This window comes from Cibotium barometz, chromosome 60 (genome assembly GCF_041138505.1).
Source record: "Cibotium barometz isolate CiBa-2024 chromosome 60, ASM4113850v1, whole genome shotgun sequence".
Classification (NCBI taxonomy): Eukaryota; Viridiplantae; Streptophyta; class Polypodiopsida; order Cyatheales; family Cibotiaceae; genus Cibotium; species Cibotium barometz.
The window spans coordinates 32280427-32424605 of NC_141105.1; the positions used below are offsets into that span (position 1 = coordinate 32280427).

The 144179-nt window shown below is 43.5% G+C and overlaps 3 protein-coding genes across 4 annotated transcripts; all 3 read left to right on the plus strand.

The window, feature by feature from the left end:
• The first annotated feature begins 21801 nt into the window (after positions 1-21801).
• On the plus strand, positions 21802-82265 carry LOC147605243 (uncharacterized). Of its 2 annotated transcripts, none has more exons than XM_086794058.1 (5): positions 21802-22273; positions 22674-22974; positions 23061-23219; positions 23534-23832; positions 81705-82265. In XM_086794058.1, exons 1-5 carry the CDS (start codon positions 22076-22078, stop codon positions 81906-81908), a joined length of 1161 nt encoding a protein of 386 aa, XP_086650184.1. In that variant the 5' UTR covers positions 21802-22075; the 3' UTR covers positions 81909-82265. The 2 variants fall into 2 exon arrangements, with proteins under 2 accessions (XP_086650184.1, XP_086650185.1); XM_086794059.1 differs by lacking the exon at positions 81705-82265 and adding an exon at positions 81316-81451 and having other exon boundaries at positions 21824-22273.
• LOC147605244 (uncharacterized) lies at positions 24829-26543 on the plus strand. Its single transcript, XM_086794066.1, has one exon. The coding sequence runs from the start codon at positions 25298-25300 to the stop codon at positions 26534-26536; it is 1239 nt and encodes a 412-aa protein (XP_086650192.1). The 5' UTR covers positions 24829-25297; the 3' UTR covers positions 26537-26543.
• LOC147605245 (uncharacterized) lies at positions 26676-27694 on the plus strand. The gene is made up of 3 exons (XM_086793901.1): positions 26676-26933; positions 27040-27201; positions 27332-27694. Exons 1-3 carry the CDS (start codon positions 26676-26678, stop codon positions 27692-27694), a joined length of 783 nt encoding a protein of 260 aa, XP_086650027.1.
• Positions 82266-144179: the final 61914 nt, after the last annotated feature.

Here is a 144179-nt window from a genome sequence, read left to right on the forward strand (position 1 = left end):
GCAAGTCCTACACTGATTTTGGAGCAAATTTGATGCATTTGAGTGATTGAAAATCACTGGTTTTGAAGCTCTCACAAAATAGAGAAAAAGAGGTCAATTTTTGATGAAATTAAACCAAGTTTTTGGCAAAAATCAATTCATTGATGGGTTGTGTACACTTACATTGGAGTGTTAGGAAACATTATACATCATCAATTAATACTTTAATTAGTCCAAAAGCCCTCAGGAGAGCAGGTGGCGCAGCATCTATAGAGAAACGGGGCAGTTTTTCACATATTTTGCTAAGTGGAGGCCAAATTCCACTTGTGTGCTTGATAAATTCCAAAATTGCCTTAGCAATTGGTTGATACATACATACACCTAAGAAGGAGGCTACATGATTTGTTGGAGCAATTATGATCTATGGAGCTGGAAATGAGCTGATTAAACAGGTTGTCTACTGTGTTCAGTGAAATAGAGTGTGATTAATCGACTAATTATTCTCTCATCTTAAACAATTGGTCTAATTCCTTTTACATGGAGTTAGTGGACATCATTTCTAAGCTAATGAATGCCTGGTCTCTCAATTTGGACAAGGATTGAAGAAATTAGAGCAATTTTACTACTAGTTTTTCTGGTTTTTCTCAAAACAGAGAAGGGGGTTTGACAAAATTGATATGTACACACCTTGGTTGGTGTTGATATTCAATATTGAGCTTGCTTGGGTGTCAATGCAAGTTATCCACACTTGATTGAACCACTACATTGCAATTTGGAGCCTTGGAAAGCGCATCAAAGCAGGGTATCTTGGACTGCATAAACCAGTTCATTTTGGATGCATACAGTTTGATTTTCTACATCAAAATTGAAGTTTGTTGACTACTTTGGAGTATCTCGAACACTCATTAGAGTGTGGTTGAGATGAGGAAGGCTCATTTACAGATTTGGACATGTGTGGAAGGTGTATTTGTATTGAGCAAATATGTCGGATAATCCAGTACAAATTGTGGGTGAAAAATTGGATAGGAAGAACTTCGAGGCATGGAAGTACAGGATCAAAAGTTTTCTGAAGGGAAAAGGTTTTTGGAATCTCATTACAGGTGCGGAGCCAGAGCCAGAACTACCCGGACAACCTACACAGCAACAACAGGTTATAGCTCATAAAGCAATGGTCAGAAAGAGCATACAAAGTTTTGCATTATCTGTCTATATGTATTTCGGATGCTATACTCATACATATACATGATGCTGAGAATCCCAAGGATGCATGGGATACATTGGTAAAGCTGTTTGATACAAACACTAGTGCTCGCAAGTCTCAGTTTTTGCGACAATAGATTCATAATGTGAAACGGAATAGAAGAAGCATTCATGATTATGTACAAGAGATAAAGAAGTATGCAAATGCATTGGCAACAATCAATGCCCCCATGCCTGATGATGATTTGGTAAAGTGCATGGTCTTGGCAAGGAGTCTAAATCTTTTGATACATCCATCTCGGTTTAGAGTACAGGTTTACCAGATTTTGATGAGTTGGTTTCACTCTTGCTTGTTGAGGAAATCAAACTCAGTGACTCCTTTCATGATGCATCTACTAGCCATGATGATAATGGCAGAAATCAGGCTTTCTATTCGTAGAGAGGTTTTAGAGGTAGTGGGAGATTTGCATCACGTGGCCGTGGTAATGGTCGTGGATGGCAGGACAGGTCACCACAATAGCATTTTCAGCCTACATATGATACTAGAGGTGGTCGTGGATATACACCTCAGAGAGGCAGAGGTAATCCTCGTGGTAGAGGATATTGGTAAGGCCAACAAACATCTATGCAAGATGTGGAATGCCATTACTGTGGGAAATTCGGTCATATGGCACGTGATTGTTTCCGCAAACAAAATGATTTGAGAGGGGGTAGAGCACAACATGGTGGACATTATGCACAACATGGTGGACATTATGCACAACATGGTGAAAATTATGCATCAAGCAGTAATGATGGTAGTGCAAATCACTTGTTTGCCCCATGAAACATGTTGTGGGATCTATGATGACAAATGCTGAAAATGATGACACACACTTGGTATATGGACTCTGGAGCATCAAACCATATGACTTGTCATGGTGAATGATTTGAGCATATGAAGCCTATGGATGTGAAAGGCTATGTGGAAACAGGAGATGATACCCAACATGCCATTACACATGTTGGAAGTGTACCATTGGTTATGCATAATGGTGAAACAAATTCTATGGCAGATGTCTTGTATGTGCCTTCTATCACAAAAAGTTTGGCCTCATGGTGAAACAGGGATTACAGGTTCATTTCAACGAGCATGGTTGCTTCGTTGAGGATTTCAAAAATGGATGTAGAGTCATTGCCAAAGGCAAGAAAGAAGGCAGGTTATTTAACTTGGACGCTAGGATTCCTGAGTTGAAATCAGCCATGTTCTCTAAAAGCCAAAATGTGGTACAGGACATTGACATGTGGCATAAGAGAGGATTGGACATGTGAATATACAAAGGTTAAAGAACATGCAGGCAAGAGGCATTGTTAGTGGGTTGCCTAGATTCAAGTATGATGGGAATATACATGTTTGTGAAGCCTGTCAGTTTGGAAAGCACGCGAGGTTGTGATTTCCTACAGAAGGCAACATGAGTAGCAAGCCACTTGAAATAGTTCATAACGATGTATGGGGTCCTGCACAAAACCCATCCATTAAAGGTAGTTTATATTATGTAACATTCATTGATGATAGCAGAATGACATGGATTTACTTTCTCAAAGAGAGAAAAGTGAAGTGTTGGGAAAGTTTATAGATTTCAAAGCTTTTGCAGAGAAGCAATATGGCTCTTGGATAAAGTGTTTGAGGACAGATGGAGGTGGTGAATACACCTCACATGCTTTTGAGCATTTCTTGAGAAAGCATGGCATAAGAAGGTAGTTAACTTGCAGGTATACACCTCAGCAAAATGGTGTCGCTGAGAGAAAGAATTGAGTCATATGTGAAGTGGCCAAGGCAATGCTCAATGAAAAGAGCATGCCAGACTATTATTGGGCAGAAGCATGTGCCACTGTAGTGTGTATATACTGAATAAGACACCCACAGCAGCCATACATGGAAGTACGCCAAAGATGCGGCTTACAGGTTTTAGGCCAGACATTGGACACCTCAAAGTGTTTGGTTGCATAGCTTATGTACATGTGCCTGACGATAGAAGGAGGAAGTTGGATCCTAAGGCAAAAAAGTGTGTGTTTGTTGGATATGCACAGGATCGTAAGGCATACAAATGTTACAATCCACAAACTAGGCAAGTGGTTATCTACGAGATGTGGTGTTTGATGAGCTTGCTAGTTTGGTACAAAGCAAAGGATATGGGTGTCATTGATTCTCTTGAAGCTGATGTGCATGTGAACTTACCACAAGCAAGTTCTAGTTCTATTTCTATGTCTGGGCCAGCAGAGTCAGAGAGTAGGACTGTACGTCCATGGTCAGGACGCTTGAGGCATGAGAGTGTGAGCACTGGGAGTAGTGTTGTGGATAAAGGAAAGAAGAAGGTTGAAGGAATTGGAATTACAGGCTATGAGTCATCAAGTTCAGAGAGTTTGGATGAGGAGCTTGGCATACCCATTTTACGCACACTTGTTGGTGCTAGGCAGGATAGATATGTGCCACCACATGCTAGAGTGACAGGTGTTCAAAGTGATCCGCATGCATTGCGGAGATCCCAAAGGGTCAAATATCCTGTTGTTTGACAGGTTGACATATCGTGATTTTGCTATGCATTATGCATATATGACCTCTTTGGTGAAGCATGTGGAACCTACATGCTATACAAAAGCTATTGGAAAGCATGTCTGGGAGAAAGCAATGGATGTTGAGATGGACGCATTAGTTCATAAAATGAAACATGGGATGTGGTTGCATTACCACATGACAAAAATGTTATTGGTTGTAAATGGGTTTACAAAGTGAAATGCAAGTCAGATGGTTCCATTGAACAACATAAAGCGAGATTGGTAGCTAAGGGTTATGCACAAACCCAAGGATTGGACTATGATGAAACATTTAGTCCAATGGCAAAGATGGGAACAGCAGTGAGAGCAGTCATTGCCATGGCTGCAGCAAATGGTTGGGAAATGCATCAAATGGATGTGAAAAATGCATTTCTAAATGGTGATCTACAAGAAGAAGTGTATATGGCACAGCCAGAAGGATATGTACACCCAAAGTATCCCACTCATGTATGCATATTGAAGAAGGCATTATATGGTTTGAAGCAAGCACCTCGTGCTTGGAGTGATAAGATGAGTAGATATCTTATCTCCCTTGGATTTTAGGTTTCTACAGTAGATTCTTCACTCTATGTGAAGAAAACAGATCATAGGATTGTCTTACTCGTCATCTATGTGGATGACTTGATTATCACAGGAGATCATGGTACATATGTGATGCATGTCAAGAAGGCTTTGAGTGGACAGTTTGACATGAAAGACTTGGGTGAATTGAGATACTTTCTTGGAATTGAAGTGATCAAAGGCCATGCAAGTACATGGTTAGTGCAATGCCAATATGCATTGGATATGTTGGCAAAATATGGCATGACAAGGTGTAAGCCAATGAGTACACCTTTGGAGCAAAATGTGAAGTTACGGGCTGATTTTGGTGAGGAGTTGGATGATCCATCTATGTACAGAAAGATGGTTGGTAGTCTCATTTACATGACTATCACATGCCCGGATTTGAGTTATGCTGTGGGGCTAGTAAGCCAATTTATGCAGAGCCCCAGAAAACCTCATTTGGATACAGTGAGATGCATTATGCGATATGTAAAGACCACTGCACATTATGGTCTTCTTTATAAGCATGGTAAAGGCTTGGATATACATGGCTACACAGACGCAGATTGGGCAGGTAGCTCATACGATAGGAGGTCTACTAGTGGTTATGCCTTTACACTTGGAAGTGCCGTGGTGAGTTGGAGTAGCAAGAAGCAACCTACAGTTGCTTTATCTAGTACAGAGGCTGAATAAGGGGTGCAACCATTGCTACTTGTGAAGGAGTATGGTTAAAGAATCTCTCGGTTGATTTGGGTGAGCCTATTAATGGCAAGGTTGTCATTCATTGACAACATGAGCAGTATACAGTTGGCCAAGAATCCAGTGTTTCATGCGCGGACCAAACACATAGAGGTCCATTATCACTTTGTCAGAGAGAAGGTGCTGGATGGTACAGTGGATCTACAGTATGTGAAGATTGAAGAGCAGGTGGCTGATATCTTTACAAAGCCACTTAGCAGGGAGAAGTTTGAGTACTTCCGTACTATGTTGGGAGTACGTGGGATGAGCTTGAGGGGGAGTGTTGAGAGCTTTGATAGCCCAAGCTCATCTACATCTTCATCTATGGCAGTATATCATGAGCTTGAGAGGGACTGTTGAGCTTGAGGGGGAGTGTTGAGAGCTTTGATAGCCCAAGCTCATCTACATCTTCATCTATGAGAGGGACTGTTGAGATTCAACCTCGATGTCAGTGTGTGACAGCTGTGCTATGTACTGGCATGTTAGGTAGCAGCATGTGAGACATAAATGACCGCGTACAGCAGCAGCTGGTCATAGTGTGTGGACATTAGCTAGGGTTAGATGTGTGTGGACACAACTCATAGTGTGACTTGCGTATTATGGATTATGGCTTTATGCATTGTGTGAGAAGGGTGATGGCTTCCCTCTATGGTTAGGGTTTGCAATATACATTAGGGTTTGCTCTTGTGTGTGTGTCTCCTCTCCCTCTACCTATTTTTCATCAATATAGCCGCATTGCCTTGGTAGTATCCTTGTGCTCATAGTAAGTCTTTTCAGACCCATTGCTTATGGAACCCTTGAGGTCTATTTTTCAGACCCATTGCTTATGGAACCCTTGAGGTCTATTGGGATGCTTGGAGTCTTGCCAATTTGTTTGTGTCAGCAAGGTCGGACATTTAATTTTTTTACAGATTCTTATTATGGTCCCCATATTATTCATGGTGTCCTTTTTGTGAGGTTGGTTTTTAAGTTGAATCTTGGGCACACACTTCTGTGTACCCTTAGATTTTGGGTATTGTTTGTGCGAGTTTCATGGGATTGATGCTTGTTCTATTTTATGAGGTGTTGCCACCATATTCGGTGTTATTTGTTCATCATTTATGATCTGTTTCCCTCTGTTTGTCAAGCCCCACATTAGGGGAATTTTGGACTCAACTTTAGGCCCTCTAAGAAATGCCAACTAAGCTTAGAGAGAGATAATCCAAAAAGCCTAAAAAATAATGTGAAATTGATTTTGGCATATTTTCTCTTGGCATTTTCTTGAGATATAGAAGATATATTTCTATTCTTAAATGTACATAAAAATGATATAATATTGCCATTTTCTTGAGATATAGAAGATATATTTCTATTCTTAAATATACATAAAAATGATATAATATTGCCATCAAGAGGATGGCAGAGGGATCAAGAGCAAGCAGGAATACAGAGAAAAGAGACATTTACAACCTGCACATCGAGCTTGAACATGAATATGAGCCTCTAAGTAAGAGAAATAAACCTAATACTTTGTGTAATGCTTCTAAAGAAATGTTGAGGATGCAAGGGAAGAAAAACATAGATTTATGGATTGATGGGAGGTTATATCCAAAAGACCCTTTTCGAAACTCCACCCCCCCATTTAGGAATACAAGATCTTTGCTTAACTTTGTTGGAGATGGCTATAATGGGCTCCTAGGATATACACATCAGTTGGAAGCAACAAGCAATGTTCTTAAATTAGAAAGAGATTTGTTTGAGAAGGAGAACATTCATTTGAAGAAAACCATGGAGCATTATGTGCAGAAGTTATTAAGCAATAAGGAAACCATTTCAGGGCTTCAAAAACAAATGTCTGAATTAAGACATAAGCAGACCTCATTAGGTCTCTGTAAACGACAAAAAAAACTAAGGGATATTGAGCAAATGAAGCTAGGAGGTGGTGGCATCAAGAAGAGAATACATGCAATCAAGTAAGCTCCTTTCTATTAGCTGGTTTATTGTTTCTATTATAATATTTTATGAATAGTACTCATTATTGCATATGTTCATGTATATCAATTTCTGCATTTCAATATGATATTAGATCATTATTGCACCCTGATAAAGAATCAACGACAGAACCTTCTGGCGCACATTTAAGTCTTCTTTTAGATCGCCACAGTATGCAAAAGCATTGATAAACGAGAAGAAATATACGAAGGTCTCAGAAAAGCAAATAGATGACTTTTTAAAAAATAATCAACTCAATCCACAGGACATCCATGCAATACTTGATGAGGCTGGTATATCACACAGAGGGTACTCAACCATTTATAGGACTTTGCAGGAAAAGATGAAGGATTCTAGTATGAAAGGATCATTATTGCCAAATCCTTCTTTGGTTTTTAAAAAAAAGCGTAAACAAGTAAACGAAGAGGTACTGCAATCACTAGGAACCCCATTTCATATTGAAGACACCTATGCTGCACCAACAGGAGATGTGGTCTACAATAGATACAATAATATTTTCTACAACTTGGAGGCCTTACAATCATATTGAAGACACCTATGCTGCACAAACAGGAGATGTGGTCTACAATAGATACAATAATCTTTTCTACGACTTGGAGGCCTTACAATCATATGCTGTTCAGTTGTTTGAAGTTACTCCTGAAGAATGTGATGGTGTCCTCAAATTTGTGCTAAAACTTGATGAGTGTCAAATTGTGAAGGAGAGAAAGTTAGAAAGGGTTACCATCACACTGATGAGAACATGGCACTTGATACATTTATTCTAAAAGATCAGCCTAGATGGTTTATTGTTCAATCTGAAAACAATATATTGTCATTGGGATCATTTGAGGTAAAATTTATTAGACTCGGATATGTTTTGTGAAAAAAGAATTACATATAAAAAACACTAATGGGTGTTGCATTCCTATGTTTCTTATGTATTGCAGCAGGTAGAATTAGAGAATTTTGATGTTCTGCATTGGGTCTTTCATAAGACATCGATACCCGAGATCATCAGCGAGCAGAGAAATGGTAAAATCTTGGATGTGAAAGGCATGGGACAATATAAGGTGGAGTGGCATATGGCGGGTGATCTTAAAACTCTGAAATGTATGCACAATGTGTCAAAGGGTGCCAATTCAAAAAGTCCATGCTTATATTACATGTGCAGTACAAAGGTGTTTGATAAGAGGTATTGGAAGAAGGCACTGGGCACTTGAAGAAAGACCCAAACTTCAAGCCAATTCTCGATATTCCATTGTCAAGTGTCCACATTTGTACAATGCATGCTCTTTGCAGAATCATTGAAAAACTCTTGTTTTTATACATATGTTTTGCATGGACTTTACAGCCCAATACATCAAAGGTTACATCCATCAAAGCACTAGAGAAAGTTCTATCAGACATTGGTTTGCATGGTGGACATGCAAAAATTGAACAAGATGAAAAAAGGTATAAGGATGGGAAGAATGTACCTAAGAAACCTTCCATTGGGGGTGTTAAAGTAAGAAGGTTTCTATTTGAACCAATACCAGAAGGTCGTAGAAGAAGACGATGTGCAGATCGTAAAATACAACAGATGGAAGTGCGTTCACAATGCAATAGTAGACCATGCAGACAATGGTCAAGCAAGAACAATGCAGTAGTAGACCATGCAGACAATGGTCAAGCAAGAACACGGAAAGCCAAGGTGTGGAAATCTCTAGACACTATGTTTAAGCTATGTGACAAGAAAGTGTGGACGAAGGAGAACCATGAGATATTTCAAACAGTGCTAGATGAGTTCAAGAGATCAATGATTGATGCATGGACGGATCAGCACATCACCCACTATATGGTATTAGATTGATTATGCATTGAACTAGTTTTTATACTGTATATTAAAAAAATACTAATTAATGTATTCTTTTATTCTCTTGAAGCATATTATATACCATCATACCCCTTGGTTTGCAAAGAAGTATGGTAGTTTATCAATACGGTCAACCCAGGGAATGGAGAAGACACATTATTAAGCACGCTCCGGGTATTTCAATCATACAAGACATGGTGGAGGAGCAGAAAAAGCTAACAGTTTAAAGGAATTACATCAGTGGACATATAGGAAGCTTGTACACAAAGCCAAAAAGAAGCAGCAGTTCAAAGCATCCCAAATTAATCAAGCAGTAAAACTTGTGAATAAAGAAAGAAAACAAGATATATGGAGGAGATCTAATGCAAGTATTAAGCATACAGAATGGCGAGTAACAAAACAAAGAAATGGGAAGATTTGGATACCCATAGATCCATGATTAACATTTCAAATTCAGAAATGATCATATGCAAACTGTCATGACATTACACAAGAGAGAATATTATTACAAGAGATAGGAATATACTACTACTCCTTAACCTGCTCACTAACATCCTCAGATGCATGAAGCCTTGCCCTTTTTGAAGATGGCTCTGCAACATCCTGTAACTAGCAAACTGGAGGAACCCTCGGTTTTGTGAATCTCAGAAGCTCCCTTTTGCCATAATCACTTAGCATATTGGGATCCTTAATCCCACACGCCAATCCATAAGCAGTATAGGCTAATTAATATTTATTCATTAGTGCATAGAGTCCAGGGCCCTGCCCAAAGATTCGCAATGCTAAAACTGCTTCTCCAAAAGCATGACTTTGTCTGAGGTATTTGGATAATGTCTTGATTACAAACAAAGGAAATTCTGCATTGTCTTTCGAGAATTTCTTGTGGAATATAATGAATTATGGAAACTTCAATCGGTTTATGTACTCTCCTAGTGCTGAGTCCATTCCGAGTCCTCCCATGCATTCGCCTGCTTCGCGACCGAGAAACTTATCCTCAAACACAACTAGCTGCAAAACAATATTATCGAGCCAACACAACAAATAGAATAAGTTACTCAGCACGATAAAAAGTAATTAACAAGTAAACACACCTTCTGATTTTTGTCATTTTAACAAGTAAATCATTTGTCCATATATTGATTGTTGAGTTAGTGTCTTGGACCATCGATGAGGATGCCCCTTCCCTTCCCATGTGTGAAATATGAAGTCTTTGCTGGATAGCCTAAAATTCCCCTTCAGTGGGAAGGTTGGATTCATAGCTTTTTGCATCCTTGTACATCATGGATAATGTGTCCCGGCAGTAGAATGGAACTCACTATCCTTAACATTTGAATCCAATAAGAGATACTTATCCAAATTTGGACCCCTAAAATCTTCATCTTGGACCGGCAGTAGAATGGAACTCACTATCCTTAACATTTGAATCCAATAAGAGATACTTATCCAAATTTGGACCCCTAAAATCTTCATCTTGGACCGGCAGTAGAATGGAACTCACTATCCTTAACATTTGAATCCAATAAGAGATACTTATCCAAATTTGGACCCCTAAAATCTTCATCTTTCTCAAAATTATGTGCAATGATGGCTAGACAGTAGTCTTCCCTAATGTCAAAGAGAGCTTGAATATCTATAATTAACAAATATTCTTTGTTACCAATAGGAAATGTGGGGAGTAGTGGGGTTGGAATTCGTGTTTCTTTGTGTGTGTCAAATGTTGTTGAGTAGGACCTGTTCCTGCTTTCTTCTGCCCATGTGCTTTTTATTTTTTATGTATATTTAAGTGCTCTTATGAAGCAGATTTACATGAAGTACAAGAATTGAGCCATATAGACTCTTATTGAACTGCTCTGTGTTGAATTAGCCACTTATTGGTGAGGATTGAAAGAATTACGTTGACTTGCAAGGCTAATATGGATATCTCCACCAAGGATTGAAGATTATTAATTTGTGAAGATGGTGGCATCGTTTGGAGAGGTTTGTAATTTGAAGAAAAATTTCGACCGATGGGTTGTACCATTGACGAGGCTTTCGCCCACCATGGCCCCCCCATCCAGAGATGTACTTGGAAGGTATTGATGGTGAGGCTTTCGTGCAAATGTTCTCCAATGCATGAATGAGTATGGATATGTACTCATGGAGCAGCTGCTGCTACATTAATTTAGCCAAAATAATAGTAAGCAATAAGCTTAACAAATATATAATGGCTATTGAAGATTGTTTGGAAAGTGTTAATGCGTGAGATGGCTTAATCCGTGATCTGGCTTAAATTGTGAAATTCCAGGTTTGTAAGCTATGAGTCTGTAATTCTTGAGAAACCTGAACTCATGAGATTGCAGGTTTTTTGGCTGTGAAGGATTATTCCGTGAGATGGCCTAATCCCGTGAGAGGTAATCCCGTGAAATGATATTTCCGTGAAAGTGTAGGCCGTGAACTGGAATTCCGTGAAGGTGTAGGCCGTGAATTGTAATTCCATGAGATGGAATTCCGTGAAGTGCAGGCCATGAACTGGAATTTCGTGAGATGTAGTTCCATTAGATGGAAGTGAGATGTAGTTCCATGAAATGTAGGTCCGTGAGATGTAGTTCCATGAAGTGTAGTTCCGTGAGATGGAGTTCCGTGAAGTGTAGTTCCATGAGATGGAGGTTTTTTGGCTATGAGTTGGAATTCCGTGAGTTGGAATTCCATGAGATGGAATTCCATGAGATGTAGTTTCGTGAGATGGAATTCTGTGGTGTAGTTCCGTGAGTTGGAATTCTGTGAGTTTTTTTTTTGGGCCGTGAATTTATCCCGTGAAATTGCCTAAACCCGAGAAAGTGCAGGTTGTTTTGACCCCGATGATTTTTTATTGAAATGATTCTATGGGTCAGCTAGAGCATGACATGCTCACAACAGGTTCTTGTGCACTTATGCTTCATATCTAGAGGGGTGAAAAGAACATTGTGAGTTTATCTTTGATGTGCTCATAAGTCTCCATTACAGACGTGGGTATCGATTCTTGAATTTATTACTAAAATGTTGTTGAGGTAGTAGGTAAGACTGCTGATTGTTTGCTTGAATATACAAGCTCTTGTATTGGTGCTGAATGCACGAGAGTGGTTGAGTGATTTGCTTGTTGGTGCTGATTGTTTGCTTGTTGTCGAGGCAGTAGGTAAGACTGCTGATTGTTTGCTTGAATATACAAGCTCTTGTGTTGGTGCTGAATGCACGAGAGTGGTTGAGTGATTTGCTTGGATCTCCATCCTTGTCAAACTTTAGGTGAAGCTATAGTCTCTTGTGGAGTGGATGTCGATGACAAGGCTTTCAAGCATGTGGTTGTCTCTTTTGGTGAGGTTTGTCGATGAAGATGCATAGGCTCCGGGATCTTCCCTTTGAGTTCCTTGTTAGAGATAGATGGTTGGGCTGTGGAAACTTCTTCAGGAATAGCAGTTGATTGCTAGGTTTTGGCATCAAACGTTGTAAGTACATCATGATGACTCTATCCCTAGCAAAGCATAGTGGTGCTTGGGCGTAGCAATAGTCCATTTATGCCGCAAGATCAAATCTACTTCCAACACATACTCAACCACAAAAAACTTGCAAGTAAGGGGGTTAGTTTCAATATACATTGTATGTTCAAAGTACCCCAAACATGGCATGTTCAAGTCTTGTATAAAGTTTATTCTTTCTGGATGGGTTGTGAGTGTTGGTTGACCTAACAAATCCCATAGCTCAAGGGTCATGAGATTGTGTTCTCGTATTGGATAAGGCTGTGCTTGAGCTATAGTGATTTTATGGGAAATTTCCAGTCCAACCAAAATCCTAGGGATCTTTTCAGTAAGATATGTTGGAAGTTCCAGCTCCTCCAAGGTCTCTTCCTCTCGTAATAGCAATTGTACATGCCTGGAGTGTTGAAGGTGACTGTTTGCATGGATTCATCTATTGAATACAACGATTCACCTATCCAAGTTCCATCAAGGACGACATCATACTCAAGGGAATCTAGGGTAACATGGAATGTAAATTCCATATCGCCAGAGTAGTGTAGTTAAAGTAACCTATAACTTCAATATTTTATCGCCACCGATTGTTTGAGTAGTGTAGTTAAAATAACCTAGAACTTCAATATTTTATCAATTGGCTCCTTTTGCAAGACTATTGTTTGTAGGGATGAGTTTAGGTTGTCCCAATGACACCCAAGTGTCTATTGTCATGATGTTATGAGACTAGCTCGAGGGCTAATCAATGCGCATTTGCGCTTAACATCATTGCCTGTAGGGAAATCCAACCATACCATGATAGAATCTTCCAAAGAAACCATGGATGTTTTAGTTTTTGTTTCAGTTTTTATTTCAGCTTCAAATCCTGTTTTTGTTTCATATTCCCATTCACTTTCATCCTCTGTTTGGCTCTCGGCTTTTTCAAGAGTACCTAATGTGTACACTGGCACACTTGGCCCTCTGACAATTCTTAATGAGGTTTGTTTGGAAACTTGTGAATCCTCATAGTCCCGTTCTATGGAGTTCTTTATGTCTTTGTATAACTTAGGTTGAGCCCTTAATGGTGCAAGTGCGGACGTTATGCTGGCTTGTGAATCCTCATAGTCCCGTTCTATGGAGTTCTTTATGTCTTTGTATAACTTAGGTTGAGCCCTTAATGGTGCAAGTGCGGACGTTATGCTGGCTTCATAGTCCCGTTCTATGGAGTTCTTTATATCTTTGTATAACTTAGGTTGAGCCCTTAATGGTGCAAGTGCGGACGTTGTGCTGGCTTCACCCCATAAGAGAAGAGCATTCCTCCAGATGAGGTTTTGAGAGACTGTTTTAATCTTGTAAGGAAATTATCGAATTCCTCACGTGCTTTCTCAAGCATATAGTTTGTACAATCTGTTTCAAATGACTCTTCTATAGAGAGTATGTCTTCCTCTTGAAAGGGGAAGCGATACTTCTCTGGGCTTTGTATTTTAGGTGCTATTTTTTTAAGATTGGAATTATGAGGCTCAATCACAACAGGTGATCCTGCAAAACATTCAACCAAGCTAAGCATGCTCTCTTGAGCTTGCTTTTTGCATTCCGTATATGTCATGTAATCATTATTATTTATTTGGGGTGGTTGGGTGGGTTCTAGTTTCTTGATTGGTCTATGTGGCGCATTGAGTGGTGGAGAGTCAGAACTTGTTTCATCCTCACTTAGTGACGTACTAGAACTTGTTTCATTGTCCGACTTTCTTTGGATTGTCAGTTCTTCATTATGTTTGCCCATGTGACAAGATTGAATTTTCTTTTGGGCTTTTGTATCAAGATAAAAGCCTAATACAAACTATGTGCAAGCCCTAAGAACATGAAAAACCACAAAAACAACAACAAAAACAACAAATTAAGCTAAAAATTAAGCAAAAAGCATTCTTTACAAAAACCAAAAAGAGAGTTATTCTACACCAAATCTCACACAAATTATCATCAAATCCACATCTTTTTCATAGGAAACCTTTAATTAAGATAATGGGTAATGTGTAGATTAGAGGAAAAACGATGGAAAAAGCCAAGGGATGGCTCCCCAGCAACGGCGCCAAAAATGTTATGGCTCACCCTAACCCTCCTTGAAACACATCCAAAAAGAGATTACCTGGTGAACCGCAACTGTCGTGAGGATATTTCCAATGGCCAAGCTTGTAACCCTTGAGGTATCCAAGCTCTACAACTCCTTGGGAAGCAATTCCACCGCGCATCCCACGAGCGTTGTCACACCGTCATGTTGCACTACGAGTACTCGTCCCTCCTCTCACCTCACTTCACTCACACACACTCACTAGCATGCATTAAGGAGAGATATTAGTAAGAGGATTAGCAAGAGTAAGACTCAATTGCAAAATGGGAGAGTATGTTGTATTATGAGAGAAATTCCCTTATATGCATGGCCCCATAAGTGTTCAAACTCACTTTTCTTTCATCTCTTTAATTCCGCGGGGACACATGACCGGCCGGAACCGCCGGGACCTTCAGTCCCAATCTATTTACTCAATTTCCCGGCTATTTACTCAATTTTTTTCAATTCAACTAAGTGCCTTGCGTTTCTACGCAACCTGATAGGCATCCTGTAACTCATAAAAGTTGGGTACAACATAATCTTTGCGCAAAGGCCATCCGATCCAGCTCTCAGGCATCAATATACGCTTAAGGTGTGGGTGACTGGGCACTTTAGGCTCATAAGAGGCCTAATGCTATTACAATTACTACTCTCATAATATATCCATGAAGTACATCACTTTTTAGGACTTCATCCTAACTTGCTACCACATGCTCTTGAAACGGGAATCGCCATAAATACTCTGTCACACCCGTCCAAGTTGTAGATTTGGACACTATTGCTTTATATCTTGAATGTATGACCCTTTGGTGTATCTATCGTGACTCCTTGATGTAAGATAATGGCGGTAGCTCTTGTTAACCCTATAATTGGGTTAACACACCTCGATCGTGCTTGTCTCACTGTGTATTTCAGCTTTCATTGTTGCTGAATTATAGCATGCATTTGATGTTACATACATGGGACTTTTGCATTATTATTTGGGTATCGAGTTTATTCAACAAGTTATCAAATGCCTTATCTATGCACTACCCATCTTGATATGGAATATGTAGTGTCACAGTTGGGCAGATTTATGCATTGCCTCGACACTCGGCATTGGCAAGCAGTGAAACGTGTCTTTCGTTACCCTTGGCACTCATGACTTTGCATTGTTTTATATCAATGCTTCTTCATTATGCTTGTCCACCCACACTAACAGTGACTGGGTAGGATGTTATAACATTAGTGTGTTAACCAATGGTAACTATTTTCTTCTTGGCAGTTCATGTATTTCATGGCATAGCAAGAAGCAACCAACAGTGGCCACTTCAAGTTGTGAAGCTAAGTACAGGGCAACATTCACAACTATTGTGGAGTGTGTATGGCTATCTATTGTGGAGTGTGTATGGCTATCTATTGGCAGATCTTAGTGTTAGACAACTATCTTCTACCACCATTTTCACTTATAGTTAGAGCACATTAGCAACCATACAGAATCTGATATTTCATGCGTGGACAAAGCACGTTGAGGTGCATTATCATTATGTCAGGGAAAGGTTCCATGTAGGAGAGATTGCCTTGACTTATATGCCTACATAGGCCAATGTGTAAATGGGTTTACCAAGTTCCTTTCTAGGGAAAAGTTTGAGGCTTTCTAAAAGGCTTTGAGCTTATTACCTCTACTAGGGTAGTCTGCTACACCCTGTATACGTTTACACCATCCACTTCAAGGGGTTTTGTTAGCCTTGGAAGTCTGGTGTGAACAACCCTAAGTGATTTTGATTATCAAATATCGAGTTTAACCTCTGTTTTCTCGAACGTATGTCGTAGATCTCTAGTAAGAACGACTACCTTGTTTGAAGTAATTAATTCTGAACTTCTTAAGTCTCAGGGTCTCGAGACGAAGTTAAATAAAAATTTAATGATGTATCGTTTTAGCAGAATCATGAGACGTGCGAATCATGGTAGATAGCCATATCCTCTCACGGATGAGGAAGAGCTTGACCCTGATGTTCGTAAAGCCCTTCACAGATCTCAACCACGTCCCTTCAAGGGTGAAGGGGAACACTTAGGCGAGGCTGTGGAAAAGTGGATCGAAGACATGGAAGAATACTTCGATGTCATTAGATATAATGAAAAAAGTAAGGTTGCTCTTGCCAAGCTAAAGATTGTAGAAACAGCTAGAGTAGCATGGAGAAATCACTATGAGACAAACCATCTAGATTCGGAACACCCAGACATGGAATGATCTCAAGACATACCTCAAGAAGAGATTCTGTGCTCTCGGCTTCTTGTTGGAAACCAAGATGAACGAATTCCTGGAGTTATCCTAGGGAAGCCGAACCACATAGGAACTTTTTACCATGTACTAGCATGGGTTTTTCCCCCGTGTGAACACACTCTAGTGTGTTAGCCATGTCAGCCCTAGGGCTAGGGCTACTAGTACTTTGTACTCCACACATTCATTATCAATATCATCAAGGTATCGCTTCTGGTCTCTCTCTTGCACTTTGTGCTTGATATGTGTGTGTCTATGTGTGTGTATGTGTGTGTGCAGAGCATCTACTCCCTCATCCAACACAATCCACAAGGGAAGAGTTTGTTTAACTCACCTCTTAGCCAAGCTCCACGATTTGCTTCCAATTTCCACTCCAGTGGTGCTTTACAACTTCAATGGTGACCACAACTTTAATCTCCAACCACTTTAAGTTTAGGCTTTTGACTCAATGTGAGAGCAACCTATGGTATGATACCATGTAAATAGAATGGGGACGTACAAATAACACTTGCATAAACCCTAACTATCTCTCACTCAACCATAGACAAGAATATGAGAATCCATTATTACATTTCATTCTCCTTTACACACTCTCCATCTTCCAAAATCCACACACACACACAATGATAAGTTCACACCATACTAATGTACACATAATGTCTATACACTTTGCCATTGGGCACAACCAATTATTGTCCACACACTCCTACTGCTGAAGGCACACCATACATGTGGTCACATTGACACTATTTGGATGAACTCGCTATCTCAACACTTCTAACCAATTAGGCATACAACATTTATTGCATCTTCTAGCTGATCAGAAGTTGGTGCATCAATTTCTCAAGCATTCCCCTTGTAATAAACGAGGATCAAGCAAAATTTGCTGAGTATCAATAGATGCTTGCACTGGCAACAAACCATCAAACATATCTAAGAAATTGGCATATGTATATTTGTTGACTTCCATCATAGGATAGGCAAAATCCTTAGCAAGGAGAGCATCCCTACTAATAATGATTTTCTTGGTAAGAGTATTATATAGATAATAGCCCTTAGTTTTTGAACTATAGGTAATAAAAATGCATTTCAATGCCTTATCAAGCTTAGTCTTGCTTTGTGGTGGCACATGGACATATGCCAAATAACCAAAAACACGCATGTGTTAAACCTTGGGTTTCTATTGAACCAAGCTGAACATAAGGAGTTATGGTTTTCAAAGCTTTAGTGTGTGCTTTAGTACATATGTAGCATAAAGAATTGTTTCCATCCAAAACTTATGTGGAATCTGCTAACCTTTAACCATACATTTAACCACCATCTCCATGAGACTCACGTTTCTTCTCTCAACAACACCTTTTTCATGTGTTGTATAAGGACTTGTGAATTGATGCTTAATGCCTTTTTGCCAAGAAGTTGAAAGCATTAGATAAATATTCCTCCTCTCTATATGTACAGAGGGATTAGAATTTTAAGTCAGTTTCATTCTCAACCAAAGCATTATAGTGTTGAAAATGAGAAAATACCTTCGATTTTTCTTTCATGGGGTAAGACCAGTCAAATTTGTTGTAATCATCATGAATGTCACAAAGTAAAGATTTCCTCCCAAAGATGGAGTCCACATTGGACCACACACATCACTGTGTATGAGCTGCAATTTGTGGTGGTTAGCTCTATTCATTGCATTCTTTGAGAAAGGTTGGCGGAAGAGTTTGCCAAGGATATATTCTTCACAAACATATCTGGGTAGGGGATTAAGTTGAGGCATGCATCCCATGTTTCTGTAAAAGAAATAATCCACCAATATGGCCAAACCTAGCATGCCACAACAATTGGGCATCTTTCATCGTATTTTGAAGTGTTTACTAGACAAGCATCATCATACTTGTCATAGATGTCCAATTTGTATAAACCATGGCTTAGAGTTTTAGTAAGCACAATTTGCCTATCCTGCTCTCTATCACAAACAATGCATTTGTCAGCTCTGCAAATTTAACATTAAGACCCTCCCCCCCTTGCTAAAGTGGACACAGAACGCATATTCTTCTTGATATTGATCGATCGGTTCTACTTCAACAATCGTCAGATCCAGGACTTCAATCATCCGATTCAACTACAAATTTGATTGATCGATTCTACTTCAACAATCATCTGATCTAGGACTTCAATTGTTCAATTCAATTGTAGATTTTTAGCAGATTGACACAAATCAGTTTGCTACATCCGGTGACTTCATTTCTCAAGCTATTTTTAGCATCTCTCTTTCTCAGATTCAACAGCACAATCAAGTATGATGGTTGAATTGTTGATCGGAAAAGTTGAATCGCTAATCGAAGAAGTGAAATCAGACGATTAAAGTTATGAATCGGATGATCTAAGAGGTTGGATAGCTTATTGAACTATTAATGATCGAATGGGACGATTGAAGAAGTTGGATCAATCACCAATCCTAAATCACATGATGCACTTGAATCGATTGATTATAAAAGTTGAATTGCTGATTGAACTGGTGAGGAATCGAATGATTATAAAAGTTAGATTGCTGATTGAACTGGTGCAGGAATCGAATGATTATAAAAGTTAGATTGCTGATTGAACTGGTGTAGGAATCGAATGATTGTAAACGTGGTTGGTGATTACAAAGGTTGGATTGCTGATCTAACTAGACCTGGTTAGCGATATAACTTGACCTCGTCGATCGTAAAAGTTGGGCCGTGCGATTGAATAGGACCTAGTCGATGATTGTAAAAGATATTTGCTACCTGTCATCCTCCACGTGTCATCTCGTGGAGAAGCAATGTCTTGATGGCAATTTGTAGAAAACGAGTTGTTGGAGAGAGCCGACTATGGAAGATGAGTCGCGTGTTGGAGCTAAAGTCGAGTCGTTAAAGTGGAGTCACTAGAAGTGGATGGAGCCAACTGTAGGAAGAGAAGCCGCCTATCACACCTTGCAAAGTCTGTAGAAGATGAGCTATCACACCTTGCAAAGTCTATAGAAGATGAGTCACTTGTTGGATGGAGCCAACTGTAGGAAGAGAAGCCGCCTATCACACCTTACAAAGTCTGTAGAAGATGAGTCACTTGTTGGAGCTAAAGTCAAGTCGTTAAAGTGGAATCACCAGAAGTGGATGGAGCCAACTGTAGGAAGAGAAGCCGCCTGTCACACCTTGCAAAGTCTGTAGAAGATGAGTCACCTATTGGAGGTAAAGTCAAGTCGTTAAAGTGGAATCACCAGAAGTGGATGAAGTCGAGAGTAGGATGAGAAGCCGTCTCTCACACCTGGCAAAATCTGTAAGAATTCACACCCTTCAAGCTTTGTTCGAAGCAAAACTAGAAGTTCACAATCCATTGTTAGAGGAGAAGCTCCAAAAAAACTTGATGCTTGCTAGAGAAGCTTCAATGGAAGATTTTGCAAAACACCAAAGCTCTAGCAAGAAGAAAACCCTATAGCCAAAATCAAAGCTCCTGCTCTGATACCACTGTAAGCTCACAATGGAGCTGAACTCACACACACACACACAATGCTCAATGACAAGAACACAAATGTATAGAGTGTGAGAGAGAATGGCTAGCGTAAAGGGGAGAGAGATGAAGCATTTGCAAGTACAAATAAGTAGCAATCCCTAAACAATGGATGAGGTTACTTATATACTAGCTAACCCTAAGGTGCCCGCTCACAATTGGATGGCCATGTGAAAAAACCAAGTGGGATAAAAGTGCCCATGGCATAAGTACATGGCCTCACTGTAGTACTATCGTGAATATCTAATAGATACCATCCACCCAACCTTCAACCAACAATCCACCAAGTGGGTGTTGGCTTGGGAACTTCCAAGTATAAGGTTCGAATCTTGGCCTGCATTATAATCACCCAAAAAAAGAAAAAAATAATTCACCAAGTGATCACCCTATACTACCATCCAACTCATTATCAATAGAATAAGATTTTAATTTAGTTGATAGTCAATAACAACCTATGTAGTGTATAGAGTGAGTAGGAACCTATTGGAGAGGGCACTTCTTTGGGTCTTGGACTCATTGGAGTGGAGACTTGCTTGAGGGGATGACTATCATCGTTCATTGTACAACGTAAGAAAGGTAACAAGGCAATTAATGTAGCTAGGTGATAGCTAGAGAGTTTGGCAGGGTTGATAGTCAGAGATTTGGAGGACTTGGAGGTTGGTAGAGCCAAGACACTTTGCTACTACATAATTGATGTTGAGGGTTGACGTTGTTTGTTAATGCCTTGTCGAAACTTCGCAATTAGATGAGATGATACAAATAACTTTCTTCTCTAGATTAGCGTATGACCTCATGGGCACGATCATGTTGTAGGCCTGTATTGGCTACCCATTTGAACCACTCACATCGTCTACTACTTGGAAAGAAAACATGTGCAAGGTAATACTTTTGATGAGGTACTATACATTAAGGTGTTATAAACTGGACTTAAAAACCAAAGCTTCATAATCAACAAATTTTAGGAGCTTTCCCTTGGGTTTAGAGAGTCTTTCGTGTGAATAGTGCTAGATCATTATACAATTTTGCTTTGTTTTCTAACACTTACAATACTAGCCTTTATGTTGCTAGACTTGTTGCACAAATAGATATCTTAGCTTGTAGTGCTGCGTATTGCCCTCCTCGCCTTCCATTGCAGCCCTCACCATCTTCTCCACCTCGCTTCGTCGCACAAGGCCATCTTCGGCTTGGAACCTGAGCCCCACCTTCCATTCCTCCACCACAAACTTGGCGTCGAGCCACTTGTCCGCAAGAGAGAGATTATTGGGGACGCAACAAGAGAGGAATTGATGTGGTTATGAGATGAGATGACGGTTATAAAAACCTTCATTAAATAAGGTCGAAGAAACCTAATAATACCTTACCACTTTTAAGGTTTTCCTATTACGCCTCTTACACAAATTAATGAAAAAACATTTCTCCCTCGTTATCCGCCCCTATTAGTGCTACATTGATATGCAAAGCTGTTTTGATCAATTTTAGAGAAGTAAGATTTTTTATAGCAATAACCTATGTGCTCTGATGTGATGAAAAAAGTATCAATGGACGCCGCGTAATTTTATTAAATATCTACGTGGCAGACGGTAGAGGCAGGCCTTGGAGCAAAAGCGTGGCGCTTGGAAGGCTCGTCTTCTCGCTCACTGTTTCTTTGAACATTCTAGGCTTCCGTCTCTGGCCTGAATTTCTTCAACGAGGGCCTGTGCGCTTTCTGCTAGGGTTCCTGTGTGGTTTTGTCCAAGGTTTCTGTGTTCCTTCATCTGTTGCCCGACCCGAGAGCTTCGCCGTGAGGGACACGGTCAATGCCTGCGTACTCGCAGTAGAGTGCTGTGTGTTTTCTTTCGTGTCGCACCATGGGAACCAGTCGTGCAGTGTCGATTGGGCAGGATTTGTTTCTTTACGCCGTGAGCGCCGCCCTGAGCTGTCTGGTCCTCTTCGTCGGTCTCCGGCATCTGGACCCCAACAGAGCCCACGAGAAGAAGGCAGCCGAGCGGAAGAAGGAGATCGCGAAGCGACTGGGCCGGCCCCTGGTGCAAACGAATGTATACGAGGTGAAGCCTCTTCTTCTTTTTTCACGTTTCTATAGAAGTAGTGGTAGCGTCGGTCTAAGTCTTTCACCCTCATAAGACTAACAGTTATCCTGCAGGACACTTGTCTCTTAACATTAGCCGTAATCTCAAGCATTACCCCTAGCATGGATTTTTTCGCACCCTAACCCTAACTCCAAGCCGTAACACTAGTTCTAGACTTAACTTTAGTCCTACCATGGAGTTTTTCTCCTGACCCTAGCATGGGCTCTAAACATTTTTCAGAATTAACCCTTGTAACAGGAAATGTAGCATGTGATATTTTTATACCATTACATCCTGTCTCTAGCTGCTTATCTAGCCCTAGCTTATGGGGCGAGCTTGATGTCAACAACAAGTTGATTGATAACATTGCATGTCACAGGATATGATTGCATGTGACGTCATCAACCCGGATGATATTGATGTCACTTTCGAAACAATTGGTGGATTGGAGGCCGTGAAACAGTCGCTGCACGAGTTGGTGATTCTTCCATTGCAGCGGCCAGATTTGTTTGCTCATGGAAAGCTGCTAGGTCCACAGAAAGGTGTTTTACTGTATGGCCCCCCTGGAACTGGTAAAACTTTATTAGCTAAGGCCATTGCCAAGGAGTCAGGTGCGGTTTTTATCAATGTCAAAATTGCAACGCTGATGAGCAAATGGTTTGGTGATGCACAGAAACTCGGTAAGAGTGCCATGGAAGGTTGATTTTTGTGATGTAGCATGTTGGTTTTGTTGATCGGAGGGGTAAAGACTTGAACTTCTGTGCAGTGACTGCTGTTTTTACATTGGCGTACAAGCTTCAACCGTCTATCATCTTTGTAGATGAAGTTGACAGTTTTTTGGGACAACGCAGAGCTTCGGAGCATGAAGCTGTTACAAATATGAAAACAGAATTCATGGCTTTATGGGATGGGTTTACGACTGATCGTAAGTAATCACAGCAATTTTCATGGTTTACACAGAGATTGCATTTCAAGTTTCCTAGTTATTGCTAGCCCTGCATGAAGGCATCAGCTATTGTGCTCAGTGAACCGAAACCAAGCATACCTTGGTCTTTTCAAAGTTTTGTTGTTATTTCTAGCCCTGGATGAAGGCATCACCTTTTGAAGCCAAGCATATCTTGGTTTTGTGTTTCAGTCAGCCCAAACATAGATAGCTCAGGCCTATCCAGCATTCACTGAAACAGAATGCACTGCATATTGTGGTAGCTCCCAAGTTGTCTTATGTGTGCTTGTCTGCAGAAAATGCCCGTGTCATGGTTTTGGCTGCAACCAACAGGCCCTGGGAACTGGATGAGGCGATTCTGCGCAGGCTTCCCCGTGCTTTTGAGGTCGGCATGCCTGACTCAAAGCAGAGAGCCAGCATCTTGCAAGTCATACTAAAGGATGAGAATGTTGAGCCTGGCCTTGATTTCGAACGTCTGGCAAGTTTATGTGAAGGCTACAGTGGATCTGATTTAACAGAACTTTGCAAACAGGCTGCATATTTTCCTATCAAGGACTTGTTGGAACAGGAGAAAAATGGGGAGCTTACGTGCCAGGTTAGATCTTTTTCAAGCTTGGTCTGGTTTTCTTTTTCTTCATAACAACTGTTTTCCAAGCAAGGGTTATGCTTATGTAGAATCATATTAGAGATTTGCAAGTTTTTACTAGCAGCTTCTATTGTGGCAGAGCTGCAACAAAGAAGCGGCCATACGCACTCATGCTCAGCACCTAGGCACTGCTTGAAATGTGGTGGCAGAGAATGAAAGTTTGTAGTGAAAGGCTAGATTATTGGAACTTCATTGGCATTGGTACGGAGGGGAACGTTGAGTGAAGCTTAGCCCTGATATCCAAGGTCTAAGGGGAGAGGTGGAGTGGATTGACCTGGAATGAGAGAGAAGAACATGCTATGCTGAAGCAGTAAAATCCAAAGAACTAAAAGAGCCTACTTAATGAAAATTAGAGAGACACAGAGAGAAAGAAAGAAAGTAAGTTATATTAACATCTAGAAAGGCCAAATTGACCCATGAGACCAAAAGATTACATCCATGGAATACATCATCATGGGTACTAAAAATAAAAGAAAGGAACAAGAGCTGAAATGCCAAAGTTGATCGAATCAAGGTAGGACCAATCCGTACCGTACATCTACACAGTACGGGGATCCGTACGTGGGGGGTTTTTTTTTTGGGGGTGGGGTTTTCGTTGTTCGCCTACGACAATCGTTTTTTTTTTGGGGGGTTTCGCATTCTTTTGGGTTTCGCCGATAGTGTTGGACTCCGTATTGCCGCCAGCGATAGCACCTGGACTCCGTACAGCCGCCAGTGCACACCTTCCGGTACAGTCTCTCTCTCTCTCTCTCTCTCTCTCTCCCTCTCTCTCCCCCCCTACTATTGCCACCGCCTTCCCTTTGCTAAACCGGTATAGTCTCTCTCTCTCTCTCTCTCTCTCTCCCCCCGCTACTGTTGCCACCGCCTTCCCGTGTTGTTGGGCTGTCGGCGCCCTTTACCCACCCACCCTTGCTCAGGCCCCCAAGGCAGCAACATAACTCTCTCTCTCTCTCTCTCTCTCACAGAGCCTTAGGCCACCATCTGTGGACCATGCACTTAGCTCTCAGCCCCTCTCTCTCTTCCTCTCCCTCTCCCTCTCCCTCTCACTCTCACTCTCACTCTCACTCTCACTCTCAGCTGAGCTGCCCACTAAATATTATGCATTGCATGATTACTGAATCCTGATTGAAATCGTATGGTATTGTGCATTGAATTTGTCAGAGCAATCATGCTGAAGCGAGAGAACCCATACTAGAAGGAGCACACAAACGTCATTCGCATTGTGACTACTCCAGGGCAGGCAGGTAGTGGCACTCGACAATGGCAATGCAAGTACTGCAATTTCACCCTCACGAGTACAATTACTCGTGTCATCAAGCACCTCACATGCATTGGCACCACCAACAATTGTGCAGGGTGCAAGAGAGTGCCAGAAGCATTGAGAGATCAGTTGATTGTTGAAAATTTCCCTGCAATGGGGGCAGCTGGAAGAGGAAGAGGCACACAAGAGACACAGGATGCGCTTCATGATGCTCTTCTTGGGGACTTGGCCGGTCCATCCACGCAGGTTGATGAATCTCAGCCTGCCTCTTCTGAGCAAGCATCGTCTGCCAGAAAGAGGCCTTCTGTCATGCAAGATGAGAATGAGGGTGATACACATACGGAAAGGCAAACCACCTTGCCTTGTCGTGTGCATGCACAGTCTTGGTTCAAAGAAAGGCAAAAGGTGGCTGAGATGGAGATTGCTCGCACTCTCATAGAGTGCAATATCTCCTTCAATGTTTTGAGGACTAACCAATGGAAGAGGATGGTCAGAGCTATAGCCCAGGTTGGACACACGGAGTCATGGTCAGGGCTTGAGTACAAAAAGATGCGCACCACGATGCTTGATGAGCAAAAGGCCTTGATAGACAAGGCTTTGGTGCCAGCGAAAGCAGGTTGGCAACAATTTGGTTGCACTATCATTTCGGATGGCTGGAGTGACACACGGCGACGACACATCATCAATATTCTTGTCTCTTCATGTCTTGGTACGTATTTCTTACGCGCTGTGGATGCTGGGAAGGCAGGCGAACGCATCACTGCTGAGAGTATCTACGAGCATATTCGCCAGGCAATTGTTGAGGTTGGTCCAGAGAATGTGGTGCAGGTTGTAATAGACAATGCTGCTAATTGCAAGGCAATGGGAGACATGGTGGAGGCGGAGTTTCCTCGCATTGTGTGGACTCCATGTGCAGCCCATTGCCTTGATTTGCTTATGGAGGACATAGGCAAGCTGAGTTGGGTGCAACCCACAGTTTCTGATGCCACGAAGATCACTACATTCTTCAGAAAGAAGCAGCAGGAATTGGCTATCTTTAGGAGCCACAGCAACCTAGATATGGTGCGGCCATCCAAGACAAGATTTGCCTATATGTATTTGGTGCTACATAGGCTTTTCAAATTGAGAGATCCACTATTACGGACAGTTGTGGATCCAAAGTGGAGAGATATGTATCATTCACAGATAGAGCCCACCAAATACATACAGAGACGGATACTGGATGAGACCCTCTGGACGGATGTGCAAACTCTCTTAGTGGCTTTGCAGCCAGTATTTGTACTTCTGCGAGTCACAGACATGGAGGGCTCCACTTTGGGCTTAGTGTACCACCTCTTCATGCAGATGAAGAGTCATATTGCAGCCTGTACGTCCCTCACACAGAATTGGTAAGTAAAATCTTGATTCTTGATGGCCGATTACAGAATCTTGATTCTTGAGTCTTGACTTACTAATTGCTCTACTTCTTTGTTTATTTTACTCTTGCAGCCGAGATGATATATTGGCTATTGTGGATTATCGATGGGGGTATATGAGTCGCCCCATTCATGGAATGGCTGCATTCCTCCATCCTTTCTACAAGACGCCACTTCTCTTTCATGATAGGGAGCTGCTCACCTTACCAGATAGGTACATTAATAGTATGTATGATGTGGAGCAGCAATTGGAGATTGATGCGAAGCTCTGCAGCTGGGTCAACAACTTGGGACCCTCATTTGCTAGAGTTGTTGCTCTTAGACCAGAGGCCACCAAGCTTCCTCTTACTTGGTGGCAAAGCTATGGATCTCAGGTATGTATATCATGTATGTACTATGCCATTTGAACTAGTCTTGTGAAGCTTGTTGGGAATTGCCGAGCTCACATGAATGAAGTACTTTTTTTGAATTGGAGTGCAGGATTGTTCAGCAGGTGCTTGTGAGCGCAACTGGAGCGCTTACTCGCTCATACATACAAAGATACGTAATCGTTTGAGCACCTCTCAACTAGAGAGACTGGTCTATTGTAGGGCCAACATGAAGCTCGTACGAGCTTATCATGCTTTGGGCACCCCAAAACAGGTGTGTTTATCCTATTCATTCTCTTACGGGGATTGGCCTCCCATTGACATAGCTTTTATACTAGTAACTATAGTATACAAAAAGTTGAGTCGTTGACACTCCGTGTTCTCTTTGGTTTTACGTTGAATAGGTGGATCCAACATGTGTCAAGCTGGTCCCAGATCCTACCACCATTGATGAGGCAGAGCAACGGTTGAGAGATGAGCAGGACGAGATTCTTTGCCTCCTGCATAGAGAGCTGGAGAGTGTAGACAGGCGGGTGACGAGATCGAGAGCGCGGGCTTATAAAATTCAGCTACATGAGGGACCTGCAGATGCAGAGAGTTCTGGCCGGAGAGGCTCCTGGAGAGAGAAGCTGCCTATTCAGACTCCTCGAGCACGTGCGAATGAGGCCGTTCGCCTCATTCACACTACCCAGCAGGATGATGCAGAGGCAAGGACAGGGACATCTGAGGCAGGACATCTGAGGCAGCCCACCCACCTGTGCCCATGATGACAGGGCTTGAGTATGATGACGAGGGCAATGTCATCACGGAGGGTTATATGCTTGATTATCGAGGGTCATCATCCTCATCGGATGATGAGTTTTGATTTGGATTACCTTAGTTTTGATTTGGTGTTGTATGGACATGGCACATTTTGTCATTATTCATAGACTCATTTTCAAATTTCATCATTTTTGATGTGAATTGCGAGTTGTCACGACTCACTTGTGACAATGTGACTTGTCTTAAGTAATAAGTATTAAGTATTAAGTACGATTAACTTAAGTATGATTGACGACTTTGTGATTCTAATTTCTCACTTTTGAATTAGTAGGTTTTTGACCTTGTTGTGTCTCTATTTCGAAAGTTTTATAAAATTATATGTCAATGTGGATATGGACTGAAATTTTATGTAGGTGGCTGAAATTTCTGAGATTTTATGTATTTTTATGTAATTTTTACCAATGGTACGTATTTTTACGTACCTTAAAATTTTTTTCATGTACCAAACAACGTACAGTACGTACGGATCCGTACAGTACATAACGTTTGGAACCACCTTGGATCGAATACAAAGAGTGTCAAGCTCTCACATCACCCTAAGATATCTCGCATAGGGTGTTGCATCATGGTACCCAATGTGGTTAAAGCTGAGCCGGCGGGAGAAACTCATGTGGTGGTGGGAAATGATGGCTCTGATCCATAGAAACATGGGACGGGGAACGGGGACGGGGACGGGGACGGGGAACGGGACGGGAACGGGGCAAAAGGCCGTCCCGGGGACGGTGGAAAAAACGGCAATCTGAAAACGATTGTTTTTTTGCAATTTTTTTTAACACACTTGATTTACACTTAGAAACCAAGACATTAAGCACAAAATTGCACCAAAAAGAGGAGAAAATTGAAATGCATAGTCGTATTAGCAAAAAACTATAATGGGGCGCCGATGGCGTGATAAACAAAAGTGAGTGTACAATGATCAATCTAAACAAAAATGCCAAATGGCATAATGAAAGGCCCAAGGAGGGTGTACACTCAAGGCAAAATGACTAAGTGCCAAGATACAAGACTCAAGAGTCAAGAGACTAGGCAAGAGGGTGAAAAGGGTGAAGATCAATCGTGACCTCCTCGGTGAAGTCCTCCATAGGCTGGTCCTCAAGTGGGAGGGGAGGGGGAGGTGGGGGGGACAATGCCTCGGGCACAACCTCAAGCTCCTCTAAAATCTCGGCCCTCTGCTGATCAGAGAGATGTGGGTCCTGCTGTGCCTTCTCCCATTCGGTGAAAGGATCTGCCTTCTTTGTCAAGCCCTTGCAAAGCATTCGCAAGTTGGCACTGACAAACACCAAATCATTTGCACGCTGTACACCAAGGCGGTTCCTCTTCTTAGAGGCAATGTGGCTATAAACTGACCAGAGTTGCTCTAGGCAACTGCTACTGCAAGCCTGTGAGAGTACGCGCACAGCAAATTCCTGCAACTTTGGAGTTTCCGCACCATAATCCTCCCACCAAAGTGCAGACCCTACCTTGAAGCGGTCCGCCTGTGCATCTGCCAAACCAAAAGCCCCCCGCTTCTCTCTATAAATCTGCAATTGGTCCTTGATTGTGCGGCGATCCTCCTCACTAGTGTAAAGGCGATCCAAGGTTTGTCGAAGGCCTTTGCTCACCTCTTTGTCCTTGTGTTGCCCTTTGCCTTGAAACTCAGGATCAACAATGTAGGCAGCAGCATGGAGGGGAGAGTGGTAGGCTTGCCACCTTTTCAAACATAGGGATTTGACCTGTTTATAGTGAGGCTTGACTTTGAACATTGCTTTTAGCTTCTCTGTCATGCGATCCATTGCCTCATACACTTTGCCAATGCATGGTTGAGTGGAATCCACCACCCTAAGGAGATCAATAATCGGTTGCACCATCTCCACAAGCGCCTTGGCCTCCTCCCACCATGCCGCATCATCCGCCCTTTCCCTGCAAAATTTGCCGACCGTCGTGGAAGCCTCTGAAGTGCGTGCAAACTCATCACTGAGGAAGAGTCCCCTCAATGCCCCGCTACATGTACACAAGCGGCCTAGCATGAGAAAGTTGAATGCAAACCTCGTCTCGGAATACTTAAGAAGAGAGAGGCTTGACTTCTTGGAAAACTCGTGCTGCACCCTGTGATGGTTGAGGACAAAGGTCACTATTTTGTTGGCACCCTCAATGACAGGTGCAACCCAATCCAAGGCCCCTATGTCTTTGATAAGGTTGTTGAGGCAATGGGCCATGCAAAAGCACACGGTGATGCGAGGATAGGTTGCTTGGAGAATTGTCCCCGCCGCCCTATTTGCCGGTTCTCCATCCGCACATATGGCAATGACATTCTCCGCCCCCACCGTCTCTAGTGTTGTTGCCCACTCCGCAGCAAGTATCTCGGCACTCTTCCCTGTCCCGGAAGCATCATGGGAGTCGACAAAGTATGTCTCCCCTCGTGAGTAGGCAACAACTCCATGGATGGAGCGCTTTCTAGTGTCACTCCACCCATCAACGACGAGGGTAACACCATTTTCAGCCCATTGCTCTTTCATGTGGTTGGCCGCCACCTCCACGCTTGCCTTCTCCTTGTCAAGGAGAGAGGTGCGGATGGTCTCCGAAGAGGGGGGAACATAAGAGGGTCCATACTCCGCTATCAATTTGCACATGGCCCGAAAGTATGGAGATCTATCCAAAACACCATATGCAAAACACAAACAAAATTCAGATTTTTACCATCATTTAGTCTTTTAAGTTTTAGTCTTTAAAGTTTAAAGTTTAGAGCATGATATTTGAATTTTGAATAGTACATGAGCATAGTGCCAAGGACTTACCGTGCCGCCCGAAATGCTATGTGGTCATGAAAGAAGAATCGTGCCACCGCCATGTCCACCTCCTCTTTCAATTGAGGGTTCCAATTCTCATCAAGCGTACTTTGGCGTCCCCGGGAAGCGGATGCCTCTCTTGATGAACGAGGTACATGCGGCGTTGATGTCCTCACAAAGGATGTGGGGTCGACGGCCACTTGAGGATTGCGTTTTGCCAACTCGGCCGCCTCATAAACCACAAGCTTTTCAAGGAGCTCCTTCTTCTTCTCGGCCGAAACCTCCTTGCAAAATTGCACTTCGTTGCCGGGCTCATGCAAGAAGTGAGCACGCACTTTGTGGGCACCGCCGGTTCGCTTGTAGCCGCAAAGCTTACATACCCATGGTCTTGAACCACCCCCTTGACCGTATTGTGAGCACTCTACCTCATCCCACCAACTCCATCGATGTACGGCGGGCCTCCTTCTTCGTGATGGAGCGGGTGTTGAAGTAGTGGAGGCGGCGGCGGACCCGGGTTGAGGAGAGGAAGGGGTTTGAGAAGAGGATGCCATAGTGATAGAGACTAGAGTAGAGCTTGAGATGGATGGTAGAGCTTGAGAAAGAGTCAAGATGGAGAATTGGGATGGAGATGTTGGAGAAGGAGAGCTTGGACAATGGAGAGGGTGAGCTTGGAGAGGGAGAGCTTGGATGTTGGAGAAGGAGAGCTTGAAGAGGGTGAGCTTGGAGAGAGAGAGCTTGGATGTTGGAGAAGGAGAGCTTGGAGAGGGAGAGCTTGAGCCTTGAGCCTTGGGTCTTGGAGAGGGAGAGCTTGGAGAGGAGATGGCTTGAGGAGAGCATGGAGGTCTCTTATATAGAAGAAGGGGAGCCATGTGGGAGAGCTTCAGCCATGCGCATCACCAAACGGCTAGGAGAGAGAGCCGTTGAAGCCCCGCCCAACGGTCAAAAACTGCGCAACGGCCAGTTTGACCGTTCCCGTACGGACAGGGAACGCCGTTCCCGGAACGTTCCCGGGACGCGTTCCCGGCGTCCCCGTTGCGCTTCCTGGCTGCCGTCCCCGTTCCTCTGTCCCGCGGGCGTCCCGCCCCCGTCCCAGGCGTTCCCCGTCCCTAGGGTCCGTCCCCCCCGTCCCATGTCACTATGCTCTGATCCCCTATGGTGATGCGAGCGTGGCACCGCCAGCCAGTTCCCTGCGCACCAGCTCCGCCAGCTGCCACCTACGCGCGCCTCCTCCCCCCCGGCTCTTGCCTCCGTTGGGCTGCCGCATGGGCCCTGTCCGCCCTGTCGCATGGTCTCTCAGACTCCCCTAGTTCGCTGCCCGCCCACAGCTCTGGCTCCAGCTCCAGATCTACTTGGGTCCCTTGTGTGTGAAAGAAAACGAGGGAATACACAAATCAGCTCACCAGCATCTTTTTCACAGAGGTACATGCAATTTTTTGGGGCTTTCTTTTTCATACATTTTTTTGTCAAATTCAAGGCATGTGTGTTGCATATTTGGGGATTCTTGTTCGTAAGGGGAGGTTTTCTAAGGTGGAAGCATCCATAAGCACTCTTGTTCTTGTGCACTACTCCCGGAGTCTTGTGTTAGCTCATTTAAGTATACACCCTGTTTTTTGTATATTTTAGTGATTGCACCTTCAATCTCGTCATATTGCGGTGCCTTGTGTGCACTCCTGTAACTCTCTTTTTTCTCGTATTATTCCAAGAGCTCATATCAAGGGGGAGCTTTCCTGTTTCTAGTTCTCTCTCCAACTTTGGGAAATCTCGTACTACTGTGAGGATGTCGCAAAGAGCTGCTTCCATTGAGCTTTCCGGATTTGGTGCATTCATGACAACTAAAGATCGGCTTGATGGTCCCAACTACTCATTATGGAGTTTCATGTTGAAGAATCTCTTAATTGCCAAGGGGCTATGGGATATTGACATGGGGCAAAAGCCTCATCCTGCTACACGAACTCCTGGCACCTCGACATCAAGGGAAACTTAGATTGTGGCACAAGTTGTGTCGGGCATTATAGCACCGTGGATCCACTGAAGACCAAAGACGGTGGGATGTCCGTGATACTCAAGCAATGGCCATGATTGCTTTTTCAGTTAAGCGCTCAATTGTACCTCACATTCGATCTTGCAGCTCTGCAAGGGTTACGTGGGTGGTTGTTGAGACCATGTTCCAGTCCCGTAATGAAGCACGAGTCATGTACGTGATGCGGGAGCTGTACTACTTGACCTTGAACGAAGGTGATTCCATTGCAGATCATCTTACCAAGGTAACAGACCTAAAAGAACAATTGCTGAATATAGATGATGATGTTGATAACAGAAAATTGGTCACCACCATTCTTAACTCCTTACCTGAGTCCTCTTAGAGTTTCCATACTTCTTTGAATCTCTCTATGAGAGGAGAAGGCAGTCCTATATCCTTCTAGGAGTTGGTTGGATTGCTTCTCCATGAGGAGCAGACAAGGAAGAACAGATCCAGGGTGTTAACACATTCATCCCCAGTTTCTACCCATTTCTGGTGTCCATTTGGTCCCCTTTTGTATGGCCCTTGCTTGTGGGCTGGCCACCCCTTTTTACTATTTTTTGGGGATTTTTCCCAACCATGCTGGCATTTTTCCAGTCGGCCATGTCCAACAGCTCCAGTCGGCTTGTTTATGAGCTCCTGTCGGCCAACACTCCCCCACTATAAATAGTGGGTACTGGCCTCTCATTTCTCATTTCAGTCTTGTACATATTTTGCTCCCTCACTTATGAGACTAACAGTGTCTCTTGCTTGGGACTGTTTTGGTTCAGTATATTCAGCATAGTTTGCTCCATATCTCTCTCTCTCTTGCACTCTCTGTTTAGCACATTCTAGTGCCACTCTGCTTCCGCTCTGTGCACTCTTTCATGGTATCATCGCTCCCGGTTTAGCAACCTTTCTGCTGCCCCAGATTCAGCCCTGTTTTCAGCACCTACTCCTTTGTGTTTTCTTGCAGATTCATAGCTTTTGCTGCTGCGTTTTCTGGACAGCACCCTGCTGGTCGCTTTTTCTTCAGATTGGCTTCACCAATTTTGCCATCTGGCTCTTGTTGATCAGTGTTTCATTGCCCACTGGGAGACTGGACTGTAGGTGGACTGCAGGTGGCCTGTTTTCTACAGGACAGCACCTTTTCTCTGCTGCGTTTTCCTCTCCAGTGGCCCTTTCCCTTTGTAGGGGGGGCTTGTGGTCTTGCAGGCTTTGGTGGCACTCTTGGTACCTGTGGAGGACACCTTTTCTTCAGAGATTGTGCGTTTTCTTGAGGAGAGCCCAAGCTACTGTCTTTGTTGTTGCCTTTCCCTCTTGCACCCTCTTACAGCATATTCCTTGGCCCTGTGTGGCTGCCTTTTCTCTCTATATCAAATCCACATTTTTTGCTTCCCTCTTCTGGTGACCTCAAGGTTGGAGGTACAGTCGACAGAAGCTTCTGCGTTTTTTGCTACAGGAGATTCTCGGGTGATGTCCAGCCTCTTAGGGATGCGTTTTGGTGGGAGGAAAGACCCTATATCAGTGTTTTCTGATTTGGACAGTTTTATCTTATGAGGGTTGGTTCTCTTGATTGGATCAATGATGACAACTTCAGATTTGGCTCTCGTACCACTCTCTTGTTATTTCCTTGATGAGGTAGACAAGTTGGATGGTGGTAACTTTCAGTCATGGAAGTTGCAGGTTACTTCTATTCTCAGGGAGTATGGTCTGATGGAGTTTCTCTCGTACAAGAATTGGTGCTTGCCGGACCTTGCCTCTGCGGAGAATGTGGTTGGTGGAGGAAGACTGACGGACAGATCTATGGCTTTCTTCTCCTAAATTGTCAGGATTCGGTTCTTCGACACTTCATCTATGCTCCTGATGATGCTTCTACCTTCTCTGTGTGGCAGTTGCTTTGTGACCTGTATGGTGATGCCAGTGATCGGCAGATGCTTTCTGCTTCTGGGTGTTGTGCAGCCAGTGATTTTGTGGATACTTCTTTTGGAGATGTTTCTGCAGCGAAGGATATTGGGCCAGTTTTGCTCATTGCAGTTTGTTTCTCCTGTTGCCCTGCCTTCAGTTTTTGTGCATACTTCTCCTTGCCAGGATGATATCTCTGGTAATGTTTTTGAGGAAGATAGTGGGCTATCTTTGCTCATAGCTTCGGAGGGGTATTTTTCTCCTATTGCTTCGTCTCCGATTCTTTCTTCGTCAACCAGTGATCAGGATGTGTTGCTGGTCCCTTTGCCTTCTATTGAGGAGCCTGCTTCTACGTTGTGTTATGCTATTGAGGAGGCTACTACTACTTCAGTTACCACTACAGTGAATGTTCCTACTTCCCTTACTCTGTGTGAGGATTTTGGATTGTGGTCAGGTGTGTTCGTGACCGTGCCTGGGGCACAGTGGTACTTCCAAGGATTGAAGGATTGGGATTTGGATTTGGTTGGGCCTGTGGAGTCCCGACATCAGTTTTCAGAGGGGGCAGTTGAGTTCTTACATCTGGCGATGCCGACCTTTGAGAAGGGTGCTATTATACAGCATTTGGCTACTCTTGGTACAGAGTTGGAGGAGATGGACTCTATTTCTTTTGAGGGTATTATCTTCTTGGAGCTACAGGCTTCTAGGGATTCTTGTGACACTGTGTTTATATTTGGGTTTGGCACCGATATTTGGAGCAGCACGATGCAACCTTCATGGTTGATTTCTTCTAGAAGAACAGTGTACGTGGCAGCTTGTTCTGTTACTTTTGTAGCTGAGTTGCTGTGGAGATTGCTTGTGGAGCTTTCCTGGTACGTGTTGTTGTTGCTTTCTTTTGTCTTTGACAGAGGACACCTTCTTCGGCTTCTTGGAGATATGTTCAGCATCTGGTGCTGAGAGGGGGTGTTAACACATTCATCCCCAGTTTCTGTGAAACCGGCCTCTGATAGAAAACCAGAGTGCGGTAAGAGCTAACACCCGTCCACTTGTAGTCTAGATGATAAACAAAACACAGATTGGGACTAGAGTGTCCAAATCTGAAAACACAACGACACCTGTTGGCCCCAAAGCTTGGCGCCCCTTGCGGTATTTCTTTATTCCCTTAAAATAATATGTATGGCTGAGTACAACACAAAAACCAGCCAAGAGTTTACACCTGTAGTCCAATCTGACTGCCCACAAATCCTTCTCAGCACAGAGGATCTATGCACACAGATCTGTGTCTTCAAGCAACACACTGTGCCTCCCTCTGATCAGCCAAGTTTACAAAGCAGGCCAGCCATGGGCATACATCTGGCATAACTCATAAGCATGATACATCTTCTCAGCTCAACATACATATGCTGTTCAATCCCTGTCTTAATCTCTTGTCAATCTGCCAAACTCCTCCTCTCACAAGGAGCCAGATAACACATACCTGTAGCAGACATCAAGCAATAGAAAGAGAGATAGATGAACAGAGTCAAGGCTTACCAAGTTCAGCTCGTGAAACAACTCTGGAGGAAGCAACAGCACTAATCTGTGCCTGCAGGCACTTGAATCCACAATCCTGCTTCACACATGTGCTTGCACTTGCCTGTATCCTCCTCTTGATGCTCACTCCTATGCTGTCCTTGAAAGTACAGATCTGAAAATCAGCACTGTACTTGATTGTACCGCCTCGGGATGCGTGCCAGGCGTTGTACTTGCATAAACAACCTGCTGTCCACTTCTGTACCTGCCTGAATCAGCCTGCACAGGTCTGTCCAGCACCAGTAAAGCGCCGTCTGCACCTGTACTTGCTGTACCTGACTGCCCGTACACTGTACGGCAGTCGTACAGTAGGGTTTGGGCTGGAAAACAGGCTGTACAGCCTGTACAGAGCTTCTGCGCAGAGTTTCCAGCAGCAGCTCTGTGCGCCGCCAGCAGCAGAGGAGAAAGAGAGAGAGAGAGAGAGAGTCCAGTACTGGCCGTACAGTGCTGTACGGCTGGTTCCTTCAGAAAAACAGCAGCAATCTGCAGCAAAAACAGCCGCCTGCTCTCTTCTCTTGCTTTTCCACGATTGAACCTCATGCGCATGAAAGGAGCTCCACTTTTGCTACACGACTCCCCAAAAAGGGAGGAGAGAGAGTGAAGAGAGAGAAAACTCCTTTCCAAGTTAATCCCTAGGGCCCCAACTTAATAAGTTCCTAGGGCCACTAAGGCCTAGGGGCAAAACTTCAATAAACATTAAAAGTTAATGTTTTAATGTTCCCCCTTCACACCTAGGGATGTCCACACATCTTAAACACTGTCCGGGCACCCCCCATGTGAATCATAAAATATTCTGACTCTGCAACCACCATGCCCACACTTGTCCTGCTCCATTTTCACAGGGCCATGACATACCCCCCTCTTGAAAGATGGCAAGCGTCCTCGATTGCATTCTGGTGATGCATCAAAATATCTAAAGTGAAATATACAATATGGCAAGATCAGCGTCCCAATCTCTCTGAGCCATATACATGTATCAACATTCACTGCAAACCAATGGCATAGTAATAGTCCAAGTTGTATACCACTGTGAACCATACATATCCACAAAAATCTCCATGTGACTAGTACACATATATCATAGAAGTCCCATAAACAGATGTACTGTCAGCCTCAGTACCTTCGGATGAGATAAAATCTGCACCAAGCGACCTCTAGATGTCATCTGAGCCTGTCTGTATCAAGGGAGTGGAGGTGCTACCCCCCTCGTGAGCATCAGGTAATGCTCCAGACCCATGCTCTGCTGAACCTGAATGAGCCACAATAAGAGTCGGCTCTAACTCAAAGGCATCGAGATAAAGCCGCAAAACCTGAGGTGAATCTGTTAAGTCACCTTCCTCCATCCACTTCGCATCCATCGGTGAATAGTTCTTGAACTTCACAAGATAGCGACGGGAAAGTTTACCTCGTACCTTCCTTTCTTTATGTGCCAGTATCTGCTCTGGAATCAGAACCTCATCAAGTTCCTCAACTTCCGGCTGAGCCTCATCTGATACATCCTCAGGCACATCCCCACGGAAAGGTCTAAGAAGACTCACGTGAAAAGCATTGTGAATCCTCCAGTGATCTGGTAACTTCAAACGATAGGTTACCTCACCAATCTTTTCCAAAATCTGAAAAGGCCCATAATATCGCATACTCAACTTAGGGAATAAGCGCTCTTTACCCTTCATCTTCTTGAGTCTAGCCTTTTCAAAACGCAAAAGAACCCAATCACCCAATGCAAACTGTAAATCACGTCTGTGACGGTCTGCGGCTTTCTTTTGCTTCTGCTGAGTTTTCTGGAGGGCCAACTTAACTCTCCGATAAGCTTCATCCAAGCTCTCCACATACTGATCAGCCTCAAAGATCTTATCCTTTGTATGCAAAATGGGTGGTACCTTCTTCCCTCCTTCTACAATCTCAAAAGGCGCCTTGCCTGTCGAGCTATGTACAGTGTTGTTATATGCAAACTCCACCAAAGGAAGATACTTTTCCCATTGTTGCTTGTGCTCTGACACATAACACTTGAGAAGATCCAACACTGTAGAGTTAGCCTCTTCTGACTGACCATCTGTCTGTGGATGAAATGACGATGAAAACTTGAGAGTTGTACCCATGTTGTCAAACAACCCTCTCCAAAACAAACTCGTCATCCGTGGATCACGGTCACTAATGATAGACGTAGGCAAGCCATGATACTTGAAGATGTTCGCCATGAACAACTTCACCATATGATCCACTTTAATTGTCTTCCTCACGGGAATGAAATGAGCCTGTTTACTGAACCTGCATATGATAGTCCAGATGCCATCATTTCCCGTTTGAGTCCGTGGAAGATCAAATATAAAATCCATGGCAATGCTCTCCCAAGGTCTATCCGGAATAGGTAAAGGCTATAATAACCCTGGTGTCTTCTGACGGTCAAACTTTACCTTCTGACATACGATGCATTGCCTCACAAAGGCATCAACATTTCTTCGCAAGGTTGGCCAATAAAAGAAAGTCTCCACTGCTTTGACCGTGGCGTCAATATCTCTATGACCTGCATACGGTGGAGCATGACTTTCAATCATAACCTTGAGTCGCAATGGCCTGGTAACACACAGTCTGCCATGCATCAATATAAACCCATCTCTGAGAGTGTAATGCTCATGCCGCTGACCCTCAGACATCTGATCATACAACTTTTCAAAATCCTCATCATGGGCATACTGCTCTTTCATTTCATCAAGCTCATGATGATAAGCAAGTGAAACTGCAGAGACCTGTGGCTTGCGTGACAAAGCATCTGCCACTACATTCTTTTTGCCTTCCACATGCACAATCTGGAAGTGAAACATTGACAAAAAGTTTGCCCAATGCATATGCTTCTCTGAAAGCTTAGTCTGCGTGAGGAAATATCGCAAAGTCTGATGATCTGTCTGCACAGTGAAATCAGCCCCAAGCAAGTAGTGTTTCCATGTAGAAAGAGCGTGAATTACAGCCAACATCTCTTTCTCATACACCTGCAAATGCTTCTCGGCATCTTGCAAAACTCTACTCTCATAGGCTATCACATGTCCCTCTTGCATGAGAACTGCACCAATGCTACTTCCACATGCATCACACTGGACAACAAAAGCCTTTCGAAGGTCCGGTAACACCAATACTGGGTCCGAAGTAAGCTTTTCTTTGAGCTTTTTGAATGCTGTAATTTCCCGATCAGCCCATCTAAACGGAGTTGCTTTCTTCGTCAAAGCATGAAGAGGCGAAGCAATTTCAGCAAAGTGCCGTATGTAACGCCTGTAATAGGAACACAATCCTAGAAAGCTGCGTACATCATGCACGGTCCTCAAAGCTGGCCAATTAAGTATTGCTTCTACCTTGGCTGGATCCATACGGACTCCATGACCAGACACAATATGCCCCAAGAAATGTATCTCCTGCAAGAAAAACTCACTCTTCTTGCCATTAACCACCAACCTATGGTTTCTGAGTTCTGCAAACACAATGGCCAAATGCCTTCTATGCTCTTCCTCAGTTTGTGAATGCACAATCATATCATCAAAGAACGTGCCCACAAACTCTCTATGAGGTCTGAAAATCCTGTCCATCATTCTGTTAAATGTGGCAGGCGCATTTGTCAAACCAAAGGGCATAACCAAGAACTCATACAACCCAAACGTGGTTCGGAATGCTGTCTTATGCACATCCTCGGGTCTAATGCGTATCTGATGATACCCGCTTTTCAAGTCAATACGACTAAAAACTGTGGAGCCCTGTAAGCGGTCCAAGATGTCATCGATCCTCGGTATGGGGAATCGATTCTTGATGGTATTCTTATTCAGCGCCCTGTAATCAATACACATGCGCCAAGAACCATCCTTCTTCTGCACTAAGAGCACAGGTGAGCAAAAGGGTGATGAGCTAGGCTGTATCAACCCCTTATTCAATAGCTCCTGCACCTGACTCATAATCTCGTCCTGTTGGGCTGCACTAACACGATACGGCGGTCTATTCGGTGGAGTACTACCAGGAATCAGATCTATAGCATGATCTTCTGGCCTCTCAGGAGGTAATTCTCCTGGCAATGACTCGGAAAAACAGTCTTGAAACCCACTTAAGAAATCAGCCCTGTCCTTATCTAACATCGACAAATTAGACTTAGACTCATCATCCTGTGCATCCTTTACATAAATCAAGTACGCGGAAAGATGCTTTTTCATTACTGATGAAATCGCCGAAGCGGATACAATAGGAACAGATTCCCCTTTGAGTTTTACATCCAATACATGCTCTTTCCCTCTATGAGTCAGAGTAATTTTTCTATTGAAAGTATCCACCACCGCATGTACCCTGTGGCACCATGGCATCCCCAACAAAACATCACAGCCATCCAAAGGCATGATGAAGAACTCCTCGCTGTCCACATAACCCTGCAAATGAAGCCGAAGCTTCCCAATGATAGGAGTAACGGGTTCTGCATACCCTGGACAAGCCATATTTGCCTCATGTAACGGCCCCATCTCCTCTGCGCGAATCCCCAATCGGCCAGCCAAATCTGGTGAAATGAAGTTGGCTCTAGCACCTGTGTCAAAGAAGATCAAAGCATTCTGATCTCTCACTTTGCCCCATGCCCTGCACAACTCTGTAGCTTCACCACCTAGCTGCTCACCCACAAGATCAGGAACTAAGCCTGCAGAAGGCTTTGGTTTCTTTGGCTTGGGCTCTCCTTTATTGTCAGGGTCCTTCTTGGACGTTCTCTTGGGACAATTGAATGACATATGCCCCTCTTCAGTACAGTAAAAACACTTTTGAGCATCTCTCAAAGCCTGTCTTTCCTCAGAAGTCCTCTTGGGCATTGGCAACTTCTTATACTTTGTCTCTGAAGACCCTTTAGTATCACGAGAAGCATGCCCAAATTTTTCAGCTTTCTTGCCCAATTTCTTACTGCCTTTAAATCCAGATGAACCACCTGTGAGTAACGCATTGGCTGTCATAGCATTTTCAATCATCTGTGACATGTTCGTTACTCTTGTCTTTATACAGTAATCGCGTACCTCCTTGGGCAGCCCACAACAATACTTCTCTACCTGCTCAGATAATGGCACGGCACGATAAGAAGTCACTGGGAGTAGAGCTTCCCAAAACTTCTTATTATAATCCTCCAAACTATCACACTTTGAAGCATCCAGCTTGTGCCATGCTGTCATAACATCCACCTCAAATGTCGATGTGAGCCAAACGGAAGAGAAAACCTGTTTGAATTGGACCCATGTGGTGGGTGCTATGCCCTGCAAAAGAAGAGTAGACCACCACTGCAAAGCATTGCCCTTGAGAAAAGTGGCAGCTTTCCTCACCTTCGAGGACTCTGTGTAATTCCCACCAGAAAAAGCAGCATCAAACTGCTGTAAAAAGGTAAGTGCTTTAAGTTTATCCTTGGCCCCACTGAATGTGTCAAACTTCACTGCAGCTCCCCCTTCCTTGTAATCCTTCGCCTTTCCCATAGGCGTTAGATTATCATATGGAAGTGGTTTCGTGAGATTGCTGCCCCCAACATTCATACCCATCATTGGGTCAACATTTCCCATTCCAACACCAGGCATACCATACATCCCAGCCATGTTTCCATACATTCCATGCTGCATACCTGGCTGCATGCCACCAAACATATTGCCTTGCATCCCAGGTTGCATGCTTCCAAACACATTTCCTTGCATACCGGACTGCATACCACCATACATATTCCCTTGCATGCCAGGCTGAAAATTGGCTCCAAAAGGCCCATACATACCCATGCCTCCCTGAGGATAACCCCCAGTCATGGATTGAAACACTGAGCCACCACCAAAGTACCCTGGATGCATGTTCTGCTGAGGAATAGGTGGCTGTCCATAAAAGGAACTCTGTGGGTTAGCACCAAAAGCATGCTGCATGTTCGGAAACTGTGCAGGAGATGGATCCTGTGGAGTGGTACCACTATGACCTTGAGAAAGATTCTTCGAACGAACCTTCTTCTTCTTTTTCTGGGGCTCTGTATGGGGCTCTGAGCGAGATCTCAAAAATTCAGCAAATCTCTCACTCTGTGTGAGCTGCATAAAAGTATCCATAACACTAGCCAAGCGATCTTTGAACCGAGCATCATCATCCTCTTTACCATGCACATCTTCTGGCTGTGTTACATCCTCATAAGGCTCAACATCTGCAGCCTGTTCTCCTGCAAAAATATCCTCAGATACATCTCTCTCAGGAGAAGTCTCTTGCTCTTCTTCTTCATGATAGAAGTACTCTTCTTCTGTATCAGACATGATTGCTGAATTTTCAGCGATGGCTTTCTCCAAAACAACCACGAGCTCACCCCCTTCAGAAAGTTGATGATTGGTCCCGGCGACGGAACCTTGAAACCGGCCTCTGATAGAAAACCAGAGTGCGGTAAGAGCTAACACCCGTCCACTTGTAGTCTAGATGATAAACAAAACACAGATTGGGACTAGAGTGTCCAAATCTGAAAACACAACGACACCTGTTGGCCCCAAAGCTTGGCGCCCCTTGCGGTATTTCTTTATTCCATTAAAATAATATGTATGGCTGAGTACAACACAAAAACCAGCCAAGAGTTTACACCTGTAGTCCAATCTGACTGCCCACAAATCCTTCTCAGCACAGAGGATCTATGCACACAGATCTGTGTCTTCAAGCAACACACTGTGCCTCCCTCTGATCAGCCAAGTTTACAAAGCAGGCCAGCCATGGGCATACATCTGGCATAACTCATAAGCATGATACATCTTCTCAGCTCAACATACATATGCTGTTCAATCCCTATCTTAATCTCTTGTCAATCTGCCAAACTCCTCCTCTCACAAGGAGCCAGATAACACATACCTGTAGCAGACATCAAGCAATAGAAAGAGAGATAGATGAACAGAGTCAAGGCTTACCAAGTTCAGCTCGTGAAACAACTCTGGAGGAAGCAACAGCACTAATCTGTGCCTGCAGGCACTTGAATCCACAATCCTGCTTCACACATGTGCTTGCACTTGCCTGTATCCTCCTCTTGATGCTCACTCCTATGCTGTCCTTGAAAGTACAGATCTGAAAATCAGCACTGTACTTGATTGTACCGCCTCGGGATGCGTGCCAGGCGTTGTACTTGCATAAACAACCTGCTGTCCACTTCTGTACCTGCCTGAATCAGCCTGCACAGGTCTGTCCAGCACCAGTAAAGCGCCGTCTGCACCTGTACTTGCTGTACCTGACTGCCCGTACACTGTACGGCAGTCGTACAGTAGGGTTTGGGCTGGAAAACAGGCTGTACAGCCTGTACAGAGCTTCTGCGCAGAGTTTCCAGCAGCAGCTCTGTGCGCCGCCAGCAGCAGAGGAGAAAGAGAGAGAGAGAGAGAGAGAGTCCAGTACTGGCCGTACAGTGCTGTACGGCTGGTTCCTTCAGAAAAACAGCAGCAATCTGCAGCAAAAACAGCCGCCTGCTCTCTTCTCTTGCTTTTCCACGATTGAACCTCATGCGCATGAAAGGAGCTCCACTTTTGCTACACGACTCCCCAAAAAGGGAGGAGAGAGAGTGAAGAGAGAGAAAACTCCTTTCCAAGTTAATCCCTAGGGCCCCAACTTAATAAGTTCCTAGGGCCACTAAGGCCTAGGGGCAAAACTTCAATAAACATTAAAAGTTAATGTTTTAATGTTCCCCCTTCACACCTAGGGATGTCCACACATCTTAAACACTGTCCGGGCACCCCCCATGTGAATCATAAAATATTCTGACCCTGCAACCACCATGCCCACACTTGTCCTGCTCCATTTTCACAGGGCCATGACATTCTGCCCATTTCTGGTGTCCATTTGGTCCCCCTTTTGTATGGCCCTTGCTTGTGGGCTAGCTACCCCTTTTTACTAATTTTCTGGGATTTTTCCCAGCCATTCTGGCATTTTTCTAGTCGGCCATGTCCAATAGCTCCAGTCGGCTTGTTTATGAGCTCCTGTCGGCCAGCACTCCCCCACTATAAATAGTGGGTGCTGGCCTCTCATTTCTCATTTCTCATTTCTCATTTCAGTCTTGTACATATTTTGCTCCCTCACTTATGAGACTAACAGTGTCTCTTGCTTGGGACTATTTTGGTTCAGTATATTCAGCATAGTTTGCTCCACGTTTCTTTCTCTCTTGCACTCTCTGTTCAACACATTCTAGTGCCACTCTGCTTCCGCTCTGTGCACTCTTTCACATGGGCGATGCGAGCAAAGAAGACCAAGCCTACTTCTCTAGGGACAAAGGCAAAGTGGACTCGTCACAAGGAGACACCAAGAAGAAGAAAGGAAAGTGTCCCTACTACCACAAGCCAGTGTACTACATCGAAGAGTATTGAAAGAGGCTTGCAAAGCTGAAAGCTGATGAAGACTTTGCAAATTCCGCTTCTGTCACGTGCATCCCGCACTTGGATGCCACGTAGACATTTCTGTACAGAAGGTGCAGGACCTGGGATGGTGAACTGGTCCCATGTGAGCCCAGTCCGGGATGAGTCAGCCAGGGATCCATCGCAGATGTCCGAGGTCAGGTGTGCATTGTCCTGCACAGGAGTCTAAGGTCAGGTGTGCAATGTCCTGCACATGAAACAGTGCCAGTCCGCGCTGTGAGTCTCCCTCTAGAATGATGTCAGTGGTTCTGTGTATCTGGTATGGTACCGGATGCCAGATCACTGAGTAGACTATGTTTAGGACAAGGGGCCAGCCCATAGGGCTACCCCGGAGCTTAGTATGGGCATGGGAATGGTGTGAAACCATCCCCATGTGGGCCAGGAAGGCCCAGGCTGAACCCACCAGCCATGGAGGGGCTGTAGGACAGCCCTAGGGCACAGATAAGGCAATCTCCAAGAGATTACAACCTTTATATGGTTGTAGGGCATGTATGGGGCAGCCCATACAGGCTGCCCAGCCTAGGGATTGTGGACAAAAGCGGTGTCCAGCCAATCAGAAGCAGGCGCATCACTTTCAGCCTGTTGGGAAAAAGAGGCAGTATTTTTTGAGATTTAATTCAGCATTTATTGCTGAATTTCCACCAGTCGTGGGACATAGCCTGATTTTCAGCTGGCCGACTGCTCCTGAGGAGGAGTATAAATAGTGGAGGCCATAATCCCATCATTCATCTCAGTTTTCACCAAGTGCTCAAGCCAATCAAGGGCCAGTCAAGCCAAGGAGATTGCCAAGCAAAGGGGTGGACTTCTGAAGGTCAAGGGCAGGATTTTCCAGCCAAGAAAAGGTCAAGTTTCTGTATTTGTTTTCAGATTTACATCATTCTAATAAAGCAAATACACCATCCGTGGTGGGGGCCCTACAGAGGGTAATTGGGACCCAATACTGTGTCCTCTCCATCTCCCCCTTCTCTCTCTATTTTCTGCACATCCCCTTTCAGTTTGTGCGTTAATTTCCGTTGCGAAAAGAGTGCTGATTTCTGAGTTTTGAAGTACCGATCCTTCTCCGAAGCTTCCGCATATTACAGCTTCTTCTACCTCCGATGACAAGAAGCAGCAGCTAGAAGATAAAGTAAACCTAGTCCATGATGACTGGGCTTTCTAGCCACATTATCACTATGGGGAGGAATGTTAAATATTAGTAGTGATTAATGTGGGAATAAACAAGTGCTAGGTGGTTGAGTAAACTAGCATTGAATGTAAGCCTTAAATAAAGCGGTTCCAATGTGTGAACAACCACTAGTATGTATAAGTCTCTTGTGTAGGAACAACGTCTTAAAAGGCATATGTGGTGGCATCATACTAAGCATATTTAGTGGAATCATATTTAGCACATGTGGTGGCATCACATCTAGCATATGCTTAGAATATGTAATGAGGTCTCTTCTAAAAAAAGGACCTACTTCTATAATGAATTGATGCTTTCCACTATATCTTGTACTTCCTCAATCCCTTTAATCTTGTGCTGATTATCTTGTTGATTATCATCTCTCTCTCTTCTCACCACTAGTACTCAGTCAATAGGAAAGGTCCGTGCTGTATGGAATGGGAATGGCATATAGGGATTAGGGAACGAGAACGGAAATGCAACATCAACACACACACGCATGTAGTATGTGTATATACATGTGTGTGTATATATATGTGTGTTTATATATGCGTGTGTTATGGCTGAGTTTGCCTTGCATCTCCGGAGGTTTGACAGAAACTCAGTACGAAGGGCTTTGTGTGAATATATGCTCGTGTGTGTGTGGAATGCGCGTGTGAGAGCATATCTTGATATAGACACCCACTATTGGGCATTGATGACGTTAGTGGGGATGTCACAGTATCTAGTCCATACTATGCATAATGGAGTTGATAGTTATATAGTCTTGTGGATTGACTACCATGAGTATATAACATGCATGTTCCTAAAAGGTGAATTTGGGCATGTTCTTGGATTCATATATATATATATATATATATATATATATATATATATGTATATGTATATGTATATGTATATGTATATGTATATGTACACACACACACACATATATATATACACACACAAAGCTATTGATCTTTAGCCACGATTCCATGGATGGTGCGAGAGCGAGTCACTCCAGCCATTAGTGATAAGAGACCATAGTCATAGGGGTCGACGGGCCGGGACGCGAAAACGCCATCCTGAGATGCGAATTCGATCTGAAACGGGTTGGGGATGGCGAGGACGTTCCAACGTTTTTCGTCATTAGGGGACGACAAAATGGAGGAGCCTGTCGGGGACGGGATGCCGCAACGAGTCCTTTTTTTAAATCTTTTCCTGTCGTTTTTTTTTTGTCGTTTACAGTTGTTTTTCGTTTTTTTCGTTTTTTTTTTGGCCGTTTTTTTAATTCCGTTTTTTTAAAAATCCGTTGCTTCTGCTCGTTGTTGGTTGTGCCCGTTGGCGTGGATTGTGGCTTGCCGCCTAGGCCATATATATCGTCGTGGCTTAAGCTCATTCTCTCTCTCTCTCTCTCTCTCTCTCTCTCTCTCTTCGCTCGTTTGTGTGCTCTCCTTCGCCTTCGCCTCCCTCCCGGCTGCCTCCCGCCTTCGCCTCCCTCCCGGCTGCCTCCCGCCTTCCCCTCCTTCACCGTCGCTTCTCTCTGTTCACTGTAGCTTTACACACTCTCTCTCTCTTCACCCGTTGCTTCTCTCTGTTCGCCTGTTTGTGTGCTCTCCTTCGCTTCGCCTCCTTCCCGGCTGCTTCCCGCATTCCCCTCCTTCACCGCCTCCCTCCTCGCTGACCCCTCCTTCGCTTCGCCTGACCCTTCCGCCTCCCGTGTAGCCGCCACTCCCTTCCTGCTCACTGCCCATCGTGCGACTGCTGCACGATTGCTCTGCGCCCCCCAGCTGGTCGACAACTCCCCCTCTCTCTTCGCTTCTCTTTGTTCGCCCGCTTCTCTCTGTTCGCTTCGCTTCTCTCACTCCGCCCCCACATGCTCTTCGCTCAGCTCGCCCCAAAAGGACTCGGCCATCTCTCTCTCTCTCCTCGTAGCCCCCTCCCCCCACTCTCTCTCTCTCTCTCTCTCTCCCCCCCCCACTTGCTTCCCTCTTCCGCCTGCTGCCTATCTTTCTCTCTTCGCAACAGCCCCCTCTGGCCTCTCTCTCTCTCGCTCTGTGGGAAGCGCTGCAGACACGCACAGAGCTCTTCCTATGGCCAAGGGTTAGTTAATTTTTAACCCGAAACCAGCCTTTTTCAGCCCAAGACAAGATGGAGAGGATCGACATTGAAGACCTGATCAAGGCAGCCATCCAACAACACAAGAAAGAGACGGACAATGCAATTAATATGGTCAACCGGAGCCTTCTGACAAAGTCAAGAAGCTTGAAGCGCGGATAGCAGCCCAAGATGCAGAGATCGCAAATCTCAAGAAGGAGATAGAAGAAGCACGTGCTCAACATAAGCTGGAGGAAGGTGAAATTCAGCCCGTCATGATGGAGGAGCTGAACACCATCAAGGCCCAAGTGAGAACACTTCAAGAGGGAGAAGAAAAGAAGGCCCGGGAGACCTCCTCGTGGGTGGAGGTGCTCACGAAGACGCAAAAGCAAGTAGATGAAACAGAGAAATGGATAGAAGTGGTCAAGAAAGGTAAGAACAAGGAGGCCGAAAGCACATCTACCTCGAAGATTATCAACCTAACCATTGAGGAGGAACAAAGAAGAAAGACAAGGGAACTTCATGTGCGGATCACGGGTCTTAAGGACGGTGACAATGTAGAGGAGGACGCCAAAGATTTATACACACACATGGGCATTTTGAGGCCTACACACACGGGGGCTTGGAGAGTGGGCAAGAAAGACAAGAATGGAGGAGAGAGCTCTCATTTTACGCTTTTCCACCTTGGAGGCCAAGAAGGATTTCTTGGCCAAGCGCTCCGCCCTTAAGAAAACGGGCATCTTTTTAGGAGATGACCTCACCTTCGCACAGCTAGCACATAAGAGGGAGTGCATGCCGGAGATTAGGGTAGCCAGAGAAAAAGGGAAGCTAGCATTTTACAGAGGAGGCAGAGTGGTGATACTAGAGAGACGCACCACCTGACGGTGCGAGACGTATGGGACCAGGCTGAGACTTGCAGTATGGAGCTGCAACGGAGCATTGAGATTGGATGTGGGGGCCTTTGAGGACAGCTTCAGAGATAGGGACATCATCTTCTACTCGGAGACACATCAGGCCCCAAACAGCACATTACCGAGAGTGGCGGGATATAGATGGGAGATGACTTGTAGACAGGAGGCCCGTTCGAAGCATGGTGGTCGCAGATTTGGAGGAGTTGCAGTTCTTTTTAGAGAGGAGCTTTAGCCACTCATCCATGTTATGCGCCGTGATGAGAGCGCGAGGTACATGTGGGTCAGAGTGAGGGCAGATGAGGGTAGACCTCTATACATTGCTATATGTTACTTTCCACTCAGCACATCTCATTATGCAGCGCCCAAGGGGCAATCTCCATATATGATTCTAGATGAGGACATATGGGAGTTCTCCAGGGAGGGAGATGTTATCATACTTGGGTACTTTAATGCTCGAACGGCTCAGTACCAGACCTCTTCTTTGACACTTCGGAGGAGATGTTGAGGGAGATAGATGTGAGGAGATGTGTTTGACCCGGAGATCACAAGATGAGGTGGAGTGTACTGAGTATGGCAGATACCTCTTGGAGATGGGGACTGCACATGGGCTGGCCGACATGGGGCCAGCATAGTGGATTATGTTTTAGCCTTGCCAACCTTCATCCCGAGTATCCAGGATTTTGCGATTGGCCCCAGGCCCATCGGAGTTACGGTGGATCCTGCACTTCTCTCCTTTACGGTGGATTTCCACTACAGTACTCGCTAGGTTGGGCCTATCACCCGAGATATACCTTCTGTAGAGAGACTGATGGAGTATACACTGCAGAGATCTACAGCTTGTTGAGTGCAGAGGATCCACAGAGGCCATTAGCAGAGCTCACACAGATCGTGACAGAGGCTTTACATACAGCTGCAGCGATAGCCTTCCCACACACGCAGCCCACAGTACGACCACGTCCTGGGAGCATGCCCCATAATAGTTGGTATGATGGATGACTGTAGGGAGCTTAGAGCCCGGCTACAGAGAGAGGTGGCCACAGGTGTTACTACATATAGACAGTCACGCATCATCTTCCGATCCCTCATTCGGCGGAAGAAGAGAGCATTCTTAGCTCGGTTGGAGAGAGACATCTATAAGTTGTTTTTGAGTCAGGATTCTGGGGAGGCTGGAGATTGCTTAGAGAGCACTCCCCGCCTCCGGCTATTACCTCTCCAGATACATGGGGCGAGTATGCAGCCTCTCTCTACATAGTACCAGAGCAGCCACCACTACCAAACCCTCCAGAGCCTTGTCCACCCACTTCTACCCACTTCACAGTAGAGATGGTGAGGAGGGCCATCAACAGATTGCATACAGGGAGGGCACAGGATCATGAGGGCATTGTAGCCGAGCATTTCATACATGCTAGAGATATGATTGCAGACTTGCTAGCTCTCATGTTTAATAGAGCCATGTGTGAGGGGTTTCTTGGGACTTGGAGTACTTCCACGATTGTGCCGATACTCAAGTCTGGAGATCCGAGCCTGTCGACTAACTACCGCACCATTATGATTGGTCACTCGTTGGCCAAGCTATATGCCTCTATTCTTGAGCAGGAGTTGAGCAGATGGGTAGAGAGACAAGGGGTCCGAGTGTCATGACCCTGTGAAAGTGGAACAGCACAAGTGTGGGCATGGTGGTTGGTGAGCAAAATTAATATTTAATGATTCACATTTGGGTTCCTTGACAAATAGAAATATGATGGACATCTTCAAGTGTGAAGGGGGACCAAGGACAATAATATTTTTAATGTTTTAACCTTGGGTGGCCCCTAGGCATAAGTGACCCTTAAGAAGTTGACAAACTTTAGAAAGGGGCACAAGGATATTTTTGGAGAAAGGGGCAACTCCACTTTGGGAGTTACACGCCTCTCTCATCTCTCTCTCTCTCTCTCTCTCTCTCTCTTGCTTTTGGGAAAGCGTGCATGAAACCGATCCCGTCAAGTGGGAAAGACTCAGTTGGACACCTACACGTTTAATAGCACAACTTTTAAAACCACAAATATGAAATGGACAACTTAAAACAACTTGAAATTTAAATGAACAGAAATGGAAAGATGGACACCAGCACTGGGGCCGGAACGGGCCGACCCCCCCCTCAATATATGATATATTTATTGGGAGTATTTAAAGAATACAATGCTCCATGGGTTCTGAGAACCAGATGATGTCCATGTACATATGAAAACAGTATTAAACAAATAACTCGAATTTCGATGTAGAAGCTCGAAGCAGATTGACCACTAGTGTGGTCCAATCGCTACGGTCCTGTGCTTTCACTGGACTCCGCGGAGAGCTCCACACTGGTGTTCCGAGACCACGCACAGACAGGCGCTCTCGTACTAACGCCTGGCTCTCCCGATCTCAGCACCTTTGGACTGAGGTTCGCCCATATAGCTTGGACAACCCGGCACCGAACGGGTGTAGGCCGAGCGGGACGACTCTTTTACCAGATTTAAACATTAAATGCTTTACTCAAATCTGAAAATCACTTACTTGTAGTTGGTTGATAAAAGACCAAAACTTGTGGTTTGCTGAGGATGAAACCACCCTTGAAGAAGAAGCAGTTGCCTCGTGGTGAACCACCAAGACAAATATCTCCGTAAAAGAAAACCACAGCCACCTTATAGAATGCACAGCCTGCAACAAGAAGGTACAGCCTGCAGTACGGAGGGTACAGAGACTGTTGTAGCCAATCGCTTGTGGAAAAACAAACGAAGGAGAGGTGTAGGGCAGCCACCAGGGAGTACAGTCGTAGCAGAGGGTACAGAAGGCACACAGCCTGCAGCAAGTAGGTACAGTTACTGTTGGAGTGGTTGCAGCCAGCCAGTGGGAGGAAGGGCACCTGGCTGCTGTTTACAGGCGCCTGGCTGCAGCCGTACAGTAGAGGATATGGCAGTCGCCTGGGGGAAACAGCCTGTAGGAGATGGCGTAGAGGAAACAGCGCAGCATAAGCAGTCCTCTGCAGTTTTCAACGCAGCCACCCACAGCAATGTTCAGTCGCCTGTAGAGGGGCAGCAGCCTGTAGGGCGGATGTGATGGTAGAGCAGTCAGCCGCCTTCAATGAGTACTAGCCGCCTGTAGAAAAGGAGGCGCAGCCAGCCTGTATGGAAGAAGCAGCATGCAAGGAGATGGTCGACAGTCCCCCACGCCAATAAGGTTGATCGCCGGGTGATGCAAAACCAACCCAAGAAGATGCGATGATCCTTACGCTTGAAGGGGTAAACTTTTTTAATAAATTAATGTGGAGTTTAACTCCACGTTTGCATGAGGGTGGGGGAGTTTGGGTAGGTGCCTTTGCCCACCCCCACACTCACTTAAATGGGGCTCCCCACCTTGGCCCCAAAGTGGGTGCCCAAAGTGGTGCCCACATTTAAATGAATGTGAACACTTCACCTTATAAATCAAAGGGTTAGTATTTAAAACATTTAACACAACATGTACCATATACTTACCACCTGTTCACATGCACTGAAACTCGTCAGAATACAGGGCACACTTCACGACTCACTGGCAGGCGTCCCCGCTCAGTAAGTAACACGTCAGGCAGGCAAACACACGAATACATGTCATGCGAAAACAGTTTCAAACATGCAAAATATGTGTGCATGTGCAAAAAGTAACATGGACATATCTCCCGTTCATGGAACATGTACAAAATATTTGTCGGCACAAAACTGGCACGATATTTATTACATAAAAACCTGGTCTTCCTATGGAGTGACAATCCCATAGGTAAGACACAGTTCCAGGCACGAGTTTCCCTAGGTGTGACAGTCCCATAGGTAAAACACGGCACGAATACTGGCTCTTCCATGGCGTGACAGTCCCATGGATCGAACACAGTCCAGGTCATACACGGGTGGCACTGATCTGGCTCCCGTCCATACGACACCATCCTGCTAACACACGGGTGGCACCAGTCTGGCTCCCGTCCATGTCAGCAAAATACTGGCCTCTTCACACGAGACACTGGCCTGGCCTCAAGTGAACGAGACGCAAAAATGTGGGAATGGACCAAATGGTCGGCCAATTGGTGACATCCCCCCGGGCTTCTAAAGAGTTGACCTCAACTTAAAAGCCTCAAGATATGCCTGCAACAATTGCGGATATTCTGCAAAATAATCCTCATTTACCCACTTGGCATCAATAGGCAAATAATTCTTAAACTTCACAAGGTATCTCCTGGAAAGCTTTCCTGCAGGTAGCTTTCTCTCCTTGTGAAAAACAATCTGTTCTGGCTGGAGGATCTCCTCAAGCTCTTCAATTTCTGGCGGATCTTCTGTGACAGGCTCATCAGGATCTGGCCCCACATATTTCCGAAATAGACTCACATGAAAAGCATTGTGAATCTTCCAATGACTAGGTAGAGCAAGCCTGTAGGACACTTCATTGATCTTGTGAATCACCTTGAAGGGTCCATAATAGCGAGGAGAAAGCTTAGGATATGATCCTTCTCGTCCTGGCCTCTTCCGAAGCCTAGCCTTCTCAAATTTCAGCAATACCCAATCACCTTCTTTGACTTCCATGTCCCTTCTATGCTTGTCAGCAGCCTTTTTATGCTTATCCTGAGATCTTGCAATGGCTGTCCGCACTTGACCAAAGGCAACATCCAAGTCACGAACATATTCATCAGCAGCAAAAATCTCATCCTTGGTACGAAGGATGGGTGGCAAGACCACTCTGCCATAAACAACCTCAAATGGAGTCTTTCCTGTGGAAGCATGGATTGTATTGTTGTAGGCAAACTCAACAAGTGGAAGATACTTCTCCCATGCACTCTTTTGATCTGCCACATAACACTTCAATAAATCCAACACAGCTGAATTCGCAGCTTCACTTTGGCCATCCGTTTGGGGATGATAAGCTGATGAAAACTCAAGCTTAGTACCCATATTATCAAACAAAGCCCTCCAAAATAGGCTTGTAGTCCTGGGATCTCTATCCCCAACAATGGATTTAGGCATACCATGATGCTTGAAAATATTAGCAAGAAAAAGCTTTACCATATGATCAACTTTGATGGTTTTCTTGACGGGCAAGAAGTGAGCTTGCTTGCTAAACCTGTCCACAATAGTCCAAATAGCATCATTCCCATGCTGGGATCTAGGCAAATCCATAATAAAATCCATCGTGATACTTTCCCAAGGTTGCGAGGGAATAGGCAATGGCTGAAGCAAACCTGGAGGCTTTTGCCTGTCGAATTTCACCTTTTGACAAGTGATACATTCACGCACATAAGCCTCAATGTCTTTACGCATGCTTGGCCAAAAGAAGTACCTCTGAATCATGCGAGTAGTAGGCATTATACCTCTATGACCAGCGTATGGTGGAGCATGACATTCGTCCATAACCTTTGGACGCAAATCCTTCACCACACATAGGCAATTATCCTTCATGAGATAACCCTCATTGATAACATAAGAGGCATGTGAATGACCAGCCATCAAATCAGTCCATATATGGCAAAAATCAGCATCCAAATGATACAAATCTCTCATAGCAGATAGATCTCCATGAGAGGCCACTGAGACTGCAGCAATATAAGGCCTCCTAGATAGTGCATCGGCCACTACATTTTTCTTTCCTGGAGTATGCACAATCTGAAAATGAAACATGGAAAGAAAATTCGCCATTCTCATTTGCTTCTCTGAAAGCTTGGTTTGAGATAAAAAGTATCTCAAGCTTTGATGATCTGTCTTGACCACAAATTCAGTCCCAAGAAGGTAATGTTTCCAAATCTTTAAGGCGTGAATTACAGCCAAGAGCTCTTTCTCATAGATATCCATATGAAGCTCAGCATCATGCAAACGACGACTCTCGTATGCAACTGCATGCCCTTCTTGATTTAGGACAGCTCCTATGCAATCACCACAAGCATCACATTCAACCACGAATGGCTTGTGCAAGTCAGGAACAATCAATACTGGACCACATATGATCGCATGCTTGAGCTGCAAGAAAGCATCCTGTTCCTTTGAAGTCCATTTGAAAACAGTTTTCTTCTTCGTGAGTTCATGTAGACGAGTGGCAATCATAGCAAAATGCCTTATGAAACGCCTGTAGTACGAACATAATCCCAGAAAACTTCGTACTTGATGTACGTTTTGCAGTTCGGGCCAATTCCGAATAGTCTCTATCTTTGCAGGATCCATTGTAACTCCATCCTTGGATACAATATGTCCTAGATAATGAATCTCTGAAAGGAAAAACTCACTTTTCTTGGCATTGACGAAAAGTTTATGCTTCCGCAACTCTTCGAACACTGTGACCAAATGAGTTCTGTGTTCCTGCTCATTCTTGGAGAAAACCAAGATATCATCAAAGAAGACTCCTGTAAACTTGCGATGGGATCGGAATATCCTATCCATCATTCGATTAAAAGTAGCAGGAGCATTGGTGAGACCAAAAGGCATTACCAAGAATTCATATAATCCGAAGGCTGTCCTGAATGCAGTCTTATGGACATCTTGTGGCACCACGCGTATCTGGTGATAACCACTCTTCAAATCAAGTCTGCTAAAGCAAGCTGAACCATCAAGCTTATCCAAGATATCATCAATACGTGGAATAGGAAATCTGTTCTTGATGGTAAGCTTGTTCAAAGCTCTATAATCTACACACATACGGAATGATCCGTCCTTCTTTTGAACAAGAAGCACAGGAGAGCAGTAAGGTGAGGAACTGGGCTGAACCAAACCTTTCTCTAAAAGCTCATTAACCTGCTTCATAATTTCTTCTTGTTGTGCAGCACTCACTCGGTATGCGGGTTTGTTAGGTGGAGAACTACCTGGCACAAGATCTATGCAATGATCTTCGGGCCTTTGGGGAGGTAATTCACCTGGCAATGAGTCAGCAAAACAGTCTTTGAATGCATTAAGAAAATTCAGCCTATCATTAGACATAGCATCCACATTTTGATGATTTGGCACAAGACTATCACGCACAAAAACCAAGTACGCTGAAAGACTCTTTTTCATAGCTTTATTAATCTGGATGTGTGATACAACTGGGATAGAATCCCCTTCTTTGCCAGCATCAATAAAGTGCATGCGGCCTTTATGCATAAAAGAGATCATATTGGACTTGTAGTCTTTGCGGGGCTCAAGCCTATGATGCCACGGCTTGCCCAACAATACATCACATCCATTCAGAGGAGCAACTAAGAAATGCTCATTGTCAAGGTAGCCCTGTATATGAATACGCAACTTCCCAATCAAAGGGGTAACCTGCACCTCTTTACCAATGAATGCAGCTTCGGCTTCAATCTGAGGTCCCATGTTTTCAACCTCAATACCCAATGCAGCTGCCATTTGCATAGAGATGAAATTGTCAGTTGCACAGTCATCAAACATGAAAAGTGCGGGCTGATCCTTAACTTGCCCCCATGCCTTGCAAACCATTCTCTCTTTAGCATCATGACCTGTATTACCTTGCACATCAGGAACTGCATGAACATTTGCTTTGGTATGCTTGTCCTCGTGCTTTGGTTTGCGATCTGGGCATTGCCGGAACATGTGGTCTTTGCTACCACAAGAAAAGCATTTTCCATCCTTAGCATATTGCTCTCTTTGCTCCGGGGTTAATCCAAATTTGTTCTTTCTGGGGCCCTGTTCTTTATTTTCAGCTTTACCACCCTTGTAAGGCTCCCGGAAGTTCTTTTTAGGTGGCTGTCCGCCCTTTTGCTGATTTGGGACAGCCTTGTCCTTCGCCTTGGAACCTCCTTGATCTTGCTTGATCTTGAGCACCAATTGCTCTGTGGCAAGGGCAGAAGCTGTGAGTTGCTGCAACGTATGTTTTGGGTGCAATTCAATACCCGATCTATAAGCAGGTTGCAATCCAGAACGAAACTTCCTCTTTCTTTCCTCCTCTGAGATTAGCATGAAGGGAGTCACTTCCAGCAACACTTTCCAAAATTTGTTCACATAGTGTTGCACACTCTCATTATCTTTTTGTTCCAGCCTGTCCCACTTTTGAGTGAGAGTTTGCTCTGCATTGGGTGGCAAGAACTGAGCATAAAATCTGTCTTTGAATTCCTTCCAAGTAGAGATGGGATCCTTGGTGATCTTTTCGGTGATCCACCAATGAGCAGCAGTGCCTTTGAGAAACATGCTAGCATGGCGCACCTTCGACTTTTCTGTGAAATCCTCATCACTAAAGGCAATGTCGAACTGTGCCACAAACGCTAACACCTTAGATGTTCACCATGAAAGACATCAAATTTGACAGATTTATCACCTGCTTTGAACTCCTTGAGCTTCCTGGCATGAGGCTCATGGTCCTCTCTTTTTCTTTTCCCCTTATCCAACGGGGTAGCCCTGTCTGCATGGGCTCCATGGGTCGTCATAGAAGCTTCATGGGGCACGGTGGCATGTGCTCCACGAACTCGAAGCTCAGATGCATGTGACTTACCTGCATATGGCATGGTCTCTCCATGAGACAACTCAGAAGGCAAAATTTTTCTGGAAGCAGACCTGTCACCATGAGATACATATCTTGCATGCATGTGACTTTCGTGCCCTCCATGAGCACTGGCATACATATTTCTGTCAGGCTTAGTGCCTTGGGGAGAGGATGCATGACGAGAGGTGACAGTCACCTCTTCCTTTTGCATAAAAGATTTCAGCCTCTGGGATGCAGGATCTCCATGCTTTAAACGAGGTGGATTTCTGAATTTTAGCTCTCCGTCATCCCCCTCTTTGATATCACCTTTGCGAAGGAGATAGGCAAGTGCCAACTCCCTTGGTTTCTTGCCCACTTCACGAGCCATAGATTCAAAGGTTACATCAACCATAGCATCAGCCTTCCTGGCTTCAATAGCACTTTGCAGATGAGGATCTTCATGCAAAAACTTCAATTCTTGCTCTTGAGCCTGCAAAAGTTTTCTCATATGTTCCATTTCAGCCCTCATAGCATCAGGGTCTTGTTCAAGCATAACTGTCTTTCCTGGAGACAGTTGACCTTTGGATTCACTATCCATAACCCTTTCAAGAGGCTTGTGTCTACCTCGCAGGGCATCAGACCCACGAGAAGCACTAGAGAGACCCCTCGAATTTGGTACTTCCAAAGGGTTGCCTTGGCTGTCCATTGTGCTCAAAGTTTGCTAAAAGCGGGATGTCCAATACACAGGTTCGTTTCCCCACTAGGAAGAGGGAAACAACCGTGCTCTGATACCAATGAAACCGATCCCGTCAAGTGGGAAAGACTCAGTTGGACACCTACACGTTTAATAGCACAACTTTTAAAACCACAAATATGAAATGGACAACTTAAAACAACTTGAAATTTAAATGAACAGAAATGGAAAGATGGACACCAGCACTGGGGCCGGAACGGGCCGACCCCCCCCTCAATATATGATATATTTATTGGGAGTATTTAAAGAATACAATGCTCCATGGGTTCTGAGAACCAGATGATGTCCATGTACATATGAAAACAGTATTAAACAAATAACTCGAATTTCGATGTAGAAGCTCGAAGCAGATTGACCACTAGTGTGGTCCAATCGCTACGGTCCTGTGCTTTCACTGGACTCCGCGGAGAGCTCCACACTGGTGTTCCGAGACCACGCACAGACAGGCGCTCTCGTACTAACGCCTGGCTCTCCCGATCTCAGCACCTTTGGACCGAGGTTCGCCCATATAGCTTGGACAACCCGGCACCGAACGGGTGTAGGCCGAGCGGGACGACTCTTTTACCAGATTTAAACATTAAATGCTTTACTCAAATCTGAAAATCACTTACTTGTAGTTGGTTGATAAAAGACCAAAACTTGTGGTTTGCTGAGGATGAAACCACCCTTGAAGAAGAAGCAGTTGCCTCGTGGTGAACCACCAAGACAAATATCTCCGTAAAAGAAAACCACAGCCACCTTATAGAATGCACAGCCTGCAACAAGAAGGTACAGCCTGCAGTACGGAGGGTACAGAGACTGTTGTAGCCAATCGCTTGTGGAAAAACAAACGAAGGAGAGGTGTAGGGCAGCCACCAGGGAGTACAGTCGTAGCAGAGGGTACAGAAGGCACACAGCCTGCAGCAAGTAGGTACAGTTACTGTTGGAGTGGTTGCAGCCAGCCAGTGGGAGGAAGGGCACCTGGCTGCTGTTTACAGGCGCCTGGCTGCAGCCGTACAGTAGAGGATATGGCAGTCGCCTGGGGGAAACAGCCTGTAGGAGATGGCGTAGAGGAAACAGCGCAGCATAAGCAGTCCTCTGCAGTTTTCAACGCAGCCACCCACAGCAATGTTCAGTCGCCTGTAGAGGGGCAGCAGCCTGTAGGGCGGATGTGATGGTAGAGCAGTCAGCCGCCTTCAATGAGTACTAGCCGCCTGTAGAAAAGGAGGCGCAGCCAGCCTGTATGGAAGAAGCAGCATGCAAGGAGATGGTCGACAGTCCCCCACGCCAATAAGGTTGATCGCCGGGTGATGCAAAACCAACCCAAGAAGATGCGATGATCCTTACGCTTGAAGGGGTAAACTTTTTTAATAAATTAATGTGGAGTTTAACTCCACGTTTGCATGAGGGTGGGGGAGTTTGGGTAGGTGCCTTTGCCCACCCCCACACTCACTTAAATGGGGCTCCCCACCTTGGCCCCAAAGTGGGTGCCCAAAGTGGTGCCCACATTTAAATGAATGTGAACACTTCACCTTATAAATCAAAGGGTTAGTATTTAAAACATTTAACACAACATGTACCATATACTTACCACCTGTTCACATGCACTGAAACTCGTCAGAATACAGGGCACACTTCACGACTCACTGGCAGGCGTCCCCGCTCAGTAAGTAACACGTCAGGCAGGCAAACACACGAATACATGTCATGCGAAAACAGTTTCAAACATGCAAAATATGTGTGCATGTGCAAAAAGTAACATGGACATATCTCCCGTTCATGGAACATGTACAAAATATTTGTCGGCACAAAACTGGCACGATATTTATTACATAAAAACCTGGTCTTCCTATGGAGTGACAATCCCATAGGTAAGACACAGTTCCAGGCACGAGTTTCCCTAGGTGTGACAGTCCCATAGGTAAAACACGGCACGAATACTGGCTCTTCCATGGCGTGACAGTCCCATGGATCGAACACAGTCCAGGTCATACACGGGTGGCACTGATCTGGCTCCCGTCCATACGACACCATCCTGCTAACACACGGGTGGCACCAGTCTGGCTCCCGTCCATGTCAGCAAAATACTGGCCTCTTCACACGAGACACTGGCCTGGCCTCAAGTGAACGAGACGCAAAAATGTGGGAATGGACCAAATGGTCGGCCAATTGGTGACAGTGCAAGCTACGTGCGTGGAGGAGAAGAGAACCTCTGTCGACTGGCTGCATAGAGGTGGTGGTTGCTGCTTTGTGCTGCGTACTGAACAGGCCGTACAGACCTGGTGACTGCAGGCCGTACAGAGCAGGTGGCGGTTGGTTACAGGCGGTGCTGGCGACAGGGTACGGACAGCAGGCGGCTTCAGGCGGAAGCAGTACAGACCTGGTGACTGCAAGCCGTACAGAGCAGGTGGCGGCTGGTTGCAGGCGGTGCTGGCGACAGGGTACGGACATCAGGCGACTGCAGGTTCAGGCGGAAGCAGTACAGACAATACTGTACGGACAGAGCATGTGGCTGTAGTTCCGTACAGCCAGTGCAGGCGGCGTCTGCTGTACGTCAGCAGGTACAGGCTGCTGCGCACTGATTGGCTCAGGCGGCGCTGGCGACCAGGGTACTGACAGCAGGCGGGCAGGTCCAGGCGACTGCAAGTACAATCTTGTACGGACAGGTACAATCGAGTACTACAAACCTGTACGGACAGGTACATGCGGCTTCCGTACTGTTCTGTCCTGAACAAATTGCAGGTGGTGCATCTTCAGCTGCTGCAGGTGGTGCTTTATCAAAGTATAGTTGGTGCATCACTCAGGCGGCTGCAGAGAGAAAAGTACAGACAGTCTATTGCAAGTACAGATTGGTACGGTCAGTCTCTCTGATGCAGAACCACACATTGAAATTGGTAAGCTCTGAACTTGTCAATCTTTCTTTCTTTCCACTGGCTTATGTCTGCTGTAGAGTTGTGTCATCTGGCTCCTTAGTAAAGCAAAGAGCTTTAAGCATGGGGGACAACAGTCTAGCAAGGCTGGTCATGGACAGCCCTCTTCTAGTGGTGAAAAGTCTGACAAAGGGGATGCAAACAAGCCCAAAAAGAAGGGCAAATGTCACTACTGCCATAAGCCTGGACACTACATCAGTGAATGTAGGAAAAGGATTGCAAAAGAGAAAAAGAAAGAAGCAGGCAATGCAGTAGCAGACTCTTCGGATGACAAAGCACAGCAATCAGCTAATGTAATCCAGGAAGAGTACACTTTTTTGGTCACATGCACTAGTGACACACCAGGTGCTTCGGACACTGATATGTCTTGCATTGCATCTGACAAACAGAATGCATCATGGTATTTTGATAGTGGTGCTTCGAGCCACATCACTTCATGCAAAGATGTATTTCAGCACTTGGTTTATGCTTCAAATGGCCGCACTGTATCATGTGCAGATCATACCACATATCCAGTAAAGGGAATTGGTAATGTCATACTTATTGCAGCCAATGGCGCCAATATATGTATGAGAAATGTATTGTATGTTCCAGGAATAAAGAAAAATCTGCTCTCCGTCTCAGCCATAAACGATCAAGGTTTAAAGGTTGAATTTGAAGATGGGAAGTGTTTGGTAAAAGACCCATCAAAGGGTTATGAAATAGTCACTTCTGGAACACGATACAAAGGTTTGTATAAGTTGGACAGCTATGACAAGCGTACTTATGATGCAAATACAGTGGCTGCCCACACTCCTGCTATGCATGATGCAGAGCTATGGCATGCTCGTTTTGGCCATGTAAATTTTCAGAGTTTGATGCTTTTACAGAAGCATCATATGGTTGATAATATGCCGTCTCTTGAGTCTCCACCGAGACATGTATGTGAGGGGTGTATTTTGGGAAAGATGCAAAGAAAACCATTCCCCAAAGATGGAGCTGTTAGAGCTGAAAATAAATTACAGCTCATACATAGTGATGTATGTGGTCCAATGCGGACACCATCCATAGGGGGGCATCTTTACTTTGTCACATTCATTGATGACTACTCCAGGTTTGCTTGGGCTTACCCTTTGAAAGCAAAAGAAGATGTGTTTACATGCTTTCGACACTTTGTAGCAATGGCTGAAAATATGTGTGCATGTAAAGTCCAAACACTTCGCTCAGATAGAGGTGGAGAATACATGTCAAATGCATTCAAGGATTATATGCTTCAAAAGGGCATCAAACACCAATGTACTGTGCCTTATACACCGCAGCAGAATGGTGTAGCTGAAAGGAAAAATAGATCTCTCATGGAGATGGCACGATGCATGGTGAAAGCACAAAAGTTGCCTCACAAATTTTGGATGGAAGCTATAATGTGTGCAACTCATGTGTTGAACAGGTGTCCAACAAAAGCTTTGAAAACCATAACACCATTTGAGGCTTGGTATAGCCGAAAGCCAACAGTGGATTATATGCGTACATTTGGGTGTTTGGCATATGCACATGTGCCAGAACAACTCCGAACAAAGCTTGATGACAAAGCAATTAAATGCATTTTTGTGGGCTACAGCAATGAAAGCAAAGGATACCGTCTTTATAATCCAACTACACGAAGGATTTTTGTGAGTAGAGATGTGGTATTTGCCAGCCCATGATCAGCTTGTATAAAAGCAATGATACAGGCATACAGGACATGTTTGATGGACTTTTACCCATTGCAATTAGGGGGGATTCAGATCAGCCAGCCCCTACACAAGAAAATCCACATGTAGAACATGTGGACCAGCCAGCCATTCAGCCCCCTTCTGTGGAAGAAGTGGAAGATCTTGTCAGGGAAGAGCAAACAGCCATAGACACAGCCAAGTCAGTGCCAAGATGGTTGCTGAAAACTTTGCAAGAAAGCAAACTTGCAGCTCCACTCACAGGTAGAACAAGGGCTAGTTCCAGCCATGCCTTGAATGTACATCGTGGGGAGTCTGCATTCGCAATGGGTGGTCTCTTTGATTCAGAAGAGCCTTCTTCTTATGAAGAAGCACATGAGAATGAGCATTGGTTGCAAGCTATGCAAGCTGAAATTTCTTCTATCATGAAGAATAATACATGGGATCTTGTGGAATTGCCTAAAGGCAAGCATGTAATTGGCACAAAGTGGGTGTACAAAGTCAAAAGAAAGTCTGATGGTACTATTGACAGGTACAAAGCAAGACTTGTGGCTAAAGGCTACTCCCAGAAAAAGGGAATAGATTATGAAGAGACTTTTGCTCCTACTTCGAGAATGACCACAATAAGATCAGTGATTGCATTGGCTGCCCATAAAGGATGGAAAGTGCATCAATTGGATATCAAAACTGCATTCTTAAATGGGGATTTACAGGAGGAAGTATATGTAAATCAGCCCATTGGTTTTGTAGTTCCTGGTGAGGAACATAAAGTATGCAGGTTGCACAAAGCATTGTATGGGTTAAAGCAAGCTCCAAGAGCTTGGTATGATAAGATACATGCTCATCTAACCAGCCAAGGTTATGAGAATAGTCCAGCTGAAAGCACATTATATGTGAAGAAAACCGATGCCGATATTCTCATAGTCATCTTGTATGTAGATGACATGCTCATTACAGGTACAAGCAAAGCACAAATTTCAGATTTCAAAGCTGATTTGAAATCTGAATTTGATATGTCAGATTTGGGGCCTTTACACTACTATCTCGGCATACAATTTATGCATACAGATGATGGCATTGTTATGCAGCAAACTAAGTACATAAAAAGTTTGCTAAAAAGGTTTCACATGGATGAATGTAAGCCCATTTCTACTCCAGTAGAATCAAGTGTACGGCTTACTATGCATGATATTGGAGAGCCTTTTGAGGCCGGCCTTTATAGCCAGGCAGTGGGATGCCTCATTTACTTGTGTAATACGAGGCCAGACATATCTTTTGGGGTGTCTTTGTTGAGCAAATTCATGCACAGCCCAGGCACAAAGCATTGGCAAGCAGTCAAACGCATTTTTCGATATCTTAAGGGTACCCTGGATCTTGGTTTGTTCTATCCCAGGGGGGGCAGCTTTGTCACGTGCACACCAATCAGGTGTACAGTGACATGGCATCATTAGCATCACAGATTCATCAGGTATTTTTACCAGCATTTATTCAGGCATTTTTATGCATTTTTGGGGCAGCCGACTACCATTTATGGTATTTTATGAGTATTTTATGGGGATATGAACTGGCCGACTGCATTAGTGCTGGCCGACCAGCCCTCTCAGACACATAGATATAGGCGCCTCTCCATTCAGCTTTAGGCACCTCATCATAGCAGCATTCAGCCATCAGGAGGCTCATCAGAGTGAAGCGCATCATCCTTTGGATCATCTGGCGTTTCAGCATATCAGCCTCAGCAGCATATTCAGCAAACGCAGCCTCCTCTGGAGCATCATGCGTTTCAGCCATCATCATCAGCAGTAGCATTCAGTTAACGCAAATGTCACGTGCACACCAGTCAGGTGTACAGTGACATGGCATCATTATGGCATCATTAGCATCACAGATTCATCAGGTATTTTTACCAGCATTTATTCAGGCATTTTTATGCATTTTTGGGGCAGCCGACTACCATTTATGGTATTTTATGAGTATTTTATGGGGATATGAACTGGCCGACTGCATTAGTGCTGGCCGACCAGCCCTCTCAGACACACAGATATAGGCGCCTCTCCATTCAGCTTTAGGCACCTCATCATAGCAGCATTCAGCCATCAGGAGGCTCATCAGAGTGAAGCGCATCATCCTTTGGATCATCTGGCGTTTCAGCATATCAGCCTCAGCAGCATATTCAGCAAACGCAGCCTCCTCTGGAGCATCATGCGTTTCAGCCATCATCATCAGCAGTAGCATTCAGTTAACGCATCTCCATCAGCATTCAACGCATCTCCATCAGCATCTTCATCAGTTAATGCATCAGTTCAGCCATCATCTTCAGCAAAACGCAGCAGCATTCAGTTCAGTCCAGCCCATCAGTGCTGCGATTCATCCTCAGGACAGCATTCAGCATCATAATCAGCAGTTCATCCCGCATATTTAGCATATAGGCAGCATATACAGCAGTACAGATCCATCTGGATCTCATTGTAACCGCATTCATTCATTTAATATAGCTGCACTGCATTGACACAAACTTGTCTATCTCTTTGTATATCTGTTTGTCTCTTAAACATCATTAAGTGTAGCTAAGTGTAGACTAAGGTTGTGATTACTACGGTCTCATCCCTCACATGTCACATTGGTATCAGAGCGTTACAGGGTAACCAGCCTTAGAGCATGTTCAGTTCATCAGTCATTCAGTCAGTCATCATTTTTATCGCTTCCGCACAGTTAAACCCAGTTCTGAAAATTTTGCAAGCCACCCTTAGGGATTTTCCCTTAGGTCTGCATTATGGTTTGCACAGCAGTCATCTTAGCAGTCATCTTAGCAGTCAGTCTTGCATACATGTTACCCATGAACTCTCAGGGAAGCAGGACATCCATCATCAAAGGAGCACATAAGTTTTGGCTTCAACTGGCAGCAGGGGGTTTCTCTTCCACAGAAGACGGAAGTTTGCTCCAACATTCGCCTCAGGAGGTTCAGAGCTTCAGGTACGACGGAGATGGTAGGTGAAAGGTTTCCAGGAACAGGTCAAGGGTGACTCAGGTAGTTGCCATTCAGTTCCCGCAGTACATAGCGTCTTGGCTCAAGGATTTCACTCCTGCAGACGGACTCAGTCCCAGCAGAAGACAGAAGGGGGCAGTGGTTCGGAGGAGAAGGATCGCAGACGAGTCGAAGGTTGCCAGGTATCCACCCAGCAACAGTTTAGCAGCGGGGAATGTCACGTGCACACCAGTCAGGTGTACAGTGACATGGCATCATTATGGCATCATTAGCATCACAGATTCATCAGGTGTTTTTACCAGCATTTATTCAGGCATTTTTATGCATTTTTGGGGCAGCCGACTACCATTTATGGTATTTTATGAGTATTTTATGGGGATATGAACTGGCCGACTACATTAGTGCTGGCCGACCAGCCCTCTCAGACACATAGATATGGGCGCCTCTCCATTCAGCTTTAGGCACCTCATCATAGCAGCATTCAGCCATCAGGAGGCTCATCAGAGTGAAGCGCATCATCCTTTGGATCATCTGGCGTTTCAGCATATCAGCCTCAGCAGCATATTCAGCAAACGCAGCCTCCTCTGGAGCATCATGCGTTTCAGCCATCATCATCAGCAGTAGCATTCAGTTAACGCATCTCCATCAGCATTCAACGCATCTCCATCAGCATCTTCATCAGTTAACGCATCAGTTCAGCCATCATCTTCAGCAAAATGCAGCAGCATTCAGTTCAGTCTAGCCCATCAGTGCTGCGTTTCATCCTCAGGACAGCATTCAGCATCATAATCAGCAGTTCATCCCGCATATTCAGCATATAGGCAGCATATACAGCAGTACAGATCCATCTGGATCTCATTGTAACCGCATTCATTCATTTAATATAGCTGCACTGCATTGACACAAACTTGTCTATCTCTTTGTATATCTGTTTGTCTCTTAAACATCATTAAGTGTAGTTAAGTGTAGACTAAGGTTGTGATTACTACGGTCTCATCCCTCACATGTCACAAGCTTGCAGCTTTATGCATACAGTGATTCAGATTGGGCTGGTGATTACGATACCAGGCAATCCACCAGTGGGAATTGTTTTTTTCTTGGGAGCTCATGCATATCTTGGTTGAGTAAAAAGCAACCCACTGTTGCTACATCTACTTGTGAGGCTGAGTACAGGGCAGTCTTTACAGCTACAGTAGATTGTGTATGGTTGAGGAGACTATTGGCTGATCTTCGTGAGTGTCAACAGACACCCACCACCATTCTCACTGATAGCCAGAGTGCTATGGCCGTGGCACGAAATCCAGTATTTCATGCACGTACCAAGCACATAGAGATTCATAATCACTATGTCAGAGAGAGGCTACATGCAGGGGAGATCAGTTTATCTTATTGCCCTACACAGGATAATGTTGCAGATCTATTCACAAAGGCTTTACCTCAAGAAAAGTTTGAAGCTTTCCGCAAAGCTTTGGGCTTACTCTCATACAGAGAGTGATCTGCTTCCTTGTACAGGTTCACACTTCCACTACAGGGGGGATTTGTAGGCATATGCTCACTTATGGTAGTGCTATGTGTGAACAGGGCTTAACCAAGGGCACTTTTTCCCATGTGGTTTTTCCCCTTGGACATCAAGTGTGAAAGGACACATGTAATATTTTGTAGTTCTATATTATATGGATGTGGCACACATGCAAGGGTTGACTTGCATTTTGTGGATACCACACTTTTGGCTCTCTCTCTCTCTCTCTCATTTCTGTGTGTGAGCTTCTCTACCCTGCACCTAACCCTAATGTGCAGGTTTGTGTGTGTGAGTGTGTGAGTCCAATACCCAACAAAGATCATGCTATTGATCTTATTCCGGGGAGTATCCCACCAAATAGACCGCCGTACCGTGTTAGTGCAGCCCAACAAGAGGAAATTATGAGCCAGGTACAGGAGTTGTTGAAAAAGGAGTTGATTCAACCTAGCTCATCACCCTTTTGCTCACCTGTGCTCTTAGTGCAAAAGAAAGATGGTTCTTGGCGCATGTGTATAGATTACATGTGCTCAACAAGAACACCATTAAGAATCGATTTCCTATTCTGAGGATCGATGACATATTGGACTGCTTATAGGGCTCCATAGTCTTTAGTTGGATAGACTTAAAAAGCGGGTATCATCAGATACGCATTAGACCCGAGGATGTGCATAAGACAGCATTTCGGACCACCTTTGGACTGTATGAGTTCTTGGTCATGCCCTTTTGCTTGACAAATGCTCCCGCCACCTTTATCAGGGTGATGGATAGGATTTTCCGGTCTCATAGAGCGTTTGTGGGCACATTCTTTGATGATATGATTCTGCATTCATGCTCAGAGGAGGAACATAGGTAGCATTTGGCCATAGTGTTTAAAGAACTCCGGAAGCATAGGTTGGTCATAAATGGTAAGAAGAGTGAGTTCTTCTTGGAAGAAATATACTTCTTGGGGCACATCGTATCTAAAGATGAAGTCCGTATGGATCCTTTGAAAGTAGAAGCAATTCTCAATTGGCCAGACTTGAGGACTGTGCATGATGTACGCAGCTTTTGGGATTGTGTTTTATTACAGGCGGTACATACGGTATTTTGCTGAGATTGCTTTGTCCCTTCATGCTTTAACAAAGAAGGGAACTCCGTTTCGATGGGTTGATCGAGAAATTGCAGCCTTTAAAAAGCTTAAAGAAAAGCTTACTTTGGAGCCCGTATTGGTACTACCGGATCTCCGAAAGGCTTTTGTTGTCCAGTGTGATGTATGTGGAAATAGCATTGGGGCAGTTCTCATGCATGAAGGACATACGATAGCATATGAGAGTCGTATATTATAGAATGCCAAGAAGTATTTATAGGTCTATGAGAAAGAGATGTTGGCTGTTATTCATGCTCTTTCTACATGGAAACACTATTTGCTTGGGGCTGATTTCACTGTGCAGACAGATCATCAGACCTTGCGTTATTTCATCACGCAAACTAAGCTTTTTGAGAAGCATATGAGATGGGCCAACTTTTTGTCTATGTTCCACTTCTAGATCGTACATGTGGAAGGCAAAAAGAATGTTGTGGCAGATGCTTTGTCACGCAAGCCACAGGTCTTAGTAGTTTCACTTACTTATCATCATGAGCTTGATGAGATGAAAGAGTGGTATACCCAGGATGAGGATTTTGGCAGAGTCTATGATCATATGTCCGAGGGTCAGCGGCATGATCATTAAACTCTCAGAGATGGCTTCTTATTGATGCATGGTAGACTGTGTGTTACCAGGCAATTATGACTCAATTTAACGATTGAAAGTCATGCTCCACCGTATGCAGGTCATAGGGGGACTCTTTTTGGAGGGGTAGTTGGCCTCAACTGGAGGGTTGAGGCGTATGTGCTTTTTGGTGGTGGCAAGGCAGGCGGCTGGATGGCAACTCCACGTAGGAGCTTTGAGTCATGGAAAAGTTGAGGACCGGTTGGGCTACAGAGAAGTACAGGCGGGCTGAGCTCCAAGAGCAAACCCAGTGGGCTGGACTGCGTTGGCCTCCCTTTCTCCCTCTTGTGAAAGGCAGCGCAGGATTGTAAGGGAAGATTGGCTGCAGAAAATTCTGGACTGAGCAGGTTTACCCACGCTGTGTGTGTGTGTGTGTGGGGGAAGGCGACTACAGGGCAGAAGACGCGGGACTGAACAGAGTTTTCTCCCGCCCTCTCTTTCTCGTTGAAGGAGGAGACAATAGGAGCAGTAGAGGTGCACACATGGGGACAATCAGTCTCTGTTTTCTCTCTCCTCTTCCTTTGGGGGAAAGTGACACAAGGTCTGCAGGTTTCTCCCTCTCTCTCTCTCTCTCTCTCTCTCTCTCTCTCTCTCTTTGTGAGCAGGTGGGACTGCAGAAGGTGCACAACCGAGTCCCTCTTTCCTCTAGTTCGAGACTGTTCCGGGGGTGCTCCTTTGTCCCTTTGTGAGAGGAAGGGTTTGGCAGTTTGGAGGGTCGATGAAACCGGCCTCTGATAGAAAACCAGAGTGCGGTGGGAACAATCACCCGTCCACTTGTAGTCTAGATGAGAAACAAAACACAGATTGGAGCTAGAGTGCCCAAATCTGAATACACAGCGACACCTGTTGGCCCCAAAGCTTGGCGCCCCTTGCGGTATTTCTTTATTCAATTAAAATAATATGTATGGCTGAGTACAACACAAAGACCAGCCAAGAGTTTACACCTGTAAGTCCAATCTGACGGCCCACAAATCCTTCTCAGCACAGAGGATCTATGCACACAGATCTGTGTCCTCAAGCAACACACTGTGTCTCCCTCTGATCAGCCAAGATCACAAAGTAGGCCAGCCATGGGCATACATCTGGCATAACTCAAGAGCATGATACATCTTCTCAGCTCAAACATACATGTGCTGTCCAATCTCTGTCTTAATCCCTTGTCAATCTGCCAAACCCCTCCTCTCACAAGGAGCCAGATAACACATACCTGCAGGCAGCAGACATCAAGCAGTAGAAAGAGAGATGGATGAACAGAAACAGAGCTTACCAAGTTCAGCTCGTGAAACAACACTGGAGGAAGCAACAGCACCAATCTGTGCCTGCAGGCACTTGAATCCACAATCCTGCTTCACACGTGTGCTTGCACTTGCCTGTATCCTCCTCCTGATGCTCACTCCTATGCTGTCCTTGAAAATACAGATCTGAAAATCAGCACAGTACCCGTCTGTACCGCCTCGGGATACGTGCCAGGCGTTGTACTTGCATAAACAGCCTGCTGTCCACTTCTGTACCAACCTGAATCAGAGTATTCAGGTCTGTCCAGCCACCTGACAAGCGCCGCCTGCAGCTTCAGAACCCAAAAAAGCGTGCGTCAGCCCTGTCCGTACACTGTACGGCTGTCGTACAGGGCTGTACGGCTTGTGTACTTGCTGGTACAGCCCGTACTGGCCTGTGCGCAGGATTTCCAGCAGCAGATTCTGTGCGCAGCCAGCAACAGAGGAGAAAAAGAGAGAGAGTGTTTGCCCAGTTCTGGCCGTACAGTGCTGTACGGCTGATTCTACTCAGAAAAACAGCAACAGCACACAGCAAAACAGCCGCCTCCTTCTTCCTGTGCTTTTCCACGCTAGGATAACATGCGCATGAAAGAAGCTCCTCTTTTGCTACACGATTCCCCAAAAAGGGAAGAGAGAGAGAGAAGAGAGAGAAAACTCCTCCCCAATTTAATCCCTAGGGCCCCAACTTTAATAAGTTCCTAGGGCCACTAAGGCCTAGGGGCAAACTCCAATAAACATTAAAATTTAACGTTTCTAGTTCCCCCCTTCACACCTAGGGATGTCCACACATCTTAAACTCTGTTCGGGCACCCCCCATGTGAATCATAAAATATTCTGACTCTGCAACCACCATGCCCACACTTGTCCTGCTCCATTTTCACAGGGCCATGACATACCCCCCTCTTGAAAGATGGCAAGCGTCCTCGATTGCATTCTGGTGATGCATCAAAATATCCAAAGTGAAATATACAATATGGCAAGATCAGCGTCCCAATCTCTCTGAGCCATACACATGTATCATCATTCACTGCAAACCAATGGCATAGTAATAGTCCAAGTTGTATACCACTGTGAACCATACATATCCACAAAAATCTCCATGTGACTAGTACACATATATCATAGAAGTCCCATAAACAGATGTACTGTCAGCCTCAGTACCTTCGGATGAGATAAAATCTGCACCAAGCGACCTCTAGATGTCATCTGAGCCTGTCTGTATCAAGGGAGTGGAGGTGCTACCCCCCTCTTGAGCATCAGGTAATGCTCCAGACCCATGCTCTGCTGAACCTGAATGAGCCACAATAAGAGTCGGCTCTAACTCAAAGGCATCGAGATAAAGCTGCAAAACCTGAGGTGAATCTGTTAAGTCACCTTCCTCCATCCACTTCGCATCCATCGGTGAATAGTTCTTGAACTTCACAAGATAACGACGGGAAACTTTACCTCGTACCTTCCTTTCTTTATGTGCCACTATCTGCTGTGGAATCAGAACCTCATCAAGTTCCTCAACTTCCGGCTGAGCCTCATCTGATACATCCTCAGGCACATCCCCACGGAAAGGTCTAAGAAGACTCACGTGAAAAGCATTGTGAATCCTCCAGTGATCTGGTAACTTCAAACGATAGGTTACCTCACCAATTTTTTCCAAAACCTGAAAAGGCCCATAATATCGCATGCTCAATTTAGGGAATAAGCGCTCTTTACCCTTCATCTTCTTGAGTCTAGCCTTTTCAAAACGCAAAAGAACCCAATCACCCAATGCAAACTGTAAATCACGTCTGTGACGGTCTGCGGCTTTCTTTTGCTTCTGCTGAGTTTTCTGGAGGGCCAACTTAACTCTCCGATAAGCTTCATCCAAGCTTTCCACATACTGATCAGCCTCAAAGATCTTATCCTTTGTATGCAAAATGGGTGGTACTTTCTTCCCTCCTTCTACAATCTCAAAAGGCGCCTTGCCTGTCGAGCTATGTACAGTGTTGTTATATGCAAACTCCACCAAAGGAAGATATTTTTCCTATTGTTGCTTGTGCTCTGACACATAACACTTGAGAAGATCCAACACTGTAGAGTTAGCCTCTTCTGACTGACCATCTGTCTGTGGATGAAATGACGATGAAAACTTGAGAGTTGTACCCATGTTGTCAAACAACCCTCTCCAGAACAAACTCGTCATCCGTGGATCACGGTCACTAATGATAGACGTAGGCAAGCCATGATACTTGAAGATGTTCGCCATGAACAACTTCACCATATGATCCACTTAAATTGTCTTCCTCACGGGAATGAAATGAGCCTGCTTACTGAACCTGCATATGATAGTCCAGATGCCATCATTTCCCGTTTGTGTCCGTGGAAGATCAAATACAAAATCCATGGCAATGCTCTCCCAAGGTCTATCCGGAATAGGTAAAGGCTGTAATAACCCTGGTGTCTTCTGACGGTCAAACTTTACCTTCTGACATACGATGCATTGCCTCACAAAGGCATCAACATCTCTTCTCAAGGTTGGCCAATAAAAGAAAGTCTCCACTGCTTTGACCGTGGCGTCAATACCTCTATGACCTGCATACGGTGGAGCATGACTTTCAATCATAACCTTGAGTCGCAATGGCCTGGTTACACACAGTCTGCCATGCATCAATAAAAACCCATCTCTGAGAGTGTAATGCTCATGCCGCTGACCCTCAGACATCTGATCATACAACTTTTCAAAATCCTCATCATGGGCATACTGCTCTTTCATTTCATCAAGCTCATGGTGATAAGCAAGTGAAACTGCAGAGACCTGTGGCTTGCGTGACAAAGCATCTGCCACTACATTCTTTTTGCCTTTCACATGCACAATCTGGAAGTGAAACATTGACAAAAAGTTTGCCCAACGCATATGCTTCTCTGAAAGCTTAGTCTGCGTGAGGAAATAACGCAAGGTCTGATGATCTGTCTGTACAGTAAAATCAGCCCCAAGCAAGTAGTGTTTCCATGTAGAAAGAGCGTGAATTACAGCCAACATCTCTTTCTCATACACTTGTAAATGCTTTTCGGCATCTTGCAAAACTCTACTCTCATAGGCTATCACATGTCCCTCTTGCATGAGAACTGCACCAATGCTACTTCCACATGCATCACACTGGACAACAAAAGCCTTTCGGAGGTCCGGTAACACCAATACTGGGTCCGAAGTAAGCTTTTCTTTGAGCTTTTTGAATGCTGTAATTTCCCAATCAGCCCATCTAAACGGAGTTGCTTTCTTCGTCAAAGCATGAAGAGGTGAAGCAATTTCAGCAAAGTGCCGTATGTAACGCCTGTAATAGGAACACAATCCTAGAAAGCTGCGTACATCATGCACGGTCCTCAAAGCTGGCCAATTAAGTATTGCTTCCACCTTGGCTGGATCCATACGGACTCCATGACCAGACACAATATGCCCCAAGAAATGTATCTCCTGCAAGAAAAACTCATTCTTCTTGCCATTAACCACCAATCTATGGTTTCTGAGTTCTGCAAACACAATGGCCAAATGCCTTCGATGCTCTTCCTCAGTTTGTGAATGCACAATCATATCATCAAAGAATGTGCCCACAAACTCTCTATGTGGCCTGAAAATCCTGTCCATCATTCTGTTAAATGTGGCAGGCGCATTCGTTAAACCAAAGGGCATAACCAAGAACTCATACAACCCAAACGTGGTTCGGAATGCTGTCTTATGCACATCCTCGGGTCTAATGCGTATCTGATGATACCCGCTTTTCAAGTCAATACGACTAAAAACTGTGGAGCCCTGTAAGCGGTCCAATATGTCATCGATCCTTGGTATGGGGAATTGATTCTTGATGGTATTCTTGTTAAGCGCCCTGTAATCTATACACATGCGCCAAGAACCATCCTTCTTCTGCACTAAGAGCACAGGTGAGCAAAAGGGTGATGAGCTAGGCTGAATCAACCCCTTATTCAATAGCTCCTGCACCTGACTCATAATCTCTTCCTGTTGGGCTGCACTAACACGATACGGCGGTCTATTCGGTGGAGTACTACCAGGAATCAGATCTATAGCATGATCTTCTGGCCTCTCAGGAGGTAATTCTCTTGGCAATGACTCGGAAAAACAGTCTTGAAACTCACTTAAGAAATCAGCCCTGTCCTTATCTATCATTGACAAATTAGACTTAGACTCATCATCCTGTGCATCCTTTACATAAATCAAGTACGCGGAAAGATGCTTTTTCATTACTGATGAAATCGCCGAAGCGGATACAATAGGAACAGATTCCCCTTTGAGTTTTACATCCAATACATGCTCTTTCCCTCTATGAGTCAGAGTAATTTTCCTATTGTAAGTATCCACCACCGCATGTACCCTGTGGCACCATGGCATCCCCAACAAAACATCACAGCCATCCAAAGGCATGATGAAGAACTCCTCGCTGTCCACATAACCCTGCAAATGAAGCCGAAGCTTCCCAATGATAGGAGTAACGGGTTCTGCATACCCTGGACAAGCCATATTTGCCTCATGTAGCGGCCCCATCTCCTCTGCGCGAATTCCCAATCGGCCAGCCAAATCTGGTGAAATGAAGTTGGCTCTAGCACCTGTGTCAAAGAAGATCAAAGCATTCTGATCTCTCACTTTGCCCCATGCCCTGCACAACTCTGTAGCTTCACCACCTAGCTGCTCACCCACAAGATCAGGAACTAAGCCTGCAGAAGGCTTTGGTTTCTTTGGCTTGGGCTCTCCTTTATTGTCAGGGTCCTTCTTGGACGTTCTTTTGGGACAATTGAATGACATATGCCCCTCTTCAGTACAGTAAAAACACTTTTGAGCATCTCTCAAAGCATGTCTTTCCTCAGAAGTCCTTTTGGGCATTGGCAACTTCTTATACTTTGTCTCTGTAGACCCTTTAGCATCACGAGAAGCATGCCCAAATTTTTCAGCTTTCTTGCCCAATTTCTTACTGCCTTTAAACCCAGATGAACCACCTGTGAGTAACGCATTAGCTGTCATAGCATTTTCAATCATCTGTGACATGTTCGTTACTCTTGTCTTTATACAATAATCTCGTACCTCCTTGGGCAGCCCACAACAATACTTCTCTACCTGCTCAGATAATGGCACGGCACGATAAGAAGTCACTGGGAGTAGAGCTTCCCAAAACTTCTTGTTATAATCCTCCAAACTATCACACTTTGAAGCATCCAGCTTGTGCCATGCTGTCATAACATCCACCTCAAATGTAGATGTGAGCCATACGGAAGAGAAAATCTGTTTGAATTGGACCCATGTGGTGGGTGCTATGCCCTGCAAAAGAAGAGTAGACCACCACTGCAAAGCATTGCCCTTGAGAAAAGTGGCAGCTTTCCTCACCTTAGAAGACTCTGTGTAATTCCCACCAGAAAAAGCAGCATCAAACTGCTGTAAAAAGGTAAGTGCCTTCAATTTATCCTTGGCCCCACTGAAAGTGTCAAACTTCACTGCAGCTCCCCCTTCCTTGTAATCCTTCGCCTTGCCCATAGGCGTTAGATTATCATATGGAAGTGGTTTCGTAAGATTGCTGCCCCCAACATTCATACCCATCATTGGGTCAACATTTCCCATTCCAACACCAGGCATACCATACATCCCAGCCATGTTTCCATACATTCCATGCTGCATACCTGGCTGCATGCCACCAAACATATTGCCTTGCATCCCAGGTTGCATGCTTCCAAACACATTTCCTTGCATACCGGACTGCATACCACCATACATATTCCCTTGCATGCCAGGCTGAAAATTGGCTCCAAAAGGCCCATACATACCCATGCCTCCCTGAGGATAACCTCCAGTCATGGATTGAAACACTGAGCCACCACCAAAGTACCCTGGATGCATGTTCTGCTGAGGAATAGGTGGCTGTCCATAGAAGGAACTCTGTGGGTTAGCACCAAAAGCATGCTGCATGTTCGGAAACTGTGCAGGAGATGGATCCTGTGGAGTGGTACCACTATGACCTTGAGAAAGATTCTTCGAACGAACCTTCTTCTTCTTTTTCTGGGGCTCTGTGCGGGGCTCTGAGCGAGATCTCAAAAATTCAGCAAATCTCTCACTCTGTGTGAGCTGCATAAAAGTATCCATAACACTAGCCAAGCGATCTTTGAACCGAGCATCATCATCCTCTTTACCATGCACATCTTCTGGCTGTGTTACATCCTCATAAGGCTCAACATCTGCAGCCTGTTCTCCTGCAAAAATATCCTCAGATACATCTCTTTCAGGAGAAGTCTCTTGCTCTTCTTCTTCATGCTAGAAGTACTCTTCCTCTGTATCAGACATGATTGCTGAATTTTCAGCGATGGCTTTTTTTCAAAGCAACCACGAGCTCACCCCCTTCAGAAAGTTGATGATTGGTCCCGGCGACGGAACCTTGAAACCGGCCTCTGATAGAAAACCAGAGTGCGGTGGGAACAATCACCCGTCCACTTGTAGTCTAGATGAGAAACAAAACACAGATTGGAGCTAGAGTGCCCAAATCTGAATACACAGCGACACCTGTTGGCCCCAAAGCTTGGCGCCCCTTGCGGTATTTCTTTATTCAATTAAAATAATATGTATGGCTGAGTACAACACAAAGACCAGCCAAGAGTTTACACCTGTAAGTCCAATCTGACGGCCCACAAATCCTTCTCAGCATAGAGGATCTATGCACACAGATCTGTGTCCTCAAGCAACACACTGTGTCTCCCTCTGATCAGCCAAGATCACAAAGTAGGCCAGCCATGGGCATACATCTGGCATAACTCAAGAGCATGATACATCTTCTCAGCTCAAACATACATGTGCTGTCCAATCTCTGTCTTAATCCCTTGTCAATCTGCCAAACCCCTCCTCTCACAAGGAGCCAGATAACACATACCTGCAGCAGACATCAAGCAGTAGAAAGAGAGATGGATGAACAGAAACAGAGCTTACCAAATTCAGCTCGTGAAACAACACTAGAGGAAGCAACAGCACCAATCTGTGCCTGCAGGCACTTGAATCCACAATCCTGCTTCACACGTGTGCTTGCACTTGCCTGTATCCTCCTCCTGATGCTCACTCCTATGCTGTCCTTGAAAATACAGATCTGAAAATCAGCACAGTACCCGTCTGTACCGCCTCGGGATACGTGCCAGGCGTTGTACTTGCATAAACAGCCTGCTGTCCACTTCTGTACCAACCTGAATCAGAGTATTCAGGTCTGTCCAGCCACCTGACAAGCGCCGCCTGCAGCTTCAGAACCCAGTAAAGCGTGCGTCAGCCCTGTCCGTACACTGTACGGCTGTCGTACAGGGCTGTACGGCTTGTGTACTTGCTGGTACAGCCCGTACTGGCCTGTGCGCAGGATTTCCAGCAGCAGATTCTGTGCGCAGCCAGCAACAGAGGAGAAAAAGAGAGAGAGTGTTTGCCCAGTTCTGGCCGTACAGTGCTGTACGGCTGATTCTACTCAGAAAAACAGCAACAGCACACAGCAAAACAGCCGCCTCCTTCTTCCTGTGCTTTTCCACGCTAGGATAACATGCGCATGAAAGAAGCTCCTCTTTTGCTACACGATTCCCCAAAAAGGGAAGAGAGAGAGAGAAGAGAGAGAAAACTCCTCCCCAATTTAATCCCTAGGGCCCCAACTTTAATAAGTTCCTAGGGCCACTAAGGCCTAGGGGCAAACTCCAATAAACATTAAAATTTAATGTTTCTAGTTCCCCCCTTCACACCTAGGGATGTCCACACATCTTAAACTCTGTCCGGGCACCCCCCATGTGAATCATAAAATATTCTGACTCTGCAACCACCATGCCCACACTTGTCCTGCTCCATTTTCACAGGGCCATGACAGTCGAAACAGGGCAAGTTTCTGGACTGATTTGGAAGAGTTTATGGGCTGATGTATGGCTGGTTTTTGGTTATGTGCATGGGCCAGTTAGATGCGTATTCAAGGCCTCATGGATGTACTATCTTGGCTGATTAGAGGTGAAAAACAGTGTGGTGTTTGAGGGCACAGGGCTATGTGTAACCTCTATGGTAAGAGGTCCAGAGGATTGGCAGATTGGACATGCATATGTATAAGCCATGAGTGGCCATGATGTATTCAGTTAAACTCTTTCATTGAATGTGAATAAAGAAATACCGAAAGGGGCACCAAGCTTTGGAGCCAACAGGTGTTGTTGTTCTTTTTGTGTAGCAGCACTCTAGCTCCCTTTTTATCTGTCTTATTTGCTGGATTACAACTGTGTTTGGTTGACTGCCAGTTTACCGCACTTTGGTTTCTACCAGAGGCCGGTTTCACACGTTCCCTACTATCTGCTCTCTATTGTTCCACCAAAGCTAGAATGGACACATGGCTGGTTACTCCCTTTGTTTAAAGGAGATAAGGTCTGGGCGGTGGACATTGGGTTTTGTCCACCTCGAGACATCAGTGTGTGTGAACACTGGGTTGGTCATAATTTATAAGTGAGTTTTGGTCGCCCAAAACTTAATGAAGTGTGTACACCCTCACTTATAAATTAGTGCTAATTTCTAAGGCTAGGTTTATGACCAATACTTACCACTTGTCACATGCCACATAACCATGTAACTTGTAAGCAGACAATTTCATATGTACAGTTCACAAGCGGGTGTCCCCATGAGAGGCAACCGAAATAGCTGCTACATACGGCTTTCGTGACAATGCATCTGCCACTATATTCTTCTTTCCTGGGGTGTGTAAGATCTGAAAATGAAACATAGAGAGGAAATTGTCCATACTTCTTTGGCAATTTAGTTTGGGTAAGAAAATGCCTCAAACTCTAGTGATTTGTTTTCACAGTGAAATCAGCTCCAAGAAGGTAATGTTTCCATATGGTGTAAGTGCATGAATTACAACTAAGAGATCTTTCTCATAAATGCCAAGAGATAGCTTTGCATTATGCAATCTACGGCTCTCATAAGCCATGGCATGTCCCTCTTGATTTAGGACAACTCCTATGCAATTTCCAGATGCATCACATTTCACACTAAAAGGTTTTTGCAAATCCGGAATGATCAACACTGGCTCATGAGTAGTTGCGTCTTTCAATTTGGGGAATGCATCCCTCTTTACATTGGTCCATTTGAATGTAGCCTCCTTTGTCAAATCATGCAAAGGAGAAGCAATCCATGCAAAGTGCCGAATGAACCTACGGTAATAAGAGCATAATCCAAGAAAACTATGGATCTCATGCACCGAACTCAATTCGGGCCAATTCTGAATTGCATCAATTTGCTTATTGTGAGGATGGCACAAAGACTCAAGAGGATCAGATATCTTTGGGTATATGCCCATTGAGGATTGCTAGATGGGTCTAATTACTCTTTGTGGAGCTTCATGTTGAAAAGTTTGTTAATAGCCAGAGGCTTATGGAAGACTGTCACTGGCGAGGAACCTCGTCCTCCTCCGGTAAGAAGAACTTCAAATGCTCGTACCGTTTCTCAGGTGATAGCTGGAGTCTCAAACATTACTACTCCTCCTTCTGAAGAACAACGTAGGTGGGACTCTACGGATGCCCAAGCCATGTCCATGATCGCTCTTTCTATGAAGCGACCTATCAATCCTCACATCCAAACTTGCAGATCTGCTAGGGATGCACGACAGGTCCTTGAAGCCATTTTCCTAACCCCCATTGAAGCAAGAGTCATGTACCTGATGTGGGAGTTGGACAGCCTTGATATGCAAGAAGTATATTCTATGGCAAAGCATCTAACCAAGGTAAAGGACCTAAAAGAATAGTTGCCGAACATCAATGAGATAGTAAGAGATAGAAACTTGGTCACCACTACTCTCAATTCCATACCTCCTTCCTATCAAAGCTTTCACACTTCTTTAAATCTTTCCATGATAGGTGGAGGCAACTCTTGAAGAGTTGGTTGGGTTACTTCTTTAGAAAGAGCATACAAGGAAGAACAGATCGCAAGGAGATGCTAGTAGAGAAGACCAAACCTACTTCTCCAAGGGTAAAGGCAAAGTGGACTCGTTTGAGGGTGACATTAAGAAGAAAGGAAAATGTCATTACCGTCACACAAGTCTGGGCACTACATCAACGAGTGCCGTAAAAGGCTTACCAAGGTGAAGAATGAAGACAAATCAGCAACTCTGCTACATCTACCAGAAGCAGCAGCAAGAAGATGCAACAAACCTAGTCCAGGACAACTGGGCGGGGAAATGTTAAATATTAATACTGATGAATGTGGGAATATATAGGTGGTTGTGTAAACTAGCACCTAATAACTTAGTATTCTAGCTTTAAAATAAAGTGGTTCTTTTGTGTGTGAACAACCACTGGTGTGTAGGTTCTTTTGTGTGGGAACAACCTCTTATGAGGATCTTATGTAAGCAATGATGTACGAAGGTGGCCTCTCATAGGGACTCTTGGCATCATGATTTGACATGGGACATATGTGGTGGCAGCATGTGTATACACCTTGTAGAGGGGGTCTCTTCTATAAAAGGACCATATGATGTAGTAGGGCCTTGCAAGTTGCCAGTGTGTGTATCATAATTTTTAGAACTCAAGCAATGCAGCTTTCCTTTTCCTCAAAAGCGAGTGTAATTAGTCCACACATAACTTGAAATATAAGAGAGTTTTGAGCGTCTTTATAGCAAGGAATGAAGCATATCTCTATTGATACCAATACAAACCAGTGTTGAGAACCCCTCCGAAAATCTATAGCCAAAGAATGTGACCCTCCCCCCTTTTCAGGCCCCCTCCCTGTACCTCTTTCCTCTTCTTCAAGGCCTTACATATACATATACATATACATATACATATATGTATATGTATATGTAAATTACATATACATATTCCCTCTGAAAATCCATATTTGTGGCATGTGACCATCCTGCCCCCAGACCCAACCCTGGTGCTTTAAGGATTAATATATTCTTGTACCCTTTTCAAAGTAATTTCTTCACAAGCCTTCAATCAGAAATCTTTACATTCAGCTGATGCATCAGCACCAAGCAGCAAAGACTATAGGAGGCTAAACCTGTCAATGGCTTAGTACGTGCAATTATTATTGACTAGTGTTCATTGCTCTGAGTCACCCACTCATTCTTCTCTATTTAAAATTTTTTCTTCTTAAAATCCCTACAGCTAGCTCTCTCTCTCTCTCTCATGAGAGGCCCATGCCACATTGTGTGCTAGGATTAACACTATTAAATGCTAATTATGTCCAGAATTAATACTAATGACATGACCTAATCACTTAACGGCAAATACATACTTAAGAGGCAAGCTAGACCTAATCTATTGTATATATTGCAAAACGTGAATATGTACAAAACTTAATTGGATCTAAACGCAGATCCGACCCTTTCCTTTTGTGCATTGATGGACCATCTTTGCTCTCGGGTCATTCTTGGGCTAAATCTGGCTTTTCAGGAACTCTTACTTCTGATCAACTTGTTTTAAGTCTTGATGACTTCTGACTTGTGCTCTTCAAAGCGGGCTTATGATGCTCTCATGTGACAGGAGAAGGGGCCCAGAATTGTTCGAATTAGGAGCTAATCACAAGGGTTTAACAAGAGTGATTAAGCGAGAGGGCTCGAGATTAACTTGAAAGATTAGGCATACTACTAACATTATAATACAACTTTCTGAAGGGACTTATTAAGGCAGGGACAAGCCAAGTATTGGTCCCTAGTGTGGTGCCAGGTATAGTGCAAGGCATATACATGTCTTCTAAGTTATCTGACTTAATCCCTTGTAAGCTATTTTTTTGTCTGAATGGATAATTAGATCTTGTAAGGCAGTTTTTATGAGGGATTGCTTTTGATGAGACCGTCAGCTTTTGCTTGCTTTGTATTCTATGATTGCTTATGACTTCAATGTAATAATAGCTTGGAAATTTGTGTTTTCAGACTCCAAGGCCACTACGGCAGGCAGATTTTGAAATGGTTTTGTCCACTTCTCGAACTTCAAAGGTGGCAGCAATGGAGTACAATGCTAGAAGGCAGTACGACGGAGCAAGGATGGGAGAGCAAGCTGAAATGAGCATGGCAGACTTTCTGAAGTTCATTGCACTCTCTGTAACTAACACCAGGCGGAATGGCTCAGAGATATGATACCAATGATACAATAGGTTTTTACGGGGTACTTATGTGATGAGTCCTTGGGACCAAACCTCAAGAATCAAAACCCCCGCTCCCCCCCTTTTGATATGCATGTCTTATGTGCTTTGCTGGCTTGTCGAAAAGAAGGCAGCAAAAGCTATATTTATTCTTGAGCCGAATTGCAAACGTATGATGTGTTTCGCTGACTATGGATGGTCAAATGGTCAAATGTGGGGGGATGGAGTATTTTTGTCATCCACAGGAATATCTCGGTGTGCTTTTGCCACTGCTTTGAGAAGTGCTGAAGCAAAAGTTATATACTTAAGTAGTGCCTCATGCATTATTTATTCAATTTTATCGAGGATTTCGCAATCTCTCTTCTTCTTATAAACTCACCATTATGTTGATAAGGGAGATGCAATTCCAAACAGCTAGAAAAACCTTTATCGGGGGTGTCTTCCTCAGTTTATTCACAAGACTTGTTTCGTTTTTAAAATGAAACATGTGACGGGGTTTGTCCCGAGTTCTTAGCACCGCCATTTGTGAACTTCCTCTTGAACACATTTGTGCCTTTTTGTTGAAGTCAGAAAGATAACTGTCTGAAGCTGATTTTTTGGTACCTGGTTTGCCAATATTTTTTTAGTAAGGACCATATTCTCCAGCAAGTAGTTTGCCCACTCTAAAGGTGTCATGGAGTACCTCAAGCTAGATCCAGGAGGGGCTCTTTCCATTTTTGGTCAGGAGCAGATTTGTTCCTGAAGCTTTGGTTTTCTGGCTAGAAAGAGAACCGTGTCATGGAGCGTTCTTATCTGTGGGCTTTCAGCTTTCTGGTCAGAAACAGATTTGAGCATGGAGTTGTGGTTTTCTGTTTTAAAAGAGAATTGTCTGAAGCTGTTATTTGTCTGAAGCTGTTATTTTGGTTTTTAAGTTGATAACTGTTCTGTCAATAATTTGTTGTAAAGACTATTCTGCCTGCTCTAAATGTGTTATGGTGTACCCCAAGCTATAATCTTTAAGAAATCCGTGCCTTGTGTCATGTACTCGTTGCTGTTTGTCTGGTTACCAATATGGTTGATCAGTCCCAAATGCACGGAATTGCTGGAAAAAAAGTTTGCTAGACTTCTTGAGGAGAAGAGAAAATGACAGTTCCTTTAATGATTGGTTATGTCAGTCATAAAGCCTGTCTCTTGATTTTATACTTGGTTCTGGGTGATGGATGCAGGCTGTTTTGTTTGTATTTTGGAGGATTTGGGATGTCTTTTTGGTGTGCAAGAGGAATTTGCTCCTCCAGTAGGGTACAGACTACTTCCAAAAGCAAAATGAGCTGGGTCCTTCGTTTTTTTAACTGCTCCGTTACCTTTGCTTGCAACTTTATAATGATATTTGGCTTTGAATGCCCGCCACTCTCATGCCTATTTTCTTCCTTCTACATTTTTCCTTTTATGAGCTGAAACGTGGGGTGGTCTGAAGTTTTGCACGGTGGTTAAATGCTTTGGATGCAAATGGATAGTGGAAGGCTGGCCACAATTATGATTGTGCTTGAGATGATGATCTTGAGGTATGTTTATGATTGGTTTTCAAGAGCTCATAGAGATGAGCCAATACATTGGATTTGGGTGTGGCTAGGAAATTTTTCGACAGCTGACAAAGTCTCTTGGGGGATGGAGGCAACCACACAAAGAAGATGAAGTGCCTAAAAGCTGGATCTGTTAGAGGAGAGATGTTTCATTGTGATCTACTTTCATTCTATACAAGGAGGAGGAAGAAGTCGAAGGGGCATATTCTTGTCTAAGATTGGGTCAAGACCTAGGGCTGATCCCATCCTAAGATTGGAACGGGCCCTTCAAAGATACCCCTCCATCATAATGCTAGTATGCTAGAAAGTCAATTGGAGGAGAAGAGCCAAAATGCATAAGAGAGGCACTGTCTCCTCCTGGCCAAGACACCATTTGTTGTGAAGACTGAGAGGGCAGCCTCATTATATCCTATGGGTATATCCGTTGAGAAAGCAACCTCATTATCCTATGCGTAGAAAGAAGACGTGGGTGCAATCTCTATTCTAATGAAAAACACTCAGTGACTCTCCGTTGTTGTTTATGCAGCGTAGAGATCGGCAGTTCCAGCAAGGGAGAGAGAAACCTAATCTCGTGGGGGAACTAGAACTACAAAGCGACCTAACATTGCTGAAAATTGACGACTAATTTTCAAATGTGAAAATAGGTCCTTGTATATATGATCATTTTGTAGAGATTTTCATGTTTTGAGAAATCCAACACACTTATTGAAATCATTGCCTTGTCTAGGTTATCGTTCATTCTGGGAATGGGACCATTGCTGTCTCGCTTCGGCTATTACAGAAGAGATGAAAACACTTGCCCTTAAAAAACAGAAACCTTCACGACTGGCAAGAACAAAAAATAACAAAATTAAAGATGATGCTAAAAACCAAGTGAAAGCTTTAGCACTTGCCCTTATAAAAGAGAGACCTTAACAATTGGGAAGAAGAAAGAATAACAAAATTAAAGTTGATCCTAAAAGGAAGGAAACACTTAATGAGCTTGAAGACACCAAGGACTAGGAAGATTTTCAATATGTACCTGAGTACTTCAAAGCTTACAATGTATGACATCAAATCATCCACTACGAGAAAGTACAAAGGAATGTTGGTGGAAAGCTCCACACATCGTATGACATTTCCATTGACGTTTGAAGAAGTGAACCTTATTGGACCCATAGAGGATCCTGAGCTTGTATTTACTGCTAAAGAAAGACTTGATTGCCTTGCTTTTAAGGAATACAAAGATATCCTTGCTTAGAAATATATGTACATGAAGGGGGTTGGAAGTGGTAAAACACATGATCCCTACTATCATGGACTTTGCAAGGCCACTTAAACAGAGATCCAATCCCATGAATGTGCAATACAATCTAATGGTCAAGAATGAGCTTCAAAAGCTCATAGATATAGAATTATCTACAAAATTGATTGTTCAAAAGGATAATAAAAAAGTCAAAAGTGTACCCATCTCAAAAATATTAACCTTGCCAAAGTCTACAATCACTACCCATTTCCGTACACACAACATGTGTAAGAAAAGTATAGCATAGTAGGAAAAGAAGCTTACAACTTCTTGGATAGTTTCTCGATCTATAACCAAGTGTGTAAATAGACCAATGCCCTTGCCACATTCCAATAGATTAAAGTACACAACACAAAAAAATATAACTTCAGCTTGAGGTATGGGGGTATAAAGAAGGTTATGCCATTTGGATTGACCAATGCCTTTGGTACATTTCAAAATATTGAAGTGTACAATATTAAAAATATAACTTCAATTATCGCTTCAGCTATATTTATGGATAATCTGTGTAAATGTGGAAAGAGCATTTAACCTACTAAAAAAAGATGTCCTATATATCCCTTAATTCTTTCATATGTTAATTTTGGATGAAACATGGTGTGATCATGGAGCACATTGTCTCCAATACATTTTAATGAACAATTGTTTCTTGAATTACTACCACCAACAAATTATAAAAAGGAATGCAACATAGAGGGTTCATCTTTTTCTATGCAAGATAAGCATGACCTTTATATAAAGAGTGAAGTGATGGCATATGAAAAGCTAAGGAGTTAGAAAGTGCTTCTATTCTAAGACCACCATGATGGGACATCATTTTTTACATCCACAATGATGCCTTAACTTTCGTTATAAGATGTATATTAGCCATTGGATGTTATACATTAAAATGTATGGGGATCGACATATGATTTTTGATGGTGCCACCAAGTCAACAATGTTGACCATAGTCAAAAGAGGAAGATTAGCTTATAAAAAAACCATTCACAACTAGACACATTATACAATCTTGCAAAATTTGATATCTCAATCACCATGAGAAAAGGATGGTTGGAGCCTTGGGGTGGAAGATGATTTGCGTAATGCTTCACTAGTTTATTTGTACTTGGTTCTCAAATGGAGTGAGAAGATTACCCACTTCCTAGTTAAATTCTTTCCCATAGACAAAACCCTAAATCATGATAGAGCCAAACACCTTATTAAGAAGGAAGCACCTTATCAATTGATAGATGGAATACTATACAAATTGGGATTAAGAATATAGCTTGAGATGGTGTACATGAAAATAATTTCCTTGCTGTTTTTGAACAAGCCCACTTTTTGAAAATAAATCATGATAGAGCCAAACACCTTATGATGAAGGAAGCACCTTATCAATTGATAGATGGAATACTATACAAATTGGGATTAAGAATATAGCTTGAGATGGTGTACATGAAAATAATTTCCTTGCTGTTTTTGAACAAGCCCACTTTGGCGGGCGTTACTAGATGATGACACTTCAGTGTAGACTCCAATATAGGCAAGGTATGCAAGGTTCTTCAAGAGGGCTTCTGGCATCACTTTATAGTGACATTCTACAGTTTGTTAAATGATGCGACGAATGCTAAAGGTTTGTCACGGTCTAAGAAAAAGATAGAATGTACCTAATGCTTTAGTCTCTTTACAACTCTTGGAGAAGTGAAATATTTACTTTTTTGGACCAATAAGCCTAATAGCTAAAGGAACCCATATGCACGACATTTTTCCCTCCAAAGATTACCACACAAAATGGGACAAAAACAAAGCTACAAGAAAGACAAATGCTTGATTAATACGCTAAGTTTCTTTATGAGAATGTGTTGAACACTCATGTTGGTTGTCTTCTAGAATTAGTGATCAATAGAGAAGAGGATCACATTTCATAAATGAGATTACGTCCTTGTTGTTAGAAGCGTTCTACTAATAAGTTCTCGTGCCAATATTGACTAAGATGATAGAATGAGAGCAGAAGAAAGTATATCCTCAACATTGTGGAACTACCAAGTGCCGAAATGGTGGCTATTGATAGTACACCATTCCAGCTTGCATTTGAACTTGAAATTGTAATTCCATCAAAAAATTTTATTTCAAGCCTCCAAATTACAGTAAGAGGTAGCCGCATTGTTTGGAAGAAGTCCTCTTAGAACAATGCTTACTGCGCTTGGAGCAGCTATAGCCTGTGCATTGACGGTTAAGAAACGGTTAAGAAACTATAAGAAACATACAGTAAGAAAAACTTGATCTTAAGACAAAGTACTTGAAGCAAGAGAGGTAGAGAAAAAAAATGAATTACGATTGTAAAACCAAAGTTATAAATTGATGGCATCTATCCACCCATGCAGTCTCATACAAACTGATGGCATCTATCCACCCATGCAGGAGAGGTAGAGAAAAAAAATGAATTACGATTGTAAAACCAAAGTTATAAATTGATGGCATCTATCCACCCATGCAGTCTCATACAAACTGATGGCGTTTTCCCACTTGTGCCCACCCGTGCAATTCGACAAGGAGCTTTGATGGTGGTCTAGTGCACTACTACAGTGTGAAGATAGAGATCTCAATATCTATAAGATAAGATATCCAAGATAGGAGCCACCACTAGACTATATATTATCACAATGTACAAATCGGCTATTGTTAGACCAACGAATCTCAACCAACCATACACCAACTGGGTACATGGGTACATGAGTACATGGAAACAATTTCCTAGTTGGCTATTCTTATACCAATAAACCAGCTGGGTACATGGGTACATGAGTACATGGGCACAATGTACTAGTCGGCTATTCTTATACCAATAAACCAATAGGGTACATGGGTACATGGGTACATGAGCCAATCCCACCAAAGTAAGGATGCTCTTTAATAGGTGGATGAGCCCCTCATTACACAGGTCAAGGATCTACGAGATCAGATGCTGACATTTGGGATCAACAAATCAAGTGAAGATCTGGGATGATAGTGCATTAGGATCTTGTTGAGATATCAAGCTCAACTAGTGTTGTAGATATTGACCCGAATGGATGATAGGTTAAGCACTCAAGCCATAGGCTAGGTTATTGAGATTATGGGTAATATGCTGCCAGTGGTTTATAGGCTGTGTGACATCCACTTTGGTGTACTAGAGTTATGGCATAGTTATAGCGCCAACTCATGTCGGCGGGTTCACACCGTGGGCTGACCTTTGTATGTTATAGTAGGAGAGTACTTTCCCTTATAGTATGTACTCTTATATCTTTACGTTATGGTTGTAGAGAAAAGAAGAGAATAAAATAAAATTCAGCCATCCATCTCTCTTGTGTGTGTGTGCGTAAGCTCACCCTGTCCCCACATTCTTCTCATGGTATCAAAGCACCACTTTGTGTAAAAAGCTCAAGAAGCAAGCAAGAGGCAAGCAAAGGAAGCGGTACATGTGTAAGGGTAACTTCATCTCTTTTCCTTTGATTTGGAAGCAAATCTCTACAAGTAGTTGCTAGGCAAGAGCAGCAGGTAGGCACAACTGTAAGGTGCACTGTCACATCTTAAGGTGCCCTTCGCAGTGAAGCAAAGGGGATTATATTATGTGGATTAGTTCTGTTCATGCTCATTTGCAATTTGGATTTGAGGCCGTTTTGAGCACTCTTTTGGCTCTGCAAGTTTTCGCACTCTGTGAGAAAGTGTCGATTTTGATTGTGTATGCCTAATTTTTGGTTCGGTGCAAATTTGTGGTAGAAATTTGATTGTAAGACAATCTGTGCATAGAATCTAAGATTTTCAGGTTGTTGGTGTGGATATATATTTATATGAGAAGGAGCCAGAAGAAAATCCCACCCCATAACAAGTGCCAGCATATAAAGCATGCCATAAAAGAGCTAGAAAGGTGTTATGGCATACTGGTTGTTTGCCAATTTGGCAAACTCTATAATTGTGTATATACATGATGCACAAACATCTAAGGAGGCTTGGGACACCTTGGTGAAGATGTACAGTACAAATACTCAAGCTTTGAAGATGCAGCTAAAGGAAGAGCTGCATAATGTGACCAGAGGGAAGCTGAGTATAAATGATTACTTGGTGAATGTTAAAGGGCTTGCATATGTCCTTGCTTCTATTGTATCACCATTAGTAGATGAAGATGATATGGTGTCGATGACCTTGAATGACCTTGGCAAGGAATATAGTTAGTTTTAGACCTTCATTGCAGTCCTACACAACTTTCTAGATTTTTAGAAACTCATTGCTCTCTTCATCACATCATGAGGAGATGAATCTTGGGAGGGGGGTCATCCTTTGGAAATTCACATGAGGAGGTCTTCTACTCAAATACAGGTAGAGGTACAGGCAAATCATTATCTAGAGGACATGGTGGTGGTTGATTCAGAAATCAAAACTAGAGGTACCAACAACAACAATAAGAAAACCTGTCTCATACAGGTGGAAGTAGTCACTCTAGAGGTAGGGGAAACGAGAGAGGATGAGGTGGTTGGAAAAGAAATAAAAATGCAAATACCATGGCACATTGCAAAGAGACTACTATAAAAAGGAGAATGGTATCAAAAGTAGTGGAAAGTTGCAGCAAGACAACTATGTATCATCAAGTAAAGAGGGTGATGACAGAAGTGAGTAGATGCAACACATACTCAGTTCCACGATAGGAGATGTATCAAGATCGGGAGATATTTAGTATGTGGATTTTGGCACGTCTAACCACATGACCAGTCGTGTGAAAGCAAGTGATGGTATTATGCACCCTATTGTGTATGTTTATAAATGCCATTGTCTATGCGGGTGATGATATTATGCACCCCATTGTGTGTGTTTATAAAGTGCCATTGTCTATGCAAGATGGAAAAATGAAGTACTTGCTGGTAGATGTACTTTATGTTCATAATATTATGAAAAACCTAGTTCCTATTGCATAGATGGTTGAGCAACGTCTACAAGTCCTCAAGAGTGCTTTATGGAAGACTTCAAAAATCAATGTCGCTTGCTTGTAAAGAGTAATAGAAATGGTAGGATGATGTTTACTTTGAATGTTAACATGCTTGAAGGCAACCATGTTTATGTATGGGATAGGTGTCATTGCATATATTGACATATGGCACAAGCACATTGGTCATGTGAATATAGAATGTGAATATAGAGTGACTGAAGTCTATGCAGGCCCAAAATATTTATGTAGGCTTGTGGAAGTTTAAGGTCCATGGTATGAACAAGGTATGTAAGCATGCCAAACATGCTTTCCCACATGAAAATCACTTCAGTGCAAGGTTGTTGGGATGTTATACATTATTCTGATATATGGGGACCGACCAAGACTGTAATAGTCATAGGTTGCTCAGGTATTATATTACAATCATGGATGTGACCACACTGGGAAAGTGTGGGTTTACTTCATGAAGGAGGTGTTTTCTCACTTTAAAATATTTAAAGCCTTGATTGTTGAGAAGGAAAAAGGTATGCATATGAAATGCCTAAGATTGGATGGTGGGGGAGAATATTTCTCCAAAGAGTTCAATGATTTCTTGAGAAAGTAGGGAATTAAGAGGCAATTCACATGTAAGTACACTTTGCAAAATAGAATAGTGTTACAGAAAGGAGAAACATGCACATTGCAAAAGTTGCTTTATGACTTGATGTCTAAAATGAATATGCCAAATTATTTTTAGGCTAAAGCAATAGCACAATTGTTGTTTAAAATATGAATAGGACCCCCATTGTAGCTATTCATGGTATGATGCCTGAATAGAATAGAAGTTTACCAGCATACATTCACACGTCATCTCACTTGAAAGTGTTTGGATGTGTTATATGTGTATGTTCTTGATGCAGTGAGAACCAAGTTGGATCCAAAGGTAGAGAAATACATCTTCCTTGGTTATTCTTTGGAGCAGAAAGGTTATAGATGCGATAACCCTACCACTTGTGCTATGTAAGTAAGCAAAGTTGGTATCTTTGATGAGATGAGTAGCTAGTATGCACTAGTGCAGGCAACTAAAGATGTAGATGCAATAAGCAATGATGTTGTCTCACATGTAGAGCAGCAATCACAAGTGCTTAGTGGACCTGGAGAGTTCCTAGGAAGGAATCAAGTGTTAGTTCATGGCCAGCTAGGTTGAAGACAAATGTAAGGAATCAAGTGTTAGTTCATGGCCAGCTAGGTTGAAGACAAATGTAAGGAATGTAGATGCATCATCTCATGGTACTACAAGTGCTTGTACACATGTATCATGCAAAGGGAAGGAAAAGATAAATCAACCCTTTGTGCCTAATCTATCACTACGTCACTCTTATGTGGATAGTGACTCTAGTGGCTTCCTGTAGAGACTTGATAAGGAGCTTGGCATTTCGTCAGTTACTTCTAGTGCATAGAGAACCAAGGCTATTTTGAGGACACCTGGTGGTGATTCAAGTGTACATAGGTATACTCGGGTTAGATACCTTGTTGACAGTTTAAGATATGATGTATATATAGCCCATCACTATGCTTACATGGTTAAAGCAATACAAGAGATAGATCCGACTTGTTTTGAGCAGGCACTTTGAAATAAAAAATGGGAAGATGCCATGGACACGAGGAGATGGCAACATTGGATATAAATGCGACATGGGATAAGAATTACTCATGGCATGCATCATCAAAGTGGGGTATATGAGAATAATTCCTTAAATTTCATTTAAGAACACAATGCACTCCATGCAAACCTAGTAAACTCTCAAAATTGAATATTTTTATGCAAGTGAAAACACAAAAAAAGAGAAGGGAGAGAACTATTCTTAAGCATCATGGGAATTTCAAAAAAAGTAGAGAAGTCCACCAACTCACTAATTAGAGAAATTAGAGAAGTCTCATCCTCCAAAATTAGGAAAATTTTGAAGTCTCACTCATTTCATTCATATCATGGGATTCGAGAAATATGACACATACCTAGGACATGTCATACATGCATATTGGTGACTATAAGCCCTCATCCACACACATAAGCACACTCTCACATTTTAAGAGGTGGTTCACACACAAGTACACACATTTTAAGAGGTGGTTCACACACAAGTACACACAAGTACACACACGAGATCTTTGAAACCCCAACAAACCCCCCTTTCGAGTGAAGGTGGAGTGGTATTAAGAAGATCTCAAGTAACAACATCAATTATGGCATCCGGACTGAGAAATGGCACATGGAGGCTCACGAACTCTTATAATGACATTAAGTGTGGAGTGTAACGTACCCATCTTCACTAATAAAGAAATGTCCATGTAATTATGAGTTTTTATGGTATAAATATCAATGATTTTATTATTTGAGTCATTTCTACTTAGAATCTTCAAATTCTGAGCCCAAATTTGGAATCTGCGTGCGATTTTACCCTAATATAGGATTTTACAGCATCCAAAACGGACACCGGATCAAGCCTATACGCTAATTTTAATCATTTTAGTTAAAAAACGGCGACCTTTAAACCTTAATAAATGCACGACCGCACGTCCGATTGACGAACGGTCTGAACCCCTGCGACCAGGAAAACCTCTCGGACAAAAAAAATTTTCGCCCCTCGGGGCGGTCCGGCACGCAAATCGAGGCGGGTGCCCCAAATTTGGGTACCCCGTCCCAAAATTTGGTCCGTACACACTAGGGCGCCCGTACAATGGCCGCCCAAGTACCAAAGGACGGCCGCCCACTGTATGGTCCACGCGTACCCTTAGGTGGACACCCAGACCAGATAAGGTACATGCGTATCACTCCTTTCCCAGACAACCGACACCGTACCTTTCCGTAGACCCATGCAGGCCACTGATCCATAGCCTTTGAAGGTACACCGTCCTTTCGTCCTTGCTTTGCGCAGCGCCCGTACCCGCACCCCTCAGCTATATAAACCCCCGGGGAGCTCCACAGACGGCACGCATTTCTGTGTAGCGTATGCCCTGTTGTGTCGCTGTCCGTACCGCCGTACGTCCCTCTGTAGCGTACTTGCTGCAAGTACAGCCGCCCTTGCAGCCACCCCTCTCACACCCCCTCATTTGGCTCTTTTCAGATAAGCCAATTTTCCTCCATCCCCCTCTTGCTAGAGGCCAGTGTCCTTAACTCTTCCCGCCCCGCCCCCCCCCGTGTGAATAGACTTACAGAGAGGCTTGCAGCAACCCCTCCTAGCCCTCTCCACGTTTTTGCCTTTGCCCTTAAGGACATCTCACAATCCCCCCCCCCATTTGCGTAGACTTTAGTAAGGGATTTTTGACTCAAGCGAGGGTTCGTGCGCCATATTCTTTTGCTCATACGGTGAGCAAACGAGCTCGGAATTCAGATCCGACTGAAGCGTTTCGATCGCAGTAGCGAGCTCTACAAGGCGACGCCTAGGATGGCCTCATCTCGGAGATGGCAAAATATTGCCTCAAGAGGGGTACGTAACAATGAGATGGAGGGAGATGCGCCCAATGCGGCTCCAGTCCTCCCTTTTCAAGCCCCTCAAGGAAACGGTGGCCTGGTTAGCTTGGTTAATTTTCAAAAGAAGAGATTTTTTCTTAAATTAGTATTAATGAATGGCGTCTTTTTCTTTTAAAATGAGGACATAAAAATTATATGAAATTACGAATTATGTGATGTTGTTTTCGATAAATTGCGTTGAAATTGCTATCTTCATGAATTGTGAATGCTAAAATTGCATTGAAGTTGTTATCTTTGGAATTCAAGATTTTTTTTGGCTTCAACGCTAACTCCGTTCTGTGCTTGTGTAGCTGGGCGGCGTCATTAGCAAAGCCCGGGAATGGCCCAAGGTATCCCTCATACCTTTGGGAGAATAAGGATCGCCAATTGAGGCGAGAGATTATGAGGCTGCCTAGTTCTGAGGGCCCAGGCTAGTGCGGTAAATAAGCCCACCCTAGTGTGCAGACATCCCTCTGAGGGGCGGGAGGATCGAGCGATGGAGCCTGAGAGGGCGACAGGCCGGCTTGAGTCCTCGCCAAGCGACCGACGATGAGGTGTATGGTCCCGTAGGGTTTTGCCCAGCATGTAGAGGCTGGAAGGCCGAATTCTAGATCATCGACAGAATAAGAATAAGAGAGCCGGATTGGCTTGTATGGAAATGGATTCATGTATAAACTTTTTATATAATTGCATCTTGTCTTTGGAATGATTGTATTGTGTAAGAAGGCTGTTATAACGAACCTTGTGGTGAAGAAGGGCCCTAATTAAGGAATATGTTTATTTATGTCAAACAGTGTGGTAGTATTAATTAGAAAACAAATTGATGCGTGAGTAGGGTGGAAAGTGGGAGGATGGAATGCCCTGACGGCACCATCCTACGGACGGGTGGACCCGATTAGTCGGGTAGCTTTCCAACAGATTAAGTGAAAGCCCTACGTTAGATAGTTAGGTTCTTGGGCAACTCTATTCTAGAAGACTAGGTCAGCGGCTGTGCCTTGCATAAGATGAGGAAAAAAGCGTTGTCTCTAGAAATCAAGTCTAGTAGTTGCCCAATTTTTGATCAATTGCCCTATGGGTGATTTGATGTTTAGAAAATCACGCTCCCCCTGCGAGATAGAGCTAGGTCATACCTATGAATCGTATCCTTGATGAATCTCTACAGGGTCAAGGTGTCGATGAATAGGAAATTTTTTCCCAAGATAAGACTTAGCCGACTATCTTAAGAGTTTCTCCCATTTTTAAAGGGAGGAACCTTACATGGAGGCTCAAGGGTAGGCGTAGTTGTAGCAAAAGGCATAGGAGACCATAGACATAGGAATCGAAGGATCCATGGACATATAGCAGTAGAACCTGGGTGCTCTAATACCATTGCTGTGGGCAACAACCCCTTGTGTGAAAGAGGAAAAGAAGCTATGGGGGCTTGAAGATGAAAACCATGGCTATGGAGTGTAAGTTGACAGGAATAGAGAGAGAGAGAGAGAGAGAGAGAGAGAGAGAGAGAGAGAGAGAGAGAGAGAGAGAGAGAGAGAGAGTGAGTGAGAATTACACGACCCAAACGATGTGACTGTTGCTCTTTTTATTCAATGAAGTACATATACCTTTAAAGGTTGCAAAGGTTGCCTCAATGATATCACTACTTATATCAAACATACATAAATATCTAGATATTATTATAACCCCTCTAAGAGGTGGTTTACACACAAACACACTACCTCAATCATAAGAGGGGGTTCAAACACATACATAAACTTACACACTATGTTGATGACCAAGTACACACATAGCAGCCACTCACACCCACACTTAGATCAAGTACACACTAATAACTATAATAACCACAAAGACAAGACCTTTCTTCCAACAATATTCTTTTCACACATCAAGGCACGAGCAACTTTTGCCATGTGCTTATTTTTCCTTTTTGCAGAGTGTAGTTGCTTGATTCCTTGCTTTCTCAAGAAATCATTGAACTCATTGGAGAAATATTCTTCCCCACCATTCGATCTTAGACATTTGATTTACATAACTATTTCCTTCTCTACCAAGGCTTTAAATCTCTCTGAAAGTGAGAAAACATGGCACTTTTCTCCTTCATGAAGTAGTAAACCCACACTTTACTACTGTGATCATCAATGAATGTGACATAATACCTACAACCTATAATTATTGCAGTCTTGAATGGCACGTTGGGTGCATAATATCATCACCTCTTTCCACATACCTTGGTTTTTACATTTTCTACATATCTCTTATCATGGAACTGAACATGTGTTACCTCACAAACAATTGCTTACTTCTGTCATCACCCTGTTTACTTAATGATGTATAGTTTGCTGAAAATTTTCCACTTTTGATATTATTCTGCCCAAAGTAATAGCTCTCCATGCTATCACATTTTTATTTCTTATCTACATACCTTGGTTTTTCCATTTTCTACATATCTCTTTTCATGGAATTGAACATGTGTTGCCTCACAAACAACTGGTTACTTTTGTCATCACCTTGTTTACTTGCTAATGCATAGTTTTCATACTGAAGCTTTCCACTTTTGATATCATTCTACCCACAGTAATAGCACTCCATGCTATTACATTTTTATTTCTTTTCCAACCATCACGTCCTCTCTCCCCTACCTCTAGAGTGGCCTCTTCCACCTATATGAGACTGATTTTCTTGCTATTGTCGTTGTTGCATCTAGTTTTGATTTCCAAATCGACCACCATTGTGTTCTCTAGATGATGATTTACATCTACCTCTACTTGTATTTGAGTAGAATTCCTGATCTTGTGAATTTTCAAAGAACCTCTCCCAAGATTCATCTCCTCACGGATGATCGATCCGTGAAAACGTAAAAAACTCTCTCAGACTGCAATGGAGGTCTGAAATTAATTGTATTCCTTGCCAAGACCATTCAAGGTTATAGATACCATATCATCGTCATCCCCAAGTCATCCAATGAATCAAGGGCATCTGCAAGCCCTTTCATCTTCACTGTGTAATGATTTATACTCAGCTTCCCTTTGGTCACATTATGCAACTCCTGCTTTAGTTGCATCTTCCAAGCAATACATCTTCTCCAAGGTGTTCCAAGAGTCCTTAGATGTTTGTGCATCATGTATATGCATAATCATAGAGTCTGCCACATTGACACCTAATACAATAGCTTTGTGGCTTTTTCATGCCATTGTTTATATGTTTGCACCTCCTCTGGGGTGGGATTTGAAATCAGAGAGGCCTTCTATGGTTTCAATATCATTGTCATCATTCAAATTGACGAGCAATAGATGGTTGAATGTTGAAGATGATGAACGCATGTGCCCGAGCATCCTTATCAAGACAAGCCTCAATCTTAACCCAAGGAGAAGTTGGAGTTGGCTGGGCATAGGCTGGGCATAGGCCCCGATAAGAATACCCCATAGCCGATGATACCGAAGTAAGTCTTCATCTGCAAAGACCAATCAAGGTAGTTGGTTCCATCTAGGATAGATTCCTTGGGAAGTTAGGGAATAGATGAAGAGATGACAGTCAATGTAGAAGCCATGGAATCCTCCTCTTGAATTTACAGTGGAAAGGTTGCATGGGGTTTCCCACTCCTCCCTAGATGCTACCTCCAATTGGTTCTCTAGGCTGTGTCACTCATGCTTATATATGTTGGACCAACCATTAAACTTGTGCATGTTCTCATTGAGCTTTGAAAAAAGGCATCAACCATTTACACGCACTTAGTAAATATGATGATCTGTAAGGGAACATCTATCGAGAGTAGCCAACATATATATACAACATATATTGGAACATCTATCGAGAGTAGCCAACATATATATACAACATATATATACAAGGGAACATCTATCAAGAGTAGCCAACATATATATACAATTAGAGAATTCATCTATCAAGAGTAGCCAACATATATATACAATTAGAGAATTCATCTAATGGTCCCCACTTATCGTGCATGGTGTGTAATTTTATGGAATCCGTGTGTAGAGGTTGATGAAGAGTTGGAACGCTAAGACTATCTTGATAAAGCATGGGAAGTCAGGAGAGTCCGACCCTAGAGGACCAAGTGAAGGAGCAAACAAGGAGGCTAAGGATGTAGGAAAAGGGTCCGAAGAAAGGAGACAAAGAGCCACCCTTGGGTGCAACTATTGATGAGCAGCCAAAGGTTGCCGAGGACTTCCAAGGAGCACTACTGATGATGAGCAGCCAAAAGATGTCAAGGACTTCCAAGGAGCACCCTCATGTGTAATTACCACTGATGAGCAGCCACCAAAGGATGTTGAGACCTTCCAAGGAACTACAGTAGAGAGATAGAAGACTAGTCATAAGGGATGGAATTCCCATACCTCAACACCGATACTTCTGAGGAACCACCATGACTGCAATAGGGCAACAAACCACAAGGAGGTGAGGTCTTGCCTGACATTAATCAAAGAACCATGCCACAATCGGTGCACGACCCCCTCTCGATCATTTTAACCCAGCTAGTTTATTCTTTTGAGGTAAAAGAAAGAGTACAAGAGGAGATTATAAAGGATCTTTCCCACCTTCCCTAGATCTCGGATTATGATGAAGCTATTTACAGGCTTGCTAAGAATCTTCTTCACATAGGGACATACATAGGGACATACATGGTGTACATAGACTTGAGAGGTTCCCCTCATGTGGCTTTACCTCGAGCAACCCTTTAAACAGTGGGCTGTAGAGAGCATGCCCATCAAGGATCATAGAGGTCATAGAAGGCTAGCAAGGGACATGCCATTTAATAGTGTAAAGATGAAGAATTGGCCCAAGTGCATCTCTAGTACCTCAAAAATCTTCATTGTTGGGCCACATATTGTGCTCCACTAGTTAACTAAAGATTCAATCCAATGTATATGCCAGTGTGTAGGTGTATATGTGGAAGGAATATGAAGCCAAAAAGAAGACCAATCCTCTCCTCCTCAACTTCTTGGAATTTGAGTCTTCGCTGTTTGGCATGATCCCAACACAAGAGTGGATGTACAGGAGGCTGATAATTTAATATATTACTCGGAATTTGAGTCCACCATTTGGCATGATCTGAATAGAACAATGGATGTGTGGGCTAATATTCCAATTTGTTACTTCTTATCAAGTTTCCGCACATATTGCCATCTAAGTTGCCATCAAATTCCTTAACAAAATCAGGATCTATTTACAAGATTTTAAAGAAGAGAAGGGACCCATGCAATGGCATAAGTACAATGAATCTCATTTGAAGGAACTTGCCTTTGACGTTAACCTTGGGCCCATACTTTGCCAAATCTATGTGTTGTTCGCGCGAATTCAATTTTTGGAGGCATTTAGGATGCACGTCTTCAAGAGATATTCTCTTCTGAGTTCATCCTCTCCGGTTATAATTTTATGTTTGCCCGTAAATAATGGGAAGCCACTCCAACGTCTAGAGGCGATGCAACACTTCCACATGATAAGTTCATCACGAAGATGATGTAAAGATTCTCTCATCAACATGCCATCATTCATAGCTTCTAAGGACATTAGCAAGTCTAGGTAAGGGGGGTTATTACTCTTTTTCGTACATCCAAAATCCCCACCTCTAGCCTAGGATGTGGCATATCTCTTTGGTGGTGTGAAAACAAGGAGGAAGGCATTGGAGCTTAGAGCTATCAAACACACTGGTGGAGCCTCGAGGCTATGAACCTCAAGTCGAAAGCAAGGTAAGTCCCCTACGATAGTTATTGTTTATTTCACTTTTGTTAGAATGGGGGAGTTCTAGAGAAGTTGAATGAGCCATAACATTTTTGGCATCACTGACGCGGATGCTCTCTTACTTCTTCCACTTCTTTATGTTCATTTCTCCTTCCTTGCATGCTTGGCAACCATTAAATTTAGTTCTATTGAAGTTTTGCTATGTGTCATGTGTGGGTAGAGTGATAGAATGTGTGGTGAAGTGATGGTTTTTTGTCATTTTTGGTAAAGGAAGTGTGGTATGCATACTTGGGCAACCTGGAGGAAGTCATACCCATTATCTTGATTGCAATTTTTTGATATTTTCACACTCTACTTCTTCACATGAAAAACTAGGGTGTGGACTTTTGTTTCTTTTCTCTAAAGATCATAAAAAACAAAAAAGTTATTGTTGTTTGATCTATTCCAAGAGCACAACTATCTTAGCCATTTCGGGAATTCCCAAAATACACCTCTTTAGGGTAGGGGACATTGATATTTGGACTAACAAAATCAGACATCTCAACAATTTCATGGATTTTCACACCAATGAGTTTATCACGGTCGTGAAAAGCTAGAGATTTTCATGGCAACAAAAAGTCCCCAAATTCGTGTCAAAAATCACAAGATTTCTTGTCTAAAATTGTTTAAAAAAACATATTCTAAAAATCTTATCTCCTTATCCTACAAACATTCCAACGTGAAAAACCTAGTTTCTTATGACCTTGGAAATTTGAGTTTTTCATGCGTAAAAAACACCCAAAAAATCACTTCGTGAATTTTGAGAAATTCACGTCAAAATATTTTCATAATTTGAGGACATTGAGTAGTCCACATGAACTAAATCGATCATTTAGACTCACTCCAAGTGGTTTTCTTGCAAAAAGATTTAAAAAGTTGGCTTGAAAAACCAATGGTTTTTCACAGTTGTGAATTTCTTAAGAAATTCATGCTAAAGATACTTCATGATTTTGGTCTTTTGAAGTAACCAACTATTGTAAATAGATTATGGAGCTTGGTAGTGAATTGGCATTCAAAATTTGAAACAGTTTGCCAAGAAAGACTAGAGTTTTTCAACGGTTGTGACTATCTTGGGTCTTTCACGCATGACTATCTGTTGATATTCACAACATGATTATCCTTAATATGTATTATTTCTTGATGATGCCTAGTCTAACTAAATAGGAAGACATTAATGATTTGGGTAGCCTTGATTTTAGAGGATAAGTAAAAACTCAAGCGTGAAAAACTAGAGTTATTCATGTCTATGGATAGCTCAACTTTTGGGTAATCAAAGGTATATAAACAAAATTCGGATGATCCAGATATTGATATTTATCCTACTGAAAACCCCCTTTTATGCACTTAAGTTCAGGAAAAAGCTTCGGAGATGAAGTTTTTCTAGAAGATAGCGCATTGAATTATAGAATCTTTAGCTAGAGGAGTATTGGATCTGGACCTTCAACTAGCACATGTCAAAGTGTTTTAGGTTGGAGAGGATTGCATTCAAGTGAGACTAGTAGTGAAGAGTCCATGGAGGATGCTTATATTATTGATGAGAGAGTGGAGGAGAGAGTTTCTAACTCCCCTACAATATCCGATGGCTTGTTGAATATTGCTAACAAATTATTCAAAATATAACTGGATATTGAACAAGAGGCTCACATTGCTGCCGATGGCTTGTCGAATATTGCTAACGAATTATTCAAAATATAACTGGATATTGAACAAGAGGCTCACATTGCTGCCGATGAGGGTCGTACAATGAGCAATATATCAAGGTTCCCCTCCAAGCATGAGAAAGACGGATGGTGCACACACCTCCCCTCCAAGCTTTTGTCTAATGGTAAGCCTTATACCCTCGTAGGAGCCAATCTCTTACATGCCAACGATTAAGAAGGATGCTGAGGGTATCGCCCAGAATTGGGGAAGCTTCTTCTTTTTAAGTGAAGAGATGGAGGTAGAGACAAAGTTCTAGGAGGCCTTAAGATAGTTACAAACTTATAACTAATGAAAAAAAGAATTGGATTCTAGAAGGGTTCTAGTTGAACAAAGATTTAGGAAAAGATGGCCAATCCTAGAGCTGAATGTTATGGAGAAGAAAAGATTAGGGGAGCATGCCTAAGACCTAGCATAAGCATTAATAGAGGGAATGCCTCCTCTAGAGCTAATTCACAAGGAGTCAAAGGTTGAGTGAGCAATAGCTACCACTTATGGGCTAGTAGAGCTTAATGTAGAAAAAAGGAAAAACCCTAAAAAACAATAGTAAGTAAGATGTTAACGAGTTGATAACAAATCTTGAACTCCTTGCTCACATGTAGATAGCGCTTTTGCAAGAGCAAAAGGACAAAGCACTAAATATTCCATCCTTCCCCACACAAACTCAAGTTGAGAGGAGTATCATAGAGAGATTCACCCAAAAAGGGGGAAGGGCATAGGGAGAGGAAATGTACAATTCATTGAACTAGCTTATGAGCTAGTCCCTACCTTAACTACAGCTAACGTAACTTGAAATGTTAAGGATTGCAAGTGAAATAGGTAGGGGGTGGCTAGCTAAATGGGAATTTCTCATAATCAAGCACCAACGGATACACCTATGAAGCCATATCATATAGCTTAATAAATGCAAAGCTTTAATGGAGATGGGGATCCCATTCAACATCAAAAATCTTTAAGTCCATTTGTGAAACATGTGGACACATTGATGAGCTTACAAAGATCCATTATTTTTCCCTCAAATTAGGTGGGAGGGTACACCAATAGTATAGGATGCTTAAGCCTAAAGATAAAGTTAAGTTCACTTGGCTTAAGAATGTTTTTATGCCAAGCTCTTCTAGAAGTGGTGGCAGGTGGAGTCTAGTGGCACAACTCTATAACACAATAAGTAGCAAGAGCATGAGTCAATAAGGATTATGTCTCTTGCCTTAAGCACTTGAACTCTCGATCTAGGCTTCAAGAGAGGCTCACCAATGATAAGCTATTGTCGTGCTTCTAGAAGGGAGTACGAGATCCTAGGATGCACAATGATCTGCTCTTATATCTAAACCAACCACATTGCATACATGCTATAAATTAGCCATAGAATTTGAAGAAGACATGTTAGAATTATTATAGCTTAAGGAAAACAAGACTCTATCAAGTTGTTTAGACACTAGGGACATGTAGGTAAAAAACATGACTATCGATAATCTCACATCGGTGATTCTAGAAAAGGTCAAGCTGAAAGAGGTAAGAGAACCTGAAAAAACAAAAAGAATCGGGCATGGCTGTGGTGGCTGATGCATTTGCACCAAGTGCAGAGAAGAAGGAATCTGTAAGTTTTGCTCAAGATGATTGGGCATGGACCGTACATTGCACTTATTACCCTTTTGTTCATGATGTATGCAAGTCAGTGGTGGGTGGCAGAATAATCGGATGCTTGGTACTTTGACAGTGGTGCTAGTAAGCACATTACTTCACAAATTTTTTTTATCTCATCTCTGGAATTTGTCCCAAGTGCAGGAACCGTCACATGTGCAAATGGTTCCTCATATCCTGTCAAAGGAGTTGGTAGAGTTGTTATCACTGCTACACATGGGGGCGTATTTACTCTTTCTAAAGTTTATATGTTCTGGGCATTAAGAAGAACTTGTTGTTGTAAGTTTCAGCCTTAGCCTTGTCAGGCTTGATGGTAAAATTTGTGGATGATAGATGTACAGTGCATGATAGATGTACAGTGCATGATAGAAAATTTGTGGATGATAGATGTACAGTGCATGATAGAAATGGTTCTATCATTGCCTCAGGTACCTTGTTTCATGGCCTATACAAGATGGATGTATTTGAGAAGTTGTAGAACTTATGCTTGCTTAGTCTCTACAACTCATGCTATGAGTGATGTAAAATTAGGGCATGCATGATTTGGCCATCTAAATTATGGCATATTGTTATGCCTTCAAAGGCATAATATGGTGTATGAGTTGCCAACTCTTGAGACCCCTGCTAGACATGTATGTGAGGGGTGTATTCCTAAAAAAATACATCGGGCATCATTTCCAAAGGATGGATCTGTAAGAGCTGTTAAAGAAATTATAGATTATACATAGTGATATATGTGGTCCTATGAGGACACCATCTGTTGGGGGATATCTCTACTTTGTCACTTTTATTGTTGATGATTCTAGATATAGTTGGGTGTATCCATTAAAGCAGAAGTCAGAGGTTTTTATGTGCTTTAGGAACTTTGTATCCATGGCTGAAAATGCATGTAAATGTAAAGTTGGCACCCTTCATTTAGATCGAGGGGGGGAGTACATGTCCAAGGAATTTCATGCATATATGGTTTGAAAAAGGCATAAGGCATCAATGTACAGTGCCACACACGCCTCAGCAAAATGGTGTGGTTGAGAGGAAGAACAATTCTCTCATGGAGGTGGCACGATGTATGGTGAGAAAGCCCAAGATTTACCTCATGGTTTTTGGTTAGAGGCAACTATGTGCGCAAACTATGTGTTGAACAAATGCCCTACCAAGGCCTTGCAGTCTAAAACTCCTTATGAAGCTTGGCATGGCAGGATGCCTTCTGTGGCTCATTTGCGTGTTTTTGATTGTCTTGCTTATGCTCTTGTTCTTGAGCAACAATATTAGTAAGCTTGATGATAAGGCAATTAAATGCATATTTGTGGGATACAGTTCAGAAAGCAAGGGATATAGACTCTACCATTTGGCCTCAAAGTAGATTTTGGTAAGTAGAGATGTTGTTTTTGTCGAAAACTCAGTAGGAGGTTTTTCCCCCCCGTGTGTATGTACACCCTCTTATCTACTCATTTTGGGCTGTGTACTTATCTTTTGTATCTAGCACACATTTGCTGATTTTTATCTAGTGAGTTTGTATTCTCTCAAGCTTCTCTATCTTGAGTGTGTGCATTGTTGCAACCCTAACTGTAATTCCAACATCTAATAACTATTCTTTTATAGAATTTGCCTCATGTAGAGTTGCCACCAAGACATGTATAGGAAGGATGTGTTTTGGGCATGATGCACTGAAATTCCTTCTTGAAAGATGGATCTGTATAAGGGATGTCAAAAAGTTACAGCTCATACATAGTGGTGTGTGGTCCTATGACAACACCATCTATATTTTGTAACCTTCATTGATGATTATTCTAAATTTTCTTGGGTATGTGTTTGTGTTTTTAGCACTTTGTGGCAAGAGTTAAAAATGAGCCAGGTTGTAGAGTGCCAAACCTGCACTCAAATTGAGGGGGGGAATAGATATTTGATGCTTTCAAAACATTCTTGGCAGAAAAGGGAATAAAACATCACTGTACATTGCCATATACACCATAGCAAAATGGTGTTATGGAGAGGAAGAAGAGGTCATTAATGGAGATGGCAAGCTATATGGTGAAGGGTAAGAGCTTGCCTCACAAAGTTTAGATGGAGATCATGTGTGTTGCATATGTTTTGAATAGATGCCCTACAAAAGAATTAAAAACCATCACTCCTTTTGAGTCCTGGTATATGAAAGAAAACCCATGGTTGATTACATTTGGGTTTTTGGATGGGTTTTAAAATGCCTTCAATATGTACTTGTACTTCAATAATTGTTAGGCAAACTGGATGGCAAGGCTGGAAAATGTATTTTTATGGTCTATAGTCACCAGTAAAGGTTACTGTCTTCTCTATAATCCTTCCACTTAAAGGTTTTTTGAGAGTTGAGACATGGTATTTACTTGAAATTCCGCACAACCATGGGCTAAAACCCTATGCTTAGATTAAGGGGGAATACATATATGAAGCTTTCAAAACATTCTTGGCAAAAAAATGATATACAACATCAATGTACATTACCATATAGACCATACCAAAATGGTGTTGTGGATAGGAAAAAGAGGTCTGATGGAGATGGAAGGATTTATGGTGAACGGTAAGAGCTTGCCTCACAAACTTTGGATGAAGGCCATCATGTGTGTTGCACATGTTTTGAATAGATGCCCTACAAAAGCATTGAAAACCATTACTCCTTTTGAGGCCTGGCATGAAAGAAAACCCATGGTTAATTACCTTTGGGTTTTTGGATGCCTTATATATGCACATGTGCCTCAATAATTACGAGGTAAACTGGATGGCAAGACTGTAAAATTTATTTTTGTGGGCTATAGTAGCGACAGTAAAGGTTACTTTTGTGGGCTATAGTAGCGGCAATATAGGTTATTGTCTCTCTCTTGTCTCTACAATCCTTCTACTCAAAGGTTTTTTGAGAGTTGAGACATGGTATTTGCTGAAAATTTAGCACAGCCATGAACTGAATTTGGTAAACATCCACATGGTTTACTTAATGTATTTGAGGGACTACTCCCATTGGGCATTGATGTGAGGTGAGATCAGCCATAAAACATGCCTAATGGACATTGGGCATTGATATAAGGTGAGATCAACCATAAAACATGCCTAATGGACATTGGGCATTGATATAAGGTGAGATCAGCCATAAAACATGCCTAATGGACATTGGGCATTGATATAAGGTGAGATCAGCCATAAAACATGCCTAATGGATAGCATGTGGGTGATCAAAATCATCCCATGATATAGAGGATACGATACATGAAGATAGGACATATTTGCAAGAGGCTAGAGCTGTGCCTTGTTAGCTGGTTCGTACTTTGCAGAAATGTAAACTTTCAACTCCTCTTCATAGTAGCAGGACAAGGGTTGGTTCTTTTTATGCCAAGTAACATGCAAATGTGGCCTGCATGAGTAGTGTATGTGACATAGATGAGCAAAATCTTTCGGCGAGGAGGCTCAAGACAATGAGCCAAAATCTTTCGAGGAGGCTCAAGACGATGAGCACTAGCAACATGAGATGTATGCCATTCATAAAAATGACACTTGGGACCTAGTGGACTTGCCACCTGGTAAGAAGCCTATTAGCACTAATGGGTGTAAATGGTTAAGAGAAAACCAGATGGTAAGAAGCCTATTAGCACTAAGTGAGTGTAAATGGTTTTAAGAGAAAGCCAGATGGTACCATTGACAATACAAGGCCAAACTTGTGGCTAAAGGCTATGCAAGTAGAAACGCATAGATTATGATGAGACTTTTTCCCACACTTCTCCTATGACCAATATGCGTTGTGTTATTGCATTGGTTTTGTCATACTTGGTTAAAGAAGGTAAAGTATGTATCCTCTTCTGCAAGGCTTGTTATGGTCTCAAACAAGCTCCCAAGGCTTAGTATGAGAAATACACTCGTACTTGACTAGGCAGGGTTTAAGAACAATACAATTGAGAGCACCCTCTTTGTAAAAGAGGATCATGGGATTTTGTTGGTGCTCATACTATTAACTAGGAACAGTGAAGCTAAAATTTCAGCGTTCAAGGCTTATTTCCAAGCTTCTTTTGAAATGTCAGATCTTGGTCTCATGCACTATTTTTGGGGATTCAGCTTGTACACATAGATGATGGCATTGTGTTGCTTCAATCTAAGTATATACAGAGGTTCTTGCATATACGTAGGTTCTTGGATAAGTTTTCCTTTCAAGATTGTAATCCTATTTCTACACTTGTAGAAATAGGCTTAAGATGAGCATGTGTGATGCATGTTACGCCTTTGATATGAGCTTGTGTGATGCAGGTGAAGCCTTTGATATGACCTTGTATTGTCAAGGAGTTGGTGGGTGTCTCATTAATATGTGTAATATTAGACCAGATATTCAATATGGTGTTTCTTCCTAGGCTAGCAAATTTATGTAAAATCTAGGACAAAGCATTGGCAGCCTGTAAAGCATATATTTTGCTATCCTAAGAGCACCTTAGATCTTGGATTGTTTTTTATCCCAACAAGGAGTGCAGCCTATAGTTACATGCTTTCAATAGTTTAGACTTTGTTGACACTCAATAATCCACCAGTGGGGAAATATTTTTTTGATGGAAAAATCATGAATATTTTGGTTAAGAAAAAAACAACCCACTATTGCAACATCTACCTGTGAAGCTGAGTATACATGGTAGCTTTCACTCCTATGGTAGATTTTGTATGGTTGAGGAGGTTACTTGTATGAGTGTCAGCAGCACCCACAGACACCCAACCCCATTCAAACTAACAGCCATAGTGCAATATCCGTGGCACAGAATCTAGTTTTCCATGCACATACCAAGTACAAAGAGATCCATTGTCAATGTTAGGGAGAGGCGTCATGCAAGGAAGATCACATTAACCTACTTCTCTACATAGGAACAATATTGTAGATCTATTCACTAAGGCATTGCCTTAAGAGATCTATTCACTGAGGCATTTCCTTAAGAGAAGTTTGAAGTTTTTTGCAAAGCTTTAGGCTTAATATCCTACAGAGAGTGATATGCTACCATGTGCATGTTCACATTACCACTACAGAGGGCATTTGAAGGCATATGTTCATATGTAGCTACATGTGAACATATGTAGCTACATGTGAACATATGTAGCTACATGTGAACATATGTAGCTACATATGTTCATATGTATCTACATGTGAACAATGTAGCTACATGTGAACATTCGCTACTAACGCCAGGGGCACTTTTGTCCTACCAATTTCCTCTCCCTAGAAATTCAATGTGAAAGGACACCTAGGTAGGTTTTTTATTATTACTTGTACTTATACCAGTGTGTGCAAGTACTTCTCCATCTCCCTCTTCCTTATGTGTGCGTGTGAGCTTCCATTGCCCCAAAAACTCTAACACTAGGTTCATGTGTGCCTACAAATCTTCCCTATACACATCAGATATGCGAATATTTATACAAACATTCATTTGATGTGAATATATCAATATTAACCAAGATAGAGAATTCCATAAAACTCCACCTAGTACAACAAAAAAATCTGTGTATTAAGTCAGTAAAGCAGTTATAGTATTTGCATATTTAGTCAGTACAAAGCAGTAAGTATCTCTCAACAACCGCAACTCACTCTTTGCATTAAGGAGAGATATTGTAGCGCTCTTAGTATAAGAGTGTGTTTTTGGAGGGAGCTTTTGCTAGCAACCCTTCTGTCTTAAAGATATGAACATTCTCTCTCTAGTCCCTCCACCACTAGCTCCTCACGTCTCCTCCCACTACCTCCACCACCACCTCTCAACCCAGCCCACTTTCTCCCCTATATCCCACCTTAGCTCCTCCCTTTCCTCTCTCTACCTCTACCTCTACTCTCTCTCTTTCTCTCTCTCACTCAATCACTTCATCTTACTCACATTTCTCTCTCTCTCTCTCTCTCTCTCCCACCCTCTTCCCTCCCTCCGTCCTCTCTCTCTCTCCCACCCTCTTCCCTCCCTCCGTCCTCTTTCTCTCTCTCACTCAATCACTTCATCTTACTCACATTTCTCTCTCTCTCTCTCTCTCTCTCTCCCACCCTCTTCCCTCCCTCCGTCCTCTCTCTCTCCTACATCGTGCGGTTTCACTAGCTTTCCACATCGGCATGGTGCTAGTACAGTGGACTATGTTATGGCTCAGCCCAGTCTCATTCCCTCTTTTCAAGATTTTATGGTAGGCACTAGGCCGGTTGGAATAGCAGTGGATCATGCTATCTTGTCCTTCACTCTCACATTTCAGTTCAGCACTGCTCCATTGGGATAGGTCTCCACACACACTTGTTATACCTTTACGAGGGAGACTTACACCGTGTACACGGATGAGATATACAGATGCTTATGTGCCGAGGAGCTGGGACGGCCATTAGATGAGCTCACTCAGATATTGATAGAGACGCTTCATGCTGCAGCATCAGAGGCATATCCCCATAGTCAGCCTACACGAAGACGATCTGGGAACATGCCCCAGAACAGTTGGTATGATGAGGAGTGCAGAGAGATGAGGATTAGATTACAGAGAGAGGTGCTCATGGGTGTTACCACTCACAGCACAGTCACGGATTACCTTCCGTCTTGCTCAATTAGAGAGGGATTTGTACTAGTTATTTATGAGTCAGGACTCAGGTGAGGCATGGAGACTATTCCATGAGCATTCACCATCACCAGCCATTACCTCCACACAAAGATTTGGGGTGAGTATGCAGCATCCCTGTACACAGCACCAGGATAGCCGCCCCTGCCAGACCCATCGGAGCCATGCCCAGAGACATGTGCTTTCTTTACTGAGATGGTAAGGAAAGCTATTGACAGGATGAGGACTGGGAGAGCATATGATCATGATGGTTTGGTAGCAGAGCACTTTATTCATGCTAGAGATATGCTTGCTATTGACAGGATGAGGACTGGGAGAGCATATGATCATGATGGTTTGGTAGCAGAGCACTTTATTCATGCTAGAGATATGCTTGCAGAGCTTATTGCTATGATGTTTAACCGAGCCATGTGTGAGGGTTTTCCTGAGACTTGGAATATGTCCACGATTGTGCCTATCTTCAAGTCAGGGGATCCCATGCTTCCTGGGAATTATCGTACCATCATGATTGGTCACACATTGGGTAGATTATATGCATCTATTCTTGAGCAGTTGAGTAGATGGGCAGAGAGAGAGGGCATACGTGCATCAGGGTAGGCAGGGTTCAGGAGAGGTTTCTCCACTCTTGACCATATCTTGACACTCAGAGCTATTATTGAGGAGGGCAGATTATATGGCAGGAGGATTTATTGTTGCTTTGTGGATTTCCGCAAAGATTTTGACACAGTACCGAGAGCCAGTCTGATGCGCAGACTATAGGAGATGGGAGTGCCCACAGAGCTAATTTGGGGAATCATGGCTTTATACATGACAGTTGTGGGGCAGGTACGTACTACTCAGGGTATATCTGAGATGGTTCACTCCACTATTGGGGTGAAACAGGGCTGCCCCCTTTCTCCCACCTTATTTGGGATGTATGTGGATGAGGTTTCGGACTATGTAGAGCAGGAGGGTGACAGAGGAGCACAGCTAGTAAGGACATGGATTCCGCTGTTATTGTATGCTGATGATATTGTGCTGATCTAAGATTCTCCAGAGGGGATGCAGCGTCATTTGGATGCATTGCACACGTTTGCAGAGGACAGTGGATTGTCTGTTAACCTTGGTAAAACCAAGGTGATGGTGTTTAACACCACAGCACAATGGGTTAGGGGGTCAATACCCACCTTTACATATGGTCAGGAGACAGTGGAGTATATAGATGCATATCCTTACCTTGGTGTGGTTTTTAGTGGCCCACTATTTTCCTTGAGGAGAGCAGTGGAGACCAGATTGACCAGAGCTTATGCAGCATTGGGGAGACTAGAGAGGATGTGTTCACAGGTTCAGTTTTAGGAACCTCAAACAAAGCTCTGGCTCTTTGACACTTTGGTCACTTCAGCCATGCTGTATGGAGTGGAGATATGGGGACCCTCAGTGGATCACCACAACCAAGCTGGTACCACCGATGGATGGAGACGTATGGAGAGGTCCTTGGTTTCTATGATTTCCCAGATGATTAGGGCCAAGGCCTCCGTACCACATGATATTATCTGTGCAGAGATGACTGCCCCCCCATTGGTAGTAGAGGCACTCACTCAATCAGTCTCCTTTATACATAGCACTTGGGCTCTCCCTAGAGACAGATATGCTCGCTTAGCCCTGGAGTCTTCACGACAGTTGGCATCACAGGGAGACAGATCATGTTGGTATGCACAGATGACAGCTTGGTTCCAGCTGCATGGCTTTTAGTATGGACAGGCTACCTCCATTTTAGTACTCCCTGGATGCACCCTCCCTCTCTCTCACACGGGCAGAGATTACCAGACTTATTAGGCAGGACTTGACTCAGCTGGACACTAGGAGGACATGGATACAGCCGACACACGAGCTTGGTACGAAGATGGCTTTCTATAGAGATCATCTTCTCCAACTCATGAAGGATGGGTTTGTGATTAGACCCAGCTACATGGATACTCATCTTTCTCATGGGGTACGGTGTGCTATTGGTCAGATGCGCACATCCTCACACCAGCTAGAGATTGAGACTGGCAGATTCAGACAGCTGAGGCCAGGATTTGTCAGCTGTACCAGATGGAGCCAGAGACAGAGTTACATTACATATGTCACTGTCTGGTATATTATGAGATACGAGGCTGCTTTCATTGCCTGTTCAGAGAGGGATTCGGACCACTTTCTATAGTCATGAGATACCAGGATCAGAGATGCCTCGGTGGATTATACTTGCTGGAGCTGCGTAGACATAGAGAGGGTCTCCTGAGAGGGAGGGGATCACAGAGGGAGAGACACCTACAGAGGCAGATTACAAACTTCTTTCGACCAGAGATTGAGCAGTCAGGCTAGCAAGCATTGCAGCTAGCCCCAGAGTACAGCTGCACACTGATTGATCAGGCTATAGAGCTGGGGCGGTCTAGGCGCCCCAAGATGAGAGGCCCATCTGGACACCGGCGGAGACTACAATAGAGGATCAGGACCATACTAGCACGGCATGGGAGACGTCCAGTCAGAGTACTCACCATGGAGGACATTGAGGATATCTGCCATCGACCAATGAGAGACATCTTTGGATAGTGATGTGTATGATGCTTACCTTTGTTGGTGGAGTTTTCCTCCTAGATGTTATCCATTAGGATCTCCTAGTACCGTACTTTTCCTCATAGTTGTTTCAGTTTCAGTTAGTTGTTTAGTTGTTTTTAGCTTTCCTTACACAGACATTGTATCAGATCCACCAATTGTTGTAACCTTTTTGGTCTCGTAGGTCATTTTGGCCTTCTGAAGACGTTAATATATCATTTCATTTCATTTCATTTCATTTCATTTCTCTCTCTCTCTCTCTCCCCCCCCCCTCTCCCCCCCTCTTCCCTCTCTCCTCCATTCTCTCTCTCTCTCTCTCTCTCTCTCTCTCCCTCTCCCTCCCCCCTCTCCCACCCTCTTCCCCCTCTCCCTCTCCCTCCACCACCCGCTTCCCTCCTCTCTCTCTCTCTCTCTCTCTCTCTCCTTCCGCCACCCTCTCACCTCTCACTCTCTCTCCCACCCTATTCTCTCTCTCTCTCTCTCTCTCTCTCTCTCTCTATATATATATATATATATATATATATATATATATATATATATATATATATATATATATATATATATATATGTCTCTCCCTCTCCCTTCCTCTTCCCGCTCTCCTCCCTTTTCTCTCTACTCCCTCTCCCACCTTCTCTCTCTCTCTCTCTCTCTCTCTCTCTCTCTCTCTCTCCTACCCTTCTTCCCTCCTCCCTGTCACTCTTGCTTCTACCATGTCTCTCTCTCTGTACTCTCTCTTTATCTCACCTCATCTTACTCCCATCCTCTCCTCTCTCTCTATCTCTCTATCCCCTCTTTGTCTCTCTCCACCCTCTCTCTCTCTCTCTCTCTCTCTCTCTCTCTCTCTCTCTCTCTCTCTCTCTCTCTCTCTCTCTCTCTCTTGTCTACTATCTCTCCCTCCCTCTCTTACTATGTTTTGTTTTATTATTCCTTTTCATGTGTTGGCATGTCATTATCTCCCTCTCTCCCCCCTCCCCCTTCCTCTCTCTTTTCCTCTCTCCCCTTGCATCTCTCTCTCTCTCTCTCTCTCTCTCTATCTCTCTCTCTCTCTCACCCTTGTCTTACCATCTCTCTGATGAAAAACAGGTAGAGGGAGAGGAGACACACAGAAAGGAGAAAACCCTAATGTACTAATCAAACCCTAACCATCAAGGGAAACCATGTCCCATCTCACACAATGCATAAAGCCATAATCCATAAGCTACAACACACTACATGTGTTGTGTCCACACACAGCTAACCCTAGCTAATTTCCACACAACTATGACTAGCTGGACGCGGCCATTTATGTCTCACACATGTTACTACCTAACATGCCAGCACATAGTGCAACTGGCACAAGCTGACATCGAGCTTGAATCTCAACAGCCCCTCTCAAGCTCATGATGTACTGCCATAGATGAAGATGTAGATGAGCTTGGGCTATCAAAGCTCTCAACACTCCCCCTCAAGCTCATCCATGTACTCCCAACATAGTATGGATCTCCCTACTAAGTGGCTTTGTAAAGATGTCGGCCACCTGCTCTTTACTCTTCACATATTGCAAATCCATTGTACCATCCAACACTTTCTCTCTGACAAAATGATAGTGGACCTCTATATGTTTAGTCCGCGCATGAAAAACTGGATTCTTGGCCAATTTTATGCTGCTCATGTTGTCACAATGAATGACAACCTTGCCATCAATAGGCTCACCCAAATAAGCCCAAGAGACTCTTTAACCATACTCCTTTACATGTAGCTATGACTCCTTCACATGTAGCTATGGCTGCACCCTTGTATTCAGCCTTTGTACTAGATAAAGCAATAGTAGGTTGCTTCTTGCTGATCCAACTCACCACTGCACTTCCAAATGTAAAGGCATAACCACTAGTAGACCTCTTGTCATACGAGCTACCTGCCCAATCTGTGTCTGTGTAGCCGTGTACATCCAAGCCTTTACCACGCTCATAAAGAAGACCATAATGTGCAGTGGTCTTTACCATAGCACATAATGCGTCTCACTGCATCCAAATGAGGTTTTCTGGGGCCTTGCATAAATTGGCTTACTAGCCCCACATCATAACTGAGATCCGATCGTGTGATAGTCATGTAAATAAGATTGCCAAAACCATCTTTCTATACATAGATGGATCATCCAACTCTTCACCAAAATCAGCCCTCATAGCTTTAGATTCTGCTCCAAAGGTGTACTCATTGGCTTACACCCTATCATCCCATATTTTGCCAACATATCCAATGCATATTGGCATTGCACTAACCATGTCCCTGCATGGTCTTTGATCACTTCAATCCCAAGAAAATATCTCAATTTCATGTCAAACTGCCCACTCAATGCCTTCTTGACATGCATAACATCTGTAGCATGATCTCCTGTGACAAAATCAAGTCATCTACATAGATGACAAGCAAGACAATCCCATGATCTATTTTCTTCACATAGAGTGAAGAATCTGCTGATGAGAAGAAACCTGAAATCCAAGGGAGATAAGATATCGACTTATCTTATCACTCCAAGCACGAGGTGCTTGCTTCAAACCATATAATGCTTTCTTTAATCTACATACATGAGTGGGGTACCTCGGCGGGTGTACATATCCTTCTGGCTGTGCCATATAAACTTCCTCTTGTAAATCACCATTTAGAAATACATTTTTCACATCCATTTGATGCATTTCTCAACCATTTGCTGTAGCCATAGCAATGACTGCTCTCACTGTTCCCATCTTTGCAACTAGACTAAATGTTTTATCATAGTCCAAGCCTTGGGTTTGTGCATAAGCCTTAGCTATCAATTGCGCTTTATGGCACTCAATGGAACCATCTGATTTGCATTTCACCTTATAAACCCATTTGCAACCAATGACATTTTTGCCTTGTTGGTGAGGCAACCAAATCCCAAGTTTCATTATATGGACCAATGTGTCCATCTCAACATCCATTGCCTTCTCCCATACATGCTTTCCAATAGCTTCTATATAGCATGTAGGTTCCACATGCTTCACCAAAGAAGTCATATATGCGTAATGCATAGCAAAGTCACGATATGCCAACCTGTCAACAACTGGATACCTGACCCTTTGGGATCTCCGCAATGCATGCGGATCACTCTGAACACCTGTCACTCTAGCATGTGGAGGCACATATCTATCTTGCCTTGCACCTGGTGTGCGTAAAACTGGTATGCCAAGTTTCCCATCCAAACTTTTTGAACTTGATAACTCATAACCTGTAATGCCGATTCCTTCAACCTTCTTTTTCCCTTTATCCACAGCACTACTCCCAATGCTCACACTCTCATGTCTCAAGCATCCTGACCATGGACGTATAGTACTACTCTCAGACTCTGCTGGCCCAGACATAGAAATAGAACTTGTTTGTGGCAAGTTCACATGCACATCAGCATCAACAAAATCAATGACACCCTCATCCTTTGCCTTGTACCAACTAGCAAGTTCATCAAACACCACATCTCGTGAGATAACCACTTGCCTAGTATGTGGATTGTAACATTTATATGCCTTGCGATCCTGTGCATACCCAACAAAAATGCACTTTTCTGTCTTAGGATCCAACTTCTTCCTTCTCTCATCTGGCACATGCACATAAGCTATGCTACCAAACACTTTGAGGTGTCCAATGTCTGGCCTAAAACCTGTAAGATGCATCTCTAGCGTACTTCCATGTATGGCTGCTGTGCGTGTCTTATTAAGTACATACACCACTGTGGCACACGCTTCTGCCCAATAATAGTCTGGCATGCTCTTTTCATTGAGCATTACCCTAGCCACATTACCAATGACTCTATTTTTCCTCTCAGCACGCAACACCATTTTGCTAAGGTGTATACCTGCAAGTTAGCTGCCTTCTTATGCCATGCTTTCTCAAGAAATTCTCAAAAAGCATGTGAGGTGTATTGACCACCTCCATCTGTCCTCAAACATTTTATCCAAGAGCCATATTGCTTCTCTGCAAATGAAGTCCATAAACTTTCCCAACACTTCACTTTTCTCTCTGCCTGAGAAAGTAAGTCCAAGTCATTCTGCTGAAATCATCAATGAATGTCACATAATACAAGCTGCCTTTAATGGATGGGTTTTGTGGTAGGACCCCATATATCACTATGAACTATCTCAAGTGGCATGCTACTCATGTTGCCTTTTTTAGAAAATGGCAACCTTGCTTGCTTTCCAAACTGGCAAGCATCACAGACATGCATATTCCCATCGTACTTGAATCTAGGCAGCCCACCAACAATGCCTCTTGCCTGCATGTTCTTTAATCTTTGTATGTTCACATGTCCAATCCTTTTATGCCACATGTCAATGTCCTATACCACATTTCGGCTAGAGAACATGGCCGATTTCAACTCAAGGATCCCAGCATCCAACTTAAATAACCTGCCTTCTTTCTTGGCTTTGGCAATGACTCTACATCCATTTTTGAAATCCTCAACAAAGCAACCATGCTCGTTGAAACGAACCTGTAAACCTTGTTCAACCATTTGACCAAACCATTTGACCAAACTTTTTGTAAAATAGAAGGTACATACAAGACATCTGCCATAGACTGTTTCACCATTGTGCATCACCAATGGTACACTTCAAAACATGAGTGATAGCATGCTGGGAATCATCACCTGTCTCCACATAGCCTTTCACATCCATTGGCTTCATATGTTCAAACCATTTGCCATGACAAGTCATATGGTTTGATGCTCCTCTAGAGTCCATATACCAAAAGTGTCATCAGTGTCACCATTTGTCATCATAGATCCCACGACATGTTTCATGGCAAACAAGTGATTCGCGTTGCCATCATGATTGCTTGATGCAAAATTTCCACCATTTGCATAATTTCCACCATGTTGTGCATAAATTCCACCATGTTGTGCTCTACCCCCTCTCAAATTATTTTGTTTGCAACGCTAACAACCACGTGCCATATGACCAAACTTCCCACAATAATGGCATTCCACATTTTGCATAGATGCTTGTTGGCCTTGCCAACGTCCTCTTTCATGAGGATTACCTCTGCCTCTCTGAGGTGTATATCCATGACCACCTCTAGCACCATATGTCGGTTGAAAATTCTGTTGTGGTGACCTATCCTGACATCCATGACCATTACCATGACCTCGTGATGCAAATCTCCCCCTGCCTTTAAATCCCCTTTGTGAATAGAAAACCAAATTCCTGTCATTATCATCATGGCTAGTAGATGCATCATGAAAAGAGTTACTGAGTTTGATTTCCTCAACAAGCAAGAGTGAAACCAACTCATCAAAATCTAGTAAACCTATACTCCGAACATAGATAGATGTATCAAAAGACTTGTACTCCTTGCTGCCAAGACCACGCAAGGCAATGTCTACCAAATCATCATCAAGCATGGGGGCATTGATAGTTGCCAATGCATCTGTATACTTCTTTATCTCTTATACATAATCATGAATACTCCTTCCTTTTTGCTTCACATTATGAATTTGTTGCCTCAACAATTGAGACTTACGAGCACTAGTATCTGTAATCAAACAACTTTACCAAAGTATCCCATGCATCCTTGGGATTCTCAGAATCATGTATATGTATGAATATAGCATCTGAGATACATACAGACAAGTAATGCAAAACTTTGTATGCTCTCTCTGACCCCACTGTTTATATGAGCTACAACTTGTTGTTGTGTAGGTTGTCGGGGTTTGGCTCCGCAGCTGTAACAAGGTTCCAAAATCCTTTTCCTTTCAGAAAACTTTTAATCATGTACTTGCCTGGAAGTTCTTTCTATCCAACTTCTCACCCACAATCTGTACTGGGTTGTCTGACATATTTGCTCAATGCAAATGCACCTTCCGCACACGTCCAATTCTGTAAATGAGCCTCCCTCACCTCAACCACACTCTAATAAGTGTTCCAGATACTCCAAAGTATTCAACGAACTTCACTGTTGATGTAGAAAATCACTCTGATTGCATTCACATTGAACTGGCATACTCAGTCCAAAATACCATGTTTTGCACGCTTTCCAAGGCTTCAAATTGCAATGTAGTGATTAAATCAAGTGTGGATAACTTGCATTGACATCTAAACAAGCTCAATGTTGCATATTAACACCAACTAAGGTGCATACATACCAAAAATATCAAATCCCCTTTTGTTTTGAGAAAAACCAGTAGAAAAAATGCTCTAATTTCTTCAATTATTGTCCAAATTGGGGGACCAAGCATTCATTTGCTTAGCAATGATGTCTACTAACTCCATGTAAAAGGAATTAGACCAATTATAAAAGTTGAGAGAGTAATTAGCCAATTAATGACCCTCTGTTTCACTAATCATTGTATACAGCCTGTTTAATCAGCTAATAATTAGCTACAAAATGCATAATTGCTCCAACCAACCACATAGCAACCTTCTCATCTATGTGTATCACAAAATTGCTAAGAAGATTTTGATATTAATCAATCACCAAGCTTGAATTTGGCCTCCACTTTTAAAGATGAGCAAAAAACTGCCCTGTTTCTGGCCTTCAGGCTGCGCTGCCTGCTGTAGGAGGGATTTGGGTGGTTTGTTGTGGCATATGTAGGTTCCCAACACTCCTAGGCATGCACACAATCCACCAATGTGTTGATTTTTGCAAAAGACCGGCTTCAATTGCATAAAAAATGGACCTCTCTTCTCTGTTTTTGTGAGGGCTTCAAAACAATAATTTTTCAATCACTCAAATGCATCAAACTTGCTGCAAAATTCATTGTAGGGCTTGCACATGAGTTGCCAACACATTCCCATTTTCCAGATACATGATTCTTTGTCAGATTTGTAACTTTTTGCCTCATACATTTACCACATTCAAGCTTCAATGGAGAGCTTTTAAAACAGAAATTTTTCCTTTGCTTTGGGTGTCAGGCAAAAATCTGAGAAGTGTTTTGAGTCTGTGTACATATGGGATGCATGGTTTGCAAATAAATTTTGCCCTGAATGCCCTGGCAAATGTACAAAGCGAATAGCTTTGTAGTGAGCTAGTACATGTGTTGTTTTTTTTGGGAGCAGATGCTGGAGATTTGGAAGTTTTTTATTGCAGCAGTATGGTGTGCGGGTGGTTGCCAAATGCAGGGCACTGATTGATTTGGGAAAAGTGGCAGCTGTGGAAGGTGACCACCTCTGAGAAAGAGTGGATGCTTCTTTTGTTGGCGGCGCAGAGTTGATTGAGTTGGTATAGCTGAAAGGTTTCTTTGGGGGTCTCTCTTTTGGCGGCCATCTTCTAGGCTTTAGAAAAAAAATAAAAAAAATAATAACCATAAACGTGGCCAGTGATGAAAAGGTCCACTTGGAGGCTTGTGCTGTAGCCAACGCCTTCACAAGCACAACGAGGGAGATGCTAGAAGGTTGGCGAGGAGGATGAAGAGACCGGGAGAGAGTGGCAAGTCGAAGGATTATCGTGGCCGCCTTGTATCGGGAGACCTCTCTTGTGAGCGAGCAGAGCCAACGCAGAGAGGGAGCAACCAGAGGGGAATAGAGCCTAGAGCGCAGCGACCAGAGGGTGGTTTTTTTTGGGTGGCTAGGCGCAAGCGCAGGCGTAAAGGGAGAGCCGCAGAGGAGGGGAGGCTTTTGTTTTTGGCAGCGAGAGGAGCTTCACCAAAAAGAGAGAGAGAGTGAAGCGGGTTGCCGCGGGAGAAGCTGTTAACTGTGGCTATTTAGTGTGGAAGGTGTGCCGGCTCGTGAGGGAGCTTCTCTTGGCGAAACTGCTATCCCTCCTTCATGGCTTCACTGCCAGCCACCTCTTGTCTCACTACCTCCAGCTCTACACAGCCAGGTGTCGTATAGGCGACCCCACCTGTCTCCAGCCACACATCAGCACCTCTATTGCAGCCAACACACAACACCCAAGGCACTCTCTCTGGTCAGCATCCAGCCACCCTGTCGCCTCTTCTCTTCGTGGCAATCCTTCACCTCGTCGCCCTCAGTCGGCACCTCTCATCACCATCAAAGCCAACCACTACAGGCAAAACAAATTCCTCTTCAATAGGCACCATTGCCAAAGCATCCAACTCAGCTCCTGTATGCTCACCTTTATTAAGGCCAATAAGAAATTCATCTATCACAGCATCCATAATCTCATCCATAGCATCAACATCATTCATAGTCTGCTGGTGTTGCTCCTCTTTCATAGCATCAATTCTGCTTGTGGCTTTCTTAACATTAATGCACATCTGATCATCCAGCTCCAACTCGGGCTCATCATTCTGTAGACTTTCTATATCCCACTCATCCCACAAAGGTTTATCATCCAAAGACTTTAAAGCATACTCTTTCACATCACATGCATACCTTTGCTCATGATTCACTTGTACTTCCTCGCATTCTTCCTGTATGGCCTCTTCTTGTTAGGCAACCTCATCACCAAGCACTTCCTCTCATCAATAACCAGGGCATCGATGTCTGCATCCTCCTCACTGGTGGATGAAGTGTCTTCTGTTCCCTCACTAGTAGTGGTGCTACCGGTCGTATCATCAACACTCGAATCTACTTCACTTTCCCTTTCATCACATGAACAGGCTTCTGATTATCCATATTAAATTGTTTTCTATCCCCTCGTCTGTCATACAGAGTAATGACCCCTTTCCTCCAATCTTGAACAGCCTTCACTGCTCTCAACCATGGTCTTCCCAAAATGATGGGGAATGCACCATTCCTGCTGGCATAACATGACCATCCACAAGCACCTTTACATCAAAAGCCTGCAGTTCTAACTCTTTGATCATACCTAAGCATTTGACCTTCTGGTGATTGGCCAGCCGAATACGGAAATGAGACGATTCAGTAATATTAAGACCAAGCCTCTCCACAGCTGCTAATGTGATTACACAAATTTGTGCACCACCATCTATGTATGCCTCTCCTAGATTCTTCCCTTTGTACCATACATTCACCACAGGACATATATCAGGTAACTCCTCAACAGACAAAACAATCACTATCCCTTTGGTAGGTTCCTTCTCTCTCGGATTCACAAGTCTTTTCCACTGACGCTTCAATTTGGGAGCTAACTCTATCAATTGCCCAAAAGTAATACTAGCTTTCCTTCCAGCCATGTCCTCCTACAAATTGTAGCTATTCTGCCCAACCCCTAGTAAAAAATCAGTCACTTGAAACTTCCTACGAGACTTTTGCTTCCGCTTGACCTTTACATCCCCTCCTTCCTTCACTTTACCTTTCTTCTTGCTAGGCCCTGCAGCATCTCTGCTTTCCCTTTCCTGTGGCGTCTGTTTCCCCAAAATCAGCTTCTGTCTCCTTCGTCTTCTCAAGGGTAACCACATCTATCACCTTAGTTTTACCCTTCTCCTCATTTGTCAATCCACTGGTCCCTGCTTCACCATTAATTTCAATTCCATAATCATTTGCTCTATTGGGAATCTGAGAGGGTAAGGGATACATATCACCCCCCAGTCTCGCTGAGGCTTATCACAGTCTATACTTAGATGTCCAAGTTCACCACAATTCCAACATGTAGGAATAAACCGTCTACCCCTGCCAAAACCACGGCCACTTCCATAGCCTGTCTGACCTTCAACCCCTTCCCTTCCTGATTATAGCCTCTACCTCAGCCACGTCCACCACCTGTGTTCTCCATCATCTTCAAACTCAGATTCTTCATATAATCCACCATTTGCCTCATGTCCTGTTTAAGCCCTTCATCAGAAGCTATAACAGTTGTGGGTGCTACCTTTATCCCCTCATTATTCACTTGAGCTTCTGTCGGTTGCACTCTTTCCAACACGGTTCTCATCAGTACCGCTTCTACCCTTCTCATTTCAGGCCTCATTGGCTGCCACTAGAACCATCCCCAATTGGTTCATCCGTTGCAACTTCCAATCCTTTGATTTGGCAATCTCCACTGCATCCTCATAAGATCTGGGCTTCTTTAACTCCACCTTCCAGCGAATGCCTCCCTTCAATCCTACAATAAAATGATCCTTCTTCATCATGTTTGGAGGTACTTGATCTTCCCCAAGCCCTACACAAAGTCTCCCACAGCAAAGAGAATTTCTTCACATAATCATCAATTGGCTCCAATTCGCCTTGTGTCAACTCCTCAACCTTCTTGAACCTGTTCAAAAGTGCAGTCTTCAATCCATCCTCAGTCATTGAAATGCGTAGAACAGCAACCCTCAATGACTCCTCATAAGCTCTGTACCAAATCCTTGCATCCCCTTTCAACAAGCAGATGCTCAGCAACCGCAATACCTGTACCGGCTCATTGATGTGGTTGCTTATGCATGCAACCTCCATTCTTTCAAGAAAATCTGCTACATCTTCATTAGGACCACCAAAAAACTCTGGATACGACATCATTTTAATCCCCAAGCTTCACCTTCAAACCAAAGAAAAAAACTGGAAACACCTTCCTTCAATCTCTTACTCTGGGGCATACACCCTCGTAGGCAAGAGAAATATACCTGAGCTATCCTCTGTGGAGGCACTAGAAAGCATGTGAGGTGAAAACAAGAAAAAAGACCATGCCTCTATAGCCCTTCACCTCCCAAACTTTGAAAATACTAACACGAACGGGGGCACCACCAGCCACCGGCTGGAACACTTCTCACAGTTCACCACCCACCCACACCATAAAGATAGCTCAAAACCACGATAGACAAATGATCATCCAGCAAAAACATACACAGCACCATCCACACCATAAAACTTTGGGAAATCCAGTCCCGTTCTCACCACACTTCAAACAAACTCAACAATTACACCAAAAACCAAGACTCTGGCTTGGATTTACTGCCAAGGGAATTCACCCTTGCGTCTGACAACCAAGCCTCTCTCCCAGTCTCTGCTTCTCTTGGCGAAACTGATGTCCCTCCTTCATGGCTTCACTGCTAGCCACCTCTTGTCGAGAGGCTTGGTTGTCAGACGCAAGGGTGAATTCCCTTGGCAGTAAATCCAAGCCAGAGTCTTGGTTTTTGGTGTAATTGTGGAGTTTGTTTGAAGTGTGGTGAGGACGGGAGTGGATTTCCCAAAGTTTTATGGTGTGGATGGTGCTGTGTATGTTTTTGCTGGATGACTATCGTGGTTTTGAGCTATCTTTATGGTGTGGGTGGGTGGTGAACTGTGAGAAGTGTTCCAGCCGGTGGCTGGTGGTGCCCCCGTTCGTGTTAGTATTTTCAAAGTTTGGGAGGTGAAGGGCTATAGAGGCATGGTCTTTTTTCTTGTTTTCACCTCACATTGGGAAACTCAAATATGATGTTGTTTGTGTTTTTGCACTTGCAATCCGCTCATGGATGTTTAGTATTCCTTTCTCGGTAGGCCAAGATCTCAGATTTGATGAAAATCGGTGTGCTCCAAGCTTCACAGCTCCAATGGCAAGCTTCACAGCTTTTCTTCACATCTTCTTCTCCCTCTTCTCTCACTCACTCATCATAAACCCTAATAGAGAGCACCAAGCTCTGATACCATGATGAAAAGCAAGTAGAGGGAGAGGAGACACACACACAGGAGCAAACCCTAATGTACTAATCAAACCCTAACCATCGAGGGAAACCATGTCCCATCTCACACAATGCATAGGGGGCAATGAAGCAACCATATCAAATTTCTGCAAACGCAGCAAACTAGCAAAGTTCAGATGACCAAAACGAGCATGCCATAGTTTTGCATCTGAAACTGCCTTTTCATCAGAAACTGCATTTGCTGAATCTTCCACACACTTGCCATAGTTTTGCATCTGAAACTGCATTTGCTGAATTGTCCACACACTTGTCATAAGAATTGAGCCTATACAGCCCGGTGCCAGATGCAATAATTGTATCACCAGAAGTCAAATCATGAACAATACATTTGTCATCCACAAATTTGACTACAAGTCCAAGTCTAGCAAGTGCAGACATGACAGACAATAGATTCTTCTTTATCCCTGTGAAAGCGTTGCCATTTACAGTAGTAAGAATAATTTTACCAACGCCCTTCCCTAGGTAAGAAGCATTATTGGCACATGTGACAGTATTCCCATTAGGGACAGCCTCAAGACAAGTGAGCATATCACGATGCGAGGTAATGTGCTTTGTAGCACCACTGTCAAAATACCATACATCAGAGTCAACAAAACTGCCAAACATGCATCATGTACAGATGGGTCATACTCAGGGGGTAATACACGCTAAACGCCCATTCTGTATCCTGCACAACATTTATAGAATCTGTATTTGTAGAAGCATCCGCTATTGTGGCTGCATTTGACTCTTTCTTCTTTGTCTCTTTAGCCTTTAGCTTAGGGCAGTTCTTAATGACATGATCAGTTGCCTTACAATAGTTGCACACCTGATCTTTTTCTTGCCTTTATCAAGAGCCTTCTCAGACCTATTGTTGCTACCTGTGGAAGGAGAAGAAGTTGCAGACCTACTAATAGGAGAAGAAACAGTGGAAGGGGCTGCCTTACCACTTCTTCTCTGCTTGGCAGGCAACAAATGCCTGATCAACTGCACGCTGCCTAGCCCTATTTTGCCTGGACTGCGCTTCTTGCAAGAGCTTGTTGACTAAAGTATCATACTTGACAACATCAGGTCTGTCCTCAAACAAGTCTCCACGTGGAAGCAAAAGTCTGATATGACTCAGGTAAAGCATCAAAAACAGTCTTCACAAGAGAATAATCAGGAATAATCTCACTTGCAGAAATCAACTGTTCCTTGAGATCTTTAATCTCAGCAAGAAAAACATTCATGTCATCATCTTCCTGCATAATCTTTGATTCTAGCTCTTTATGCAGGTAAGAGATTTTTACCTCGTTACGACTTGCATACAAACCAGCTAGAATATCCCAAGCCTGTTTTGTTGTTTTAGCTGAACGAATATGTGGAGTGATGTTACGTTTGACAGAAAGTGCAATCAAGGCATGAGCCTGTGCATCTTTACCATCCCAACGAGCTTGTTCAGCAGTGGGTAAAAGAGCAGCAATAGTAGAGCTGCTAGAACCTGCAACATCCTCAACAGATCCTACATCCACAGAACCTAGACGTACATCCATACCTTGCACAATGTTCCACACTCCTTTTGCAACCAAAACATGCTGCATCATGTATGCCCAAAGTGGGTAGTTGCTGTCTCCATCCAGTTTGTCATCAGCAGACAACATGCGAAATACATCATTGCTGTTATCAGCCATGGCCACTGACTGAAACTGATGCAAAAGCTACCTGTAATGAAGCAAAGACTGAACATAAAACAACTCGTACTATGTAGCATGATCCATAATAGAATACGTATACCTGTTTTGCAGAAAACTGCACTGTTGAAATTTCTGCACAAAATGACAAAAACACATGTACAAAACTTGTAATGCAAAAATGAAGCCCGAATCGACCTCAAATGCAATTGATAATCTTACGCTTGCAGGTCCCTGCTGCAGAGTATAGGGACCTGCAAGTGCTCGTGAAAGCTCACCTCAATCGGAGAACGTGAGTCGGAGGGTGCTAGCGGCGTAGCCCTGGGAGCCGATGCCTGCTCTGATACCAATTGTTGGAATCAGGGTTGCAGAAAAGCACACAAAGCTTGGAGAAGAAGAAGCAAGAATGCACACAATACACAGTGTATTAGATTGTGTCAATGTACAAAGATAAGTTAGCCCTAGAATAATGGATAAGCCGAGGAAAAAAACCTCCTAAAGAGGGAAAAAGTGCCCCGGTGGTCCTAAGTGTGTTCACACACATCACTACCTATATATATGGCAACAAATTCAACGTCTGGAATGGCCCTTCTTGTCTTGGACCGAGTCCAGCACTAGTTGACAGACCCATGCCTGAAGATTGCGCTTCTTCATCTCATCTCATGAGTGACTGGTTTGGAGACCAAAAATCCCCGGGCTATATCAATGATCCCACTGGACTTAGTTGGAGAGTGTGGTTTGCCACCTTCCCCAAACCCCAGTGTATCACAGCCCTTCTTCCATGGATTCCTCACTACTAGTTTCTGCAGTGGTCAGGTTTCTCAAGACACTTAAGTGTGTGCTTGTAGACTATCCCGATCCCACACTCCTTTGATAGGAATTTCTTGGATGATTTGATGCACTATCATCAAGCATAAGATAATCTCCGATGAGTTTTCCAGATCTTAAGTGCATGTATCTGATTTGATAAGATAGTATCCAACCCAAATTGATTCAATTTCTAGTTCTATCGCTCTGTTCACGAGGCATGAATCAGCAGAGAATATTTCACATCATGAAATAGCAAGACTTAGCTCACGTTGTGTAAATATGGTTTACGTTGTGAAACTGCAGAACAAATGGTTCACGTCGTGAAACAAAAAGTGTTTCATGTTGTGAACTACTTCGAAAGTGTTTCACATCATGAAAGTCTACTGCACTTTCACGAGATCCAATCTTTCTCCTTAAGATTAAATTCCTTCTTTATCCTATTGGAATATGTTGGAATTTATGTCAATGTCATGGTCTAAGGTTAAAGCACTCAATAAAATGTAAAAGGACCATGTAATGAGAAGAGAATCCAGGTGAATGTAAGGGTCAAACCCCACTTGAAGTAGGCGAGTTTCAGAAGATTCCATGGAGGCTATATTCTAGGGAGCCATGTGGGGGGAGATGGCCTTGGATGCTCTTGGTGAGATGTAAGCAATGATGTCATTCAAACATGTACTCTTTGGCTATAAAATGGTGGCCCTCCTAATGAGAAAAACACGAATTCTATTGCCCCATTCATGTTGTTATTATGCTGTGATTAAGTCTCCCTAATCATGCTTAACTAGTGCTTAATTACTAGCTTTATGATATGGCTCATTTCCATCCACCATAGCTCATCCATTGAGTATGAGATCAAGCTCATTCATACATTTAGTATTCTAACATGGTATCAGAGCAACATTTCATCCCTAGGCCTAGTTATCATCATCATAAGGCATTAAACCATGGTCTTCATTTTCATCAAAATGAAGCTTTCCATTGAAGCTTCAACTACATAACCCTGGTCTTTTGCTGATTGCGGGCTGAATACTCAACCATTTCACAAACTTTTTGGTGCAAAAGAAAGCTAAGAGGCGGCGCTTTCAGCGTGTAGCTGCCCGAGAGTTCAATCGCCAGCATCGCGTCGCCATTACGCCTGCAAATCGACGCCTTTTTTTTGCAAAAAACGGCTACAGCAAGAGACATGGTCCATGGTTTACTAATTCCTTTGGTGAGCACTTTAGCAATGATATGAAGCTTATACATATTGAATTTCATGAGCATTGATGCACTGTAGCTGCTGCTTCAAGTCATTCATCAGTTTTCAAAGTGTCTGGAGTGTTGAGGCTCATATCAGTGATTTACTCACTTGTTTTGGATGGTGTTGAGCTCAATAGCTTAGCAAATCACTGCTATTCATTGTGTTCAAAGCATTTTAAGTGAATCATTTGGGAAGACCTTCAATGAAACACTCAAAGTCAACTTTGTTTTAGGGACAGCCTTCATATGAATGGATAAGGTTTGAGCTAATCCAATATGATTTTGTACTTCACTATCATATGGTATTGTGATGATGTAATAATAAACATCACAATTTAAAATCCTCTTCAACATTATCATGACGGAAAGTGATGCAGAATCCTCAAATGAATCATATGTGAAAAAATCATTGAAACCCAAAAGCAAAACTAGAAAACCTAGGATCAAGTCTAGGCCCCGTTATTATCACTATGCAAAGGCTTATGGGTTTGGGGAATTCTTGAGTAATTTCATGCATATATATGGTGAAGGGGGATTCTAGCTTTTAACCTATTGCATTGTTCAGTTCCAATCATGGAGTCAACTTACATATCATCCTCTTTCATCAAGAAATTCAACGGTCATGACTTCCACACTTGGCAAGTCAAAATGAGATTTTTACTAATGAAAGAAGGAGTTTGGGGCATAGTCAATGGCACTATACCTAAACCTGCCACACGAGAAGGAGAAATCTCTTGGCAAACCAAGGATGAGAAAGCATTAGCTCTCATTGCCCTTGGAGTTGAAGATAGTTATATACATTACATTGGTAATGGAACATCTTCACAAATTGCATGGAATTCACTGGATAAATCTTTTGGTGCTCAAGGCCTCCACAGCAAAATCAGTCTCAAAGTAGACTTTTACAGTCTAGAGTACAAGATTGATGAGACACTTGCATCTCACATCAAAGTAGACTTTTACAGTCTAGAGTACAAGATTGATGAGACACTTGCATCTCACATCAACACCATGAAGAGCTTGATGGCCCAGCTCGAAGCCATCAATGAACCAGTCAAGGAGAGTGATGCCATAGCCATCCTCCTAAAGTCAATGCCATCCGAGTATGATACACTCATGCCGACCTTAAAGTATATGCAGGATCCCACTTTGGAGGGAATAGAGAGTGTTCTCTTGGGGGAAGAAGAGAAGAAGCTGAAAGATAGAGTCATTGATCTTGTCTCAAACCAGGCATACCTTGTTCAAAAGCAAACCGGCAAATCACTCCAATGTACACATTGTGGAAGGACAGGACACCTTGCCAAGAATTACTACCACAAAGACAAGCCAAAGCGAATATGCACCAAATGTGGAAAGCCAGGTCACCTCGCCGACAAATGTTATACCAACGTCGGTAATTTGTGGTCCTGAGCACATAATACTTATCCAATTGATGAAAATTAGATTGTGCCAATGCTAGGAAATAAAATGTAAGTTCCTGGCTCAATCAATGGTCCCTTATGTTCTTGATTTTGTTGAATTTTTAAAAAAAGAAGAAAACAACACACAACCTGCTTCTTCACATTGGTGTTTTTTTGGTGGTGCTAACATCAAACTTATCAAGAGTAACCAATGAATCCTTTCCTAAACTACTTTCCACAACATTCACAACGTCAAAACTATAATTTTTTCTCAACCACACACACCTTATCCTTCTGTTAACCCATGACGGACACATACTATGTTTTACATCATTAATTTAAATATTCTGAGTCATGGGCCGGGCTTGTCGGTACCATATGTTAAGGATGAAGGGATTGGGTGATCGCCGATGAGAGGCGCACCTTGGATATCAGTAGGATAAGGGTTAGGGTCGGCCGGCCATGTATGGGCGCCCAAGTGTGAACGGCCAAGTCACCTATATGAGTCAAATGTAACCCTAAAATCCTCATTCTTATGTGTTGTGAATACAAGAGTGCTCTTGCCTTATCTCCTTGTTTTCCTTCTCCTGCGTGTGTGAGAGAGAGAGAGAGAGAGAGAGAGTGAGAGAGCGATCGAGCGCACTGTGTAGCGGCACGGCGAGGCGGCGGAGAGGCGGTAGAGCGGCGACGGCGGCTCCTCCTTCACGGCTGCGACGCGGGAATCCTTCAAGGCGGCAGTTAAGCGGTGAGTGACACACCTTTTGCATTCTGTTTTGAGCTTGCCTTCCTGGTTGTATGCTTGCAGCCATTCGTGGCTCGCATACGGTGTTCGGCAAGTCCCCAGCTACGACCTGTGCGGCAAAAGCGCACATTTTTGGCGCCGCTGCCGGGGAGTTGCCCTGCACCAAGCTCCAGTTTGTAGCTCGGCTGCTGCGTGAAGTTTAATCTACACTGCAGGAAAGCGACTGTGTGTTTGTTGTTAAGGTGTTTTTGTGATTTGCAATCTGTTTCTGTAATTTGTCTTCTGCATTTCTGCTATTTTTCCGCTCCGCGTGTGGGCGTGCATTCTGTTATCTGGTTTCTGCGTGTGAGAGGGATTTTTGAATCCCCAGATCTGTGCTGTGTGTGCGAACTGCGCCGCGGCTAAGGCTGAACCCTAAGGAAACCCTGGAAAACTCATCCCACAAAAAAAAAAACAGAAAATAAAAAATTAAGAAAAATTAAAAATCAAAAATTAAATTTTATTTCTAAAGAAGAAACCAAACATGTGAAGAGGAAAGATTTTTCAATTGGAAAAAAAATTTGAAAAGAAAAAACCCCCAATTGACCCACGACCCCGGCCTCGGTCTCGGTCTCGGTCTCGGTCTTTTGATATATATATATAGGAGAGTGAGCCTCCATAGCTTTCTCTCAAGTGAGAGCTTATGGGAAGTTGTGCCCTATATGTAGCCCACTCCCCAAGGAGTAAAGTGAGTATGTGGGATAAAGCCCTCACCCTTTCCTCCACAAGCAAATAGGCTTTTGCCCCTTCCCCCCAAGGGAAACGGACTGTTTTGAGGACTACAGGAGCTCTAGATAGGCGAACACGGTGCTGTAAAGCACACTAGGATCCTTTGAACGATACGCTCGTTTCGAGCTATCATACGCCCTAGTCCAAGTTCGACCGTAAGTAAGGGGGTCAAAAACGGGTTAAAAACAACACAAAAACAAGTAAAAACGGGGTGCGAAACACCTAAGAAACCACTTGTGTGAGTTTCAAGGGTAGTTACCAATGCACGTAGGGTACCCACGTCACATGCATCTACGTTCTGGTCGGGTACTAGAGCCGGAACCACTAGAAAGCGTTTCAGTCTACGCAGGCTCACACCATCCCTCCACGTTGGCATCTTGGCCTTCGGCTGGAACCCAAGGGAGTGCAACCCAAGATCCACGAATAGTGGATAGTGACTCATCCTCTGACTCAGAAGCCATGGAAGGGCACCCTACCAAGAACCCTGAGGAGACAAGCCAAAACATGCCAGTGTGGGCCCCACAACCTGGATCTAGCATGTTTAGTCGTCTAATAGAGACCTTTAGTAAGCTACACGCTCTGAACATGCGACAAGCGAAGTAAATGAGGAAGGAGGGGTAGTAGATTCGCTATTCACATCTTATGTGGACCCTACCCTCCCAAAGAGTGTCCATGTGGATATTCTACCTACTTCGTTTAATGAGGGCCCTACTGAGCTACCAACTTCCGATGCTCTTCCTAAAGTAGAGGTCCCTAGAAGCCAACCCATAAGAAGTGACATTGCGTCCACTTCAAGAGAGCCGTTTGGCACACCAAGTCTAGATGGGATATTTCTCAATGAAAATTGGGAATATGATCTACACACAGAGACTCTAACTGACCTATACACAGGTTACACATACCATGTAGGTTGGTTAGAAGTCCTACGATCTACATCTAGCGCCACTAATCTAGAGGAGCAACAACACATGATATGTGAGGTGATTCATAGAATTATCCAAATTGAGAGGCAAAATAGGGGAGTGAACTTAGTTTCCACTGGCCCTATGAGGTTTTTGGATACGGGCAAGGCCAAACAACCAACCCTATCACAATTGGAGACTCCCTCGGTGAGTCCCATAGACCCTTCATATGTTGTTTCGCCTGGAGTCTCAATGCAGGTTGAGCCCACGAGTAGTAACTTTAGCTTTCCAACCTTGGCTCAACTTTCCATTAGGGAATCCGCAATGCCTACCCCAATGATGAGCATAGCTGAAAGTGCACCTGTTACCGCTGTAGTTAGTACGACACCGCTACCTAGTGGAACAGTACCTACAACAGTGCGTGCCAGTGCCTATCGACCCTATGTACCTATCGCTACTCATGCTCAGGTAGATCCTACGCCTCTTAGTATGCCAATGGCGTATGCTCCACGACCGCCTTATCACAACCCTTATCCAAGAGGAGCTAGGCCTAGCCACATATCATATCCTACGTCATTTGCCAACCTACTCAGACCAACGCCAACTCCTATCAGCCAGGCTATCCCAGAAGTGCCTCCACCAACTATGCCTGCTCACCTAGGTGATCTCGCAGCGTTTGCTCAGACGATCGGACGATCTATTGCGGAAAACATGCGGGGTATGCCTGAGAGAGAACCTAGAAGCAAGGCAGTACAAGTGGCTAAGCTCACTCAAAACTTCAGTGGTAACGAGGATGTTAGGAAGCACATTGAAGTCTTTGAGCACGTGTGTGATTCCTTGGAAGAACACAATGAGCTGCATAAGTGTAAAGCCTTAGGCTTAACCTTGAGTGGGAAGGCCGGAGATTGGTATCGAACCTTAAGGGTTGAAGAGCGCACTCACTACCCCACTCTCAAGAGATTGTTCTTGAAAGAATACATACGCGAGGGTGTGCTTTGGGGGGTAGCATCTCAACTTCAAAAAGCCGAACGCGAGGAAGGGGAGTCAGTGAGAGACTTTATAAGCCGATTGAAGCATCTAAATTCTCGCTGCACTCCTGATGAACGCTTCAATAACAACCAACTCCTCGATAGATTCATCCGAGGATTGCGCCACGAGGACATTTACAATGGCCTAGTCATTAGAGGTCTTACAACGTGGGAAGCAGTCACTGCCAATGCAATCCAGTTAGAAGACAACTTGATGATTGCAGGTAAAAAGGTGTCTTCAGAAACAAAATCCGTTAGTTCACAAGTATCTGGGCACGAGCCAATGACGGTAAAACCTATTGCCAAGGAGCCCAAGATATCTGAAATGTCTGTGACCGACCTTACTAAGGCTCTCCAAGAATACTTTAGGGGTAACCGAGCTCCTCAGAATAGCCATATGTACCCAAGGAGAGAGCAACAATGGTGTTCGGTGTGCTTAGGGCCACATAGCACGAGTGAATGTCCCACATTCAGGGTTAAATTCAATGGGAATTGCAATGCATGTGGTAAGTATGGCCATCAATCTAAAGATTGCCTAACACTTAAGCGAATGTTGGCAAACCAGGCACCACTAGCTTGGTCAAGCACACCTCAAGTACCCGCGCTAATGCCTGCACAACCTATCGAGCAACCGTCACAGCACATAGTTCCAAGGAATTCTAATGTAGTCCAGTCTGTGCCGTTACCACCGCCAGTGCTAGGACCACAACCTCCACATCCAAGGATTACCCCAATAAACCAAATGGGTTGTGAGTCACATAGTGCGTGTGGGGATTATGAAGAGGAGATAGACCCCACTGCTCCATACGGGATTGATACGTTTGAAATGATTCCCCAGTACTACATGGAGGATCATTTTGGGCAAGTCAAGCCTGTATATCAAGCGGCTGCTCTCGCCACCACAAGAGGGCAAAACCTTAACACCTTGGCAAGGAGACCACCTCTTCAATGCTACGAGTGTGGTGGACCACATCGTGTAGCAGAGTGCCCTAATAGGCTACAGAAGATCTCTACTCAGATGCAACCAAATCAAGCGAGCACATCGGGAATGCCGGTACTTACATGTAATCGTTGTGGCATAGATCATTTGATCGCTCAATGTCCACATAATCCTAATGCACCCAAGATTACGCCATTGAATTTGGTTGAGGTCACCAACCAAGCACGAAGAACCACACCCGTTGTACCCGCGAATGTAGTTACACGATCAATGCTTCAAAATCAAAACTACATTCTTGAAGAGAGGGATACTGCATCAATCGCTCAGGCAAAGAAAAAGAAAACACGACGAAAGAGATCGCTTAATGCCACGAGCTCCAAGCCCAGTTCAAAGACCAACATAGGGACAGGAGACGACCCCGTGTATATGAATGATCCTGAAGATGATTCCGATTCAATAGAAACCATGGGGACCAAAGCCACTACCCTAAGGGAGGAACCCACTCGGGAGCTCAATGAAGGAGAATCAAACGAGTACATAAATAAGGGAAAACCGAAGGAAACTTCCTCAGCCCCACAACCAAGTCAGTCAACGCCCTCGCGACCACCCAAACTGACTGAGACTCCCCAAGACAAGCCACGTGGGCCAAAAACCCTCAAGAAAAAGATTGGAACTTACCCAAACCCAGTTGAGGAGATTGAACAAGTGCAACACTTAAGGGGTTTGGTGGAAGAAACACAAAGAGAACTGGAGCCAAGAAAAATCAAAATTCCAGACACAGTGTTTCCTACGCAAGTTCAGCCTCACCGGACCCATAAACCGTTAGCTATACCTAGTATCATTCGGGAAGAAAGCGAGGATAGGACATCCGGAAGTGGACAAACACCCTTCTTGCTGGAAAAAATGTTTAGTGAGGGACTGCCTGACCCCATTGAAGAGGAAGTGATTCCATCTTCACCAGTCCCTAGTCAAGGGGCGATGTCTCGAAAAGTACCATTGAATGTGTCTAAGCTAATGGATTTCATGTCCTCTGAGATCAGAACCACGATCATATCCAAATTATACGGAGATCCTGAGCTATTCTTAGCTCTTCGGGCATTTCTCAATGGAGAACTAAAGGCGGGGCTACCACAATTTGCAAATATGGATAGACCCGACACGCTTCAAGATGAAGGAGAACATTGGGATCTACAACCCAACCTAGATGAAAACTCGGTCGTGGAAATACCTGTTAACAAGTTGGGACAGTACTTTGAAGGGGACGAATCTAATGCCACCCTCCCCATTACTACCAAGGGATTAACTCTAAAGGGAATCCTTGATGGTGGTGCTGGAGTGAGCATTGTGACTAAAAACTGTTGGGAATCTATGGGAAGGCCTCACCTTGAAGTCACAAACATAGTGGTTAAGATGGCAAACGGAACCATAGCTAAACCTATTGGAATGTTAAGGGACCTCAAGATCAAGGTCCTGGGATACAAGGTAAAACATACCTTCATTGTAATGGATTTCTCCAAGCATCCTATGTCATATCAAATGATCTTAGGTCGTCCTTTCATGAGGGAAGCACAAATGGTGCATGACTGGTCAAAAAACCATGTCTACCTACAATTCCAGGACTCTGTCATTCGAGTTGATCTTGAGAATGGTCGTGCACATCCTTTAGGAAGCAAGGTTATCATTGATAATCGATCGGATACCACTATTCACTCCGCCCCATTAAGGTATTGCTATACATGCAAAAAAGAGACTGATGATGGGAAGGATTCTCCTTACATGGATGTCCTACCGGGTATGACTGAGTCGGATAACGTGGATTGGGTACACTTAGCGGCAACCATAGACACATGGGGAAATAGAGGCACAAGCTGGGTAACACCTGACGGGCAAGATATGCCACCGTTAGTGCCAATGAACATGATAGGTGTTATGCACTTGACTCCTGATGACGAGAACGTGGCAAACTCCACTGACACTGACAGTAGTGAAGACTCAGACCAATGCAACTCTGAGTATGAATCTCAGCAAGAAGAAACTGACTCTGAGCCTGATGGTGGGGGGGATAAATCAAATATTCATCCAAATGTGGAAGCAAGGTGCTCAAGGCCTAGGACAGTGGCCTCCTGCAGTTCATCCGAAAGTGAAGATCGACCAAGTGAGTCCGAATCTGATAAAAACAAAAATCAAAAACTTGGTAAGAAGAAAACGAGACATAAGCGCCAACGCTATCGAGCTAATGTACGAACTGCAATAAACAAGGAAAGATCCACTGCAGAATGGCTTAGTTATGTAGGAGCCATTGACGCTCATCGGAAGATAGCGGATAATTGGGGACAATACCTCCAAAGTGTCATGTGGTGTATTCCGCAACCTCATGATGTCGCCCAATTAGAAATCGAAGAGAAGCCGAAACTAAGTCGTACTGCAAGAAGGCGGCAAAACCAAGAGTTGGCTCAACAACAAAAGGAAGAGGAATTGAAAGAAAAAAGCCTGGCACCACAAGAACCAGTAGACTTACACCCCGCACCCGAGCATTTCAAATCATTCACCACAGGGGAACGTAAAGTAGTCTACACAAAAGCCCAACGAATGCCTACCAATGGGAGTAGCGGTGTCTACGATGGCCCTGCGGTAGTCAAGGAGATAGACTTAGCAGATCCGGGTGAGGAGTCTAAACCAGTTTTTATTGCTCAAGACCTCACCAAGGCGGAAGAAGCTGCACTTACGAAGCTTCTTAAAGAATTCAAGGACATATTTGCTTGGACATATCATGATATGAAGGGTGTTCCACCCTCGGTGGTGCAACACACGATTCCAATGATTAGCACTGCTAAACCAGTCCAGCAACGTCCCTACCCAATGAATCCTAAGTATGCAAAGATTGTACAAGAGGAAATTGAAAAGCTGGTAAAATGTGGATTCATATACCCAATTGAGCACTCAGAATGGGTTTCTCCGATAGTCATCGTGCCAAAGAAGAATGGGAAACTCAGAGTGTGCGTTGATCTCAAAAAGGTTAATGCAGCCACCAGAAGGGATCATTACCCCTTGCCATATTTTGAACATGTGCTTGAAAGAGTGGCAGGCAAGGAGGCATATAGCTTTTTAGATGGGTACTCGGGTTACAATCAGATCACAATTGCAGTCGAGGACCAAGCTAAAACAGCATTTATCACGGAGTTTGGAGTGTTTGCCTTTCGCGTCATGGCCTTTGGCTTGACCAATGCACCTGCAACATTCCAACGATTGATAAACACGGCCTTTAAGGAATATCTAAGGGACTTCTGTGAAGCTTTCTTAGATGATCTTTGTGTTCATTCCTCGTGGGACGAGCACTTGATGTGTTTACGAAAAATATTTGAAAGGTGTAGATTATATCGCATCTCCTTGAATCCTTTCAAATGCCAATTTTGGGTTAAACACGGAGTTATCTTAGGGCATATAGTGTCCAAAAATGGGATTTCCACTGACGAGAGTAAAATCAAGGTCATTCTGGAATTGCCACCACCCACCAACTACAAGGGAGTCCAACGCTTTATGGGCCACATTGGTTATTATCGAAGGTTTATTCTATTCTTCGCCGAGATAGCTCGACCATTGTATAAGCTTCTCATCGAGTTTATTTGGACCGAAGAATGTGACCGTGCCTATGAGCTATTAAAGAAGGCCTTGGCGAGTGCTCCAATCTTGAGAATGCCTAACTGGGATTTACTCTTCCATGTGCATATTGATGCATCAAACTTTGCTATTGGGTGTGTTTTAACTCAACCTGGAGAACACAAGCTAGACTACCCCATTAGCTTTGCCAGTCGCCAGTTGAACGATGCTGAGATGAACTACACCACTACGGAGCGAGAAGGGTTGGCAATGATATATGCAGTAAGAAAATTTCGTTATTACCTCCTTGCCACCAAGTTTGTTTTCTATGTAGATCATCAAGCATTGTTGTATCTGGTAAACAAACCATGCTCCACAGGAAGAATCACACGATGGCTATTGATTCTTCTTGAGTTTGATTTCACTGTTGTTGTGAGACCTGGCAAAAAACATGTTATGGCTGATCATTTGTCTCGCATACCTAATGGTGAGGCTCCTACGGGGGTTGATGATGACTTACCAGACACTTCCCTGTTCATGGTGGAGACAATGCCTGAATGGAGTGAGAAGATTGTTAACTTTTTGGTTAATGGCTTTCCACCCAAGGAGCTTCGCAAAGATCTAGCTCGAAAGCTAATCAAAGAATGTGAACCCTATTGCCTGATAGCTGGGACTCTTTATAAAAGAGGAAAGGATGACGTTCTTAGGCGTTGTGCCCGAGAGGATGAGTATCTATACATTTTGCAAGAGGCACATATGGGCGTAGCCGGTGGTCACTTCTCAGGAGACTTAACTGCGCGAAAGATCTTACAATCAGGGTATTGGTGGCCCACTATGTTCCAAGATGCATCACTCTTTGTGAAGGGTTGCGATGAATGCCAACGATATAAGAAACCCCAGAGGAAAGATCAGATGCCCCTACATCCAATCAAAGTAAACCAACCATTTGAAAAGTGGGGTTTAGACTTTGTAGGTCCAATTAGCCCAGCGGCCCGAAACACACAATCTCGCTATATTATTGTGGCCACTGACTATATGACCAAATGGGCTGAAGCGAAAGCGACACGTAAGGCAGATGCGAGGACAACAGCCAAGTTCCTCTTTGAAAATATAATCACACGCTTCGGTTGTCCTTTTGAACTTGTGAGCGACAATGGTACACATTGTATAAATGAAGTGATTAAGGAGCTCACAACAAATTTCATGATATCCCATCATAAATCTACTCCTTATTATCCGCAAGCGAATGGCCAAGCCGAGAGTACAAACAAGACATTAATCTCTGTTTTGACAAAGACAGTTGAAGCTCATCGCACGGATTGGGATCTAAAGCTTACGACAGCTTTATGGGCCTATCGTACTGCGTACAAAGTGGCTATTAATTGTACACCATTCAAAATGGTATATGGCCAAGAAGCAGTCATGCCGTGGGAATTTGTCATTCCTAGTCTTCGTGTTGCTACTCAAGAGGGATGGGATGGTAATCCCTTAGTAGAGCGTCTATATATCCTCGAGAGGCTAAACGAAGAAAGACAATTGGCTGTATACAATGCCCTTGTGGAGAAGGATAGAAGGAAAAAATGGTTTGATCGCCATCTAAAGGACAAGGACATCAAGGTTGGGGATAAAGTCCTGATGTATGGAGTGCGAAATGAAAAGAAGAAGCTCAAATATGCTGGTAAGGGACCATATAGAGTATGTGAAATTACCCCGCAAGGTACCATCAGAGTGGAGACTCTCGACGGAGTTGAAACCATTGGATTCCTTAATGGGAGTAAATTCAAACGATACTATGACCCCCTGAGCCAGGAGGAGTTACATGCAATCCATCAAAAGAAGGCAGCTAAAGAACAAGCTGAGCTTAAAAAGATACAAGCGAGAGTCGAAGCCAAAGAACGTCAACAGCGTGCTAGGAGACAACGAGAAGCCAACTTGGGAATTACGCAAGTATTTTTCGAGGAAGCAGAAGAGGATGCACTGGAATCTGACCCACCTCTAAGATACCCAATTGAGTTACAGAGTCCTTACGGGGAGGTGCTGTACAATGCATTATTGGATACAGGAGCTCAACACAATTTGCTATCATATGGCGTGTGGTGTCAACTGGGAAAACCACCTCTATCCAAGAGTTCTATCCAAGTTCAAGGAATCAACAAGAAGAAAACCCCCGTCTCAGGAATTCTGCACACTCCGGTTGCCTATGACAAGGGAACCATAATTCAAAGCTTTTTGGTTATGCCAGCTGGCACCATGGAAGGGACTGTAATCTTAGGGCGCAAATGGATGATGGCCACCAAGTGCAATATCGATTGGGCAACCAGACAAGTCACAACGCAAGAACCAACACTAGGTCTGACCGCTCAAAATCCCGCACCTAAGTCATCCACTCAAATATTAAATAATGAAAAATCACAAAGTCCAGTGGCAAAACCATCTTCGATTGTTGGCCACCCCTCTAACGCTTCAACGCCAAGAGTGGAAACAGGCAAGGTGGTCCCTAAAGCTTTGCTTACTATGCCAAAGAGTACATACAAATGGGTCCCCAAAGCTTCGCTAATAGCTACTTCCCCTGCTCAATCTCGTTCAGCCACCACCAAGAAGCCTCGTAAAAGGAAAGCAGCCACCCACCCGAGAAAGGGCAATGTAACATCACGATGGATCCCTAAAAAATTATTAGTAGCCCAAGGGTACTACGAGGGAAATGACCAGATTTGGGTCCCTAAACATAAGCTGAATCCCTCTACATCACCTGTAAAACCTTGCAAACCAATTGTTGCCACCCCAACGATAATTCAAGATCGTGGTAAGGGAAAGGTAACAGAGTGCTCCATACCACTTCTTCCAGAGTTAGTTTGGATTCCCAAACGATATCGATCACTACCACCTAGCTCAGGAAGGGGGGAGCCACATGAAGCTTCTAGCTCCTCATGCCACGCACACACTCATATAGAAGTTTCTACATGCTCTACACCTACTCTTGTCAACACCCAACAAAAAACCGATAAGTCTACGTCTCCCCTTGTAATAGTATCGTCGGAAACCATTTCCTCCATTCGTCAATGGGAGCGTACACTACCATCTCTGCAATTGGATGTGGCCACAAGGGTCATAAAAAGCTATCTGCCCACATCACAACCTATGACCCGCTGGGCAAATTGGTTCCAAGAGGCTGCAACATCATTGCAAATAATATGATCTGCCCAAGGAAAGGGGGAGCATGTACTCACGCTTGACATTTTAATGCTTCCTCCTTAACCTTCTCCCCTGACCATGTAATTGCCAAATTCAAGGGGATGTATATATATAGCTTCATACATAAAAAACAGAAAAAAGAAAAACAAAAAATAGTAAAAAGAGCAAGAGCACAAAACAAGAGAAATATCCGTATACAATCAAGAACTAGATTGACCTGTCTAAACCTACTGATGCTATATCTGTGTTTGCAGATATGGCAGATGCCCGATTATCATACACTTCATCCACTCCTACCTTTGGTGAGAGGTATCATCTATACCTTTCTCAGATATTCCACATGTGCTATCCTGTAATTGAAACTGATAAGATCATATAGATGTACTAGCCAGAGAAGAAAATGTTGAGGAATTAGAATGGCTAATTCGCCTATTGACCATGACTGACCCCTACTCCGTAGAGGACATATCCCCGATAGCCCAATGCTTTCCTTTTCCACAAGATGACTATCCTCGCATGGTTACATTTTTGATGAGTTTATGTGGATGGGAAAATGAAAAGGAAATATCTGACAATGATGAATGGACGGATGAAACTCATGGCACTACTGAGGTTGACTTTATTTGTTTGGATGATGCGGATAGAGGCTTAGCCTTAGGGCTAGAGCCAGGACTCTACAACATCCTCTTACCGTATCCTCAGTAGTAGTGTGGTGACTGGTAGGTAGGTTAGTGTTTTCTAGTTTTTTCTAGTTTACATTCTTTAAACGAGTCTTTGATTTTCCACACTGATGTGCCTCTCGAGGTATAGTGCTTGTTAGTTGATTGTACAGGTTAAAAAGTTTGAGGTGGGTTCGCTTTCAAGTCCTGAGACTGCCAAACGTTCATCAAAATATATCTACATTAAATTGCAAGCTGTCTCGTCAAATCAAGGAGATCTCCAATTCTAGGTGTAATTCTTCCATACCCACTCTCTTTCGTTTTTACTGTTCAATTAATTTCATAAACTATAAGGCATGACCACATGGAAATTGTCAATGTACTACTTAGTTTTTGAAGTTGCTTGCATGTTAGTGTAAATCATTAATGAGCTTAACTTTATTGGAAATATTCCTAGGCAGCATGACGTCTTTAGTTAACCTTGGAATACGATTGTCTTAGGTCTAGGGTCAAACCATCTTAATGTTTGAACACCTGGCTGTGTGTGTGTTGACCTCTAGGACATAGCTTTTACCCCTTGTCGAAAGGATGTAAGAACACATTTTAGTTCAGGAGCGAAGATCAAAAGAAACTTTATTTAAAAAAAAAAAAAGCCTACAATACATGGCAATACAAGTCTACGATGTGCTTCAATGTTGGCCTATCGCCTTATTGACACTTGGTAGGCGAGGAGTATTCTACTCCAAACCGATGCCTTGGTTGGTAGGGGGTAGCCTTGCCTAAAGTGAGCTAATAGATTCCTGGATAATGCCTTGTGTTAAACATGGTACCAGGATCGATGTTAGTTTTGCCTTAGGAAGGTCGCCATTGTGTAAAAATTGTCACGTGCATTAAAAAAAAAAAAGGCAAAAGGCTCCTGTAACTCTAATGTTTCTTGTGTCCCTAGACTCGTGGTATTAACTTGTTCTTAGAGTAGACACAGTGTGGTCATCTGTTTATTTATTAAGCTTGGTTATTTACCTTGACTTACACCAGTTATAAACCTTGATTAACCTTTGACACCTTGCTTACTCTGGATTTACTTTCAATAATTTTAAACTCCTGTTAATTTGCTACACTAGCTCATTCATGTGACCCTTAAACTAAGTTCTCATAACAACATCCATTGTGGTCTAACATGCTTGAATTTATACACTTTATATCTTTTGAATTCCAGCATACTTTCACTCTACTTCCCTGTTTTGCAGACGGTCAACAACAACAACCCTCTCGAGCTTACCATACCATAGCTTCCGAGGACGGAATCTACATCAGGAAGGGGGGCATGTTAACCCATGACGGACACATACTATGTTTTACATCATTAATTTAAATATTCTGAGTCATGGGCCGGGCTTGTCGGTACCATATGTTAAGGATGAAGGGATTGGGTGATCGCCGATGAGAGGCGCACCTTGGATATCAGTAGGATAAGGGTTAGGGTCGGCCGGCCATGTATGGGCGCCCAAGTGTGAACAGCCAAGTCACCTATATGAGTCAAATGTAACCCTAAAATCCTCATTCTTATGTGTTGTGAATACAAGAGTGCTCTTGCCTTATCTCCTTGTTTTCCTTCTCCTGCGTGTGTGAGAGAGAGAGAGAGAGAGAGTGAGAGAGCGATCGAGCGCACTGTGTAGCGGCACGGCGAGGCGGCGGAGAGGCGGTAGAGCGGCGACGGCGGCTCCTCCTTCACGGCTGCGACGCGGGAATCCTTCAAGGCGGCAGTTAAGCGGTGAGTGACACACCTTTTGCATTCTGTTTTGAGCTTGCCTTCCTGGTTGTATGCTTGCAGCCATTCGTGGCTCGCATACGGTGTTCGGCAAGTCCCCAGCTACGACCTGTGCGGCAAAAGCGCACACCTTCCATTTTCCACACAATGCATTACCAAAATGCAAAGGCAACAATGAATACTATGCAGCAATAGGAGCTGAAACTCAAGGAGTATGGAAGAAACAAAGGTGTTTCCCCGGCAGTGATGCCAAAAATGCTATGCTAAACCACACCTCCAAGAGGGAACTCTACACATTCACATAATGGATGAGAAATGAAACATAACCGTCGTGGGGTACTTATACCAATGCTCCAAGCTCGTGTCTCTGGAAGCCTCCAAGCTCGCATGTATGCTCCAAACTCCAAGCTCCACCTCCACACTGTCACCATGGAGTTGCTCACACCATCACATAGGCCAATCACACTCTCTCTCACTCTCTCTCATATTAGCATAAACACACTCTCTCTCACTCTCTCTCATATTAGCATAAACACACAAGCATGAGAGAGGCATAATGCTAGAATTCTCTCACTCCTCACTCTCTCACAAGTAAAAAGGAAGAGATCTCAATAGCACAAAGGAGATTGTGTCCTTTTATTATGAGAAAATACTTTATATACAATTGGCCCTTATTCACACTTGGGTGCCCAAAACTAGGCCTTGGGTGGCCAATGTTTCATAATATACAACCTTTATAGTACCTTTACATAACACTTATTAATGTCCTCAATTGAGGATCATGGTGTTAATCTAAATGGGATTAATAGTTACGATAGTAGTTGAAGAAAGTCACGAGATAATTCTTGTTCTATGGGAAAGAATCAATGGTTGTGCCTCACTTGAGGGGAAAAAAGCATTGATCTCTATGAACCAAGTGCAAGTCCCTCCTTTGATTCGGCTATGTGACCCACGGGTTCGGTCAGAATACAAAGGATAGTTAAGGCTCTTGATCCCGTTAGATAAATTTTCGTTAGAAGATTTTCCTAGAGGAATGGCCTATGCTTTTTGGGCGAGGAAAGTTTTTTTTAGGTTTAGTTTTGGAAGAGCCGTCGGACTAGTCCCTTGCCCGGACATTCGTGGGTGAGGCCCCAAGTGGGAAACTCTATCCTACGCATGAGGTTTCTACTTTTGCTACTAGCACTCCAGAGTTCGATGCGTAGAGAGGGTAGGGGTCTCACACTTCGAAATGGGTAGAAGAGCATGTTTTAAAACAGAAAAAAAAGAGAGGATACAAAACCTTCTAAACCAAAAAAAACAAGGGCCAATAAACTATCAAAACCAAGGTGGAAATAAAGGACAGGGGAAAGGAGCCTGTGGAGGACCTAACCCCAAAAAATCCAAAAGCTACCAATGATGCAAACACATCCACCTCAAATGCTACCCCTAAACCCACAAAACCCACATGTGCGACACATGATACAAAATCCTGAACGAAAGATTGTTCTCGTCGCATGGGCAAACATAATGAAAACTTGACGATCCAAGGAAAGTCAGAAGATGAAACAAGTTCTAGTACGTCACTTAGTGAGGACAAAATAAGTTCTGACTCGTCACTCAGTGCATCTCCCAATACAATCAAGAAACTAGAACTTGCCCAACCACCCCAAATTGAAAATCATGATCACATGACATATGAGGAATGCAAAAGGCAAGATCAGGAGAGTATGCTTAGCATTGTTGAGAGTGTCAAACAGGATCATTGGTTGTGATTGAACCTCATTGTTTCAAACCTCATTGTTTCAAACCTCATTGTTTCAAACCTAAAAAAAGCAACCAAATTTTAAAAACTGGAGGAGTATCGCTTCCTTCTCTACAAAAATGAACTCATCAAGTCACAAGAAGAGTCATTAGAGGAAGATTGCAAGAATGATGTAGTTGAAAAAGCACGTGAGGAATTTGATACGTCTCTTACAAAATTTAAGCTGTCTCTCAAATCCTCATTTGTGCTCTTCTCTCAAGGTGAGGCTAGCATAGCTTCAGCCCTTGCACCTTTGAAGGATAACCATGAGTTATACTAAGATATCAAGAGCTACATAGAACTAGATTGTAAGGATTTGCAAGTTTCCAAATAGACCTCAGTTAAAGTTGTCACCGACTATGACATTATACACATTGGGCACTCTTGAAAAAACTAACAGCCAAGAAGAGGTTGAAAGTTAATGGGAATATGAAATAGAAACGAGAATTGAAGCTGAAACAAAAACTGAAACTTCCATAGTTCGGCTTGAGGATTCTAGCATGGTATGGTTAGATATCCCTATGGGAAATAATGTTAAGTGTAAACGCGCATTGATTAACCCTCAAGCAACAAGCCATAACCTTGTGACAATAGACACTTGGGTATCATTGGCCAACCTGGAATCATCCCTCAAAGAAGGAAATACTTTTGTAATAGGTGCCAAAGGACAAAACATTGAAGTTCCAGGTTGCTTCGACTATGCTACTCAGACAATTGGTCAAAATGTGAAATTTGAATTCCAAGAAACCCCCGCAGATTACTCGTGGTATTCAATTGACGAATCGATGCAAACAGTCACCTTGGA

Excerpts from the sequence above, each read along its gene's own strand:
- LOC147605243 (XM_086794058.1), top strand. The coding sequence starts at position 22,076 with ATGGGAACCAGTCGTGCAGTGTCGATTGGGCAGGATTTGTTTCTTTAC. Across the intron at positions 22,975-23,060 it reads TGGTGATGCACAGAAACTCG|TGACTGCTGTTTTTACATTG; the intron begins GTAAGAGTGCCA and ends ACTTCTGTGCAG. Across the intron at positions 23,833-81,704 it reads ATGGGGAGCTTACGTGCCAG|ACTCCAAGGCCACTACGGCA; the intron begins GTTAGATCTTTT and ends TTGTGTTTTCAG.
- LOC147605244 (XM_086794066.1), top strand. The coding sequence starts at position 25,298 with ATGGGGGCAGCTGGAAGAGGAAGAGGCACACAAGAGACACAGGATGCG.
- LOC147605245 (XM_086793901.1), top strand. The coding sequence starts at position 26,676 with ATGAGTCGCCCCATTCATGGAATGGCTGCATTCCTCCATCCTTTCTAC. Across the intron at positions 26,934-27,039 it reads GGCAAAGCTATGGATCTCAG|GATTGTTCAGCAGGTGCTTG; the intron begins GTATGTATATCA and ends ATTGGAGTGCAG. Across the intron at positions 27,202-27,331 it reads CTTTGGGCACCCCAAAACAG|GTGGATCCAACATGTGTCAA; the intron begins GTGTGTTTATCC and ends TACGTTGAATAG.